The sequence below is a fragment of the Stegodyphus dumicola genome, chromosome 2 (genome assembly GCF_044657685.1).
Source record: "Stegodyphus dumicola isolate Sdum_Otavi_A_Nest chromosome 2, ASM4465768v1".
Classification (NCBI taxonomy): Eukaryota; Metazoa; Arthropoda; class Arachnida; order Araneae; family Eresidae; genus Stegodyphus; species Stegodyphus dumicola.
Window position 1 is genome coordinate 217,463,076 of NC_140769.1, and position 144,179 is coordinate 217,607,254.

Sequence of the window (144,179 nt, forward strand, 5' to 3'; positions counted from 1 at the left end):
TCAGAATTTTCAGATCTCTTGAAACTTTCATATAATAAATTATTTTAAGAAAGGGAGGAAAAACAAAGAGATGGAGGAAACAAAAAGAAAAAAAATCAGTATTAAAAGTTCTTATTTAATAAAAATTGAAATCTGCCTTTAATAAGAAACAAATTTGAGAAAGCAGTTTTTTAAAATACACTTGCATTATCAGAAAGATATTTGGTAAAGGATTTATTTTTTATTAAAAGGTATACTTAGTAAGGGATTTTTAACCAAAGTTTAGTAAAGGAATTACGTAATCAACATTTTTCAAACTTGGAAGTTCTTCATCGAAAGCCACCGTAGTGGTGATCTAGCTATCACGGAAGCTGCAATAAAATCGTGTCTTGTTTTGACAAATGCCTGTAATCGATGGGATAGGAAACGAATTTCAGAAAGTATTGAGTTAAAATACTTACTGATTTCATAGTTTAGAATTCCAAAGATTCAAATGAAAAAAAAAATAGAGAGATTAGAACTTAGAACCTTTTCCAGGATTCATGAGATTTTACCTTTTAATCAAAGCAAACGTAGAAGGCCGCTAGTTTAGTTCAAAATTTAACACAGATATACGCTAAACGTAAAACTCTAAATTATCCCCCCCCCCCAAAAAAAATCAGAAAGCTTTCAGATTTTACATTACGCCCAAAAGGTTATTTTTTAACGTGTTGTATGTTACCTTTATTTATTAAATATCATGTTCTTCGCACTTAAACCATAAAATTCAGCAATATCGCAAAATAATTTTTAAATGAGCATGTCTTTAGAATTTCCGATACGGAGTCTCGTGCTCTGGAGATATCTTATTATCTGTTTAATTAAAAATTCGTTAAAGTTTTACAGAATATGAAATAGATAATAAAACATATTCCAAATTCCAAATTTGGGCTTCCAGATGCCCACATTCGGGTGGAAACATACGTTATTCAAAATTTGATGGCTGTAAGTACCGTCGTTTTATCACAATGCGAGAAACATACATATATTTATGCAGATTCTTCGTTATTTAATTTCTTCAAATATAATACAGGGCTATAATATTTGGTGGCAACAATCTGAAAAGTGAATCAACGTTTATAGAGAACCAACGCAAAATGCCAAAACGAAATGAATAGTCCTTCTGGGCAAATTGCCCATTTAGACTATTAAAAAACTTGTTTGTTTTAAGAGTTCATAAAAGTACTAAATACTTAACACTTTTATGTGTACTCTAAAGATGCAGAAACCTTTAATGGAGATTTTTATTTAAGAAAAGTAGCATTAGATCATATCTGTTCATTAGACTACTCTGCGTCATTAGACCACGCTGTAACTATTCTACTTCGTTTTTTCTTATGTTTGCCTATGATGTTTGACGTACGTAATAACTTCTGCCGAGATTATCGGTGACAGTGACTTAATTGAGAACTTTTTAAAAGAGCTTTCTTGAATTCCCCTTTCTTTTTTTAATGAAACGTCTCTATTTATTTTCAGTACTGCCAGTCTTCAAGACCTTTTACGTTTAAAACCTTTAACTGACTTGCGTTTACTTCGAAACTGAATTCTTTTATGCAAATTGCTAAATTTCTTTGTACGTATATTTGTTAATGACCTCTCGATTCATTCAACATACCCGCTAAAAATAAATGAACGTACTGAAAGTAAATAACCCGCTAAAAGGCGAACAACTTAGCAAGCGAATACACTTACCAAATGAAAGAGTTACTAAAAATGAAGTTTTAACCGTATTAGTATATAAATTTTTACTTCCTTGTACTAAGTAAAGGAAATATTGTAATCAAAAAAATTTCGGGTATCTTATTTTAACGGAAATACCCATTTTGATAGTTCGCAAATACATTTGGACTATTTTTTTATGACATCTGTACGTACAGATAGAATAAATAAGTCTTTTCCAAAGTAGATTGTAAAGTGGATTTAAAGTGGATTCAAAAGAGTTTTCTTCGTGGCGAAGGTATGTACGTACGTGCGTATATATGAATCTCGTATAACTGATAAACGATTAGCCGTGGAAAGGTGAAAATTTGTACATAAAATTACTATAACATTTACTCGTCCACCTCCCCTTTGTTATTGCAATCGGCAATACCAAACGTATATATATACTCGACAAATAAAGAAATCTAACTTTTAATGCGATCTCCCGATTCCTCTACTTAACCTGGAAAAGTGTAATACCTGTTACGAAAAAATGAACTTATACGAAGTTTGAGTCCGGTACAACAAAAGTTGACCGGAATATTTAATTTAAAAATATGCAATTTTTAATGTCATTTTCGACTTGCCTCGAGGAATAGGTTACTTAAGTTAGAATAATTCGAGAAATAAGTTAAAATGCAGTGCAGCAAAAATTGTGTATAATTTAATAGGCTAGACAAGGATGTGATGGGTGTCCATGTCAGATTTTTACCGTAAGTAATTAAAAGTTTTATTAATTAAAAGTTCCTATTTTTATTCCGTAAGAATAATGCAGATCGAAACGCTGGGAGGAAAGAACTTATATTCTTGTTATTTGTACATGTGGCTTTACATTACCAGCCAATTTATAATTTGGAATAAAAAAAACCTTGTTTGCTGACCGTCAGAATCTTTTTAAACGAAATTCGACAACGCCTATAACGTCAATCAATCATCAGCAGGACCTGCCCACTGATAGTTACTACCCATTGTATAATATTGTTGTACTTTACGTATTTTCAGTGTTCCTCCTACGTTAAAATGCCTTCTAATAACCACGTTTGCAAAACTGGCAATTGCAATGCGACGGCCACACCTGAGGATGTTTCTAGAAGATCTTTAGTCCCTCTGGTTGTTATCAGACGAAACTGAAAGGGCAGACGGTTCCAAAGCATACTTGAACTCAGTGGCTATGACCTCACATTGTACTTTTCTAGTTCCGAAACTTTTCAGTCTCGAACAATTGAAAATTATGCTAATGCTAAGTCTGGAATGGTGTTTGATTTTTTTAGTAAAAATCAGCTGAAACAGTAGATGCCACTGATGTTCAATAATTCGCATTTCAATCGCTGGCAAAATTGATTTTCGGTTTAGCGGTGATTTCAAAATGCATTTCTGAAGACAAATTAACTCGTCCATTCCTCTTCAGTATAAAGCTATTCATATATTTGGATCAACAATATTTGACATGACTTCAGTTACTAATTATGTAGTAAGTCCTTCTCAATGCAACATTGTTTTCACTAAATTGTCTTTCTTTATAACAAAACTCAGACAAGAGTATAATAACCTACAGGATAGCTAAACATAACGCTGTAATTCAATTAATGATGAACATTTTTCCTGACGTTCAACCGAGATAGTGCTTAGCGAAGCTGACTGCTGTACTGATGTGCTGGGTTTCGAATCCCGGAGAAGGTATGGATGTTTGTAAATATATAGTGTGTGTCCAGCATGAGAGCACTCTAAATATGCGGCGAGCCGAAAGTCCTCTCGAGAGGTTAGTGGTGGGGGGAAGTGTGGGAGACCTCAGATTCGTTCCACCGGGGTGCTCAATATCAAAATTGGGGGGGGGGTTGAGCAAAGTCGTACTGTCTAATGTATGGTGCGTTGCCAAAGACAGGCGCAATCTTGCACTTCTTGCCACGATGTATTTCGTGAGCTTATTCTGATATTATTGTCAGACAAGTGAGATAAGTCAAAACAACAACACAATTTTTCGTCCAGTATTATTTACTTTTTTCCGTTCTTAATATTACACACAATATTTGAAAACATCTTTACATTATGTTTCAAAAGCAACATTTCGCAAATGGCGGCCATTGATAGCCTCAATTTGACGTGCTCTATCAAGAGAACTCTTCCTAGCCTCTTGTTAAAATTTCAGGTTCTTACTATTGATTCGTCGAATATTGGCTTTTACGTTAGTGGTTTATTCGTGCATCTCTTTCAAGGTAGCAATTGCTTGTCGATGAAAATATTTTGAATTCTTGGAACGGCAGAAGAATCCTGAAAAATAGTGTAGAACTGTTAGCAGTCGAACTTATCTTAACTCTTTATTGTCTGATTAAATGTATTGACCACTCGTTTTGCCAACGGCTTGCTATATGAGGAGCTATATATCAAGTTGGGAAGTTTCCGCACAGCAAAGAATTAAAGTAGAACACATCTTGATTTTTGAGAAAATTATTACAACTTATACGTTATATTAGATCTTAATAGAAACTTCTTCTCGTAGATCAGGTGTTCAACTTAAAATTTAGAATGCAGCAAATCTATGAGCCTAAAACTTTTAACATCTGATTTTTAGAATGACAAAAATGAGAAAAAATTATTTAAATAACATTAATAAGTAATTAATAAACAAAAACACATTTTGTCAGAATGAAACAATGATATTTTTATAAGAAAATTGAAAAAATATACCAATTTTTAATTTTTATGAAAACATAAAATATTTTTATGAAATTCGTAAGGCTTTCCAACAATATACGGAAATAAGACAAATAAAATTATTCAGACTCACAGTCCAAGGCTACACATAGCCCACAACAAGAATAAAATTATGAATACGAAAGGTTTTGCTAGAAAAGACAGCGTGACATAAAATACTACGTCCTCCTTAAATTATGTTAATTTATGCCACTATATCCATATCCGTCATTTGTGACTTTTTGACTTGCATAATGTTGCGCTACAAGAAGCAGTGGCGGAAAGTAGTCTAAAAATGATGGAATTTCTCCAAACTTGGAATTCCTGCATAAATAAATGCATTATTCGAAAAAGACATTTTCTGTATAGTATGACAAAGCTACTGAATTTTATTTTGCTATGTGAAGGTTATGATAAAAATTCTGATCTAATAAATGTAGGCAGGTATTTACGGGCGTGTGCGGGTATTCTTTCTTTATGTACACATAAAATCCATGGAACGTCAAGATCGTTTGGAGCAATGAACTTAATCGATGGGATGGATGGCAGCGATGCTGCTGTTATAAGATCCTCAGATTCACTTCCTTCCAGTGAAATTACCTAATAGTAAGTAAAAGCACTAGGATAAAAAAGCTTGTTGAAGATTTAGCAAACATAATGTTCTTCAGAAAAATGTTAGGTTTTTTATTATAAATTGTTCCTTCTTTTCGTTCTTAAAAGCGGGAAAGCCACCTATAGTTCTAAGGATTATGGGCTTCTTCGAGAGTGGTCATTTTTGAGAACTGATGTTTAGTGCTGGTATTGATTTATGCAGTAGGGTTTCTACATAAGAAAATGATAGTTTTAGAGGTTTACCGATGATTGAAGTTTTAAGGGTTCCACAAAAGAATATTATAGCTCTATGGGTTCCACAAAAGAATATAATGGTTTGAGGAGTTCCACAAAAGAATATAATGGTTTGAGGAGTTCCACAAAAGAGTATCAAAGTTGTAGGGATTTTTCGTCTTTACAAAGTTGGAAGTCAAGAAGCAAAAGTAGCAGATTAGCGTCCTTGTTGCACGAGCTAAGCGTGTGTTATTGTCGTGTATATCGTTACTTCAGATAAAGGATATGATTAAGAATTCGAAAATTATGATTTCTTACCGAATGCTTTTGTACCATCATAACATTGAGATATGAAAACGTAAATTCCTATAGCGAGAAATGTGCAACAAATATTTTTATATATTTTTTGACACTGAAGGGAAACTTCGTACGTCGTATTTTCCACATACCAGAAACCAAAATAATGTTATATATTTTTTTCACCCGCCAGTAATTGAGTTTCCTTCTTCACCCACTTATAACACCGAATAGGAAGATTCACAAGCCACATTGTCTATTAAACCAACTTAAAATGTTCCTGCTCTGCCAACTCGCTTCTTCTAAAAGCCATTTTCTCACGCTCAGCGTAGCATATTTACAAAATGGAATAATGGATTCGAAATGCTTTTTCCTTCTAAACAAAGAATCCTAACCCATTAACTCTGATCAGATTAAACGCGAAGCATCTCCGATCGCCTTCGATAGCGGTCAAGATTGCGATGCAACAACAAATCGGCCCGGCAGGTCAACGCAGCATTGTCTCGCACCACGCTATCCCTTCCTCTTTCCTCTTCGATAGCAAAGCCTCCTCCTATTACTCGAGATCACGAATTTAGAGAGATGAAACTCTTTTGTTATCGATCACGTATAGCTTGAGAGCGGTGCTCTAATTTTGTTGTCCATGCCCATCGCGGAAGTCAGAATCGCGTTTAATCTCTACCTGGGGGGCCATAGAATATCTGTAGATAAAGGAGGGGCATTAGGTTGGATATTTCCTGATCGGGCAAACAACTGGCGAAAGGAGAACAGATGAGTTAAAATTTATCTTCCTAAAGTATATAATTTGAAGATTTGTGGTACCTCCAGCAGGTGCAGAAATTGCGAATGCTTTTGTTTCTTCGTAATACATCCATTGCGTGAAAGTGTTTAAGAAGAACCACGGAAACATTTCCACTTATTTTTTGATCACAAATGCTTTTGTTAATACGCGTAAAGACAACAATGTTTTTTCCCTCCGTAAAATTACGTACATCGTAAAGATACTGAATAATAACTGTGGAGGCATTTCCACTAAGGCGACAGCTATTTTTATTAAGAGTTGCTTTGAACCGCTTTCAACATTTTTATTAACAGACGCTTTGACTTATTAGAACTATTTTTAATAAACAGCTGCTTTGATTACTTTGGCTAAATTCGTCCCTAAAAATACATCCATCTTAAAAATATGAAACAAAAACCATGGTAACATTTCCCCCAAAACGGGAAATTTTTATTAACACCTGCTTTGATAACTGATTAAAGATAACCGAGCATGCCAATTATCTTGCTTATATATGTCGGTTAAGTTTAAATACTTACAAAGTATACAAGAAGAAAAAATAATGAAATAATGATTATTCAATGTTGTTGTTACTTATACTCCACTTGCCTGACAGCAACATCAGCCCAAGCCCACGAAATTCCTCGTGGCAAAGAGCGCTCAAGATACGCTTGTCGTTGGCAACAGCCTTCGAGCACCTTACAGATGACAGTGCAAATGTGCTCAGTTCCGCCCCCCCAGGTTTGATGGAGAGCACCCCGGGAGGACGGGTCAGAAGGTCTCCCAACCCTCTTCCCTTTCACCAAACCACACGAGAGGATTTTCGGTCCCCGCATATTTAGAGTGCCGCTATGTCGCACCGACACTATATATTTACAAATCATCCATGCCTTCTCCAGGATTCGAACCCTACTCTAACCACTGTACTAGTTGGCATTATTTAATGTTCCTAATATATAAGGAAGCGGACAGAGTCGGTGTTACCGGTGCGGTCGCATCAGACGAGAAGTTTTTTAAATATACTATATGTCGTTCCTTTAAAATAGTTGGAAAATTCAATTTTTACAGTAACTGGCTTTTCCTCTGAATTAACAGTGTCTTCGGGTTGTCTCTGATATATATGACATGTAAAGTTATCATTATTTGTTATTTTGCCTTCTTATCGACACATAAGCAGAGTTAAGCCAGGCACAATTCCTTCGCATGCTCGGCACAGTGCTAATAAATTTTACACATAGTAATTAAAATAGGTGTTGGGGGGGGAGGAAGTCGCCTTAATGATAATGCTTTTATGATTCTTATTCAATATTTTCATGGTTCTTCAGTCAGTTCCTAATTCAGGGAACCGGAATGTGTTCATGATTTTTCGACGAATTTATTTATTCCGTAACGGCGGAAATATTATTACGGTTAACTTCGGATTTAACCGGTTATCGATTAACCGGATTCTGTCTAAAAAACCTTAAGTATGTTATTGGGGGGAGGGGGGAGTCCCACGGTAAAAAATTATCAAAAGTCATCAGCGTAACACAAAACTGTCTGCGGAAAATACAAAATAAATGCTTGGTATAACATCAGTGCTAGTTTAATTTAATAAAATTTAGTAAAAAATAGGCCAAAATTTTTTTAAGAATTTAAGTGAGGCAGTGGGCAGCAAAATTTCGGAATGGCATTTTTTTTTTTTTTTTTTTTTTTTTTTTTTAAATTTAGAAGAGACGCTGAACAGCAGAATTTAGTTACGGCAAATTTTTTAGGATTTAGGGAGGCACTGGGCAGACGAATTTGGGACCTGCAAAGATTGCACTGGACTATGTCTAGCGCTTTGGACTTGTCTAGCGCTGGTCCTGCTTATATATCACAAATAATTCGAAAAACATGAATAATCCAAGAAAACAAGAACATGGGAGAAGGTGTTGTATGCTGTAAAAATTAATTAACAAGATTTTTTAATGAAAGAATGATATGCAATATATTGCTGAAGATATGCTTTATCATCAGTTTCATATTATCCGAAGTAATATGGAGGATGACTTTCACTGTTAACTCAAAGTCATGCTTAATCTGAAGGGCAGTTAAACAAAACGTAGAAGTAGGAATAACCCGCATTAACCGAAAAACACTATTAACAACTTTCTTTTACTTTCATGCAGCTTAATATGGCGATTAAGTTCATTTGCTTACCTCACATCAAATCAGCATTCAAAACAAAAATCAATAAGTTAATGGAAATGAAGAATTTAAGTTACGAATGCCATTACAGAATAATATTTATAAAAGACCTTGAACAATATCACTAAATTTAAATTCGGATTAAAAATCTTGCTTTTTACTGTACAGTGCTTTTATACTCCAGATTACGTGCAATTAAATTACCCACTGTTGTGAACAAAAAGAATTCTCGCATAATGTCACCTCACCTGTTAGCACTGATGTTATACCAAGCATTTATTTTGTATTTTCCGCAGACAGTTTTGTGTTACGCTAATGACTTTTGATAATTTTTTTCCGTGAGACTCCCTCCTCCCCCCAATAACATACTTAAGGTTTTTTAGACAGAATCCGGTTAATCGATAACCGGTTAAATCCGAAGTTAACCGTAATAATATTTCCGCCGTTACGGAATAAATAAATTCGTCGAAAAATCATGAACACATTCCGGTTCCCTGAATTAGGAACTGACTGAGGAACCATGAAAATATTGAATAAGAATCATAAAAGCATTATCATTAAGGCGACTTCCCCCCAACACCTATTTTAATTACTATGTGTAAAATTTATTAGCACTGTGCCGAGCATGCGAAGGAATTGTGCCTGGCTTAACTCTGCTTATGTGTCGATAAGAAGGCAAAATAACAAATAATGATAACTTTACATGTCATATATATCAGAGACAACCCGAAGACACTGTTAATTCAGAGCAAAAGCCAGTTACTGTAAAAATTGAATTTTCCAACTATTTTAAAGGAACGACATATAGTATATTGCTTAAGGTATATTTCGGTTGAGACAATAATTTCATTTACATCGATTTTTATTTCCTTATTTCAAACACTGTTGTAAATGTTGCTTTATCATTTCATTAAATTTTGACTCACTTTGTGAGAGATTATTGCATTCTCTCACGCGTGCTGTTCTGGTGTATTTGGTTAGGACGCCCAAGTAGCGACTCGAAGATCCGTGGTTCGAATCGCATGGAGGGCAAGCTTTATTTTTCATGTTTCCTACTCAAAAGTCTCAAAATCCATGCAAACTGGAATCTCAGAATTTATAGTTTCAAAAATCATATAAGCCACATAACCAGTATAGTAGTTAGCGTCATTGGCTGCCGTGCAGAAGGACCCGGGTTTGAATCCCGGAGAAGACATGGATGTTTGTAAATGTTTAGTGTCCGTGCGGCATGTGAGCACTCTAAATATGCGGCGAGCCAAAAGTCCTTTCGAGAGGTTGATGGTAGGGGAAGAGGAGAGTGAGAGACCCTCGGCCCCGTCACCCCATCAAAAGTGTGGGGGGGGGACTGAGCTAAGTCACACCGTCACCCGTAAGGTGCTCAAGGCTGTTGTCAACGACAGGTGTAATCTTGCGGGAGAAAGTAAATAGTTATTACATTCCTCTCTCCGAACTCTCGTAGTGTAAGTGGTTAGAACATCGAGTTAACAAATAGTGGATACACATATAGAAACAGCGCCGAGTGTATACTTGATTTTTTATGTCTTCTATTCGAAATGCCTAATGGACATAGTACGAAGCTATATTGTTTTGTACTATATCTTCACTGTAGCAAATACTGCATTGCTAGATATTGCTGATAACCTATAGCTCACTGGTGACCAACGTTTTTGACAATTTTCAAAGACTACACGTTTCATGGGTATCGATATCTTTCAGTTATGGTTTACGGTGCTCTTCTACTTAATATAATTTTAACAAAAATTTACTGCCTTGCTCTAGACAAATACCTATGGATACTCCCAGTATCTACTCCAAGTACTCTGTGATAGAGACTGATCACTTTGAAAAAATCTCAAATAGTACAATTCAGTTAAATTTTATTTAAAAAATTTATTGTTGTTGTTGGGTCTTATTTCACTTGTCTGACAGTAACATCAGAACAAGCCTATGAAATTCATCCCGTCAAGAAGTGGAAGCTGTGCCTGTTGTTGGCAAGAGCCTTGAGCACCATACAGGTGACAAAACGACTTTCCGCCCCCAATTTTTATGGAGAGTACCCCGGAGGCACAGGTTCTAGGGTCATACATCCCTCTTCCTCTACCATTAACCTCTCCAGGGAACTTTCGGCTCGTCGCATATTTAGAGAGCCCCCATGTGGCATGGACACAAATATTTACAAAACCCCATGCCATTCTCCGGAATTCGAACCGGGCCATTCGGTACGGCAGTCGGCGTCGCTAACCGCTATCCCGGTTGGGTGGCATTTAAAAACTGTATTTATCTTTTTTAAACCATTCCATACCACTGACTCTTAGTGACCAACAACCTCTAGGTCCTTACTGATCACCAACCTTGACAGGCACTGATGACGTTCCTTAATTAAATTTTCCTTGAAATTTCAATGAGTTAGACAGTATTTAAAACGAAGGTTTGGGAGTGTAAGACAGAGCCTGTTTCTACCTGACGCCGCGGTACTAGGTTTCGTCAGCTCTGATAAGATTGTAATCCTTCGGTTTTGCATTATTGCGGCCGTCATCTAATTGTTACGTCTGTGAGGAACTTTGAACCAATTTAGAGTTTAAAATCGATTGTGTAGTCTTTGACTACTAGGATTAGTTTTAAATTTGAATTTGTCTGTTGTTTTAAGTTACATCGCCACAAATGGTGGTTGATAGCATCAAGCACAAGAAGTGAGTTTATGTTCGAGTTCTATTTTAATAAATAGGTTGTTTTAAAGCTTTTCAAGACTGTGCTGTTACTTTTTTGTATACCAGTTTATGCAAGCCAAAAAGGTCGAATTTCATAATATAATTTATAAAATACCCAACTGATTTATTTTGATGAATCTTTTTTGCATTATTATGGCTAATAAAAGAAATTTCCAGCTCCGTATATTTCTTAAACTGGTACGTAATCTTTCCCTGACTCTGTTTGTTTTAAATTTGTTCATGTTATAATTTTGCAGTTTTTCATGACGAAAACATATTTTTCTGAATTGTCAAAGAATACCATAACACTTCCAAATTTAAATTTAAGATCAATTTTGATCATACACAGAAATGAAAAATAAACTCTATTTGGTTTATTTTATCACAACAAATGAAGGTATTTTTCGCTGTGGAAGCAAATACTCAGATTTTGTCATAACATAAACATAGAATTTCGTATACTAATGTTCCAAACCCATTTTATTTTTCCTAAACTAAATATTTTAATATCCAGGAGCTATTTTGTCTAACATATAGTCACTCCCAATCTGCCTAATACAGTAAATATACTAATGTATATGGATCCTGTTTCAACTAGTAATTTAGTAAATTTCAAAACAAAATGTCCTTTAAATATAGGACTATAATTGGTATTTTTCATAGGCTTAAAAGTATAATACCAAAGCACGTACTTTCCTGGGAAAAGAGAATTAAAAATAATTCTGTATGAAGAGTTTAACTTAACAAATAGAATGCGAAATTACAGCTTGGAATTATGTGAAGAATTTAAAAAAAAAAATGTTTAGGAAATCGTTCATGTGTTTCGTAAAGATTTATAATAACATTAAAGACAGACAATCTTGGCTACTAATTACGGATTACAAGTATGTTGATGTACATCCGTATTTTCAGTCAAAGTTTTTCTATACCTTAAGAGGAATTCTTTTTTGTGGCCCCAAGAAAACAGTTCCTTCGAAACCGATGCGTAAAAAGAAATCTTTCTTTTCAAAGCAAAGCCTTTTGTATACTCCAGTAATGTTCAAGAAAAGCGTGTGCTTATTCTTCCATAGTTAATTTTACATACTGCTTGGTCTTTAAGCATTCTCGCCAATTTTAAAAATTCCTCAATTCAACAGGGTCTTAGAAAATGTTAGCCATTTTCTAAAATGCTTGCATTTTACGCATACTACTATGTACAACTGCTCTGATTTTCAAACGTCTCATTCAAACTTCTTCTAATTTTATTTTTTCATAAGGAGTGTAAAATTTTTACAAATGTAAGTATGGGAACTGGGAGACGGCATTAGAAGTTAGATTTCGTTATTTGTCGAAAAGTGAATTTTTTTTTTTTTTTTTTTTAAATTGACGAAAAACGAATAGTTTCGACACTTAAAGCATCTCTGTAATTGGAAGTATATGAATGCCAGTGACTGGGAAAGAAAAGGCGGGGTAAGGACTTTAAACCCAGATAATGGAATTGGTGATAGATATATAGCTATATGTTCGGTCCTGCCGATTGGATTAAAAAAGTGATGTTCACAGATAGATATTGTAGCAGTCCCATTTATGAAATTTCAACGTTCTACGGCTAATCATAAGTGAGATACATACATATATACGTAAGTACAGACCTCACGAAAAAAATCCATTTTGAATTAATTTTAAATCCATTTTACAATTGATTTTGAAAACAAAATTCTTTATTCTGTCCGTATGTTTAGGCATCACGCAAAAAAATTGTCCAAATTGATTCGGGAACGGTCAAATGGATATTTATGTTGAATTATTATGATACCCGAAATATTTCGCTATGACAATAATTTCCTTTACTTCATACAAAATGGTAATTAAAAAAATAACTAATTCGAAGTTCAAAATTCGGGTATTGACGTGCACATGACACAAGACTACGTGCGAGCAAAATTAGGTAGCTGTAGGTCCTACAGTTTATTTCTAAATACGAGAAATAAACAAACATATATGATGCATACATACATGATACAATGAAAAAAATATATTTCTAGCACGCGAGACTGTATGGGAAATTCTGAACATGTGCTCCTTTTAAAATTATGTTACGATATTGCTATTGACCTGAATTTTATGGTTAAGTGCGAAGAACACGATATTTAATAAATAAAGGTAACGCACAAAACGTTAAAAAAAAACGCCCCTTTGGGCGTAATGTAAAATCTGAAAGCTTTCATATTTTATTTTTTCAACAAATACATGTACGTTTCGAGAGGATTTGAGTTAATGCCACATTGTACTAAAAATATTTAAAAACAGCATATCTTTAGAATTGACAGTGTCGATAGACAGTGAGTGAGTGAGTGCACCGCTATGATGGCTTCCGACCACGGACATGAACCAAACGGAATTATATACCATCACGGCGGGGAAGACTCCAAAGTAACCAGGTTGAATATTACATACTAATAACAGTTTTTACATATTGATAACTGCAGGCACTAAGCGTTATTCTGGTTATCTGCTTTAAGTTCTGAACATTTGAAACGTAATATTATTCACGGTTGTTTCTGCTTAGGCAGCGTCTTGAGATTTTCTCTATTTTATCAAGGGCTATTCTGTTTTTGAGTGTGTTAGACGTCCACATTGCCGAGGCACAGTCCGCTGGTTTCTTCAAGTGTCAGGTTCTTGTTATGTACACAATGAAAGTAATAATAGTCCGTGTCGCCTTCCTCTCCGCATTCGCAGAAAGGAGTATTCCTAAGTCTGAATCTGTTCAGGTATACTGGGAATGGTCCATGACCTGTCAAGAACTGTGTTAGGCTAGCACAGTTATTTCCATGTTAACTTTTGGCAGTAAGCGAAATGTCCTTTGTTCTACCCTCTGCCTCTGTCCATCTACTTTGCCAATTTTGTAGCAGACTCGTCAAAGTTGTTCGCTTAATATGAGACGAAGGAAGTTTAGTTGGCCTTTCTAATATATCCGTGCAGTTGGCTGCCTGCTTGGCCAGTAGGTCTGTAGCTTCATTGCCTTGAATCCCTATGTGAGCGGAAACTCATTTTAAAGTGGGAAATTGCCAAATAGGCATTGTCAGAAGCTGTTTCTGAATTCGGTATACCAAAGGACTCCGGCTGTTTTGACTTGCGATAGCCGCCAGACTTGATGCCGAATCACGGAATATGTTGATAGACAGTGTCGCGAGCTGGAGATAAAAATGTTTTTATTCAAAATTGTCTAAGATATACATGAATTTATATATTGGAGCGTTTTGAAATTTGGCATATATGTTTTAAGCGATGATAACGCCAGACGTGTTTTACGCACTTTGTTAAAATTATTTCAAAGCATGAAGGATGACTTTTTTCCCTCTCGTATACAATGAAAACCAGTAATATAAAAAAAATTAAAGTCAATTCCTACTTAGGTCAACAAAGAAAAATTTTTTAAATACCAAAAAAAAAAAAAAAAAAAGAAAAAGGTTTCATATTTTAAATTACGTCCACAGGGGCGTTTTTTTTTTTTTTTTTTAATGTTTTGTGTGTTACCTTTATTTATTAAATATCATGTTCTTTGCACTTAAACCATAAAATTCAGTTCAATACCAATGTCGCAAAATAATTTTAAAATGAGCCTATCTTTAGAATTTCCGATACACAGATCCGCGCGCTGGAGATAAAAAGGTTTTTCTTTTCTCCCGTAGAGTGCTGCCATTGCTCGCTTTGAAATCCTTGATTTTGTTAATAAAAACTTCGTTAAAGTTTTACAAAATATGAAATCGATAATGAAATATATTCCAAATTTCAAATTTGGTCTTCCACATGCCCATATTCGCAGTTAGATTACGTCATTCAAAATTCGATTTTATGTATTGTTGTTTAATTACAATGCGAGAAATATACATACATTTATGCAGATTTTTCATTACTTAATTTCTTCAAATATAATGCAGGACTCTAACATTTGGTGGCAACACTTTGAAAAGTGAAACGACCATTTATAGTGATTCAACGCAAAATCGCAAAACGAAAACAATAGTCCTTTCAGGAACAAAGCCCCTTTGGACAAATTTCAAAAAAATAAAAATAAATAAATAAATAAATAAATAAAATAAAAATAAATAAATAAATAAATAAAATACAAAAAATAACAATAATAATAATAATTAATTAAAAAAATAAATAAATAAACATTTTTAGCATTTTTAATATATGAAAAACTGTATTAACACCAAATGTCATCCACTACAAGTTTAAAAAATGTATTTGAACTTGAATGGATGAATAAAGAGTATTTTATTAACGACTGAAAGATTTGAACAAGCTATAGGGAGAGTGTGAACTAAGTGTGTGTGTGTGATTATGGCAAAGCCTCGAGGGCTATCTGCCTAAGAGGAGGGATGCCTTCCTGGAGGACTTTCTAAGGGAAACTGGCTCGTATACACGTTACACATGGGGAAAACCACGAAAACGCCCATGCAGCCAGCCCGTTCGCGGGACTCGAACCTCGGACCGAACTACCAGTGTTCAGCGACTAAACCGCTCGGCAGCTGGTGGGCTGAGTGCGAACTAAGAGTAGGAATTTAAAAAGGGGTAAAGAAAATAGGTTGCTATAAATTAAGAAGTTCGCCAAGCGAATTATTCTTCGCGCAAACTGTATGTGTGTTGTACGCACATGTTAAATTGCTTAAGTTCACGCCGGGAAATAATGTTATGAATCTTACTTCACGGCACCAATGTTATATAGATTACCGTGAGAATTCAATCCAACCAAAAAATTACTTATCTGGTAAAGACATCTTGACCAATGTTATATCTTAAATTCATATTATGTTAAATGTTAAATATGAAACTACTTGCCGTGAAAAGGTTTCTACTTCCTCTTAGGGAGGAAAACTAAACTCTTAAGAATTTGCCAACTAACAAAAATTTTAGTGATCGTATAGTGAAACGTGTACAGCATTTTTGCGTTGTGAAAAAAAATGCATCCCGGGACCGCGCCGTGAGAGGATCGAAAACATAAACATATACAAGAAATATAGGAAAAAACATATTAAATATATAAAGAAAACATACTGTAAGAGGTTCCAGATTAAATATCAGTTTATTCAATTACATCACAATAAGAAAAATCTTAACCTCATCTGAGAGTCTTTTCATTTAAATTCAAAAAAAAAAAAAAAACTTAAGGTTTGTCTGGTAATTTAAAAGAAAGGAAAGGGAAACAATTTAAGGCATGAGAGTTAAATTTTAGATTCGACGTTGGTTTTTACTGCTAAGGACGTTTTTGAAAAGCTTGCCTAAAGTTCAAACACACCAAAAAAAATAAAACTTATCTTGAGGGGACATCTTGAAGTGGAGGACTCGTATCTTATCAAGCGTTGATGTCGGCCGGGCTCATCTTGACACTGGTTCTAAAAGGGTCGGCGCCAATTCCCACTGGAGAACAGAAACAGGAGCACTGCTGCCCAGGACGGCTATCCGCTTGGTCCTGAAAGTCCTATGTCAACACGCAGGTAACTCGTTCAAATTTCGCCTCTTTACCAGCACGCCGCAAGGAAGAGGGTTTTCAGCCTCAGGTCAGAAACGTTTTTTCTAGGCAATTACGGCTCGCCTGTTCTTACTCATCCCAAGAGCAAGCTTCACGAGTAACGTCCCAAGTAAGTTCCACCCGCCAGTCAGTAAGAGAGAGAATCCAACTCGAATTTCCTTCAAGCCAGTTTTCAAGAGCGACGTCCACAAGTCCAGCAAGCCCGAAAGTCAGCGAATCCAAGCAGTGAGTCTCGCCTCTTAACCAAAACGCGGCCGGGGAGCATATTTGCCGCTCCCCGCCGGAAATCATCTCTCGTAGTCAATTACATTTATCTCCAAGCCAGTTTTCAAGAGCAACGTCCACTAGTCCAGCCAGCCCAAAAATCAGTGAGCCCGTAAGTCTAGCAAGCCCGAAAATCAGCGAGTCAGTCAGAGAGTGAGCCAAAAAAAGTGTGTATCCAACTCGAATTTCCTTCGTCTCCTTCCCAAAACGGGCTCCCACTATGGCTTCACTTATCGCCCCCTTAATTATGGCAAAATCTTCGTTTTCAACTCCAGAATGCGGAAATAAGGGTGATCGCGCATACGCGCCCTTCTTCACTTAGCCAACAACCGGACCCTCAATCGCCAAAAACCTGAATGACTTACATTGAAAGACAAGTAGCAACCTTTGACCTTTCCGTCACGTACTTTCCTCTCTTAAGGTCAACTAACAATGAAAATTCTTTCTCGAACATTCTAAAGCGCGCGAAATCATGACTTGGCAAAAATTGCCTCCCTTTCCCTGCTTCTTTCACAATGAATAAAAGTTTGTACAAGATTTACAAATAGAGGAAAATAAATAATACTCTTTTAAACTAAATAATATTTCCAGAAGCATCTGTTTTTCCCCAAAATTAAAGCCTTAAAATAAATAATTCATAATCAAATAAAAATTAAGATTTCCATAAATCATAAAATCATTCACATAGTTTTTATAACGCTATCAGATAATTTCTCTACATAACACACACATATGTACGTATCTATGCGTTATACGTACATGAACATGCATGACATGAATACATCCATCCATCCATACATTTCTGAAACCGTTTCCGATAACAGAAGAGTATTTCAAAAAGCTTAGTTCTCTCCGAGCGCTTGACGAGTTGACGTCAATGTTAACATATTAAAAAAAATAAATAAATAAAATATTGGAGACAAATCATTGGGGATTCAAAACAATGGTTAAACGCTAGATAGGACACGGGTATGTTAGCTGGCTATTTTAATTTAAAGCATTATTCGATTCATTAGAGAATAAGGGGCATATTAGTTCCAATGTAAAAGCATAAAAACAATTCGATTTTTTGGCTCATTGTGAACTCTTAAAAGCAAAAATTTATACTGTAAATATTATTTTCCAATTTGTTTAATGTTTTCTTTTTTAGCCTTTCTCTAAATGAATGAATCTTTCAATGAAAATGGGAGTCCAAGATAAGTTACATTCACCATTAGTATACGTTACGTTCACCAGCGATTGAAACTGAAAGGATATATTGAGTTAAATTGCGAAAAAAAAATGAAATCAGCAACAAAATAATCAATAAAATATATTTATTTCACTTCACTTTTTTTTATTTACTTTAGAATCTGACAGATGAAACAGGCAGTATTCCTGGAAATAGAAGCCGTTCCTAGTTATATTTCAAAGCAACAAAAAAATAATACAAACACTCGAATAACAAAATTATTTTTAACTGTTTAGTTTTCTTACTTCATCTCAAATTTAATGACTTCCCTCATTATGAGTCGAGGTCAAAGATTTTACATAGAAATGTAGTATTTTTTTTTTTTTTTTTTTTTTTTTTTTTTTTACGTGAGCGTTTTATAGCTGAAATGGAAGGGTCATAACCTCGTCTGACGGATGGCGCTAAAATAAAACTCGTTCCTCGGAGATTTAAGCAAAGTACATTTATGTTACTAAAGGTAATTTGATCAGTGTTTAACCTAAATTGTTAACTAGATGTTGCAAACTAGCTTAAAATTCAGGACGTTTACGTAATGGTGAATATCTAATAATTTACATCAGAGGTAGCCAACTCCTTTATAAATCAATGCCAATTTAGACGTCAAGACAGGAGATATCAGGATCACCTGGAGATAAAGTTCGAATATCAGTGTTTTCGGTGAATATCCAATAAATCCTAAGCATTCGAATTTCCTCCGACAATTTTTTAATCGGCAGTAAGTTGCATAAACAATTTCTACGCTATTTTCCATTAGACTTTCGGCAAAAATACACTTCTAGATATTCCTGTTCCAAACATCTAAACAGAAATTCAAACTGTCTAAATTTTGTTATTATCCTAACTTTTGCTGGATTACTACAGTATGAGAAATGGTTGTTCCCCGAAGTTGCATAATTCGTTGCCTGTCAATGCCGACAAACAATTTATATGCCGAATGATCTTTTTTCACAAGCGTGCTATTTAATAAAGAAGCGTTATGTATGTACAGTATTTTGCATAAAAGTACTGTCCAGTTGGTTTGGTTTGGTTTATGTGATTACGGCAAAGCCTCGAGGGCCTTCATGGAGGACCTTTCTAAGGGAAATTGGCTTGTATACACATTACACATGGAGAAAACAACGAAAACGCCCTAAAGTTAACACTTTAATTGATGCAATACTGGGAACTCCCTTCAGAAAAACAGTTAGTTCCTCCTCCTCCTCCCCTCCGATCTACACTTCTGTGTAAATTCCTTTTTTGGCATGGCTTGCAAAGATTTGATCTGGTTCTCCTTATGCCCGCTCTGAACGTCTCTTTAGAAACTGACTCGAGGTAAATTCTCCTGAACTGAGTCACGTTTGTAAGTTCCTTTTCTTCAATCGAATAATCACTTTTAATAGTTTCCCAGACCTCAGAAAAACTATAAATTTCGCTACGTTACGACATAAAATTAATTTTCTGGTTGCTTAAATAGTTGATTACATCTTTCATATAACGGTTGGTAACTGACAGCGGACAAGACAAAGTATCCTCATTTTGAGAATAATATTTGATTAAAGGAATCAAACCTTTTTGTAATACATTGCTTTAAATAAACGAAAATATTTATACAGCTTCATGTTAAAAACAGTGTGAGAAACATTGTCTTTTCTACTATGACTTTCCATACCTTTATTTTTTATGCTAATTTTGTTGCTGAACGTTTTTTGTGCTCGGGCACAGAATTAGGAAATGTTGAATTTTATTTAATATACTAGTCCGCTCACTGATAATATGCTAATTGCTTTAAATATCCTTACTATTTAATGCTTATCATTTAATATTTAATTAATTTGAACCTTACCCTCATTTAATAACTAATCCTTACTATTTCATTAATATACTAAAACTACCATTAGAATCAAACATAAAATATGATTCATAATTCATGATGAGTTTTTACCCACTTGCAAATGAAATCAGTTCCTTATAAATTTTACGTTCCACTCCTTACATTTTACATTTTTTCCTATTTTGAAACCATTTTTCATTATAGCATTTTTAGCTTCTATTTTCCTTAACTCTGTGAACTGTTGATTTTGTATTCGAACAATTTTACGAATAAAAATGAACAGTCATTCAATTTTGATTCATATCAAATATGCCTGTGCTCTTCGCGTAACTTTAAATTTCAATAAATGATTCCTTTTGATACTTTATAAAGCATTTTCTCTCTGCCCCCTTTCTTCATGCCTCAGTGATACAACGGTAGCACACTCGGCGCGTATTCGAGAGGTCCAGGTTTGAGTTCCGACGAGGGCATTGCACATTTCTCACGTCTCCTGCTTCAAAGAAATCCTAATGTCTCTACAACTTAATTAATTTTGTTACATTTATATACTGTAATTTTGTTTTTCCTTTGTAAGGCTTTATGTTAATTAACCAGTTCTCTTATTTTTTAACCTGCATTTTCGCTTTTACTTTCTTCTACTCCCACCAAGATGTAAAATAGTAAATATATTTAAGGGCAGAATTCTTAAATTCGAAAAAGAACTCTTGGAAGCTGTCGCTAACCGTCACCCTGTTGTTCCTCCATGCGACTGAATTACTTAAATCCGCTTTTGCTTTGTTAACCGTTATTGTTTCGTCAAAGATTGAGGACAGAGACAAAGCTTAGCAGGCGCGCTTTTTATTTAATATTTATATGTAACTTGAACATTTGTTCTAAACTTCCCTCAAACTGCGGAGATTCGATATTTTGTTATGAGTTTGTGTTAGTCTACTTAGCATTTGTGACGGAATGATAAATCGTTTAACTGCTTTACGTTTCTGGAAGCTAACATTTAGAGAAGTATGGAAGCATACTATTTTGTTCTTTATAGTTTTCGTTAAATGAGGTGTCATTTTATAAATGAATCCAGCATTTAAATAGCCTTCGCTATGGGCCCCTGAAAAAATTCGAATATTTATCTTAATTACTGTTTAACTCCTACATTAATTAATGAACTTATGTAACTGTTTCGTCGATATCCATGACGCTCTTCATGAGTAATAAAATATCATTTAGTTATATACTGCATGTTTTTAGTATTGCCTCTTTTCCTGGTACACTTCCTCCGCTCAATTTCCCCGTAATGGTAATGCGGGAAATATTTGTCGGGTTATTCATGAATAGGCTTCGACAATTGTGGGAATTTTCACTACTTTTCCCAAAATTTTGCATTTTTTCCCGCGGTAAAATTACTGCTCTAATTATAATTTATTAGAAATAAGTTTATTTATCACACTTGCAGCATAAATAAACCTTTTTAGAAAATATATGGGGAGGTCAAAAAGTTTTTGTCTGAGGGCACCGCTACAACGTATATGCAAATTATCGCGTCGCCCATGCGGGTCTAAGCACCGATATCTTGGCAAAGTCGTCGTCTGAGTTCAAAGACTCAGCTTGGAATTGCCGCTAGAGGGGACAACACACAGCGGACATTTGAGGAATATTACCGAACAGCCAAAAAAAGGTGTAGGAAATGCTCGAACGTTAGTAATGTTGCTGTTATGACCAGATGCGTCCAAACTGAACCAAACTACTGTTATTCGCTTTTTGGCTGCCAGAGGTCAAAAACCGATAGCCATTCATTACAGAATGAAGAATATGTATGGAGAAGCATGCCTGTCAAAAACCACCGTTGTGGAATGGTGCTCTATGTTCAGTGCTGGTCGCAATTCGAATCAAGATACAAGTCTATCTGAGAGGCTGTCTACATCCATTGCAGACAATAACAAGCGGGCAGCTGATGATGCGATTAGGGCCGTAAGTCGCATATCCATTTGTGCGCTCTCGAAGGATCTCGGCAAATAAACATTATGAGCCTGGACACAGTGTTCGAAAGATAGTTTATCTCCGAACAAAGTTCTTTACTAAAAATTTGAGAAATCTCCCAACAAAGTTCTTTACCGAGCCACTATATTCAGCAGTCTCAGAAAACAATTTAGTACATCAGATATAATAGCTGATAAATAAACATCATGAGCCTGGACACAGTGTTCGAATGATAGTTTATCTTAATAAAAGTCTCATAAAAAAGTTTCAGATTCATCTTAACCCTTAGAAAACCGAAGCCTTTACTAACCTGTATGCTTAAAATACCGAAACGCCCGTCTCCGTCCATTACCCGTTCCGTCCGTTTCCTCCCCTTCCTTTCTACTTCCTAAGAAAGGAGTTTCCTTATAGAAAAGCTTTCTGCAATAAACTGATACAAATACATTTGGGAAAACTGCACCTGATACTGCATACCTTAGGGGAGGGAGAAAAGCAACATCGCAGTATCGGTCGTTTCGGGCGGCTGTGGTCGGTTTAATGAAGAACTGACTGTCTCGGTCGTTTTAGCCTCCAAAGGATTAAAAGTGTTCAGTTTTGGTACTTTTACTAAAGCTTAGAACTTACTTTTTTTTTTTTTTTTTTTACTTTTTAAAAATATTTTAGATTGGATTCAGTTTCAATGTTTAAAGTTTAACTGTTTTAGTTCTCAAACTTTTTTTACCAAATCATGTTATTAAAATGATTCAAGAGTTTTAATTATTTATATATTTTTATTTGCTAAATTTCATATGTCTTCTTAAATAGCGTAAAATATCGCAGATTATGGATGTAACTCAAAGAGTAAACTCTAAAACACAATTCTGAATTCAAGATTCACTCATTTAATTCTCAACTTGACTAGTATCCGAAGTAACTGATTCGTTTTCTCTTCTAACCTTATTTTATATAGGTTTGGCCGGTCTTCTGGAAGCTTCGGGAAAAATCGCTTTTAATACTTCAAAATTGAGTTTTTCTTGAAACTTCTAAAAGTCGCCAAGTTGGTGAGAAATCACCAAATGTTACGACTCTAAATACCAAATGTTACGAATGCAGCAAATATTGTCGCTTAGCCTCCTCAGGAGAGCATTTTGCGCACAGTACAGTTCTACATGAGCTATTTTTGATCATTTAAACGTTAGATTCAAAATGGCAAGAGCCCACCAGCGGCCGAGCGGTAAAGTCGCTGAATACTGGTAGTTCGGTCCGAGGTTCGAATCCCGCGAACGGGCTGGCTGCATGGGCGTTTTTGTGGTTTTCCCCATGTGTAACGTGTATACGAGCCAGTTTCCCTTAGAAAGTCCTCCACGAAAGGCATCCCTCCCGTTAGGCAGATAGCCCTAGTGTGCTTTGCCGTATTCTCAATACACACACAAAATGGCAAGATCTACAATTCTGTACATGAAATAATCAATTATATAAAAATACGTGTCCACGAATTTAATTACACAAAATTAAACCCTAAAATGGAAAGAAACGTTATAACAATAAAATATATTCAAATATTTTTGGAAACTGCAATATTACTTATTTTAATTTACTAATATATTTTAAATAAATAAACGAGAAAATGGATTAGATTATCTGATTTTGGCAAAATTTTCTATCGATATCTATCTGCCAGTGGAAAGAGTTGTGTTCGAGGAAGACTTTCAGATGAGAATCACGTGCTCAAGCTACCAACCTGTAAACCCACAGAAATAGACTTAAGATGAATATCAGAGATTAACGGCTTAATGTATATGACCTCTGGCTGAAAGTTTGGAAACCAGTGCTGGAATTAAGGCAAGGCAGAATAGACGGGGGCAATTCCTCTTTAGGGGAGAATTTCAGGGGGGGGGACACGGTCAGACTATATATATACTTGTTAGTAATTTAACTTTAGTTTATGAATTTAAAAAACAACTTGCTTTCATATTTCGGTATTTATCAAAATTTTTTGTACCTTTTTGTTTCTTAATTTATAAAAACATGTTAAAAATAATCTAAATTGAAATATATATAAACCTATTTTTCAAGTTTGGGAAAGGGGAAGGCAATGATCCTATAGCAATAGTGAAAGAAATCTTCTGATCTGGAACTTATTCAAGGAGCCGATTCACAGTACTGAGCGAATTTACTCCGGTTCCATAAAATAGATTTGTAGCTCTTTTACAGTTCACCGAGAGCTCTTGTTGGAAATATGCCAAGAATATTGATCTACTATTCGTTCACAAACCATTTCACTTTACTAGACGAGCGAGTCCCTGATATGTGAAAAGAGCTGTTATTGGTAGCGTGCTATGTTAAAAGTGAGTTTAATTTTTATAACTTCATAGCTTTTCGCAAAATTTTTATTCCAGAATTCCATTGTTAGCTCTGTGAAGAGAAGAGATTTAGAGAATTTCTAAACTACAGGTGACAGGTGACGGAGGACGGAGACGCCTGGTGTTTAACATAGGTAAACATGCGTGTGTCCCGCGCCCCCCTTGTATCTAAGAACAACTCCCGGGGGCTCTGTGAGGCTGTTCAGTTCGGGGAGTTAGCGTTTGATTGAGTCAATTCTTCCGATAACACTTCTCTTTCGATTCTTTTCGCTGTTCGCTCTATCCTCGCTAATCTTACTTCTCGTTCGATTCTTTCTGCTCTTCTCTCAGGCCTTACTGACCTTTCTTATTTCACTCATCGTTCCAGATCTTTTTCTTTGGGATTATTTAATCAAACTATTATTGATTTAAAACCATTTTAAAGGTAAAGAATTCATTGTTTGTAGGGTTTATATTTATTTTAACTAACATTTATTTTAAGTTTAAACTATCTTTCCTGTCAAGCCTTACTTTCCCCTGGAACTGCCAATGCCAGAATATGTAAATTTTAGTAGAACGCGCAAGGATTCAAATTATCAGCGGAAGTATTATGATTTAAATAGAAAGAAAACGAGTTCGGTGTGTGATATTCTTACTTCACGAGCGCGGAGGTAGCGAGAAATTGAAGAACCCCGCGTTTCGGCCTATGTGCTTGGCGGGAAGTAGTGTTAATCGTTCAAGTGAGCTTCAAGTCTGCTGAATTAGCAGCGGTGTTGTAAAACGCGATGAGTTAGTTATTTTAGAGAGCCTCGTAGTTAGAGTCTTGTCTTTAGTTTCTTTTCAGGTTATTATTTTTATTTGACCGCCGAGTTGGCGCAGTCTGTGAGCGTCAAGAGCACGCAATTGTAATTTATTACGTTGAATAAAAAGGGACTTAAACCCTTCACAAGACTCTATCTTTTATACAGTTTTCACAGTCACCCCTTGGTTGCGTGCAAGTTGGAGGCGCGCAACGTTACATTGGCGCCCGAACAATTATCGAACTGAAATGGCCGAAAATTGGATGGAAACCGCTGGACAACACCAAGAAATGACAAGCCAGTTAGAAGGATTTGGATACCTGGTCCAGACTTTGAGAGCGTCAATCAAGCCAAACGTCCATTTCGACGGAAAAAATTCGGTGGCGGTATTTCTAGAAGCTCTAGAAAACCACTTTCAGCTCTACCCTGTTCCTGAAAGACAAAAAGTTGCCATCGCCACATCAGTACTAAGAGGACAGGCCGCGCTATGGTGGAAAAATATAGGCAAATTTTTATTAGGGGAATTTGGAAGCCAGACATATACATTTGAAAATTTCAAAAAAATCGTTAGTAAAGGCCTTCCCCATAGTGAAAGATCGCGCACGGCTGGAAGCCGAACTATATAGTTTCTATCAACGGGATATAGCAGAATTGACGGACTTTATTCTACGAAAAATCAAGCTAACGGATATGCTGTATGGAAAGAAACCCGATGCGGAGATTATTGAAATAATATTACCAAGATTGTTACCCGCTGTTCAAGACTACTTTGAAATTAGAAACCCAAGCACATTGCAGGAACTCTTCGAATTGGCGGTGAAGTTTCAAAATCGCAGAATAGCGAAAAAAGCGAGAGGGGCAACGTATTCTCAAAGTACCCGAAGGAAATCTTCAAATGAGGAAACCAGAAATGGAAATCGCTCTTATGGGGGAAAGAGCTATCAAGCTAGCTCATCGAAACTCGAAGGTCAAGGCCCAAAAAGAAAATTTGAAAATAAACATCCGCGTAACCAGAAGACACAGATTGAAAGGAAAGCTTTAAACGAATAGAGGGGCCTGTGAAAGGGAGGGTCCAGACCCCGGAATTTTTAAAAAAACCCTCAAATAGACATTTAAATACGGTCATCGTAAAAAACTCACAGCTACCAATTATACAAGTCCTGGTTAACGATGTACCAGTAGAAGCCCTCATCGATACAGGAGCAGAAGGAAATTTTATGAGTGAAAATTTCTTCAAAAAGAATTTTTATAGGGTACGATTATTTAAAACCAAAAATACGGAAATTATAGCGGCGCAAGGAAAAACATGTCACTGCATCGGGAAATTATCATTAAACTTACAGGTAAAAGAGGAAAGTCTCAAAGTATTAATTTTTGTGGTGAAAGATCTGCAAAACTCTCTTATTTTAGGTATGGAGTTTTTAAGGGCCGCGAGGGCCAAATTAAATTTTCAAGATAGTTCCGTGGTGTTGGAGATGGACCAGAGGGTGGTGGAACCTGTGGAGACACCGCAATTGGACCTTAGCCATCTGAATGACCATGAAAGTAAAGCAATACAGCAAGTGGTGAGTAATTTTTCTCATTTGTTTTCAGAAAAACCAGGAAACTGCCAAATTCAGTTACGCACAAGATTCAATTAAATGCCGAAAAACCTTGTAGGACTAAACCTTACCGGTATGACAAACAAAAAGACGTAATCATCGAAGAACATATTCAGGAGATGTTAAAGAATAAAATAATAACGCCCATAAATAGTGAGTACGCGAGTCCAGTCGTACTATGTAGGAAAAAGAACGAGTTTCCTCCTTCGGATAAAAGAGCTTGGAGGTTTGCTATTGATTACAGAAAACTAAATAGTATTACCAAATTTCCAGTTTACCCTTTGCCGGTTATAGACGAGATCATTAGACAGATCAAATCGACAAGATATATGTCTACTTTGGACTTAACGTCTGGCTACTATCAAATAGCTATGAGACCCGAAGATATACATAAAACCGCGTTTATAACAAAATCGGGCACTTATGCATTTTTACGCATGCCTTTTGGGTTGTGTGGGGCCCCATCAACATTCCAGAGAGCTATGGACATTGTTCTAAAGCCTGTCCTAGGAAAGTCAACTTTAATTTATCTAGATGATATAATTATAACGAGTAGTACGTTGGAACAACACATTAATGATCTAGAACAAGTTTTTAAATTATTAAAAGAGGCCGGTCTTACAATTAACGCCTCAAAATGCAAGTTCGCAACTAAAGAACTTAAATATCTTGGTTATAAAATTTCGCAAAAGGGTATAGAAACGCAAGATTCAAAAATAAAAGCTATTAAGAATTTCCCACCGCCCAACACCGCCAAGAAACTTTCGTTTTTCCTTGGATTATGTTCTTACTATCGATCTTTCATAAAAGATTTCGCTAATATTGTTGAACCACTCTTAGTAATCAAAAGAAAAAGGGCTAAATTTACGTGGACAGCGGGAGCTAACACAGCTTTTGAAAGATTAAAAGAAGCGCTTATTAATGCCCCTGTTTTAAAATTCCCTGAGGGGGACGAAAACCTGGAAATTGCAGCAGATGCGTCAGACTATGCGGTGGGTGCGGTTCTTATGCAAAATAACCATCCGCTGGCATTTTTTAGTAAAAGGTTGAATCAGTCACAAAGGAATTATACAGCTACAGAAAGAGAAACATTAGCCGTATTAATGGCTGTACACAAATTTCGAGTTTATTTCGGCAAATCGCCAGTAACAGTCTTTTCGGATCATGCGGCTGTTGGTAGACTTTACTCGGGGAAAAACCTAACGCCCAGGTTAATAAGATGGGCTTTAAAACTCCAAGAATATAATATCACAATAAAATATAAACCGGGTAAGGAAAACAATGTAGCTGACGCACTTTCTCGTATAAAACTGGACGATGAAGGAAATGAACTTAAATGCGCTGTGTTGACTTCAAAAATTTTAGATTCTAGAGATACGGTTATTACTGAACTGAAAGCTGATCCTGAATTTGGAAATATCTATGCTTATTTGAAAGACCCCGAAAGCTTCGAGCACACAGATATCGATGTGATAAGAAATAGAGCAAAAAACTATGAAATAATAGATAATTTATTATTCTATACGAAAACAACAAAGGAAAATCTTGAGTATAAACCAGTCATCCCAGCCTCGCTTCGATTAAGCATTTTGAAGGAGTTGCACGAAGCAAAAACAGCGGGCCATTTAGGGGTCAGAAAGACTTTAAAAAGGGTACGCGAGGCGGTATATTTCCCGCAATTATACAAAATAATAACGGCGTATGTCAGGTCCTGCAATCAATGTCAGTTAATAAATGATATTAATTACAGCCTTCCGGGTACTTAAATAACATTCGCGCTACATTTCCGAATGAAATTTTAGGCATAGATCTTCTTGGTCCCTTCCCCTAGAGCGAGTTAAATAAAAATCGTTTTCTTTTAGTAATAGTAGATCATTTTTCAAAATGGACAGAAATTGTTCCACTTAAACGCGCGTCAGCGAAAACAGTCGCAGATGCATTCTTACACAGATACATTTTAAAATACGGTGCACCGATAAAAGTCATTAGCGATAACGGAAAACAATTCATTAGTCAAATATTTGAAAACATATGCAATGGACTTGGCATACGCCATATCAAAATGGTTCCGTATAGACCACAGGCTAATATAGCAGAAAGAGTTAATAAAAACATTTGAAAACATATGTACATTGCGGAAAAAAAAGGGGGGACAGCTCCTATATCTTTCGTTCTACTGCGCCGATTGGCAAAATTTAAATTGCGTTTATCATGTCCCGAAAGCGCGACTTAGGATATGTATTAGATTTATAGCATTGTTCTAATATAGGTATTTTCACACAAAATCGGCCTTTTTCTGAAATAACATAGCAATTGGTTTTCCATATTTCGATTCTACGACTCAAATTATGCCTAGTTATTAAATTTTGTAAAATTTGGTGTGAAATTTAAGGAGAAATTCAAAAATTTATCTTGGCGTAATCTTTTCAGTTTGCGCCAAGAATAATTCACTTGGCGAATTTCTTAATATGCAGCAACCTTTTTTTTTTTTTTTTTTCCCTTCCATTATGCCGGAGCGGGAAAAAAGAACACCTCGTTGCTATCTTTTTACAATGTGCATGAGCGGGAAAAAAGCCACATCGTTCCTACTTCCAAATAATTTAACAAAGTGTCTAAATCGCATTTGATGTTTTATCCCTTTCAACAATTATGCAAAATTTTAAAACGCGCCAATATATAAATTCCCGTATATCTTCTGAAATTTTGAATAAAAAACTAATTTTTTGCAGGTATGCTTAGAAAGACGCCTACTTTAAGATGATGGTAAACATTTTACAGATTATAATTCAAAATTTTTTGCAAAAATTTATAAAAATTATTTAAAAATACAAATTTTAAAAATAAATCACAAAAAAATGGACGAATTTTATTTGAAATGAAAGTGAATTTCGAAATGTGAAAGGAAGAATCAAATAAATTTAATAAAAAAAAAGAAATCAATAAATATATACCAAACTCAATTTACATTGAGGAGCTAAACTTTTGAGAGCTAATTTTTTAAAAACTATTCGCGCGATTTTTACAAAACTTGATAGTTTGGCGTAATTTGAGTCGTAGAATTGAAATACGGAAAAAAATCGGCATGTCATTTCAGAAAAAGCCATATTTTGTCTCAAAATACCTAGATTAGAACAATGCTATATATAAATATATGACATATCCTAAGTCACGCTTTCGAGACATGAAAAACGCAAGCTGAATTTCGTCAATCGGCCCAGTAAAACGGAAGATATAGAACTGTCTCCTATTTTTTTTTTCGCAGTGTACGTCACTGAAATCTTAAATAGTAACTAGATTAGGTGAGCAAGAAGACTTGAAAAGTTATTTAAAAAAAAAAAGGACAACTCTAATAAAAACAGTTATAAATGGTATTAGTATTAAAAAATATATATATAAAGAAAATTCATTTGATCTTTTTAGGCCAAGCAAATTTAAATTTGTTACCAATTTACTTTTAAATTTGCATTTTACTTTTTTTCGTTAAAAAAGAGGAGCATATATTTACTAAATTCATTTCGATGAAAACGTGCATCATGTAGATAGTGTTTCGAATTTTTTACATATATAAATAATTTTAGTGAAATTATATGTGAAATTGTATTGACACTTGAAAGAGTTAACATAGAACACTTGAAGACACTTAACATAAAACACTTGACAACATAAAACACTTGAAAGAGTTGCCGGAAAAATAAGATTATAGGGACATTTATTTATTTATTTAGCACTAGGGCAAATGGCTCTCTCTCTAAAATTACTAGATATCGCCAAGTTGGCGATGGTTTTGGCGGTTAATTTGTGTAGCTAAATTTAATGAGAAATAGCATAGTCGCGAAACTTTTGGCGACATTTTGTTCCGGTTCCTGTATAACTATAATTGGTATTGTAACTGAATAACTGAAATTGATTCTTATATGTAACTGTAACCGCATTCGGCCATACATATCTTTCAGTTATTTCGAGAAATGGAAGGTACTAGAGATTTCTCGGCATCCAGGTGGAAACTATACAAGACAGTAGATAGCATATGCTCTCAGTTATTAGTTCAGAGCGACTTCGGAATAATGAGATATGCGTGAGAGCTTCGCCTTTTACAAGCGTTTTGCGTTATGTTGTGTTTAACGTTTTTAGTAATTTGGAGTATAACTACGAATTGTACTCAGTGACATTGAGGAGAGCTGTAAGAGTGCGTTTGTAGAAAGTTTCAGAATTGTAAATTGTTTCATTTGCTATATCAAGCTATCATAGGTTCTGTGCGCATTAAATCCTTTACAAAACGTACGCACGCAACCTAGATCTCCAACGCGCAGCAATGAACGTTAACAGAGAAACTATTTCATATTACAAATAGGTCTAATGTAAAAAATATTCTTGTAGTTTGTAGAGAAATTAGGTTATTTCGAGGCCGAAGAGATGAAAAATTAGCAACGCCTTCGCCGGGAACCGAACCACGGACCTCTGGAAAACGCGTCCAGCGTGCAGACCCTTACACCACGAAGGCATGCCAAGAGGGCGGTAGAAGTAACTTATAAATTTAATTTTTTATTGAATGTATAATGTTTTTTCAGTTAGGAAAATAAAAATTAATTTCTCTGTATAATTTTATTTATGTACTGGCTAAAGCAAAATTACGTGCTTAAGAATTTACGGGGCGAAAAATTGAAATCTTTCTTTATTTGAAAATACAGCAATTTAAGTACGTTAGATTAATTGAAATAAAATTGTAATTGAATTGGAGACTTCAATTTTAGATTCAATTTGAAAGAATTTATATGCAAGAAAATTTAAATATTGCTACTTTGCCGAACGTACCGTGTGAGATCAACAAAATCTTATAAAAACAAATTCCTTTCTGTAAACTACGTTAAGTAAAAATTGTATAAAACTACCTTTTGAAAACAGAATTGTGTACACACTGCTTTATACTCAGTAAACAGACTTTTTTATATTGGCTACGAGTAAACTTTTCTTTTAAAATAGTTACTGGGTTTATTTTCTGATCTACTTAACTTTTTTTTTCACTCCTTTTTTTCCTCAAAATCTGTCTCTTACGTCTTCAGCCAGAAAGTGTTCTTTCTGATAAATGATTATCTCCGGCTGAGCTTATGTAGTTTGTTCTCATTCTCGAAACTGTACTCATTTTGTCAGGCAAGAAGCCGTGAATATTCCCATATGGCAAAAGAGCTGCTTCCCCCCTTTTTTTCAACTGCAACTATCTCCTCTTCGAGTCAAGATTACTTGCTTTTTTGCCAGGTAAAGTTTGTCTAACTTACAACGGTTAAATGTCTTTAAGAGCATATACCGTTCTTTCTTTTTCCATTTTTTTCTTTAGTCTAGAATATTTTGGGGTCTTTAAATAAAGCGGATGCACCCTCATACATCTTCTCTTTTGGTTGATGATAGTCTGTCCCCTTCAAATTTATTCTTTATTCGAATCCAGATGTTAAGTGTCGTTTCTCTACTCATATTACATTGTTATAAACTTTTACTTTTTATTACATCTTTGCTTTTCTCTGTTAAAAAATCTTGTCCATTTTCTACACCTACCCCTTAAAAAACCTGTTTTTCAGGTGCGCTCTTCCTAATTCTATGTCTGGCAGATACTGGCAAACCCCGTATAACATATGTTGGTTAGATTTTTTTAAAACTGTCCTGTTATGGCTATTCATTTTACATAAAGCAAAGAACTACAGAGTGTTCCAAATAAAAATATACTTAGATCGAATTCCAGAACAACTCTGCGTTTAATAGTACATCTATACCATGGACATACTAACATACTACATTGTGGCACGATTTTACAAGTACAATCTTACTACAGGAGGTAATGGAACTAGCCTCTTGCTGCCTGTTAGTTGTCTTTTGCGCAGTCTGAAGTTCTTTTTAACAATTTGTGTATAAATGCCTTAGATGGTAGTATAACATAAACTTTAACTTGAATTTATTTCAACAAAGTTTAAAGGAGGTATGCTTTGCGTACGACTCTATGGAAAAAAAAAAAAAAAAACTCTATATGTCAATATTGTTGCGTTTTTCTTTTTCTTCTGACACCAGTTGTTATGTTATTTTATTCCTTCACGTTCGTACCGGGTTTGTATGGGTTTGGAGTGAATAATGACGACACTACGTGAGGAAGAACCGAAACACACTTTATTAGCCAGTATTGTCAGGACAGCTCCAAAGTCACTTTTACAGCCGTCGTAGATCTACTATAAACGCTCGCTGGAACAATCAGCGACACAGCCTTCAGGTTATCAGGCTATCACGGTGGAGACAGCTTCCTGCAAAGCTCCCGACTCCGCTTTCCGGAGTACACCTCCCGACTCTGCTTGGTCGTTCTCGGAACTCCACGTACTCTCGAGACTCTCCACGCTACTACTCGCCATGTACTCGACGACACACGAGCACAGCTCCCGACTCTTCGGTTCAGTCGTTCCCCGAGCTCAGCACGCTCTCTCGACGATGCACTAACCGCGATACACTACGAGACTCCTTCGGTGCACTCGACGACCCACTCGGCACTCGTTGCCCGGCTGTCAACTCGATCGACTCCGCACGACTCGCTAGACAAGGCACACTCTCGGAGACACTCGAAGAAAGACATAAGACAAGAAGAAAGACAGAAGAAGGTCTTGACTGCGGACCAGCAGGGTTTATATAGCTTTCGGCTTGTGTTCGAGAACATTCTGGGCTATACCGGTAAGAATTCGTTCCAGAAGGTTCTCCATCCGTCCATGGTATATCGCCGATTTTGTCGCCAAATGTAGCAGTCCTGTCATCCCTTGCCATTTTATGGCAACCTAAAACTGCTTTGCGGGGAAGCTATCTCACCGCGCCTTTACATTTCGTAACAATATTAACACCAAATCCATATGCTATAAATCTTTTTCATTGATTTCTGTCACAAAAAAAAAGCACACAATCATTGATAAAATTTCCTGCCTTAAAAAGCAGTTACAAAAAGAAACAAGATGCCCTTAAAAGTATCAACACAAATCAAATAAGTATACTTTCCGCTTCGGTTTGAGTGCACTTTTATTCGGGAGACTCTGTAATAGAAGACTAACGACGGGAACTTGACCATTTTAATGTTGAAACCAACATCATGAAACAATAGTGCTTCACATTTACAACTGTTCCACTTCCATTCAAGATATCTTTGTTATTCAGGACAAGAAGATTTCCCATAGCTTAACCGGTGTGGCATTAATCCGTTCAGGAGACCCGTAAGCAAAGGCAAACTATTTTTAAGATTCAGACAAGGCTAAAACGAGATTGTAGAAATAATGGAATTAAATATTTTTACATAAATTATGCATGTATATAGTCCTCCAGTTTTTCGGTTCAGTTTAGTGTGACCATTCTTATCGTTTTTCTAACAAGTTTCAATTGTTCTTTATCTTGTTAATCTCTCTTTAGGGTTTTTCCCGGGATAGGGATGTCTAGGTTTCAAAAGTTATCTAAAGTAGTTTGCTTCTTTTTCTTCAGGATGGTCTTGAAGTTGTGCACCTATTGTCATAGAACAGATTTGCCATTCTGCTAATTTCAACTTGACGTTTTTACTATTGCTTGGCCATATATTGGACTTCTTGTCTTTTTTTAGAAGGCCCTTGATGGTTAAAGTAATCATAGATGATTTGTGCTTGCCTTCTTCTCAACAAAAGATTTTTATCATGTTCCTGCTTGCTCAAGATATATATGTAATTTCTTTAGTATTTCCTTTGCAATATATGCTTGCAGCTCTTCAGTAGTTCCTGCCTAAGGACAAGCTTAGTAATTTTCCCTCAAGATGCGTTTGTAGTCCTTCAGTGGATTCTGCTCAAGTATTCCTTGCAGTTCTTTAGTGTTTCCTACTCAAATATACTTGTATTTTTTCAGTAGTTCCTACTCAAGACATATTTCCAATTCTTTAATGGCAAGAAATATGTTTCTCGACTTCCTATTTTTTCAAAAGGTCGTTGATGACTGCTGTAGGCATGGGCTGTTTACATTCGCCTTCTTCTCAACAAAAGAAACTCTCTTCCGATCATACTCGAGGAAGGCTTGCGATCTTTAGTTGCATTATAATGTTAAAACAATTTTTACGTGCTAACTCATTTGCTTGATACATTATTTAAACACTGATGAATTTTCTGCATTTCGAGGCTGACTCAACCAAAAGTAACTCAAATTTAGCTCTGCGTTGAATGTATTAATAATATCTGACAATAGACATATTTGCTTTGTAATATAGAACCAAATTCAGTATACAGAATTTTTTCGGCCAAGCGCGCGTTTTGTATGCAGACTTTCGTTATGCGAGGTATCCCTGTACGTTACAGACCAAAAGAGCATATAATGTTATTTATTGTAAGAGTGTCATTCCTCTCTTCAACCTCTTACTTACTTTCTGAATAACATATTTTTCAAATGCTCTGCGTTGAATCTGATGATTGCTTCTGTAATATATTAGTAGAACTGTAGATTTCGAGAGGCTTTCGATCTAGCAAGGAGGGGCAACACTCATACTACCTAAACATTCATAATTGCGCTTTAGCAATTGTTTCCTGGTTGTGGAATTTCTAGCGTATGAGACATTATACGGTCGGCATGTCCTGCAGTCTTGTCAATATGCGACTATTTGAAGTTTCAAATATTCTACTTGATAAGCCTATGAGGATTCATGAACTCGGGGCATTGTTACAGGAAATAAGTGAGGTGATATGACGGGCAATATTTGAAAAATCTGTTATTCAAAAAAGTAAGAGAGTTCATGATTACTTCATGGGATTGTTTTCTACCTGAAAGTGCTCAGAATCCCGTGGCCATCGTAAGGATATGCCAGATATTAATTAGATGTCTTAAATGCTTTCCTTTATAGCTAGTAAAAATATGCTTGTTTAAAATACGATAGTTTGTTCAAAAATTGCTTCTGATGTTAGAAAAGGCAAGTTTTTTTCCTCTCTTCAACTTTGCTAAGCACCATTAAACAATAGCGGTCTTTTTTTTTTTCCTGCTGAAATGGCCTCAGTGTTTGAGCCTTCTTTTACAGCCACTCAATTTTCAAGTTGCCTTAAAAAAATTGCTGTTATTTTGTCTGGATGTGTTTTTATTGACAAAGTTTTATAAATTTCGTATTATGGAGATTCATTCTAGCTTGAAAATTTTTCATCTTTTATAGAAATTTCTTCTTCTGTCTTGAACTTTTTCTGCCTAAGAGACAGAAATTCAGTTGTTAAGCTAAGCTTTAAGTAACAATTACTTTATTTAAGATCATTACACATATTTTTGTAATGTGCATAAATTTTATCTTTCTACTGTGATAACTTACTTTTAAATTTTAATTTTAATTGTCAGCTCTGTTCTAGAACTTTATTAGAAGTAAAATGTGTCGAAAAAGAATATCAAACGCAAAGTATCAGCTATGGCAAAAAAGAGTGTTAATACGGTAAAAGAAACTACCTTGAGCATCTCACGGAGACTACTTTTAACAAAAATAAAATATATTAGAATCTTGGTTTCTGAAACAATCGTATTACCGTATGCATCGTTCGCTATTTTTAATCTTGAAGGAAATATCTATATAAAAACCATTATTTATTTTTGCGTCCATAATTTTTCGAGCTATGGTCTTACTGTATGGAGATACCTCGAGCTATCGTTAATGAAGCATCATTTCCCATATGAATCTCATGGAGGTAAAATAATAATAATAATAATAAAGCGAAATATGCATTTATTATTTTACTTATATTTTTCTATAAATCTGGCAATGCAGTAATTAGTGACGCGTCGAATGTGGCCTTCAGCTCCACATCCAGCATCATTTTCAAGTATATTTCGTCGCAAATTGCAATAGCTTTATTAAAAAAAATTTTAAAGTTAATTCGTGTTAGTTTTCTGGGTTTTCTGATGTTTCGGATTACAAGAAAAGGAAGACGATAAAAGTGAATAAGATATGCAACCGAGCTTCACCGAAACTTACGAAGCTTTCCAAAAAATAAAATATTTCTCTGTGCTTAGTGTTAAAAGTGATGTGTATGACAGCATTTTAATTTTCAGAAAGGTGTATTTTCAGTTGCGGCAAATTTCATTCAGAAAGCAATGGCCAATGTACGACATTTCTGTTGATGATTAGTTATTTAATGGGCAATATACGATTTCTTTGTTTAAAAATTAATTTTATAAAAGGTGATCTAAGTTGTTTTTTTAAGAAGGTTTAAGGAGAAAAAGAAGGTTTACTACGAAGAAGGTTTATTTTTTAAGAAGGTTTACGTGTTTTTTTTTCCTTAAGGTCATTAGCCCAGAAGGGCCATTAATTTCGTTTTGGCATTTAGCGTCGATTCACTCTCTGCGTTGATACATTTTTCAAACTGCCGCCACCAAATATTACAGCCCTGTATTATATTTAAAAAAAGTAAATAATGAAGAATCTACATAAATGTATATATGTTTCTCGCACTGTACTAAAACAACGGTACCTAGAGCCATCAAATTTTGAATAACGTGATCCTCCAGCGTTCCACACAAATCCTCCACACAAAAGGTTAAAAAAACGCCCTTTAGGCGTAATGTAAAATCTGAAAACTTTCAGATTTTTTTTTCTTTTATACTGCTTTTATTTTTCAAAATTATGGTAAACAATTTCCTTCTCTAATCTAAAATATACTTTCCTTCATCTTTTGTTAATGGATTTTTTTAAGTAATTTTTAGAAGAAAAATGAAGGATATTTTCTTATTTTTTTTTCCTAAAAGGTAATGCAAGATTTTTTTTCCTTCTAAAAATTAGTGTTGAGGACAATATAGATATGGCCATCATATTAAATACTAATTTTTTTAATTATACGAATTTTTATTAAAACATAATTGTTTTTAAAATAATGGAAGATCTTTTTTAGGTGGAGTAAAAAATATTTTTATAGAAAAAGATAAACGGCCTGTTATTTAATGATAAAATAAATAAATAAATAATCAAAAACAGCTTAAAAAGACGACAAAGTCTGTTGAATTAAAAAGTAGATATTTTTCTAAAGAACTATGTATAACTATTTTGTTAAACTGCATTTCTAGAGGACAACTGACGAGATTTATGCTCCATTCAAAGGATAATATACAATTATTTTAACAAAAAGTAATTTTTTTAAAAGACAATGCATATTTCTGTTAAAAATTACATTTAAAAGAAAACAGTGCATTTATTAAAAAAAACAGTTTTTAAAGACAACTTATTTCGTTTTTATTAAAAAGTAGGTTTTACCACCTTCCCAAAGGGCGATATAAGACATTTTTCGAATTTGTAAACAAGAATTTATGACTAGTTTGTTAAAATAAATTTTGTAAAGGCGAAATGTTTAATTATATTTGTTAAAAAGAAGTAGTTCTTTTAAAGGCAAATGTATGACTTTTAACGTGTTAAAACAGACAATGTAAGACGTTTTGTTAATTTAGCATATTTACAATAAAATTACGTAACTAAGCGGCCGAGCAGTAAAGTCGCTAAACAGTGGTGTTTCGACCTGAGTCCATTCCTGGCCAGCGTGTTGCCTGCATGGGCGTTTTCCTTGATGTGTAGACCTTGGGTATGAATCATTTTGCTTTAGAAAGCTCTTCATCAAGGCATCCCTTCCCTTAGGCAGGTAGCCCTCACGTGCTTTTCCATAATCAAACAAAACAAAAAAAAAAATGATTAAAAAAATTACTGTTGTTTTTTTTACAATGCATTACTTATATTTACGATGTGTAAAATTTTTTCGCATGCATTTTCCTCCTCCCCTCCATACTATCGAAAAACAGTAGTTGGAGGCTCACTGCATAATACTTATTTCCTTATTTAATAGTTCTTATAGTATATATATATACACACACTATGTTGTTTTTTTTAAAAAATGTGTTGAACTTTTCTTGGAACCACACACAGCTCCTGGTAACTTTTTGACGAGCTTTCTACAATTTCTAATATATATATATATAGTGTATATAAAGATTTAGCATACATATATACATGATAAATCAGTTAAAGATTTATCATATCTATACACATACACATGATAAATCTTTAACTGAAAATATAACGTATCTCACTTGAGATTCCCAAGAAGCTTCCACTAAGCAACCAGTAATTCAACTTGTATTTCCAAATGAACGTGATCTGTTTTCCAACTTACGCACGAGAATGAGTGGGTGTTAATGAACGGTTAAATATTTTTCTACTGACAACCGGCTGAACTTGAAAAATCTGATAAGTTTGTTCAGCAAAAATAAGTGGATACCCAAGGCTGTATAAGAAGATATCAAAGGAATTTCATTAAGATAACGATTTACCAATTTTGAATCGTTATCATAACAAGTTTCTCAGATAGATTGTTACTTAACCTGACTGGAACTCGCCAATTTTAATGGTTTCATCTACAGTTAATTTTTTTTGCACATGAAAAGCAGTTTGAATGAAACAAGATTTGAAATTTCTTAAAGTTAGCATTATAATACATATAATATCTGTAATATGACGTCATGACGATGCGTGCAATCGATCATCAGTAAAGCTTTGTGTTGCCATAAATAGGCAAAGACGCTAATGCAAAAAGTGTTCACATATGTTGAAACGAATATCAAGTGGAAAATTTAAAGAACCTTTTAAAAAAGGAAAGAATACAAATGTGAAAAAAAAACAGAAGGTCATACTTACAAAAATAAAGAATTTGAACTCTGTGTTTAATACGTTAGAATATTATTTCTAAAGAAATTGAAATTTATTTTTTTCAGTTTCCTCAAAATCAGTTTTCTCCCAAATTTTCAATATCGCGACAGTTCTGGAGGAAAAACTATTCAAGACTTTTCTTTAAAAATATTTTTAAATAAACGTTTACTAATCGCCATTCTGTGAAATGAACTTTCCAGACTAATACATCTAATACACGAATTTTTAAATATACTACAAATGACTATTTTGGTATGAAAAATAGGAATATTATCAGGAATATTTGTATCGTAATTAAATTTTTTCATTGCATTCTGAATATATTAAAAAAATATTCTCGGAAAAATGAAATGTTATTTTAAAGCTTTAAGAGTATATGTAGATACTAGAAAGCCCGGGGGTCACACGAAATGACCGCTGTTCTAGATATTATAAATTGTAATTAAAATGATTTGTGCAAAGGTGTCTGCTGATTTAAACTGAATTACCCAGGGTAGGCGGCGAGGACGCCCCTTTGCTTACTGCCCCACGGGGTTTCCCTCCTCTACTTGCTTAAAGTAGAGTACAACGAAGGAAACCACTGGCGGTACATTTTTTAAGAGCCCACCGCTAGCTCAATCAATAAAGGTGATTTAAATAATGAAATGTTAATTCACATGTCAAGGATCTCTTTGTACACAACATTTCTTGTGTAGATCTTTATATCATTTTAAAACTCGCCTTGCAGAGGACCATCCAATATTTTAAATTTTACGTCCGTTCTTTCACGAACTCTTGAACAGGCAACATAAAGTCGACCATGTCCAAATGCAGGCTCGTGTAAAAAAATGCCAACACGCTTAAGCGTGTTTGGCCCTGAGACTTATTGATGGTCATAGCAACGGCAAGTTTTACAGGAAATTGTCTACGTCTCAATTGAAATGACAACCCTGTGCCGTGGCAACTTCACCCTATTGGCTAGTATAGTTACACAAGCAACTAATAAACTATCGGCGACAAACAGACACTTAAGCCGCATATATATATGGGGTGAAGTAACATCATCTCCTCCGAAACGGCTGGCTCCCGGGCTTAGCGAAGCCCGGCGTTGAATTTCGCAGGTCCGTGGCACGCCATTTTGACCATTCGCGTCTTCTTAGGACTTTAATTAGCCGAGATATTAATTAAAAACTAATTTTCCCCTACGTTTTCCCTACATTTTCCTCTTTCTTTCTTGGGTTTTCCCTATTACAGGGATTTGGCTACGTGTCAAATTCTTTTTTCTCGAATATCTACGCAACGGCGCCGAGTTGAAATTCGAGACGCGTATCCTCGGATTCCAAAAAAATTCTCCGAATCCATCGATACAGTTCTCAACTTCATACTACTTTAATCAGTTGAGATATTAATTAAAAACTGCGGAAACTAATTTCCGCGTTCATTTTTCCGAGTGGCAACAATAAATTATCAGCGACACACACTTTAGCCGCTTATATATATATAAAGATATTATTGGTAAAAAATTTTTTTAATATTTATATCAAACCTGAAAGAGAAGACTTCTTGTCTGTCTTTAATGGAAAAGAAGGTTTAAAAAGTTAAAAAATTTAAAAGGTGAGGTTTTCCAAAATAAATTTTCCTTCCTAAAACATGCCTTTCCAATTTTAAATGCTGTTCCATTTCTCCTAGAAGCAATTTGAACACACTGGAGAGGATATTCGTTTATTTTACTAAACTATATTTGTTTTGCTATAGCAGCACTTTGCGCTAATTTACTATTTTAGTAATAGCGTATTTTATTCTCAACTTGTTGAATACTTCTCTTTTCTCTTTTGTTTTATTAATTTATAACTTCTTCTTCTTTTTTTTTTTTTTTTTTTTTTTTTTAGTTATTGAAGTACGAGTGAGAACATAGAATAATGAAAGTTTGTACAGGCAAAAATTTGCATTTTAATCTCTGGTCATTGCATCAGATGCTTTGTTATGATTTACTGTTTTGTATTAACCATCATTATTTGAGGGACTTTAATTAAAAGATATTTATGGTTTATTTTAATCCAATAACATATTGTGATGAATTTTGTATATATGAAAATAATTTTAGTGAAATTATATGTAAAATTGTAGTATCTCTTGCATAATGTAACATGAAATGCCTCGAAAATGCGAAGTTCCGCCAGAAAAATAATGCTGCAAGAGAAAGTGTATTTAATATTGGCAATATCTCGGCATCTTGGCGAGATAGTACCAAGTTAGCGATGGTTTTGGTGACTAATTTTTGTCGTCAACGTTGGCAAGAAAACGCACAAAATCATCAAACTTGGCGCTTATTTGGCGACATTTTGTCCGATCCATGTATAACTGTAATTGGTCTCATCCCTATATGTAATTGTAACTGTATTCGCCCTATATGTAACTGTAACTGCATATACCTTCCAGCAGTTTCGAGAAATCGAAAAGTATTGGATATTTCTCGACGGTTGGGGGAAACCTGTATAAGACCAGACAGAGCAATAACTCAGTTTTTAGTTCAGAGTTGAGTTAAGAGTATTCAGAGATCTCCTTGCGAGCTTCGTTCTTTGAATACATTTTGCATTGCATTGTGTTTAACGTTCTTAGTACTTTCTAAGGGACAACTACTGTTTGTGCTCTATCGTACTGAGAAGAGCTTTTGTGAAAAGTTCCATATGTAACAATTTGTTTTTTACTTTTTGCTTTGTATTTTACTTTTGTGACAGACACAATAAGCAACTCTGCTAATTCTGTCTAATTTACCTCGAATTATTTTCATGCCTAATTACATTTTTATCTATATTCTCACAAACAGATCTTTCGATCCAGTTGTTGTGGATTAGGGAAGTTTACTGTATTAAAATACTTTCAATTTCTGCTTAATTAGCTCGTTTATATTTGCATATGCCGCCTAACGGGGACAGAGGTTAGCGACGCTGACTGCCGTACCAAAGGGCCCAGGTTCGAATCTCGGAGAAGGCATGGATGTTTGTAAATGTGTCTGTGCGGGATAGGCGGCCATACAGATACTACAATTACTATACATTTTACATCTTACTTACACTATACAAGTAAATATGCGGCGAGTCGAAAGTCCTATCGTGAGCTAGGTGGTAGATCCTCGGATCTCCCCCCCCGGGGTGCTCTCCATCAAAATTGAGAGCGGAACTGTGCAAAATCGTACTGTCACCTGTATGGTGCTTAAGGCTCTTGCCAATGGCGGACGCAGTCTTGCACGCCTTACCACAATGAATTTTGTGGGCTTGTTATGATGTTACTGTCAAACAAGTGAGATAAGACACAACACAAAAATATTATTTACATGTACACCATACTGCTGTTTACTTGATTTTTTTAATTGTACTCATAAATATGCAATCAATAAGAAATATATAAAAATACAAAAGTTGATAAATATATGAAGCATATAAATTTTTTTAAGGAAGAGGAATGTTTAAAAGCTAATGCTAAAAAATAAAGTATATAAAGTATATAAAAATAATTGTTTCTTTCGTAAATAAAAATAACATCTATTATTAACTGTAACTGCATATATCTTCCAGACTCATAAGACTAAATCTTTGCTGCTGAATAAAAATTAAAACTCCGTACCCCCTCCCCTTCCTGAACATAAAATAATACGAGGGCCATCCAGGAAGTAGATTACGTTTCCGTCTGTGTCCGCTAGGGGCGGGGCTAGCGCGGCCATCTTGGGGTCAGAGCGTTGCGCAGCTCAGTCTGCATCTAGCCGTGCTAGTGAGAGGTTCGTGCTGTGCTCCGTTCAGATACTGTGACGGTTTGAAATGTCTGCGTTAATTGAAAATCCTGCGAGGTGCGCTCAGTAATAAGGTTTCTGACTGCAAAAAACTGTAAACCGATAGAAATCTATCGGCAGCTTCGTGAAGTGTATGGGGACAACATTATCACTGAAGGTGGAGTGCGTCAGTGGGTCATAAGATTTCAAAATGGCCGAACCAATGTTCACGACGAAGATCGAAGTGGGAGACCCAGCATAGTGACCGCCGAACTTCTCGAAAAAGTCGATGCTAAAGTCCGTGAAAATCGAAATTTCACAATAACGGAACTTTCTTTGAGTTTTCCACAAATTTCGCGAAGTTTGTTGCACGAAATCATCAGCGAAAAGCTTGGTTACCACAAGTTTTGTGCAAGATGGATTCCAAAAATCTTGACAGAGGACCACAAAAATCAGCGAATGGCTGCAGCGTTGAACTTTTTGGACGCTTACCATAAGGATGGTGACTCTTTACTCGATCGCATCGTTACTGGTGGCGAAACATGGGTGAAACATGTGAACTGTGAAATGAAATTGCAATCAATGCAGTGGGGGCACACAAGTTCTCCCCAAAAACCCAAGAAATGCATGCAAACAATGTCGGCAAGGAAGATGATGGCGACTGTTTTTTGGGACAGAAAAGGTGTAATTTTGGTGGACTTCCTGGAAAGAGGCACTACAATAAACTCTCAAAGGTATTGCCAAACTCTCCAAAAACTCAGAAGAGCAATTCAAAACAAGCGCAGAGGAATGTTGAGCTCTAAGATCTTGTTGATTCACGACAACGCCCGGCCCCACACGGCAAATGTCACTCGTAAAGTTCTTGAATCTTTTAAGTGGGAGTTGTTTCCTCATCCGCCGTACAGTCCTGACCTGGCACCGAGCGACTTCCACCTATTCCCAGCAATGAAGAAGTGGCTGGCTATGCAGCGTTTTGATGACGACGCACAGCTGCAAGAAAAGGTAACGAAGTGGTTGAAGGCGCAGGCGGCCGAATTTTTCGACGAAGGAATTTCCAAGCTCGTACATCGCTACGATAAATGCCTTAATTTGTATGGTGACTATGTAGAAAAGTAGTATTTGAGTGTGGCTTTCATCTGTATATAATAAAATTTGTTTCCTATACTTTGTTTATTTTTTTATTCCAAAACGTAATCTACTTTCTGGATAGCCCTCGTATAATCACAAAACTATCAAAACATGGAGAGAAAGTAGGCTACTGTATGAATAAAAATAAATTTTTAAAAAAAAGGGAAAAAAAGAAAAAATAAATAAAACTCAGAAAGGTTTCAGATTTTAAATTACGTCCAAAGGGGCGTTTTTTTTTAAACATTTTTCTGTTACGTTTATTTATTAAATATCACGTTCTTCGCACTTAAACCATAAAATTCAGTTTAATAGCAACGTCGCAAAATAATTTTAAGATGAACATATCTTTAGAGTTTCCAACACATAGTTCCGCGCCCGATGGAGATAAAAAGGTTTTTCCCCCCGCCGTAGAGTGTTGCCATTGCTCGCTTTTAAACCGTTGAGTTTATTACTCAAAATTTCGTTATAGTTTTACAAAATATGAAATCGATCATAAAACAAATTTCAAATTTGGCCTTCCACATGCCCATATTCGTAGGGGGATTACGTCATTCAAAATTCGATGGCTCTAATTCGTTGTTTTATCACAATGCGAGAAATAGACATACTTTTATGCAGATTTTTCATTATTTAATTTCTTCAAATATAATGCAAGACTCTAACATTTCTTGGCAACAGTTTTAAAAGTGAAAAGGACATTTATAGTGATTCAACGCAAAATCGCAAAACGAAAACAATAGTCCTTCAGGAACAAAGCCCCTTTGGACTGAAAAGAAAAAAATCTGAAAGGTTTCAGATTTTAAATTGCGTCAAAAGAGCGTTTTTTTTAACGTTTTGCTCGTTACCTTTATTTATTAAATATCATGTTCTTCGCACTTAAACCATAAAATTCAATTCAACAGCAACGTCGCAAAATAATTTTAAAATGAGCATATCTTTAGAATTTCCGATACACAGATCTGCGCACTGGAGATAAAAGTTTTTTTCTCTCCCCCTCGTAGAGTGTTACCATTGTTTGCTTTTGAATCGTTGAGTTTTTAACCAAAAATTCGTTTTAAAAAATATGAAATCGGTAATAAACAAATTCCAAATTTCAAATTTGGGCTTCCAGATGCCCATATTCGTAGTAGGATTGCGTCATTAAAAATTGGATGACTCTAGGTACCCTTGCGTTATCACAATGTTAGGAACATACATACATTTATGCAGATTCTTCATAATTTAATTTCTTCAAATATAATACAGGACAACTGTATTTGGTGGCATCGATTTGAAAAGTGATATGCCGTTTATAGGGTTCCGACGCAAAATGGCAAAACGAAAACAATAGTCCTTCAGGGACAAAGCTCCTTTGGACTAAAAAGAGAAAACGGATTATTATCTGCATCGCAATGATCTCAGATAGCACGCGGGCCGAATGCATGATCTAAAAGCTGCTAGCAGGCCGGATTTCGTTTTTTTTTTTTTTTTTTTTGTTTGTTTGTTTGTTTGTTTGTTTGTTTACTTTATTAAAATGAAAGTTTATTTTTTAAAGCAATTCTTTTACTTAAATTTTATTTACTAAATATTTATCCAAACATGTGTAAATGGTATCAATGATGACGCAAAAGAAAATGTTCCAATTTATATTTATTTCCTGCTTAAATTCTAAAGGTGGTATCTCCAGGAAATTTCTATTTTACACTTTGTAACAAATTGAATAACTAAATATTAAAGTTTCAGACTGAAATTTTCTCAAATAATTGTAAAGTGTTGATTTAGCCATTAAATAACTTAAACTAAAAATTAACAAATTACCGACACATCCCAAATGGGCCAAACTTGAAAATAGATAATGACAACATATGTTTTTTCATTTATAAAACTTTTTTTAACACATACAGAAAAGATAACATATGTTTGTTTGTAAATAAATTTAAGCTTTTGTATTTTCTTACTACAACTTTCAGCTATGATGCCTTATGGTGTTTTAATTTTGATAACGTTTGTACCATTAATACTTACAGAAAATAATTTACACTGCGAAAAAAAGAGGAGGACAGTTCCATATCTCCCATTCTACTGGGCCGATTGAAGAAATTCAAACTGCGTTTTTCATGTCTCGAAAGCGCGACTATATGTATTAGATTCATATATAGCTTTGACACAAAATCGGAATTTTTCTGAAATGACATGCCAATTTTTTCCATATTTCGAATCTACCACTCAAATTATGCCAAATTGCCAAGTTTTGTAAAATTCGCACGGGCAGTTTTTAAAAAACTAACTCTGAAAAAGTTAGCTCCTCAATGTTAATTGAATTTGATACATATTTATTAATATCTCTTTTTGTTATTAAACTTACTTGAATCATTCTTCCAGATTTCAAAATTTAGGCTTAATCCAAATATATAATTCGCACATTTTTTATGATTTATTTTTTAAATTTGCAGTTTTGAATATTTATTATAAATTTTTGCGAAAAACACTTTGTACTGTAACCTATAAAATTTTTATCATCATCTTAAAGTAGATTTAATTCTAGGCACACCTTCAAAAAGAATTAGAATTTTTTTATTCAAAATTTTCTCAGATATATGTGAATTTACATATTGAAGCGTTTTGGAATTTAGCATATTTGTTGAAAGCGACAAAACATGAAATGTGGTTTAGGCACTTTGTTTAAAATGATTTGAAAGTAGGAACGATGTGACTTCCCCCCCCCCTTCTCGTGCACAGTGAAAAAAGGGAAAGCAAAATATGTTGCCATAAATTAAGAAGTTCGCCAAGTGGCGCTAACTGAAAAAATACGCCATGGTAAATTTTTGAATTTCTCCGTACCAAATTTAAAAAAAAAAAAATTAATATTTAGGCATAATTTGAGTCGTAGAATCAAAATATGGAAAAAGTCCGATTTTTGTCAAAATACCGATATTAGAACAATGCTATATGTAAATCTAATACATATCCTATATCGCGCTTTCGAGAAATGAAAAACGCAATTTGGATTTCGTTAATCGGTCCTGCAGAACGAGAGATATAGAACTGCCCCCCTTTTTTTTTCGTAGTGCACCATTGCCCTGATTTTGATAAAATTTCTGTAAAAAAATTACTAGAAACTATCTCTCTCGCAAACTGTAGATTTCATTGGTCAATATGGTTCATTTTTTAGACTGATTAATTTTTAACAACGAAAAAACTATTCACATATAAGTATAGTCCAAAATAAAGCTATCATTCTTATTGCAAAAATTCGTAACTGAGTATGCTTATCTTTTGACAGATACAAAAATAAAAGTTAATGAAATCTCTATTTTCAGACCTTTGAACATATCGTCATCATTCTATTTATTTCATTTTGGACGCATATGATAGAGTATTAGAAGTAGAATTAGAAATATTGCGGCCGATATATTTATAGTATATTCAAAACGTAATTTTTTATGATACTTATGACATAAAATATAGCAAAGTTTAAAGATTTTATCTGTTCAGTTTACAAACAATATATCACTATGGATTTTTTATATGCATTAATCCATCTTATTTGTAAGAAGCTGATAATATAATCCTTCACTTCAGTTATTTCCAAAAATAATTTTTATTTTGTTTAAATTATTTCTTTAAAGAATCCTCTTTTGAAAAAAACTTATCAGCCTTTTTGCTAAATTTTAAAGAAGTGAGATTAGTGTGAAATTTATTCAATGATTATTATTGGCTATTTAAACTAAACAGTCCAAAATAATGTTAAGGAATGCATCATTTTACCAACTTTTAGTTGTTCTTTTTCATGAAGTTGCATACGGCATGTCTCTCCTTTGTTTTAATAATTATCTCTTATCTATAAACTGAAATGACACCCTCAAATTATCAGTTGTTTTTAAAGTCTACCGATTATTTTCATAAACAAGAAAATAAAATAATCTGTAATTTTGTTTCCACAAATAATGAAAAATGTAATTTATTTTAAAATGCAGCAAATTTTCGGTATACTATGGAACAAATTATTATGTAAGACTACTAACACAATCATATAAAAAATTATTATAGTTATATAACGAGTTTCATCTATTACATATCTATAAATTAACTAAAACAAACAAAACATTTCGGAAAGCTTTCTGATGTTTAAAAAAAAAAAAAAAAAAAAGTTTAAAAGATATTTAATGGTAATGAAAATAATACGATAATGTTTTGAAAGCAAACTATTAACAGAGAACCTCATATTAATACATAATAAATCCACAAAATTAGTAGATCATTTATTAAAAAATACTTTACACCTCTGTTGATCTGTTAACAGTTCTTCCAAATTCATTTCCACTGAAAGTAACTGAAAATGGCATCGGTTGGAGAGTCAACTTTTCATCAAATGCATTTCTATGGCTCATTTTCTACGATTCATAATTAATGATTTAAATTTTAATGCAATTTTTAACGAAGCTTTTAAAACGCTTATCTCGAAAGTTATTTCTTTGATTTTTAGTTCTCTCGACAGGTGGCGCTACGATCATTGCTTGTTATTTTTTTATTTTCCCCCATTGAAAACGTACTCATAGCAAAGAATATTTTTGCCTCTTTGATAAAGAATGATTCTGGGTTTCTTTCACCCTTGAAATGCACAATTTTTCTGAAAAATAAAAAAATAAAAATAAAAAATTGACGTCAGTCTAAGCTTGTATTTCGCCTAATTTTGAAATGATGATGTTTTTGGATTGAATATCAAAATTACTTTCGAAGTGGTGTTATTTTAATGACACATTACAAATTTGAATAATGGTAAATCATATACCCTTGAATATATGCAAATATTTATTCCAGATCTCAGTTCTTGTAATATCAGCAGTTGATAAGATATAGTTCCGCTATACTGTAGATAAAGCGACTGCATTCACAGCCTTTAACTATAAGTAAGTCGATAAAACTTCAGGAAATTTGATTAAACTTGAAACGCATAGTTTGTATTAGGATAACATACGAAAGTGATAAAGAATAGCATATAAGGCCAAAAGTTGAATATAATTCAGACTTATTAATAAACATCAATCAAAATTATTTAGAACTGTTACTGAATTTAAAATTTATCTGCATTATTTAGAATAGATATTATATACTTATCAAACATCCCGTTTTCACCTCTTAGCTGGTTCTCTACTCTCAGCTTTCTGTTTATAAATCCTCAAAATAACAGGGCGCATTATGGTTGTTAGATTTTGAGGAGGGGAAGCAGATTTAAGAAAAAAAAATTCAACATTACGCCCAAAGAGGCATTTTTTAACATTTTGTGTGTTACCTTTATTTATTAAATATCATGTTCTTTGTTGTTAACCCATAAAATTCAGTTCAACAGCAATATCGCAAAATAATTTAAAAAGAGCATATCTTTAGAATTTCCGACACACAGTCTTGCGTGACTCTACAAATAGTTCCCGAATTAAAAAGTGGTGGACGATAATTCGTCACCACCAGGATTTGGCGATTTGGTCCCCTAATCCCCAGTCGCCTTTTAGAAAAGGGAGTATATAAGGTATTTTCTCCCTCCTTCCAGCGTGCCTTCGTGGGTAACGGTAGCACCCTCGGCGAGTATTCGAGAGGTCCAGGTCCGAGCCCCCTGCGGGTACTGCATATTTTTCCCATCTCCTACTAAAAAAAAAAAAAAATTAATGACTCTACAAACTAATGAATAGATTTTAATGAAAATTGGTATGAATGTACATTTATAACAGGGAAAGGGATGTGTTATTCAAAAGTCATTTTATGTACGCATGATTACCAAAACGCATGATTTTATACGCATCATGTACGCATGATTTGTTCATAGAGCAGGGATGTCCAGAATCCATGTTGTGATACAGAACTGAAAATGAGTCTAATAAGACTAATCCCCTCTCACAGCCGGATATGTCGCGCAGCGTGACGGCATACTGGACAGGAAGCAGCTATGGAGTCTCTGTGGCAATCGATCCCCCTCCTACAACAAGGCAGTTTTCAAGTGTTGGATGGTTTTCGGAGAGGACTGGCGAGATGAAATTCCCCTCCCAAGAGCGTCCGAAATATGTTTCCTAGGGTTAAGATCAGGAGATCTAGCTGACTAATCTATGCAGTAAATATCCTCACTTTCCAGGCAATCGTCAACCAACTGAGCCCTATGTTAACCAGCTTGTTAATGGACGAGAGTTGTCGTCTATTAACAAGAACGTACGACCAACTGTTCTCCTGAAACGTCGAACATAGGGCTCTAGGATCTCCTCTTTATCAGTCAGGCAGCCTTTATCAGACGCATGAAGGGATGTGGAGCCATAATAGTAATGCCTGTAATAACATAATGCCAGTCTAAATTATGAGACCTCCACTACCGTAATGATCCGTTTGCCTGATGAAAGGAGGGGCGGTATCATATTCTAGGTCCATTCCAGATAGGTAGGTAGGTTACGGAGGACTAAACACACGCCGAGAATCAGTGTCTAGGCTGAATCTCGACTCATCTGTAAAACGCACGATGCTGTCCTGAAGTCTGATTCAAGGCGCATGTTGTTTGCATTGTGTTAAACGGACTCTCCTGTGTGCCACAGTGAGCGGGACGCAAACAGCGGATCATTTGGCATACAGACCTATCTTATGAAGTCTTCGAGTAATTGTAAACCGCGAACTTTGGGTTCCAGCATACACTTCATGTGAGAGCTCCTGTTCATGTGAAGCTGTAGCAGTCCTGTTTTCCCTCACTGAAAGAGCCAAATAACGATCCTCATTCGTCGTGGTGAATCTTGGTCGACCTTCTTCAGGTCTTATCGATATGGATCCTGAAACTGTTTTTACAAATTGCAGATGACAATGGGTGTTATATTTGACGTCTATAGCTACTGCCTAGGTGTTATATTTGACGTCTAGCGAGTTGCGCCGGATTGTAGACTCTTGGTTCTGACTTAAGTGGTGCCTATCCTAAAACAAGAGTTCATATTTAAAACTCTTAAATGATATTTTTTAAGTGAACAAACAATATATAAAAATTTTAAGTAACTGCTGCACAGTCTTCCGATTTAGATTCCAATTTCACAACAAAATATTTTTAAGCTAAATAATTAGGAGATGCGTATTAGTACAGGATTAATCACGAGAAACCCAGTATGTAAAACTCAGTAAGATCATATGCTTAGGGTGGACTATTCAAAGAAGCAATGCGAAATGGTAGAGGAGGGAAAAGAATTCCTGCTATGAATATTCTACCATAAAAAAATAATGCAATGGGAAGACTTTTACACTAAATTTAAAAGGTGCAAACTATAACTTGTTGCGTGCTTTATTCACTGGAAGGCTTGCGTACGAGGCTTGTAAAAAATATTTCCGCAAATAAAATGCCTTCAATACACATCTTGCCATAAAATTGCCCCAGGGAAACAACAACATCTGTGACGAAGAATTTGAAAAAAAAAAAAAAAAAAAAATTCTATTACGACATAATATACTACGCTTGAAACTTATTATTTTTAAATCACTGACTTTGTTGAACAAACACAATATTAATTTGTAAGATAAGTTAAGGATCTTATATTTTCCCGAATGGCAGCCTTCTGAGTACTGAATATTTGCCAAGCTAAGTGAAACGTGAAGTAACCAACTTACGTTTAGCTCAATCGTTACATTGGCCAAGATAATTATGATTAAAGTTTAGTACTATAAGCTAATGTAATACGATGGTTGAAAATTTTGGGAAGACTCTGTAAAATGTATTTCTTACTTAAAAATTTAAATTTGCTGTGTTTTTAAAAAATAGCAAGTAAGCAAAATTATCTGTATATTATAATAAAAGTATTCTGTTGGATGTCGTCATCACGCAGAAGCATATTGCGTCATTTTCATTTCTGTAAGAGATTTTCGTTACTTCTGGGATTTAGGATTTACTTTAATCATTAATGAGGGCTTTACAGTATCAAAATATCCATTTCTGACAGAAACAGTTCTCAAAAACATATCTTATCTGAAAATGACTCACGAAAAACGAGAGTTCTTCAGATCTCGCCATTTGAAAAACAAATCTTGAATTCTCATTCTTCTGATGAAACGGATGATAGTGAAACGGAAATCGCTTGTAGTAACGGATTTTGAAAGTGAAAGAGCTTAAAATAGGAAACTGCTGTTGGTAAATAACAATAAAGGACACTCGATGTTATACTGTTACAACAGAAAAATGGGTTATCTAGAAACAGGTGCGTTTTCAGTAGAGTAATAGAAAATCTGAAATAACAAGCGTTTGTTCTATGCGCAAATTTTATCGTCTGCGGAAAATAACTCATTTATTCTCTTAATTTATTGGAAACGTAGACCCCGCACGCATGTTAGGTAGGCAGTACATGCAAGATTTCGTGCCTCAGGTGAATGAGAATCTTAAAGTAAGTGTCTCGTTTACCAAATAAAAATTCAAAGCAACATGAATAAAATGGATATATTAACTGAATTATACCATGAGTTTACCACGCCCGTGCCAATGAACCTGTGTTTATTGTTGTGGGGCTCCAATGGGAAAATATTTTAAGAAAAATAAAGTACTTCTTTGACATTAGGGATATTTTTAGTGGAATCTCCAGAATTTTTGGACCATTATACCGTACATTCATCATTCATCTATCTTGTAAAGGCTTGTGCATCTTTAGGCGAAAGCTAAAACCTTAAAATTTATTTTCCACGCGGCGTGCTGAATAGCCACTTCACGGAGTACTGCCATTAGATGTGACATAAGATGTATCTTACAAATGCTATTATCTAAAACAATTAAATAATTTAAAGTGAGATTAGCTGTTTTAAATTAAAATAGAAATTTATAAAAGACTTAAAATTAATAAAAACTGCAATTTATTTCTTAATAATATGTTCAAAATATTCTGAACTGCTTTTATTGCTCTTAAGTCGCTTTATTGTCTGCTGAATATCAGACAGATTAAATTTGAAAGTCAGATATCTTACACTTTAAAGACAAGCAACACACTGGAACGTGAAAGATAAAGTATTATTTTTTCAAACAGTGGTAATACACTGCTTTAAATAGCAGAGTTTGTTGAATAAAATTGAAAGGAATCTTACATTTTGCCGAATGGCAACAGTCTTGTACTTTGGAGATAAAAATATTTTATTTCAAAACGGTGTTCAAACAGCTCGCTTTCCAATAGTTGAGTTTTTTAATCAAAAATTCGTTAAATTCGTGCAAAATACGAAATAAATCAAAAATAAATTCGAAATTCAAAATTGTGGCTTCGAGATGTACAATGATGTTGAAAGACTATGTGTGTTCAAAATTTGGTTATTCTAGGTGCAGCCGTTTTTTCGCAATGCGAGGAAAATACAAACATACAAACACGGGTATATCAGAGATTTTACGTGATTTGTGCAATTTTGTTTATTCCAGATTTTAAGCTTTAAAATCATTTAAGATTTATCTTTATAGAGGGCGGTATTAGAAAAAAAAAAAGAACTTGATACTCAATTTTGAAATTATGTATTTCAATTGCAAATTATGCGAATATAGTTCAGAAATCGAAATTTTTTGACAATTCAGTTCCTAAAATTTGTGTACTAGTTATTCATTTGATTTTGTGCCAAATATGTGCAGTTCTGATGATCGTTAGTTAAATTATCCTTTTGCTTATTTTTCAAAGAATAGGTGGGAACGGTTCAACGATTAATTCATTACATCCGCGGATTAATGTGGCGCAATTGGCGTTCGATCGCCTACTGAACTACAGCAACCCTGCGATAAACCGTCTGGGCCGACTTACCAAGCACAGCAGCCGCACGGGAACATCAGCCAATCAGACTGCGGTCCGGCACCGCGACGGAAGTGACGTCACGCGGAAGAATGGTTGCCCTTTTAAGGGTGAGTCTCATTGTAACTGGGGCCAGGTGGTGAATTGCAGTTGCTCCATCCGAACGGTTTTCTGATCAGTTTCTCTACCGCATCTGTGTGAAAACGAACTTTTTCTCTGTGAATAACGAAATTTCGAGAGAACATTTTAATACTTTAGAGAAGAAAAAATGGCTCCCGTTTATGACTTCAGGCATGTTGAGCTGGATAAGATAGGTCGTGGAAAAAGGTAGGTTTTTGTGCTTTTATGTGCATAAAATTGGATTATTATGGATTGTATATGTTTTAGACATGAGAGACACGAACATGGGTAATAATTACATTAATGGACCGTATTGGATTATTCTACGACTACTAAGAACTGCATATGAAAGGCAAAATATACTGATAAATTACAGTTTGTTTTAATTATTTAAGTTAAATGCTACCACTGTGCATTTCACATTAAAATAATTTATTTTTGTAGTACTGCGATTTTTAGGAATGTTTTCTTGATCGAGTAATTTCTACATCTGTTATATACATTATGTTATTGTGGATTAAATTCTACGTTTATAAATAAGTGGCATTATTCCAATCATATTTTATATTAAAAATTTTAGTTCTAGATAGAAGTTAATATCCATCCACTTATTGATGGATATTCACTTCTAGAATTATCCTAATGCTTCGGCAGGTTTTGGAAATGCAGATGTAAGAACACGGTTATTACTATTTTTATTTAAGGTTGAATAAATAATTCGCTACTTTCGTTTTCAAAATTTATGAAATGTTGGTTTTTTATCTAATGTTAATTTTTCGGAATGAAATATTTTATTCTTATTCTTGTATGTTAGAACTGTGGTGGCCATTTAGTGAATAAAACATTTAAATATTCGTTGCGTTTCCATTTTTACCAAATGAATTGAAGTGAAAACAGTTTTTTAATACTGAAGTAGTTAAACCAATACTATAAAAGATATACTTATTTCATTGCTCTCAGATTCAAAGAAAAAATGCTGAGAAATTTAAAACAATTTAATAGCAATTTTTGTTACGCGTATTTATGATAAATTTGTGTTTAAAATCCACGAGTAATAACTGTTATTCTTTAATTTCTTAGAATTAGTCTGTTGCATTTAGGAAAATACTTTTTAAACAATTTTCGGTTTTGAATGCTGAGAAGGTCATATTAATGCTATTCTTCTTTGACAAGAATAACTATGCCATCATTATTTTGTCGATAATTAGAATTCATTTCTTATTTAAGTAATTGGAAGAAGGTTCTCCATATGTTTTCTAAATTTTTATTTAGGAAGACAAAGTGCCAGCATTTAGTTGGATTACTTGCGTGTTTTTTTATTCTTGATTTTTTACCAAAGTATGATAATGAATTTATATTGTAAAACTTTCAATGAAAACTATTAAAAATGGTCATACCTAAAGGAAAACTGCTTCATGGATTTCTTAGAATGAATCTAATCTCATGTCAATTGATGCTACACTAGGAACTTTTAATTCTAGATTGCTTGCTGTTTCTCTTGAAGAATACTGTTCCGTTGAATACTAATGAAATGTCAGTAATTGCAGAAACTTTTTTTAACAATATTGGTTTAAAAATCTTTCTGTATCGAATATATGTACTTGAGATAATAACATGTAGGGGCTGTATTATATATTTTTTAATGAATTACACCAACGAAATTTAGCGAAAGGAAAATTGATTCTAGGTGTTGGAATACGTCCCGGAATGTTGAGATCTTGAGCTTCACTGCAATACACCCAGCAGTTTTACGCTATTCACTTTTCGAAAAAGAAAAAGTTTGTGATTGCCGTTAAGAGATCGAAGAATTTAAATATCTTGCAGTAGCTCTTTTTAATGAAATAGTTTACTTCAAGCAAAACAAAAGAGTTGAATATATCTTCTAATTATTAGTCTTTCTTTTGTTAGCGGGTAAAAAATTGTAATGAAAAATGATGAGCAAACAACTTGTATAAAATTATTTTATTTTATGCGTTATTTATTAGCTCTATATTTAATATTTTAATGTTAAGTTTGACTACACTTCTTATTCAACCGTTATTCGTTTTTTGTAGTGATGTTTGCGAATGCTTTTAATTTTATACATAACGTTCATCTCATGAGAAAACACGGCGATATTAAACTGCGGCTTTGCATTTTGATCTAAAACTGGTTTTAATCAAATAAGTCGTAATTAAATATCGATCTCGGTATTTTTTTTTTAATTTTTTATTTATTTATTTATTTTTTTTTTTAGTTTAGGAAGTAAAGATTTTCTAAAAATAAATTGTTCTTAAAAGTAATTTATGTGATTTTTAAGCTCATCAGAGGCAAAGACCCTGAGTAATTTTAATGAAATTAGCTTTTTTCCGTAAATCAAAATTATGGGACTTCCTTCCATTGAGTTTTTTAAGGTAACAAATAATCTTCATACGCTGTTTTGGATTCCTGTTCTGTGTGCAATAAAGAATCTCAAGCGAAAGCATATCATGAAAATCAAATGTTATTAATTTGTGCTTATTATTATCGCTTGAAAAAGATGAACAGTAATATTATTACGCCCTAGAATTGCATTCTCAAGCATTCATGCGAAGAAACTTTTAAACATTCATGAAAATAAATTTTTAAATGCTCACACGAATGATTTGCAAATGTCTTTGATCTATAATAAATGAAATATGTGATAAATTCTCAGGATTTCGTGACTCGAGTTACTTAAAACGTACTCCATGAGTGGTTTTCATTTCCTTGCGATATCTAAATGATTATCACAACTTTAATTTAAGGATTAATTTCCTTTAATTAATTTAAAGAACTGGAATAAATTTTCATAAAGTAAAAGGTGCATATCTTATTCTTTTGATTTAAATTTAAGTTTTAAATTATCTGACAGTCTCACTAGAATTTTTGCAGTTTCGCTTGAATATTACGATGATGCCGGATCCTAGCGACTCATAGACCTAGCATTTATTAAAGAAACGCTGAAGTTTTCATATCGGTAGACATCAATTTTTATTATTTTTATTTTATTTCGCGTTTTTTGGAGTACCCCCCCCCTTTTAGTAGGAGCGAAGCATTTAACACTTTTAAGTTACGGAGTCTCATGCAAAGGTTACTCACCAGTGCAATTAGCATCAAATTTTTGTACATGGATTTACTAAGGAGTCTAGTTGTATGCATATGAATTGTGTGTTGCTGTAATAAATTATTATTACATTTTATGGATATAATTTTTTTCTAGTGTGGCAATATTGTTCCATATTGTGCAAAAATGTGAATTTGACCAATTATTGTTGAGATTTTTGTTTTAAGGTACTGCGACACTCCTACTACGAACGTATTTTCATGCGTATTGTATCATATATATAAAATAACTGCTTTCAGGTGGGGTTAATCTAAGTGCTGCCAAGTTTTTACTGTTCTTTAAGATTATGGAAAAACCACCTCAGCAGTGATTGTGGATTAAAAAGAACATTTAGTTATCACATTTTATATTTATAACATGTCAAACCTATCAAACGTTATCTTATTATTGTCATAGTAAGCAGAATTTATTCTTAATTATAAATAAGTAATACTTCCTAAGTAAGTTTCCCATTTTCTTATCAATTACATGCTTTTAATTCTAAATCCGATGAAGAATGTAAAGAACTTCTCAAGCCGAGCTGGATGAAAAAAGCTAGCTGAGTCTTTCAGAATCTCAAAAAAACTTGGTGGGAACCGCAAGGGATCATCAGTCCTTGACTGTAACACCTGGTGCAAGGGGAAGAACACGATCCCTTCTCCCTCATCCAGAAATAGGAGGTGAGGAAGAAAAAAAATGCTGTCAGAAACATATTTTCGCTTTTTCTTCTTCTCTAGTTGCCTCTCTCCCACTCTCGGAGCACATAAAAAGATGAATACGAGAACAGGTTTGTTGAATGACTTTATAATGCCCTCGGTGCAACTTTTGAACTGATAGATTGGCCTTGAAATACTGCCCTAACAGATGGTCGATGTTCATCTTTTGGTTAGATTTGATTTTCTGTTAGTAAAACAGTCACTTTCATTTGAAGTCATTTTCTTTGATTTTCAGTTATTCTAAATGTTTCAGAAATAGTTTTCAGATATATTCATTTGAAGACGAACAGATTTGAAGAATAAATAGTTGGATCTTATTTAATCGTGCTGATAACAGTATCTGGGAAACATGGGTTAATTTAATTATATATGCGACAATTAGAAATCCAGTAAATGCGCAATTTGATTCAAATGGCGCACAAAATAAGTTGATTAGGAACTTAAATTGCTAGCTGTACATTGTTGGCTGCGATGGTAAGCAACCAGTTGTTGTTTGATTTTTAAGCATTATTCAACTCCAGCAATTTGTAAAAGGTATGACTATTGGAACGAACCGAAAGAACGATATGAATTGAAGTACTTTGCCAGATCTGAAGGGGCTAAGAGGCTGCATTGCTTCAGAACAAAAAAAAAAAAAAAAAGAGGACTGTAAGGATCTACAAAACCCACATCTAAATGTATAGTAAGCAAAAGTAAGTACCACTGAGAAAGACTCGATTTTCATATAGAAAAGTTCGTCAGGAATTCTACACATTCGGTATGTGGTTGTATTAAACTACTGATTACGCTTACCTTTGTATGAAGGACATGGAATGGTGAAAGATCATCAAAAATTTAAACTTCAAAAATCATAGCACTGTTTGATTCTATCTCATGTACTCTTTCTAGCATCCAAACTTTGATTTTTCTTTGGAGATATCCTACCGAAGATAACCCTTCGGACTGATTCAGCTCACGGTATATCAAACGTAAGAAAGGATGGGTTTCTATTTCATTTACCTGATTGTGCCGTTCATAGAAACTAGAATATTCCATATAAGGCATATCTAGATAGATGATATCTGAAATTCTGCAAGCCTGCATACTTCCATAGCCCAGGTAGTCTTTCTGAATGTTTGTCATCAAGGCGGGGGATGTTTCGGTATGTGAATGCTTAGATGCAATTTAAGAAACAGGATGTCGAAATTCTGGTTACATTTATATCATTAATCACTAAGGTTTAACTGTTTATATGGACATCTAGAATGCTGCTTGAAGACCTCGTTTGGTTCTTCCATCATTTGTATGAAAGGTTTCTTTTAATTATGTTTATTTATGTGCACAATCTCGCATTCCGAATGCACTTGATGACACAATCTTAATTGTTAAACTACATTGCTCATCATCATCGAGTAGATCAAAAAGAATTATCCTATTAGAAATGATAGTTGTAAACTATTTAATTGGCATCGCTTACTTAGTATTTCCACTGTTTGGTCTACTAGGTATGTACTACATATGCCTTCTGTGTAAATATTTATGGAAATTTTTTAAATTTAATTTATATGGATAGAAAATTTAGAAATTCGGGGAAAATTTTCGATAAGCATTTTTAAATTTAAGTTTTGTTGTTATACCTTATGTAACTTTCCGCAACCGCAGTCTTTTATCTTAAAGCATTATGTCAATCTTAACATATGAAAAACTGTATGCGTAAAATGTAAATTTTAAACGATATTTCGTTTAAATTAATGCAAGCTTTCCATTGAGATTTGACAGATCGTCTGCCGCTGCATCATTAAAAGAGATTAATGCTTTTTTATAAATTGGATGATATTCATCATTTAATTATAAACGGTTGCCAACTATGAAACGAAAGTTTCGTTGCGTTAATTAGAATTAACTGGAGCAGATCGACAAGCTGTGCTTTTGCTTCCCTAGTTAACGAAGCGCGTTAATCAAAATGGGATTATGTTTCCATCGAGTTTAGCCACGCACACGATTCTAATATAGAATGCGTTAGATATTAGAGGAAAATTTGCGAATTCGTTTAAATTTTTGTCAGCTGCATTAATTTTTTATGCATATATTTATGCCCCTGGTGAATATTAGATATTTATTACTTATTAATATTAAAAATTATTAGAAACTTATTAATATTAGAAACAAACGAAAAAAAATATTTGCAAGGACATAATAACCAAATAATAATTTGATCTTACGTGAAACGGTGGAACAGTTGGTTGATTCAGCCAGCTCTTAAGAAAATACTTTTTCATTATTTAACGAAAAAGAACGAACCGAAAACAATTTATCTAAATATATTTTACGAAAAACAGTAAAGAATGAAATATCTGTTTAGGAGCAGCTGCTCGACAAACAGTGACACGACATTATGTTGCCAGAAAAGGTTTCATCATTTTAAATACAAATAAGGAAATGCCTTGTCATGTGCGTTATAATAACGCTTATTTTATTATAAACAGGTTATTATAAATAGATTATATCTAAATAAAAAGCTATTACAAATAGTAATTAATTATTATAAAATTTAATCGAAGAGTCTTGCTTTTTGGCAAAATGGCGCGGATAATTTTGCTTCTTGATGAAGAGAGACCCTGTGCCTGATGCATTTACATCTACTTTTAAAATTGAACACAGTACCTGAAACGTCACATCACCCAGTTAATTTGGATAAACAGAAATGTCATTCCGGGTGGAGGGGTTTAAACAAATTTATTTATTTAAAAAGGAACAATTTATTTTTATATTTTGGAGGCAGCTGCATTGAAGGAATTCTGTTTGTCTTAATTTTCTTTTAACCCGACTAGTTTACGTTGACAATTTTTAATTAATGATTTAAATTCCATGAAGGTAATTGCACGAGTCATCCTCCCCTCTTTGTCTAGCATTATAGACTCTTCGATGTGAACCGCCAAACGTCCCAATCCTTGAAATCCATTGGTACCTTTTAACCTACCATTTCGCAATCGCCTTTAGCGATGCAGTTGCTGACGAAGCTCCCTCCGTCGAGTCTTTTTCTTGCTCAGCCGCCTGACTATCTTCGATTTCAGTCGAGACAGAAACGTTAAATTAGTGCACCACTAAACGCTTCTATCCATTAGATTGGGAAGATGAGGAACTGTACTAAATTACAATTGATCAATAGTGTGATTCTCATATTATCAATTATGTATTATAATTCAATTTTCTTTTTCAAAACCTGTTAAAAAGATCTCAGAAGAGTAATTAGCTGTAATAACAATTTTATTTTTGTAATTAATTTATCCTATACATTCATTATACGGAATTAAAATACATGTCGTACTCATTTTGTCATACGTAAGTTATCATTTTGTATATGAAGAAGAATTATGTTATTCTGAATATAAACTAAGTCAAAATTCAACTTAGTTTGACATTCGACATATAGAAAATTTCTCTGCGTTTTTAAGGAAGTGACATGGAGTCTATGTTCACCAAGAAGAAAATGTATACTGTGCTGTTTTGCCGAAACTAAATCAATTAAATTATTATTTTATGTACAACAAAGCATGATATCTAGATATTTGTGTGCGAAACATTTTTATGGAGAGCAGTTTCAAAATTATATAGGTGCTAATATCAAAATTATATTGTATAATTCATGTGGGAAATTTTGCAAACTTCACTGAATAATTCATTAATTTTAGAGATCCAATTTTTTAAGTACCGTTACAGGGTCTTCGAGAATGGTAGGTTTTCATAATACGAAGTATGTACTCGTATTGTGCTAAATAGATTCAAAGGTACTTCATTTAATTCAGTCTTTAAAAAAAATATCGAGAAAAATTAATAATTTTGAATATCTGCTCCATTTAACGGAATGACAGATATCAGCCGCACTCTGATAGGGACATCTGTTGCATTTGCTTGCAATTGCTTGTATTATTCTCTCTTTTAGGTAGTTAAGATTATCATTTTCTTGACTGTAAACCTTGCTTTTGAAAAAGCTTCCTCTTTTTGATTGACTGAATAAAATAAAAATATCCTCAATCGAGCGATTTCATAAAATTTGGCAGAGATTTCATGAAATCCCACGATTCATTTTAGAGATCTTGTATAATCTTCAGTTAAAAAATTCTAGAAAATTAATGTGATATTTTAATTACTTGTCCACCATTTTTTCCCTGACCTTCCAATCAGGCTTATGACAATATAATTAATGAAAACTGTACGTCAGTTTGTAAACAATATGTAATGCTGCAATTACTACTGACATCAGAAACTTAATGCCATTTACATAATGCCATATAACGTAACCCATCCGTTAAATAGTTACTTTCTGTCTTGTATTGATACAGTGACTCATCGCTTCATTGTACTATAATTGATAGAATTTGTTCATTCATCTGTTGATGACGGATGACGAAAAATAAATTCTTCCGAACAGATACCTATACTATCATATACAGCGTATTAGAAAAAAAAGCTACAGATTTCTTTAATTTTTCTTTTAATACACTTACTATGCATGTATTTCCGGATGAAAAGTTTCTGAAGATGAACATGTTTAAGATCAATATCTAAGATAGTGGTTTCCAGACGTATCGAATAATCGAACGCATTTTACAGGGATGCCACGAAATATACCATACTTTCATAGAAAGGGTAGTCTACGTGATTTTAGAATCTTATGAAATAACTTTTACATCTTTGGTAGGAAATCATATTAGGTATGTTGTGATAATACACTGAAGACAAAATTCGGCAGCAGGGATACTAACTAACTTCTGGGTATTATTATAAAATGTGTGTGTGTGTGTGGGTGATTATGGCAAAGCCTCGAGGGCTATCTGCCTAAGGGGAGGGATGCTTTCGTGGAGGACTTTCTAAGGGAAACTGGCTCGTATACACGTTACACATGGGGAAAACCACGAAAACGCCCATTCGCGGGATTCGTACCTCGGACCGAACTACCAGTGTTCAGCGACTTTACCGCTCGGCCGCTGGTGGGCCCTATTATTATAAAATGAATAACCCATCTGCGACGTCATTTTTTATGCAAAAGCTGGTGTTTTGGCGATTGCAGTAATAAAAAGCAATTATCATTAAGAAGTCTTTCGTGAAGCAGAAAACAAACCGGCTATGTCCAATTCAATTTTCAAGATTTCGAAAGCTGTGAATGAAAGAAGAAAACAAACGAATTACTAATTGCAATTCATTTGTCCAATGGTGTGATTGTTCAGTTTGCTTTGCGACTGTCATTATTATTTGATTTTTTTTTAATTTTCCCAGTTTAAATTACGTATTTCATTTATTTATTTATTTTTTAAATTTAACCAACCGAATGGCATCAGTTGCGTTCTGTAACTGTTAGGCCTCTGTGGCAGCATGAAAAAATTTCGATATATGAAGGTACCCAGAATTAAAAATTCTTGAAGCACTTTTACATACGTAGATACGAAGCCTTAAACCATTCTTATTCTTGGAACGTCATGGATGTATTTTTGTAAAAAACTTCAAGCATGTATCGGTTTGGTGACAGCTTATTCTTGCAGGCTTTCGTAATGAACTAATTACCTTCAGTCATTTGCTGCAAGGTCACAGAATAATCCATGGTACATTAAAATATCTATCATATATTCCTAAAGACATGTTACTTTTTTCCTGTCGCACTTTCCTTCTGACACCTCGTTCTTTGTTCGAACTCTCCACATTTCCGCCTTAACCTTACGTGTTAATCCTACCAGCTTAATCTCGCATTGTGTAGCACTTCCATTAACAAGGGAAAAGGGAACAAAATATAATAATTTCCATGTCACGCCATTTTTTTTCACTCTTTCTCTATTTGCTTCCATTCATTCATACTTGTTGTTTTCTTCAGTGTTCTTCCCTCCCTACTTTCTGACGCTAAAGAATGAATGTAAGTTCATTCTAGTGTTATTCACTACTTGTATGTTTATGTCTCCCGTACAGGTGGAAGAAGACTTTAGTATGGAATAAACAGTTGGTGATTATTACGAACCAGCAATGTGCTTCTTGGATTTTTTTCCCTTTAGTCTATGCATATTTATTAGAGCATTTCTAATGGTTTCTTCACGAAGTGCTTCGGAAGACTATGCGTATCTGTTACATTTTTTTCTTTGCTCTTTTTTTTTTTTTTTTTTCCAAGTTCTTGCATCGAAATTATGCATTCCAGTAATTGTGTTGTTTCTTTGCCTTTTTTATGCGAAGATGGGTTTTCGTGTGTCAGTGGCCAGTTTGTTATGCTGTTTTTAAGACATTATTACATTCACAGGATTAAAGAATGAGATAAGCGAAATAAGTAGGGTGAGAAAATGTTGCCGGCCCATGAGATACAACTCGTCCTGTAGTTATTTCCAATGTTTTAAATGAGCTAGTCAACTATGGGAAAGATGCTGCTAAGAATTTCTCCATAGTAATTACAAAATAACTTTAAAGTACTCATTTGGGAATCTGATTCGATGAATTACGATACTAATTAAACATTAATACATGAGGAACCCTGTTTTTGTTTAGCCTTTATTTCAGTTTGAATGATGTATTGATTTATCATTGATCTTTATTGAAAGCAATTCCAGACAAAGGCTTCCATCGTTCATCGTTCATCGATAATCGAAACCAATTTTGCCAGTTATTGATGAATTATGGGACTACTATTAAAGTAACCTTGAAGTGAATACAGTTCTGTCGTGAGAATTCTGCAGTGTTTAGTAATTCTTGAAAGAGTTAGCCGTCGAGAAGGAATATGTTGAAGTACCTTGTGTGTAGACATTCATTTAATGCAAGAATTATCCTTTTAATCTCTGTTCTACATGGATTTCTTTGCTAATATGGGTTTTATGTCATCTTGACGAGATACTTTTTCTACTTTTCAGTAAATTGTTGAATTTGAAATTTATTGTTGATAGTTCGATTGGAGGATGTCAGAAGTTATTATAAAGGAAAAGATATTATTTCATTTAGATTCTTATACAAAATCAGTACTCTCGTTTTTTCCCCATGAATACTAAAGCTTAGTAGCAAAAGAAACTTATATTTTGAAGTAGATTTTATTCTAAGAATACATTCATTTATCAACCTTTGTTGCAAGCTAATTGTGGAACGAATTCGTTATCTTTGTGGTGCCATGTAGCTGTTCTGCCAAAGCACAAACAATTGCTGAATAGTTATGGAAGAAGAAAAAATGCCTTTCTCAGTCACTGACAAAATGTTACCAATATAATTTGCTAAGATTCAATGCAGATAACATGTTAATGAAAGTCTGAATGCTGTCTGTTGTCCGGACGGACTACATGTATTAGTAGAGACTTATCTTGTCTCATTGCGATTTAGTATATTGTTTTTCGCAAATACTCCCTTTTTCTAATAAGCTAACCGTGTGAGGGAACCTTTTATTGGTCCACTTGATTGGAACCATTTCGTTAACATTATTTGTTTATTTTGAGATTCTAATGTTCTGGTACATAAACCTCCAATTTTATTTTCCCTCGTAAATCTTCCTAGGACTTTTATATGATCAAGTATGAGACTATGGATGAGGTTCTGCAAGTTTAGTAATTGCATGGCTGGTAAGCGAAAGATCGGGACTGCTTTTCTCAGTGCTATGGAACTTGCTAATAAAAATCCAATTATGTACGTAAACAAAATATGTATACATTTTTTAACTTCCTTCAGTCAAGCGTAAACACATTTTCAGTTTTGGGAATGATTAACCTGTTCATTCGTTTTAAGCAAATTTTTATTATTCTAAGGATAAAACCATCTTGAAAAAGGAGTATAATACTTTGTCGAATTTCTGAAATCATGAGATCCATTGTCTGCTATTATATCTCAAATTTTTATGCCTAAAACCCATTGACTATAATAGATTATCCTGTGATCAGAAAGAAGGGTATAATTGTTCATTGTCTACTCAAGAGTACTTAAAGCAACATTTAAGGTTTTTGTAAGGATTATCCTACCAGTAGCCGGTTTGCCCGTGTGATTGAATGTCGCGGGCGTGTTAACTGCTGATCATTTTCGAGGTCATCCCGTTATCTGCCTCATCCTACGTAAGTACTATTTATTTCTTGTAACCGGTTTAAGCTTGGAAGAATAACGGGTTTAATCATTCAAAGGACTTAAAACAGCTTTCATCTTTCAGTTGAATGCTGGAGATTTAAAATGAAATTATTGTAAAATATTAAGCCGTATTAGTAACGTATTAGAAACAATGAAATCACTTTAAGCCGTAATCTGGATAGCACGCAACTCCGCTAATCACATCATTAAACTCCCATAATATCTCAGTTACTCATCCATACAACATATTCCATTTTTCACGTCAAAGAAAAAGATTTGTCATTTTGAGCTGGTACCTTTATTGCATTGTTATTTTCTTTCTCGCTTTATCCATTTAGTCCCTAACGCTTTTACTCGATAGTTATGACATGTTATAAAACAACGCGATTACTTGAATTTACTTATGCTATTCTTTGAAGTCAGTACTAGTCACCAGTCTAGGCATTTAAAGGTTATATTTTAAAGACTGAAACCTATTGCTCTTTCTAAAAGTGATAACCTGTTCTTCGAATTGCTTAGTATAGTAATGCAAACTTTTTTTTTAATCAGATGAGTACAGAAAGAAATGGCAAAATTTAAGACTATTGAAAGTAAGGAATTATCACATCCCTCCCCCGTGCGCTGTCTTATTCTGTAAGTAATTAGCAGGCGCATCTAGCAATTTCAAGATTCGTGGTTCGTATCGCGGCAAGAGCTGAGTTGGATTTTTAATGTTTCTCGCTTTGAAGAACTTTATGTTCTCTATAGAGTCGCTGAACTAAAATGTGGTGGACGGTAATTCCTCGCGACCTAGATGTGGTCCACTTGGTCTCGCACCCCTCTCCAGTCGACCTTTAATGATGGAGAATGTAAAAAAGTACTGTATGTATACTGTCGGGGATGTTAGGGGTAAGCATATCCAGGTTGCAGTTGAAACATCCATCTTTCGAATCTCAGCAAGGACGCAGTTGGATTTTTCTCGTTTTTCTGTTCGAAAAGCGTTATAGATCGAGCATGATAATACCCTCCCATCGTATTTATGTTCCGAATTTGTAACGTAGAGTTGAAGTCGGTTACCATCTTTTTATAAAAATTCACTATTTGTTATCATTTATAGTAACGATAGTTAAAAAGGATCCATTGAAAAAGGCCAGTAAGCGAAAGGCATTAGAACGTATAAAAACATTGACTTTTTATTTAAATCTGTGAAAGCTGCAATAAATATAAATTACTGTGTATTGCAAATACACGGTAAAGGGTAAAATTATACCTGAGGAAGTAGACCTCTAAGTTGACGTAATAAATACGATTTACAATGATTCTCTATCGATTTTGAGAATGAACTGTCGTAGGCTCTTTTTCAGCGGATGCAGAGCAAACAGGGCAAATAAATAAGGAGAGAATTAGCGCCATATAGTGAAGAAAGAAATTTGGATATTAGAATCCTGCAAATGTTGGGAAAAAAACCCGAATTGTAGTTGAAGTTATCGTTTATTTCTAATTCTAAACATCAAGTCCGCAGGTATTTAAAAAGACATATGTAAATATATATAAAATATTTCTTTATTCCTTATATTAGTTTTTTATTTGATAAGAAAATATTACATATAATTTTCATTTTTTTCAGTCGTGAATGGAAAGTTTGCTTAAACTTGATTTTTATACTTCGTTCTGAACTATGTTTTTGTTCGTATAAACAGTCTTTTGTTTTTATTGTTGTTGAATTTGTGAAAAATAAAGGAACATGAGCGTAATTTTAAATTACCTGGTCATAAATTCATTTTATGTATTATTTATGATTCTTAAAAGTCAATATTTCTTTAACTTTTCATAAATAGGAGCATGAATCATTTATCTTGTTATAAGGAAATCTCGTAATATCTACGAGGAAATAATTTATTCAAAAAGTTAATTTATTCTAGTTAATTATGCTGTCATTTTAGCTCAACGAGATCAAATGATGTATCTTATTTTTTCCCTAATAGGCAGTCACATCCAGTGGTAAAGTTAATTATTTTAGATGCTATAGTATACTGAAAGCTAATTCGTCTGACTCATATTCGGCTTTCACAGTCAGTTACGTGTTAACTTTTTTTGCTAATGCTTCCAGTCCTCGCTGTTAGCTAATACTCAGGCTGTCGGAATTTATCCTTGATTAATTTCTATTATGCCTATTTAACTTTGGTTGAGCTTGATTTATTTTCTAAGAAAATCGCCCTGCTTGTAATTATGACCAAGCTCTTAACCTCTATGATCGCAAATGTACGTTTTCGGATATATCTGATTAAATCAGCATGTGTGGAAATGTATATCTTGGTCTGTTTGTTTGTTAATGATTTTCACTTACAAAGTACAAACTGTTTGCGAGCAACTCTGAATAAAATGACAAGATTACTGAAACAGAATCCTGTGGAGAGTTTCATTTATTATGCAGTGTTTTGCCGTATATTGAATTGTACTGCACTGCAAAAATGTTTAAATTTGTAGATAAAGTGTTTCAAATGTAAAAATAAATAGGAATAGAATTATGGAACTGTTAATTGGTCTCTTATGTTCCGATCTGAAGAGATACTGTGTGGCAACGCAACAAATGGTAAAAGTGCTTTCTGTTTAGATCAACGGCTAAGTGGCAGTAGTAAAAAACAACATTATTTTGATTTATGTTTTATGTGTAAATTAGAATGATTATTACTATATTGTTGCTATTACATTCTGCGTTAAATTGGTGATATTTCTAATGGATTCTTTTTTAAACTGTGTGTAGCATTTATTTATATAGATTATCACTGAACCGTCCGATTTTGAGTTAGATACGGCCAATCTCAACAGATTTAAGTTTATTGAATTCGAAATAGCTACTGTTTTTCTCCATCTCATTTAAAGTAACGATCTCGAATTTGGAATGATCTGTTGAATACTTTTTTACTTTCAATTAAATTCTTTAATAATGTAATAAAAAGTGCGTTTAAGTAGCAGATATAGCGCTTTAATTTTCTATCGCATCTGCTGTATATTATTCATAGAAATCACACTTAAGAGAAAAGTGGCTTAATTTAAATAACTTGCGTCATTTTCAGTCAAGAAAAGTGTGTTAAAGTCCTACTTTTGCAAGTCATGTTTAGATCCTTTCGGACAATCCGATGAAAGCTGCCTGAAGCTGTAACGTCATTAAATTCGAATTCGAGTTTTTAACCCATATAGTTTAACTACTTGTCGACACATTCCAATCGTAGTTACTCTTTAACCATAATCTTCATCATCTTTTTCCCCTTCCTACAATGATTATTTTGAATCACCAATTCGGAATATTATGTTATGATAAAATCCTGCAGCCTAGTGTTCTGATCTTTTTGCAGCCTCTCGTTTATATTTTTTTCAAAGATATTTAAAAAACTTTGAACATCAGAAATAATTTCAATAAAAACACATTGTTGTCTCCTGTTCATCCGCATAATCTTTTATTCGAGCATTTTTTATGCGAAAGATCAAAGGGAATTAAAATGAATCTTTAGAATTCCAAACTTTAGATGTGAGGCTCGTTTCATCAAAAATCATGTGTTTCTTCCCAAAATTGCCAAGCTTTTTAATGTCCTTCAAGAACCATTTTTGGAGGACGAACATAGTTGCTTGCATGCTCAAAAAAGGACGATACAAGCTACACGACTGGTTAATATACAAATAATCGGAAATTCAGTATAGTAATTAATACGCGGGATAAATTTACGTAGAATATGGAATAAGAATACTGATATATGTTCACTTTCTTAGCTTGTGTACGATCTTTGGTTCGAACCTCGCAAATGCAGTTGATTACGGGCAACGAGAAACCTAATAGCCTTCACAATGGCTCCCGAATTAAAATGTGATAGGTGATAATTTGTTACCACTTGTATCTGGCCAACTGGGTTTCGTGCCACTTTCCGGTTTCTTCGTGAAGAATATAATGAATTGTTAGATTCCATGTGCTTGCTGTTACAGTATAAACAGTTAACACGTCCAGCTAGTTCCCAAACCGAAATAGAATATTTTAAAATTTTTCGCAGTTTGTGGTTTCTAAGAGACCAAGTGTTTAAATTATATTATTCAGGATTGTGGCATATTTTATATTCTTCTTTGTGTGATCTTTGGTTTGATTTTAGCTGTCCCAGAGGATCTCGTCTTTTGACTGTACAGCTCACGATGAATGTCCTTGCCCCAACACACATTTTCTGTTAAATGAGCTAGCCACGCATTAAACATTGCAATATGTTTGTCTGTTTCCATTTATTTACAAATCGAAGCAAATGGTTCGAGAAATGACATGCCTATCTCACTTTAAGTGGCCACACAAATGCAGATTAATTCGAAAGATATAATTTGCACTCTTCTCGTTTGATAGTGCCACTGGGTACTTAACGCTTCATTCCACCCTTCAGCACTACGTGATGCTTGTCACCATGAGCGCTGCCTGACAGCCCGCGGATGTCAACTTCTCTTGCTCGTAATCCAATCCTACTGGGTGATAAGGAGATAAGAATATGATTATTATGTCGCGAAAGTCAAAGATCAAGCTCTGTATCGTCGTCTAATCTCGAAGAAGTGGTCGTTTGGAACTCGATTACACCGGCAGGATTCTTGTGGGACCTTTTTTAAGGCCTTTCGAAGGCCCCTTTCCTTGCGGGTAGGTCTACATCCAACTCTCATCTCGAAAAGATATGGGCCCATTACCCTCTAGCTTTATTTGAAGGGTATAAATCAGATTCTATAGACGACATTTTTTCTCTTTTGTCGTTTGGCAAGATTCCACACACCTCTTTCCTGCACCTTCTGACTTATTTTATAATGGCTTTTCAGGATATATAGGCGCCCCGCATCTGTATCATGTAAGGAGGTGATATCTTAAGAAATTCACTTCTCGTAGAATGGCTGTCTTTTGGGTGGGTTGCTTAGAAAAGTCGTCGTAAAATATTTGCTTCCTGTCTAAGTAAATGGGATAATAAAACTATATCGCATTTATAATGCACGTTGTCTTCTAATCCTTACATGGCGTTTACGATTGAAGTAAGCTCTGGTCCACAAACGTAAAAGGTTATCAAAGATGTGCAGTCAGCTCCTAGGTTGTGTGAATCGGATTAACCCGGTTGCGAATTACTTACTAACCCCCCCCCCCAAAAAAAAAAAAATGTCCTAAAATTTTTTATGCGAAAAATTAAGTGTTCTGAATATTCATTTAAGTTATGTAACCAAATGAACTTATTCTACAGTTTAAATTGCTTAAAATTACAAATAACTGTTAATTTTGTTTTTCTGTTAATTATAATATGAATTATTCCACTTTACTGTTTTTATTTAACTGTACTGGAATTAACCGTGGACTCGAATGACCCCAGAATCAATCCGTCATTCGGGATTGAGTCTAATTCTTAATACCATCTGCTTAATATAAAAAAAATTCTTAAATTATAATACGTAAACCAAGTAAAGGTTATGACTGAAAAATTAAAGAGCATTTTACTTCTCAAAAGAGGACTGTCAAACATAGGCGGTAGCAAGAACTTTTCAGTGAGATAAAAAATGGCAGTTCAGCTTTTCTGAAACCGTTAATGATAAAAAATCTAAACATAAAAAATTAAAAGTTAATTATATCCAGATTCTACATAATATAATCATTAAAGCTATTGCAATGATTCTTTTATATTAGTTATCATGATGGTGATGACGCCATCTCTCGGTGGGGAGTTGAAAGGACTGTGGTTACTATCGGCTAAAATCGAACGGCTGATTAGTAGGCTGACATTTCTGAGATATTTTGGTTCATAATTGCGATTTACAGGCTCTCAAAACGCATGTCTTTCTGCGAGCCCAGTGAGATTGCTACAATACTTATGGGATTAGATGGGCACAGACTTGATTTACTGCAATCCTTTTTCGCACTCCTTGACTATACGCGAACATTAATAAAAAAAATAATAATAAGAAAAGGCATATCTCGTATTATTGCGCTTCTCAGATATTGTTCTTATTTACAAATCCGAACTTTATTGCATGTAGTTTTGCTCGGAGTATGAATCGGCTTTGTTAACCGATTGCATTTTCTTTCTTCCTAACATCGTCTCACAAATCGGTAGATTCCTATATTTCAAATTTTCCGTGTTATTACGCTGAAATGTGGCCATATATGTGTTTAGCTATTAATAGTATATTTTAATTTTCATAAATAACTGTCATTTAATTTGTTATTAAAATATTGGAACTGTTTAATAATTATGCAATTGCTTCTGAATATCTAAAGAATGATCTTTGGTCTATCATTTTAAGTCAAAACATTAGCTTCAAAACGTGCTGATTTTGTATTAGTCCCTTGATTTCCTTGACCACTGACTGCATTTATTGTTGCCTTCAAAACCATCGAAGTGCGTTGGGGTATCATTAAGTCATGCTGAATGGAACTTAGTTATCAATAACTTCATTTTCAAAGGTTAAAGAAAATCGTCGTTAGCCTTGCCATATTCTAAAACAATATATCGAATAAAAGTTTGCGTCATACAAAACATTTGTGACCATCACCGTCCTTGACGAGTAACGCCAACGTTACGACCATGAATAGGACGGAACAGGATATAATCCTCCCTCACGAAATTGCTGATTTGGGGAGTGAAGATAATTGTGGGGTGCAACAAAAGAATCCCGTTTTCATTTTTGCATAGTGCAAGTATCAGGATACGTGTCATTTTGATATAGCATTTGCATAATGATTAAAGTTCTCATATACGTCTGGCTTAGCAGTTTGGGGCTTTTGTTAAGCTTGAACATCACGTTAAAATAGTAAATTTGTTTTTACAGTTGGAGGGAATAAAACTGGCTTAAAGTATAAAAGAACTTGATGAAATTTAATCATATGGATATCAAGTTGATGCCTAAGATGAATTTACCTTGATGATTCTGATAGTATTGAAGTTGGTTTTGATGAAAAACTGGAGGGCTGAATTTACTGTTAATTCTGCATATTTAATAATGATCTCAAAATTTCTTCTCAAGCGGTACATGCTTACAAAATACATAGCAAAATTCCCATATATACAAAACTTCAGGTTACACTGCAAAATTTCAGGGAGTTTTCATTTGTCTTTTTATGTGTATGTGCGTACATTTGTCAGCCATTTTGTTATTCGAATTGTAACTTTATCAGTTAATTATGCAAAATGTAACATTTATGTAATTAATATTCAAATTCAGAGCTTGTCTGAATTGTGCATACATTAAACTATTTCTGAATTTGAATATTGCATGAATTTGAATATTGCATACATTAAACTATTGCTATTATTCCAAAATAAATTTTGATATTATTAAGTTTTGAGGCAAAACCATAAAGAAAGCGATATTTAAATATTCTGTGCTTGGGATTATTAAAGTAAAACTTCAAACGACGGGAATTTTCTGGAAAGTCTTCCAACAGTACTGAAGAAAATACACACATTTAAATATATGATAATTTGAGGGATGATTTTTGGAAGAAAGGAATGTTATTTTCTTTTTCTTTAAGTAATCGAAGATGTTTTATAATAATGCAGTTTAGAAATTAGTGTACAATAAATGCTAGTTCTGTAGTCAGTAAATGCATCGGCAATACCAATACTTTTCCGTCCAGTACAAAACAAAATTTTCCGTAAGTTGTAGAACCATTGTTTTATTTTTTTAAACCAGCATTCGCACATTATTTTATTGCATTTCGACAGAGGGCTTTTACAATTTAACCGTAATCGAACACGATTATAAGGAAGGTTAGGGAAATGATAAAATTTCGTTGTTACGAGCGCTATCATGAGTTAAATTTCAACTCGATAGCTTCGTAATGGTATCTTGTTGGAGGAATCTCAGAGATAACGGTTTATGCTTATGTACGCAATGGCGCAATCACGACAATTCTTTTCAGCACTCGTTTTGTCTCAAGGGGTTCCTTATGATTCATGGCATACTTGCAAACGAATTCCTAAATTTCACATGGACGTCAGATTGGACACTTTTACCGTTGATTCTAAAATTAAAATATTTTTATTAATTGTAATGTTTACCTATAATGATGGAAGAGTCAGCAATTAAAATTTATTGGGTGGAATCACACATAACCTCAAGATAAAAAGAAAGAAGGCTGAATGGGTATATATACAAAAATGCAAAACGCACCGATTTTTCTTGGTGATAATTCTCTTACTTCCGCAATATATTCATACACCACACCTTAAAAAACACATTCCTTCCTGTAAAATAATTTGTGATTCCGCCCGTAATTTGCAGAAGCATTTTGATGGCATGCGTCCTCAGAAGGAGCGTCATGAGGTTTTCCAGCACTTAACTGATCAAATAAAGATTGGCAGAGGTATCGCAGGCTACTCTTGTTCTAGAAATACAATAACAAATGGGCGTAAAGCATCCTAAATTATGTACTGTTTGAATAGAACAGGAACACAAAATTTGATGTAATCTGGAATAAAAAGTAAACTACAGAGTAACAACTCTGACCTTCACCTTCTTATTAAACGGAAACTGTAATCCTTATTTATTTTATCATTTAAAAAAAAAGAAAAAAGAAAAAAGAAAAAAAAAAAAAAAAGAGAGAGAGGCTGTTTTATAGCCCCCCCCCCCAAAAAAAAAATGGCATTCCTTAAGATTCTTCTTCATTACTTGCATTTTACTGTTGGCAGAAGTGCTCCTTCCGGTTTAACGAGCTTCGAAAGAATCCTAAGTAACTTAATTCGAATTCTGTAGACACAACCACATTTCATCCTACAAATACAACCAGGCTTCAGAGTTGTTACTCGCAAAAATAACTGATTTCGAACTTAAGAACCTCAAGATTGTTACATAGAGGTCAAGTTTATAAAAACACAGCAACGCTCAGCTGTTTATCAGAATTCTAAGGAGAATTCTGCCTCCTGCGGCTGCCATATTCTTCCCCGGTGTGATAAGCCAGAGGCCAAAGACCTTATATTTGTAGTGGAAGGGACTGAAAATTGATTGTTTGCATAAGAAACGCTGCATTGAGGAAAGAATTTCGAGCAAATTTGTATGACTAAGCGGTAGTGAAGAAGACAAATGTTTTAAAGAGTTTGCTTTGTAGTCAAAGAAAGAAAGGTTTTGTTGCATGAAGTATGACGTCTTGGGAAAGTAAAATCTTTTGTGGTTAGGGGAAAAAATTATATAAATCTTTGATTTGAAGATTTTACATTTCCGTATAGCTATAAAAACAAAGTAGTAGTTCATTATCTAGTGATTTTACTATTTTCACTTGTTTAAAGCTGCCATCTGTGGTCTCAAGCTGCATCCGGGCCGAATGCTCGATCTGAAAGCAGCTGAAGGATCTGTACAGTTTTTTTAACAAACTTTTAAAAAATTTTAACAGAACGAAATCTAATAATAGTAATAATAGTACATTTTTAATTTCACTTACTGATATTTATCAAAACATATATAAGCAATAATAATAGTAACACAAAGGAAAAATTCAAATTTATATTAATTTTCTATCTGAAGTATTTGCAAGAAACTTCTGTTGGTTACATTTTGCAGTTCAGACACACTGACAGCCAAATATTAAATTTTAGTTTGATATTTGCTTCAGGTAATTCCAATGTAATGAATTGCTTCCTAGAATAATAGTAATTCTCAAATAATATACATCAATGTAACATCTACAATTAAAATTATGATTGTATATTATTAATATTAATGGCAGTCATGAATTTAGACAAGCACATAATTAGTCATAACTATTATCTGTGTGACTGAAATCGATATTATATCTTCATCGTTAAAGAAGATTTAAGAAAGTCTCCATTGGTTGCATGATATGTATTTGTAGACTTGTTAGTTAAAATATTCACTTTAGTTCCGTTCAAAACAAAATCAAACATATGCCAGTAACCTAAACTATCTTGAAATAGAAATCATAAATTTGAATTAATGAACAGCTTTGTTTGTCTTCTTTCAAAATTAAATTCTCTTAACTATATTGGTACAGAAATTAAAAAATGTATTATCTTGGCCAGTCGCTCTCGTTATGGCTTAACAACACTTTGCAATCAAAATTGCTTAATTGCTTAAATGAGGGACAAATACTTCTGTACTTATGTGTGAGTCGGAAATTTAGATCTTAAAAAAGACACAAATTTCTTGCCTAGTTATTTTTGAAGTACTAAGAAAAACTTATGGTCTTGTAGATATTGTCGGATTGTGGCGATGTTCAATGAATATAGTAACGAATTTTTAAAAGAAAATGATGTTATCAAATACATTAAAATTAGCCGCATAAAGTCTGCTGAATGCATTTCTCGAGTGAATTCTTCTATAAAATTATAGCAATAGTAATTTAACATTATTAAAATTACTAACTGGAATGACTAGGTGGAGAGCAGAGTGGAATAGGGTTCTAATTAAAGACATACTCATCCTAGGTTCTAGTACTATTATAAGAAGTTAAAATATTGAGTCAGGAGGTAGATATGTTGAATGACCTTCTGCATCGTGCCATTTTCTTTTCGAACATGCTGAATTTAAGTAGGAGCTGTTAATCGATGATCCCTGTGTCGTTGTATTAGAACGAATTTTAACTTTAGCCATTGTATGCTTATTCACATTCTACCAGTTGCTTATCCAGTCGGATAGAAATCTGACCTTTAAGTAACGTAAACGTTTTAATAGCGTATATCGTTTAATAAATTTCACTGTAAAATTTTAATTATGACATTTTAAATTGTGTGGTTTGTTTAGTTATGGTTAGTTCTGTCAAAGGTTGAATTCTTTCACTTCCTTTTTTTGCTATATAGTTTTCCCATTTGGGCATTTGTTACTAAAAATAATTTTTCTCAAACGCTGCTTTACTATTTGCATATAAGGTAAAAAAATAAGTAAGCCGTCGTCATGCATGGAAGCATGTGGGTGTTTATAGAACAATTTTCTGTAAGTCTTCCACGTCTTTTCCCACGTCGATCGCATGGGAAATTAACTACCCACCGAATTTTCTTCTCATGAAGACAGGGTGAGGCAAAATGTACTGTCTAGTTGAGTTTTTGGTAATGCTTTTGTGTTCCAGCTTAAAAAATTATAATCTGGAAGTTGTTTGCCATGTCTTAACTGTTGAAAAAGTTATAAAACAATCAACTGATAACTTTTTGGAATAAGGTAGTAATAGGTGGTATATAAGTAAGAATGGATTGTACTTAGGTCATCAATACAAAGTTGTCTGATTTTATTCTACCTATAACTGCATTTTTATTGTAATGGATAATATAGGTAAAATTGTGTAAAAGTGTTGTCCTTCTCCTTTTGTCCAAACTTTGAGTTCCTTCTTTGAAGAGGCTTCTAGGCATGGATTTTGTAGGATGATGCAAAAGTAATTATGCTAAATAAGTTCTTATTTATTTCTATATGGCATGGCACATCGTAACAATATTAACATCAAATGATAAAACAATAATCTAAGCTTCTTAAGCTCGTCAGCACAAGTATGCGATCTGAGTACCATGGATGTGGCGAAAGACATTTTCGGAATCAATGAAGTCGATTTCTAAGGGTATGCTGGAACGTAATTGGGCACAAACTGAGTCTTGTCTGAATGTCTGCTGTATCATCAATAATGCCATCATCGAACACTTGTAATGATAATTATAAGAGACTTGGATAATTGTTTTTTCATTTCATGTCAATATAGTTATTGTATATTATTTCATACAAGAACGAATAAGATTTACTTTTGCGCTATTACTTTTTAGCCACCAAATGTATATGTGTTTATAAGTCGAGAGAATGGATTTTACCTTAATCAATATTGCAACTCACATGGCCGAAAGGATTACTTAGTTAAAAAATTAATTGTTAAATGATAAACCGTCCTGCATGATTGTTTTGTTTGCAGTCAGTCTCTTGAGAAAAGTTTTTGACAGCTCTTTTTATTCTTTATGTTACTATCTCTATCTTTGTAAATATTTTATTGGTAAATGGCTATTGCGAAAACAATTTAACCATTTGAGCAATACCAGTAAAAGCACCTGTTATCCTGTTGTAGTCTACGCCATTTAACAATGACAGGATGCAGTATGCGTGTTTTCCTCATTTGAACATTTCTGTAAGGGGAAAAAAGGTGACAGAAAGACAAGGAAAGAAAACTGGTAATTAGGAGATACCACAAATGAGGTATAACGTGACTGCAGCCATTTAATTTCGCATTTAAATATCTTCTGGTAGGATCTATGGTGGAAGTGAAGACACGCTTCCGTTTCCTGCGACGTGTGGCTTTCATACATATTTATTTTTGCAGAAATCCTTTAACGCTAGTTGACAGCCACGGTCGAGTCATTGACTAATCGCTGTCCGAAACCTGTATTACAAAATTAATGGGCTCCGTGCATCGAATCAGACTCTTGATCTCGGACTTCCCTGCACTTTCTGAGTAGGTCTGTTACACTACGGTGGTTCAAAGACTGAATTTTTGAGGCCAAATATAAGAAGTACTGCGATTCAGCTTGGCTTGCTAGTTGATGTATGACTTGAATCACGCATTACACCAAACATGCATTTATATTCCAAATTAAGTTTAAATTAGGATCGGTTTTCAACACTCGGGCTTTTCATTTATCCACATCCATGTATAGGTTACAATCCTTGAAATCTGCAGCCGTTTGACTAGATGTGGAAAACACAGAACAATATTTTTGGGGTAGTATTTCACGGATATTTTACTCACATATAAATATGAATGGAAATTCCCTTTGTATTTAATAAGTTTTTTCTGATGTCAACATGCCAGCACAAGGTATGCACATACATACTAAAAAGCAGGTTTTAATGATATTAATATGATTTGCTTGACTTTTGGATCCGCTTTTCTGATATTGAATGGAATTCATTAACGTAGCTAAGAAAAATGGTAAAGTACTTGTAAGGTAATTATATAAATTAACGTTTTTTAAACATTTGTTCCATAGCGCAATACAAGAGATGCGTCATTATGAGTGCATAAACTTTTGACTTTACCTCAAAACAGTAGACACATTTCAAATTGTGACAATTTCTTAATCAGGTTTGGGTTGGGAATGAAAATAAACTAAAGCATATTATACGAAATCATAAAGGTCCGCATACCAGAATTTATGCCAGTGTACCTGCATGGGTATTTTTGAGAACCCGCATCGAACTACCATTATTCAGTCGTCTTATCCGTTCATATGCTAGTAAGCCATTTTGTATTGATCATTATTTTTTTTCTAATATGAAATTCTTAACAAATTATCTCTCAGCGTCTGCAGATTAATACAAATAACACTTGTATATGTGAGAAAGCTTTCATTTTATTTCATTCATTTCAACATCGAACGTGTTAAAACACGTCGAAAACAATAATTGCGCATCGTGAGCCCTCCGTGTTACGCTCTTGGATCATCAAAAATTCAATTGTCGGGTTCGATTGCAACCCTCCCGAACTAGCTCTTCTATTGTGCAGGAGCAGCTTCAACATGTTCGGATTCTCCCTTTTTTTTTTATTACTTACATATCATTGTTTGACTACCTCTCCGTTATTATATTATTAGTTTTTGTAGTGGTCTGTCCTTGCATAACCCTAGCAACTGCAGTTAAGCAATAATGCTTGTAGCGAGGGGTCATTGGCCAAGCCTAACACAATTAATGACCCATCTGATTGAATCCCTAACGATAGCGTGGGCGCTTGTTACAGAAAAAAATGGATTGGTTGAACACAAAGAACCGTTGTTTTCACAAGTGACCACTCACATGGTGACCTACTCTGGTTTTTGCTATATTTTTCCGACCTCAAAATTCGGTTTCAGTTCACCCCCTCGGCTACCTGCGTTTCCACACGAGTGAATGGTGTTTTTTGCGCTTGGTGCTAATGTTTGCACTTTAGTGAATGCGATATCTCTCTGTAAAATTATATGCGTTTGTTTCCCGAATCCGTTTCTTTACTCGATCTATGAAGGTAAAGATCTCGAATCTATGATACTCGATCTATGAAGGAAAGAAAACCAATTTGCTCAATGGCCTTTTTCGTAGTATCTGAATTCATTAAAAATTGCCTGGACAGTTTCTGCAAAAATTCTGGTATATGCCTGGAAATATATGGATGTGCAATTAAATAAAATTTTTAAATATTTCTATAATACTGAAAAATTCAGTTCTCCAACTTCCAAAACTATTTATAATCATTATTCTTATATTTACGCATCTTATCTTGCCTCCCGAGTCTCTCATTACAGGCTAGACTGGCTTACTACTGGTGGCCGAGAGTCTTAAGCGCTGAACACTGATAATTCGACTTGAGCTCGACAGTCTAGCTTCATGAATGTTTATACCCCATGTGGGAACTGAATATAAACCAATGGCGAACCTTTCCTTAGGCAGGCTATCTCAAAGTGTTAAGACCGCTGAGTATTGTTAGTTCGACACGGGTTCAGGGCAGCCGCTGAACACTGGTAGTCCGAGGTTCGAATCCCGCGAACGGGCTGGCTGCATGGGTGTTTTCGTGGTTTTCCCCATGTGTAACGTGTATAAGAGCCAGTTTCCCTTAGAAAGTCCTCCACGAAGGTATCCCTCCCTTTGTGCTTTGCGTAATCAAATAAACTAAACTAAACTTGACATAGGGTTCAAATTCCAGCAAACAGGCGTGACTAGATGTCCGCTTTCCTAGTTTACCCCTTGTGTAACGTGCAAATGAGCCACTTTCTGTTAGCAAAGTCCTCCACGAAAATACCGCTTCCACTCGGCTGCTATTGACCCCTGGAAGCTGCTTTTTTAACAAAACAGTACGAATTTAATGAAAACATTTTACTGTAAAAATGTTTTTGACCAACTTATACGAACGAGTCTGAAGTCAGCTACATTGTTCCTTCATGCATAATAATATTTATTATTCCATTACTTACAGTGTGTTCTTTTTATTTTCGTATGAAAACTGATTTAACTTATGTAGCCAAATGAACTTATTCTCCAGAATAGACTGCTTAGAAATACAAACAAACTGCTAATAATATTTCTGTATTGATTATAAGTGTCATAACTTAGCTTTCTGTGTTTTTTTAATTGCCGTTAGATTAACCGTGATTTTTAATTAACTGAGGATTAACGTTCTCTGTTTTACTTCCGTTAGTCGGTAATTGACTATATTCTATTTCGTAAATTGGTCGGAAAATAAAACTGTGTAGCTCTCATAAAGAGCAATGTAATTTTACACCATTTTTCAAAGTTTTTGGTCTTCCGACGGCTGTCTGTATTCTTGTTTAACAAAGCAAGTTGGCATATTTGAATAGGTTAGCCATTTTTCTTTTCTTCAACCAGCCTAACTCATTGTGAAGAACGACCGCAACATAATCGCAAATGTGAAACATTTTCAAAGTACATCTTGCGAAACTGGTTCTAAGCCTGGAATAATCCCTGAAAAACAGAGCCATTCGAGTTCGTGTGTCCACCCTTCCATAGAGACCAATTTCTTGCTGCTCCCTTAAGACATTTTGATTTATAACTTCCTGCATTTGAAAGAAAAGAAGGAAAAATATTTTTGTCCCTTCCTCCCCCATCGTCAGATGCTATAACCAATTTTTTTCCCTGCCCTTTTTGCCACGCGACTGGATTTGAGGTCACCTAAAAAAAAAAAAAAAAAACAATATTTCAAAGAGTAATTCTGTGACGGACTTCATGTTTTTACTCGAACTACGTATTTTCCTAACAAAATAATGATTGCTATAAAATAAATGCTAATGAGGATGATCAGAGTGTATTTAGAATTATTTGCTATAATTTCAGCATTTTTGGTCTGTGTTTGTCAGCCGCTGAGGAGTCTTGAGAACATTTTGCTGCAGTTTTAAGCAGGGCTGTCAAGTTTTTCCAGAAATGGTTAAATTCAGTTGTTATGATATATTAAAACCGCCATAACAAAAACTAGTTTCTGCCGTAAAAATGTCAATAACTGGTAAAACTCAGAAATATTTAAAAACGTATTCTAGTGAGGTCACTAGTAAAGAGAACTGCATATTAATGCTTCAGTTTTAAATTTATTTTAAAATTAAACTACTTACACCACAAAGTTCACAATATTAATTCGAATTTCGAAACAGTAATTTCACCACTCAAACTGTGCTTACCTTTCCTAAAGTAATTCGCAGCAGAAAATCATTTTTGGTACTGTTTCAAAACCCAAAGAATTTCTCAGTTTGTCAAGAATAAAAGAATTGAAATTCAGTCATTGACTTCAGTCCATCATGCACTTCATCTAATGTTGTCTACTTTAGCCACTCATGGCAGTATTTTAGGCACATAATTTTGTTGAAATGAAAAATTTGATTATACAAAATAAAATAATTTTATTTATTTATTTAGTATAAAGTATTTCTCCCGCCTTTTCAGCGTGCCTTCATGGTCTGCATGCTGGGTGCGTATTACAGAAGGTCCGTGGTTCGATTCCCTGCGAAGACGTTGCTTCAATCTCTCTTGCCCCATCAATCTCTCTTGCTTCTAAAAAAATCCTAATGGCTCTACATAGTAAAATAAAATGGAATAAAAAGAGTTACAAGCAAATAAAACTGAAGCTGATCACCTTTTCTCATTATTACAGGCAGTGTTTAAACATTTTTTAGAACAGTTTCGATAAAGAATTTTAAAAACGCAAATGTTTTCGAATAAAAATTTATAGCAAGAGCTCATTATTTGAAACGAGAATACCATCTGCTACTTTGAAATTTATTCTTTTTTCAAAATGTCGCATGTAAACAAGCTGTGGATTGAAGAATTTGCTTTTGCGCTTTTCGAAGAGAAATATTCCTATTCCATGATCCAAAAGCGTTATGAAATGCATGGTATTAAAATTTCTAAGTACAAAATAGGGAGCATTATTAATCGGAAAGAGAAAACATTCGGTCATTACTTCTACGTGCGAAAAAGACTCCTAACGAATACCCGAAAAGGTACGTATTGTTCCCCAAGTAAAATCTTTGAAAACAAGAGAAACTCCACCGACGCAGAAATCAATAGCAAAGTCTTCAAATACATTAGTAGCAACAACAAATAAAATAACAAACGAAGATTTACAACTTAAAATGTTAACTAGCGTTTGCTAAGCATATGGCTGAACTCAGAACAATTTGTAGAACCCTGTATAAAAGCTATTTAGCGGGAGATAAATATAAATACATTGGAGACTTGACGAAGCATTGGGTTTACCTAAATGACTGGAGGGGGGGGGACTATTTACTATCGAAAACGAAAAGAAAAAAGTGTACAAGTCTGGTTCCGTCAATGCAGAGGCAGTTTCAGTAAGGGGTTTGTGATTGTCGCAGGATTTTCTTACAATGCGAAATTAAAAGTAAGAACAGTGGGAAAAAAGTTTTAAATCCACTCAATACACTATCAAGAGAAAGTTTTACGCTCGGTAACTACAGAAGAACTTCCATTTTTTTTTACACCAGTGACTTTCAAAGAGTGAAACATTATCAAGACAAAGCAACAAGTCATACTTCGAAAAGTACCACTGCATTTCTTTTAAAAAATGAAGACTGGTGCAGGTATTGCATATATACCTTTTCAACGTGTTATTACAAAGTCTCTTGACATTTCACATATAGACAGATTAATGTGCCTCTGGTCTGGTTTACGCTTAGAAACAGCTCTTTCTAAGCAATCTTTGCCACGATTGATGGAATCTGTAAATTATTGGAAAAAGAGTGGAAATCAATACCTCTGTAAATTATTGGAAAAAGAGTGGAAATCAATACCAATGGATATTTTACGAAAAGCTTTTCTCTCGTGAAAATCGCAATGAAAGACTGCCAGATCGAACACGTAAAAAAAAAAGTCTTCTCATTTTAAACATTTATTAAACGGCCGCGAAATCGTTCTAAAAGTGTATAAACACTCTCTGTATAATTACAGGCTGATTAAAGCAATAATCAACAAATTGTGTTATAATTACATAATAATTAAAGTATATACTATTTTAATGGACTAAGATTAATTTAACAAATTAGAAAATATTATTAATGAGCAAAACATTTAAATACTTAGCTTTTTATTTTTTGTAAATTATTGTCATTTTTTGCGGCTTTTAATACGTTATCTACTATTTGTAAAGCGAAAACTATTTTCTGCTGGCAGAAAGTTAGCTCTGTTTTCAACACATTTTGCAACTCTAGCTACGATAGAGAAACATTTAAATCTTTAATAGTTATAATTGTTTGAAATTCAGCTCGTGGTCAGAATAAGTTTACTTCCTTTCTTCTTCTTATTAAAAACCGGCATGGTAACTTCGTCCTTGTATGAATTTTTCATCCACCTCCGCTACGCAAATTAAAAGACATTACAAAATTATCTTGAATTTCAACTCATTATGCGCATAAGTGTGTCCAGTAATGACTGATGACCTCGTTTAAGAAATAAAGTGGTTAATGACCAAACTGAAGGGCAGTCGCTGGGCATCTACCCACGGACTGTTTTGGATCCAAATAATGTTCAAAACAGAAGTCTTGGTTGGTTAAATTGTTTCATATTACTTCACCCACACCATATCATTACTGGAAATCATCAGTTTTGTTCATTTATTTTATTTTTACGTTCGTTTCCCAGAAACCGCTTCCTTTTTCCATTGGCAGGATGTTGAGCAAACAGTAGTGAGTCAAAGAATCAAAGGCTGCTTCATCCGAAATTTTTATATCATTCTTTTTCACCACGAAGGATTTTTTTTTCCACATACAAATAACGCTATTTACTTTTCTTGTCGACAACTTCGCGGGTTTCTTTAATAGTAACTTTAATAGCATTCGTCATTGCTGAAAATGAATGACCCACAGGAATAATATTCTTTTGTTCTTTGAAAGTCTCCCTGTTGCTGCGTGGATAGAAAATTTCCGTAGAAAACTTAGCTTTTGTAACCAGCGGATATGATAAAACACGCACAAAGAAAACTTTTCTTGATTTCAATTATCTTTTGCCACGCTCTGGTGTCTACGAGACACTGCACTTTTGTTGCCTTAATAATCTGCATATTGTGTTGGACTCAATATGTGTCTGAAATCTGCAAGCTCTGTTAGTTTCAACCTCCTATGAATAGAAACGTATGCTTTCTCTGACATTTCATACGTTGTAATTTAATGAACTTTGAAAAGTGAAATTGTTATAGAAAATCTTGCATTTTCATTTTGAAGCTATTTTTCCACATTTTGTTTCAAAAATCGTAACTTAGTACATTACTTGGGCAATTTTATTTGCATTCGAATGAATGTTCTTGGCGTAAGAATTGAAACTTCGCTGTAAAAGCAGCAAATGCATTTATTTTATTGAGATCTGATTTTTTTAACCCCGTTTCCCCAACTCCACTAAGTGAGTGTTGAACCTATTATAGCATAAATTTGCTTACAATGCGATGGAAACAGTAATTTTTTAATTCCCCCCTTTTTTCGTGTGTGTAACTTAAAATTAACACTTAGTTTTAAAAAAATTGTTCGTTGATGCTTAGATTATAGAGGGTCCGGAAAATTCGTACTTCATATACAGAATGCACTGGATTAGAAAATTTTCATTTATACCTAGTATCCCAAGCAAAACGTGTACCCAAATGGAACCAAAAAGTATGCTGCTTTGATTTATGTTGATACAGTTAAGGATACTATTTTTGGGTAGTGTCACTTCCACAATGCAGTATATTTTCATTTATACCGAGTATCCCAAGCAAAACGTGTACCCAAATGGAACCAAAAAGTATGCTGCTTTGATTTATGTTGATACAGTTAAGGATACTATTTTTGGGTAGTGTCACTTCCACAATGCAGTATATTTTCATTTATACCGAGTATCCCAAGCAAAACGTGTACCCAAATGGAACCAAAAAGTATGCTGCTTTGATTTATGTTGATACAGTTAAGGATACTATTTTTGGGTAGTGTCACTTCCACAATGCAGTATATTTTCATTTATACCGAGTATCCCAAGCAAAACGTGTACCCAAATGGAACCAAAAAGTATGCTGCTTTGATTTATGTTGATACAGTTAAGGATACTATTTTTGGGTAGTGTCACTTCCACAATGCAGTATATTTATATATTCCATGTTACATATTTAAGAAGTAAAAGCAGTCTTGTACTCAAATTCGATTCGGGTATACTTTTGTTTGAAACACCTTAAATGTGTTAATGGTATATTTCTAAATACTTTGCTTTTGATATTTATGATACTAATTAATTTTTTGTATGTAAGCCAATGTTTAAGCAACAATGCTAAATAATTCCGTTCCTATCGAAAACCGAAACATGATTAAGAAGCAGCGTGAATGTGAATTTCATCTGACCACTTTTACTGAGGATTTCCCTTCATCCTGCCATTGCTATCTCCATAACCAATTTGTGGTCGACTTCTTGAACAATCTTGATTGCGTCAGGGACTACGACTGTGTCGGCATGCTCCGTAAACATCTGTGGTAATAGTATGACTATATACAGCTCTTTGCAATTCTTACCAAAAACACTCCTGAGATGGAATCCAAGAGTTATGCACCGTTCCTTTTCCCCCAAAAGCCTATGGCCTCGTTTGGTGTTGTTGATTATGGTAAATCACACTAGGGCTATTTGCCTAAAGGAAGGAATGCCTGCGGGGAGGACTTTCTAAGAGAAACTGCCTTGTATACTTGCTACACATGAGGAAAATCAAGGAACCTCCTACGCATTCAGTCCATTGGCCTGAATTCTAAACCAGGTCGGAACTACCAGTGTTCAGCAATTTTACCACTTGGCCGCTGATGAGCCTTCAGTAGCTCGTAGATCGAGGAATTTTTATTCACACTACAGCCACAAATGAGTATTTAAATTTGAATTTACTGGTGTGGTAACCGATCTCAACTAACAGCTCTCCAATCTGAGCGGCTAAGATGTTTGTGATCACTGTGCTTAAATGTATGAACTCAAAAAGTTCCTTGTTGTATAGTTGTTGATTCAGGCGAAGAATCTTTGACAGTCTTAATGTTCTGTTCAGTAAAATTGAATTGGATGTTTTGCAAAAATTAGATCACATGTATTGCTTGCCCCAGAAACGTACCGGTAATGAGTCACGAGGTTTTGGAGGTTTTTATGAAAATATACAAATAAAGGATAAATAAAGCAGAAATATATACCAGCTTTGTTAGGTATGGAAAAACTTTGTATTATCATTTATTGAGATGTTGTCAGATATTTAATTTACATTTAGATAAATATTTAATTTACGTTTAGATAATTACATTTAGATTACCATTACAGTTAAAGCTGTTTTGCAGTTCTGCATTAAAATTTCCTATAGTGTGCGACCTGCCTGATGCTAATTATGAGTTTCAAAAGGAATTTCCTTTAAACGATGTTCCCCGGCTGCTTTTCTCCAATTTCATTCCCATGACTTCAGAATGCCAGCTTTTTCTGTGTGTGTGTACATGCTACTCATTCTCGCTGTATCCCGGAATGTAAAACGACGCATGACATCAGGAGTTGGCCAAATTGACGCTATCTTCATTTTCCGATGCATTATGTGAAATTTGTATGCATGGCTGCAAGTTGTATTAATTGTAGTTGAAACCATATTTCTAATTATCTAAGACAATACACTCTTCCTCTCTTCAGTAGTACATTTTTGAAGTTCTTCGTAGCAATAACATGGAAACTGTCAGATCTTCGATGTCAACTCTATAGGCTCCATTTACATGCATATGTTCGGACACGCGCGTCTTTTCAGATCAATATTGCTGACAAACCACCGAATGCGTAAGCGCCTCAAAAGTACGCCAGCGCTGAAAAAAATAAGCAACAAAAAGAAAAGGCACGAACGTAAGAAAGAGAATTAAAAATATAATTTACATATTAAGTAGATGTCGCATCGCCGAATGCAAATAGGCAACTAAAATTAGCATAAAACGCAATCCTGCAATGACAATACAATGTTTTAAAAAGGAACATGTAGGACCTATGCGTCAATTTGCAAGCAGCGATAGTTCCGTGTAATCTGAGATAGCCAAAGCAGAAATAGGAGCCGAAGTCACCATTTGCACCATGAAATGCGTTGGAGGGCTGTCGGGATGTTGCACGCTGGTGCAAGACAATCCATTATTGCGAGAGAGCTGAATGCGCATCTTAGTGTCATCTATAGGCTGTGGAATTGTTACCAAAGAGATCAAAACCGCAGTAGAAGACGTGGGTCTGGATGCCGGAGGATTACTGCAACGGCAGACGATCGCTTCCTGTTGCAAAGTGCAAGACGTCTTAGATCACTGACAGCACGACAGCTGGCATCGCATCTCTCTTCTGCTGCAGGACGGCCCATATCCCGCAAAATTGTCTCACGTCGACTGCATGAAGATGGATTGTACATCGGACGACCTGTGGTTTCTGTTTCTTTGTCCCCATCACATGTCAGAACCCCGTTAAATTGGGTCCGTGAACGTCGCAGTTGGACACCATAGCAGTTGGGCCACGTACGTTTTAAGGAATTGTCTCGATTTAACACCCAGAACGGTTCCCGCAGGGCAATGATATGGCTATAGCCGGGGACCCTCTATCAGGCGCCAAACATCTTCGAAAGGAACTCTTTGCTGCTGCAGAATGGCCCGCATCCCACCAAGCTGTGTCGTGTCGGCTGCTTGAAGGTGGACTACAGTCCCGACGGCTTGTGGTTTGTGTTCATTTATCCCTACCGTATGTCAGAGCGCGGTTAAATAAAGCCTGTGTACATAGAAGTTACAAAGGAGAGGAATACGAAGTTGGACACTAGAGTAGTGGTACCACGCACACTTTACTAATGAGTCTCGATTTAACATCCAGAAAGATTCCCGAAGAGCAATTATAGGGCGGAAGCCAGGGACATGCTATCGGGCGCCAAACATCATCGAAAGAGATCATTACGAAGGAGGAGGCTTGGTTTTATGGGCTGAGATAACAACGAACGGCCGGACCGACTTTTACGTGATTCCTGGCGGTTTCATCATAGCCTTCCGATACCGCGACAAAATTCTACACTCTCGTATGTGTCTTTTTATCGCTGCAATGGGTACCTACGCGATATATATAGACGATAACGCCCACCCGCATAGAGCCTGAGTGGGGCGAAATTATCTGGAGAATGAGACCATTCCACATCTGCCAAGGCCTCCTAGATCACCGGACCTGAATCCCATAGAGCATGTGTGGGACAACAGATAGCAGGTCGCAAAGTGAAGCTCCGACATGCATTACTACAGGAATTGATTCTACTGTCACAACAAGCGATCAACGACATTGTTGCGAGCCTACCTCGTCGCTGTCAAGCATGGATTTCAGCTAGAGGATACCCATTGTTAGCATAATGTTTCCATTGCACTTTCTTCCGACGCATTTGGTCTTTCTTGATGTGATGGTCGGGAATCCTGTGTTTTTGTATGGCTTTGCTTTATTGTTTGCTATGTGGAAAACCACACCCAACCTTTTGGATCAGTTTCACGGATATCCATTAAAAAGGTTTTGTTTTATTCTGTATTTTGCCTTTGTTGCTTATTTTTTTTTAGCAGGAGTACCAAAAAAATAAATAAAATAAAAATAAAAAAATAAGATTTAACCTTTCATGCGCGCATTATTCACGTGTTAACTCTTATATCTAAAAGATACCGTCTTGTTATGAATGTGTTTAACGATTTAAAGGTCTCAAATTCTTTTCTCAAGCTAGTGTAGATATTTTCTTAGTGTCTTAATTCAGTACATCCTATTTTTTTTATCTCTTTTCACATTTTCCGCACTATCATATGATAAATTTTTGCGCTGACTCATCATAACTGATAAGAAACACAAGACGAATAAAGATTTTATCTTGGTGAAAGTAAAGGATTACATGCAGATTTTGGGGGTTATTTGTAATTCCGATTCAGAAAGAATAATAATCTTTCATTTCTTTAATTACGTTCGTGACCTTTGCGCCGAGAGTAATTTCGTAACAAATTTATCATATGGATACATCTGCAGTTATGCATTTTTCAAATGGATATTTTAAAACGATCATTTAAAAACTGTCCTTATTTTTTTCTAAAAACCTTTGTGGTTGATTTATATCATTAAACCCGCCCCAGCACACTGCAAATGGTGTCACAGAGAGGGCTTTGCAGAGCAATTCATTACGAGCGAGCATGTGTACTGCGAATCAGTCGTTACCTTGACGTGAATATATTACTCACCATGTGTGTTATACTTGCTTTTGACTCGCAGCTCCGACCTGGGAAAGCTGGTAATGATGGGTCTCATGACTCTTTTCGCTTTCCGCAGACGAGATGACTCATGCCAGCTGGGACACGTAAAACCATACATTTGCTGAACTTTCTGTGGTTGTCGATGGTTTTGCTACAGCATCTACGTTAAATACTGCTTTTCTAATTATCTGTTACGAAATGTATCGCGGTGACTTTTTGCCATTACAATTCAGTCCGTTTTTCTTGCGCATCTAAGAGACAGAAGGATATGATTTATGAAAACCTTCGAATTCAGTTGTAGGCGATGGGGCTGTAGGGTTTATATTTATTTTAACTAACATTTATTTTAAGTTTAAACTATCTTTCCTGTCAAGCCTTACTTTCCCCTGGAACTGCCAATGCCAGAATATGTAAATTTGAGTAGAACGCGCAAGCATTCAAATTATCAGTGGAAGTAGTATGATTTAAATAGAAGGAAACGAGTTCGGTGAGAGAGTTATTCTTACTTAGCGAGCGCGGAGGTAGTTATCGAGAATTGAAGAACCCCGCGTTGCCGCCTATGTGCTTGGCGGGAATTAGTGGAAATTGTTCCAGTGAGCTTCAAGTCTGCTGAATTAGCAGCCGTATTGTAAAACGCGGTGAGTTAGTTATTTTAGAGAGCCTCGTAGTTAGAATCTTGTCTTTACTTTCTTTTCAGGTTTTTATTTTTATTCGACTGCCTAGTGGGCACAGTCTGTAAGCGTCAAGAGGACGCCATTGTAATTTATTACGTTGAATAAAAAGGGACTTAAACCCTTTATAAGACTCTGTGGTTTATACAAGCTTTCACAGTCACCTCTTGGTTGCGTGCAAGTTAGAGGCATGCAACGTTATAGGGCATATTGTGAATAATACCTGCAAATCGAAATATGGGATTTCAGCTTTGTGTTGTCTTTACATGTGCATGAGTGTAACCACAAAAGTCCTACGCAATCAACTTCTGTTCTAAGAAACTTGCTGTATTAATCTAACAGTGCTGGAAGTCTTTATCCATTTTCCCGCTGTGGTATGTGGACTTACTTTTACTTCACTTTTGTGAATTATAATCAAAAGATCCAGAAAATTGGTGAATAATGGTTCATAATCATTAATTTTCAAATATATTGTAAATCTCGTTCCAGTGTTCTCATTCTTGTTTCTATTTATTTTCTTCGTTTCCAAGGCGACTTTTAACAATCTTTTATACCAAGATGTCTCACAGTAAGGAATTCTAGATTGGCATTGAATGACATCAGTATGGAGACTAAACATTTTTAAATCTCTGCGTCCTTGATACCTCGCAAATGTCACGTATAACCATTATGATCAAACGCAAAGATCAACTCTTTTTTTAAGTGATGTCCTTGAAACTTGTTGATTGTCACAGTGAAAGAGACCATACAGGGAAATTTTCACCGACTTTTGGTGCAATGTAAATGATATATTATTTCCGTCTGTTGTGCTTAATGATATCCTGAAATTGTCGGTTATGGTGTCGAACTTAGCACATTACGGTCATTATTGGATTGTAAGACGAGTTTCACTAACTGTAGTCGAAAGCACATAAATAAAGCGTGCTAAAAATGTTGCGCAATGGAAATCTTTTTTATTGCATAATTTTGATATCGAATCTTGCTTTGTTTATAATAATAATAAATGATTTAATAAAGCAAAAATAATTTTTCCTTATCGTAAATATAGAGAGAAACTGATGGAAAATTAAAGCAACAATCCTGAAGCGCCCATTTAAATTTGCAAGGCGCTGAAAGAAATTGGTTTTGGGTTTCTAAAAATTATGCTATCCAAAATATGGCTTCGATATTCTTATATATTTTCTGACATAGTGTTATTGTAAAAATTGTTTTGAAGTCATAATTTTAATTTTCTGTTTAAAAAAGTCAGTTTTATGTAACTAAATGTGTATAGTTATTTTTGTTGGATGTTAAAATATTTTATCAAAATTTCTGTAGTTTGAATTTGAATAATAAATTTTCATTCTCTCATGTGCTCCTTTTAAATTATTTTCTGATATTGCTGTTGAATTGAATTTTATGGTTTAAGTGCGAAGAACGTGATATTTAATAAATAAAGGTAACACACAAAACGTTAAAAAAAAGTTTCATATAAAATTTGAAAGCTTTCTGATTTATTACTATTATTATTCCCTTTCTTTCTTCTTTTTTTTTGGGGGGGGGGACTATTAGTTACGTTCGGCTTTAATTTCTAACTCTTCTGCATGTGCACTAACGTCTGCACAATTAAATTAAAATAATGATCTCGTTTATAGAATGAATTGTAATTCAAAATCAATGCTTGATGATTAGGATATTATTATACTAGCTGAAAACAGAAGAAGCATTTTTTGCTAATATTTGAAAGAAATATCCATGAAGGTTATTTATTTCAATAACCTGTATCTTGTTTATTTTTTCCAAAAGTCAAAAGCTGAAGTAGGAAATAGCACACTTCCAACCTTTTCTCTTTCCTGATGTCGTATCATGTGGCCAAAGTATGTGTTTGTTTATTTCATTTCCCGTCTGCGCGTATATGTGTAACACATTACAAAGCTACTGCTACTTTATTTTACCTTGTGTGTAAATGGTATCGAGTTGCAATGGAGTATTTAGTAGCCGTTCTGGATTTTCTGCAGTTATATAAATTCTGTTCTTAAGAACTTTTTTCTATGGTTATTGTTGTATGTTGACTTGACTTTTTGCCAAATAAACGTGACTATATTATTTCCAAATTTTAGATGCCAGTTTTCGTCCTCATCGAATTCCTTGCATATGAAAGGCATTAATTAATTTAAAATGAATCTGCTATAATTATACAGGACTAGAAATATACTTTCATTAATTGACAAGAATGTGAATGTACTTTTTTTATATATTTATTTTTGACCATCTATTTCGCATGTTTATGGTGATTTCAACTTTAATTTTTCTGTTAAAAATTCGTAACAGAATTCATCTTTTTATCATTTAACTGTAATCGCTCTGTTCTTCTCATAATAAGTGTTTTGTTGGTCTTATTAAGCTTATTTATTCTTCTTAGACGAATCAGATAACTTTTGAACTTTTTTTAAATGTGTCAGTTAATTTATTAGTAACATTATTGAAATCTCTTTTAATTAAAACGCTAAAATTCCAAGTTCTTTAATATAATTATTGTTTTTAAGCTTTTTGAAGAATTTGAGGGTGTTTTACATAGTAAAATCCTATTTTAAAAAAAAACGGAAATTTTTAACGAACGTTCTGATTCTTTCAAAATGTGTCACATTATTAAAACGGTGATCCTTTTTATTTAATTTCAATAATTATAATATTACCATTCGCTAATTTATTCTTTAATAGTTTTTTATGTTATATTTAGATTGTTAGCCAGACGTCACAATTATTTAGCATCATACTTTGCGTATAGTTCCTTTTTAAAGGTTCCATGCGTGAAGCCTGAAGTTCAGATGCGCAATACAGTAGGCTCTTTTTTTTTTTTTTTTTTTTTTTTTTTTTTTTGCTTTGAACCTGAGTATTATTCACAAAACGGAAGTTCAAAGTTCAAACCGTTTGCCCTTTACTAGTTTACTACGTTTGCTCTAGATAAAATTCTCGAGGAGAAATAGAGATATATCAAACGTATAACCGCTTGCATTTAAATTGTATGCTTTGTGGTAGCGGAGATAAACTCTGAAACTATGAATCAGATGTCAAGGCAAATTAAAATCTAGAAAGCTGTGTTTTTCCAAGTATTTTCCCATATCTCACTGCATTGGTCGGGCCATCTTCGAGTCACGATACGGCCATTTTTCAGGGTTAAATAAAAAGGAGGAGGCCATTATACTGGAACGCCTACCAGCTTGATGCCATCTAACTACTAAGTAATGCGTGTGCAAAACTTGATCGAATTTCGTTAGTTATTTTTTCATTTAATCCTTTCAAGTTCATCCTTTTTTCTGTAACGTCATTCATTTGAAGGCTGATTGTTGCGGATTCGGATATTTCCTCATCACTGTTTGCCTACCGGTTGTAATGGGTGGATAAGCTTTTCTGATTCAAAAACTTAATTCTTTTCTATTTTATTTTTTGAAGTATTTTGTCACGAGGATAAGCTCACGATTCGCCGAAAAAATTCTTTACTCGACAGTTCGTTGGCCTAGACGTCATTTTTGTTTCCTATTGTGGAATTTTTCTTTTTTACAATTTACAAAAGCCTTTGTAAGCAAAGATGGCTGCTGCAGACGATTGCTTTGAGTTTTATGTATGTACGTAACTGCAGGTGCATAACGTTCGTTGATACCAGCCTCTGATTGTTATTTTATGATTTTAACCTTTACATTTTTTCCTCTCTCAAAGTCTGTTATTTCCGTAGAATTCTTTGAAAATTCAAAACTTTAGAATTCATATTCAAAAATCGCTAAGTGATCGGAAAAAAGTTGTGAATAGTCTTAAAAGTTTCAAGTTCGCAAAATAAAACAAAATAATAATGATAATAATAATATAAACAATCCTTAATTGTCTGAAAGATGACTTACTGTGTTGACATTTCTAGCATATAAAAAAAAAATCCGCCATCTTAAAACGCTAGGACTATATGTTCGACATATTAGGCTGTCAAACATCTTGAATTCTACTTGATAACAGATTTACTATAACTTTAGAAACATTTATAATAGCGTTAAAGCCACGTGTCTGATGTCTTTTTACATATTTTTTACCAATACATGATCCATGCGAGACAGTCTCCAAATTATTAAGTGCTTTGGCTAGTCTGCTGCTTAACATCTTTCATTTATCCATATTTTTTAAATTACTACAGATCAGCACTTATCAATAATACACTCACATTTATTTTAAAGATAAATTTGAAATTTCATGCGGTGGGAAAAAGCGTTAGTAACTCAAAATTTACAGACCTATTTGTCCATTTTCATTATTATGAACGATAATTGAGACATACTGCTTGTATGTATGATATTGAGATCTGCTTTTAACCTGGAATATCCACAGACCTGACTTTTGTTGTAAAAGTGTTACAGTGTTACTAGTCATCCTCGCAAAAGGGATTATTTCTTCCATCCATAAAAATATTACATGGGCATACAAGGCCTGAGTATAAGCATGGATACGTTTATTACAAACATCGTCTTGTATACAGTTACATAAGATACTTAGATATATTCATGACTGTTATGTTTGCATTTAAAAACTATCTGGTTTCATATTTACAATACTGTTGCTGAGATAATCACAGTAAACTTGTAATTCACTTACGCATTGACTGGAGTTTCTCTCTAATTTTTAACTGCTTTACGACATTATGTTTAACAAGTGCATGCAAATTTAATAGTAATAAGCGTACATTATAATAGGTTGTGCTCTTACAGCCTAGCTACTATTGTACGGGGCGAGCTACTGTTTAATGTTGATTTTCAATTGTTACAGCACTGTCTAGCTTAGTTTGTGTAGGGAATTATGTGACTTAGTTTTCTGGTACCTTAGTTAATTTACTTTGAAATAGTTGCAACTGCTATTATAGTTGTAGTACCTATCTTTGTCACTGTTCAATTACTCGGGTATTACTGTTGTTAGAGATAGCTACACTGATCTGCTGCTCCGTTACCTGCGAGTTGGCAGTTCAATATACTCGACTTTTGTAAAGCCACTTCCCATCGCTTTGAAATTATGTTGCGATGATCCAGTTCTCAAGGGCAAAAAAAAATTTCTTAATATTTTTCTAAGCATAGTCTAATTACCTCCTCTCTCTTATTTTTCGCCTGCTTGTTGCCGCAGGTATTCTCCGCCCATTGCTGCCAATATCCACTACTTGGGTGTTTTTAGATGCAATTTATCGGTGTGTGGGCAGTTGAAGAGGTAGTGATCTGCATCACCTACCGCTCCACATTTACATAGTTCTGAGTCTCGTTTGCCGAATATCTTAAGATAATGTGGGAAGGGACCATGGCCAGTGTAGAAATGAGTTTGTGCACCGCTGTCTGTTTTAATCGAGCATAATTCCTTTGGAAAGTAGTTGTAGGTTCTCTATGTTCTTTCCCTTTCCCATCTTTTTTGCCATTCTTGTCCAAGGCTATTGAGCGTTATTTGTTTTAAATAAGACTGTGGCACACGTACTGGGTTTTCCAGTCTGTAGATTTCGCAAGCAAGTCCGTCGCTTCATTGCCAGTAATACCCACATGAGGTGGAAACCAGATTAAGTTAGATCTTTCATCTGGTGCATGAGCTGGAAACCAGATCAAGTTGGGGCTGTCATTTGGTGCATGAGCTGGAAACCAGATCAAGTTGGGGCTGTCATTTGGTGCATGAGATGGAAACCAGATCAAGTTGGATCTGTCATCTAGTGGGATCCTTAGGAGAATTTTTTGTATGTCTTGCACTAATGGACTGCTTGCTTAGCCCTCGGATGGCCTCCAAACTTGAGGCAATGTCGTTATATATATTTACCTTTGTTGCTAGTTGATACTTTTCCAAATTGATGGCTGCTTTTAATGCTAGAAGTTCTGCCTAAAAGACGGTATTTTTGTCTTCCAGTCGTCTTTCCCAACTTTTGACCACTTCTCCTTCTTGGATTACACAGTAATCGCAGCCTGCGCTGTTTTCCGTTTTTTAGCCATTTGTATGTATAATGCTCATCAGGCTGGATGTTTTGCAGGTGTAATGTGGGCGATAAGTCCGTATCTGCCGGATGTTCTAGTACGATCGGCCTTCGTTTCTCATAGTTTGTGTAGTAGAATTTCTTTTGCCACATAGAGAACAAAGGCATAAATTGTCACAGTTCCAGACTGGTGGTTTTCCCTCCCCAAGGAGTTTCTATTCCAATAGAACAAGCTAATATTTTGAAATTATTCATTTTGCCCGGATTTATTTAACAACGACATTTCGAGTTAAGACTAAAAACGTCAAAAAATGATATAAAAGTACAAGGTGGGTCTAGGACTATAAGTTCATACAAATCCGAAAATTCAAAAAAAAAAAAAAAAAAAAAAAACATTCTCAGCCTTCCATATACAACCTTTTTATATCCAAACAACGCTTGACACGTTCATTCAGCTGCTTTGATTCCTTCGCAGAACTCATCCTTTGAAGTACTGTTTAAATCTTGCTGTGATTTACGGTTTTTTGAACATCTTTAGTACTATTAAAATAATAATACCTGAGATAGAAATTCCTTCACTTTAGCAAAGAGAAATTAGTCTACAGCTGTCAAATCTGGTGAATAAGAGGAGTTGTTTAGAATTTTGACACTTTTGTTTACTATAAGCTGCATTTCGTGAAGGGAATTGCGTGATAGCGAATTGTTATGCAGCAGATATTATTTATTCAGTCAGTTGTTATGAATTTTTCAGACCAGACGCGGTAAATTTTCTTTAGAAGTCTGCACATTTTTTTAAATGTAGTTCACTATCTGCACCTCAAAAACAAATTTCAAGCGAATTATCCCTTTCCAGTCAAAAAAAATGGTCACCATTTTTTTTCATCATCGAGATTTCTGAAACCGAAGTTTTTGTGGCCGGGACGAACGTTCTCCAACCCATTCAAATATTGCCGTTTCGTCTAGATCTCATAACCAAGGTACCAACTTTCATCTCCAGTTGCAATTTATTTGAAAAAAATGAAGTTTAATTCCCCTTTTACAGAAAAAATTTTATTGCCATGCTTTGCTTGGCTTTTGTATCCGTGACAGCAAGTATTCACTAGGTCAAAGCTAAGGATTTTATTCCATAAAGTAAACAGACGATTAAAGTAAAGGAAACTGAGATATTATAATAACAAATGCTGTCAGTTATCCTCTAGTAGTTTCGCTGGAATTAGTTTTTAAAAAAATCGTTTCGCTGGAATTAGTTTTAAAAAAATTAATCGTATTGTAATGCATAGCAAATAAATTGTTTGTTTTCGTGTATCTGTGCGTCTTCTTAAGTAACAATCGCGCAGATAAATGCAAAACAAATATGTAGCGAATTTAAAATTACTAAAAAACAAAACAATCATTCACGGAGAAAAACAAAGTCAATGAAAGTAATTATTTAAATAAATTGACAACACAGATGTTTTTGTGCAGTTGCTCTTGTTTCGAAGGTACGTCATTAAACTCTTAAGAATGCTTTCGAGAAACAGTTAATTACAGAAGAATCACCTTAAACCAAACACTTCACAAACTTTATTGTTGATTTGTTTGAGATTGTTTTTAAAGCTGATTTACGTAGACATGCCTTCAAATTTTGAAACACTTGCAAAATTATGAGAATCTTCAAAAGGTCTGGTAGTTATTTTATTAATTAAATTATTAATTATTTTTGTTATTAAATATTTTATTCTTACATCTTTTGTGCTAGTCGTTTTAATGTTTGTAATTTTTTTAACTGCTATAAAAATTCTTTCATGTTTGACATCAAGACCTTAATTGTAATCCGTGAAAAAGGAAGTACTTTTCTCAGAGGCACCATGAGAATCTAATTTCATTTTACTGAAAAGATTTTTTTCCCTCTTAATCGTCATACCACCCGTAGATAATCTTGAAAAAGACGACGCCTGTAATGGTTTTATATGGTGCGTAGACTTGTCCACACCCAGAATACTTGGATTCGGGGCAAATGCGTTGACGACTTTCATTATCTTGTGCCTTCATTTAGCTCAGTTTCAATCATATTCGAACTGTCATACAAGCATACTAACTGAAACCGTAACATTAAATCTTATTCGAAATTGCCCTTTGTGTAGATGTTTGGCCTACTTCTTTTGTAATGCGTCGGCTGGGTAATTCGAGAGTTTTTTCTATTAGTAATTTTGCTTGAGGCAGATTTTTACTTCTGTTTGCAGGGAGGAAAAAATGCGTGAAAAAATTTTAATGGCTCATTTTTACCAAAAGATGATTAGATTCAAAGGTGAACTGAATTGAGTTACTTTTAGAATTTTTTTTTCCCAAGTTCTGAAAATGTTGCCATTTGGCAAAGTATAATACTATTATTTTTTAATTTATCTTTCAGGTTTAATTATTTTTCAGTTTCTTAACAAACTGAATAATTCAAAAGAAATAAACGCAGTGTTTAACAAATTAAATATTTATTATTTTAGCTATTTTAATAGTATATTTTAATTAATATGTATATATATATATATATGTGTGTGTGTATGCAAATCAGCTTTATAATTTAATTTAATAATAGCGTAATAAATTCCTCATTTTTAATCTGGGTATTTCCTCTTTATTCTAAAAAAATTAATAACATTTTTAGACTGCGTCATTTCTAGATAAATCTATGCCACCGTTTGCTAACACTGATGACGTAGTTAATTGGGAACCTAAACTCTTTCCATCAAATTAATACATTATTTATTATGACATCAGAATAATGCATTATTGTTTCCGTCTGTGATGTTTAAATGTGTCTTTACGTCCATTTTGGCAATCTTGGAATAGCTTGATTCCTAAATTTAATCAACATAAGCACAGTTTCTGAACTATTTTTTAGAAAAAGTGAAAAACTACTGTAAAAATTATTTCATTTGTTTAATTTTTTTATTATATATATATATATATATATTGTTAATTTTTCATTGTAGCAGTTAATCAATAAAATTTAACGGCATCAGCTGAAACGAACTCCATCTAACGCACTGAAGTGTAGTGCTTCATTCTGAAAGATCTCAGAAAAGATAAAACTTATCTAGTATGTGTTGCTAGCTAGCCAGCCAATAAAAGAAAAGGAGAAATATCTGAACACGTTTGCAATTTATCTGAAAACAGATGAAAGCGGAATTCTTGTTGTGCATAAAGTCTTGTTTTCAGCAGTGGAAATGAAGATATATTTTTATCTTTCAAATATGTGGTTGCGAAATCAATTAAAAACAAAACCTATCATCTTAGGTTTCCCCCCCCCATTTCCAAACTTACGGGGTATCAGCAACTCCTACACCAACTATGTTAAATTGTCCATTTTCGATGTACCTTTTCTCAAAGTCTGCTGTAGATAGATACACGCTTGAAATTTTTTGTGTAATTAAAGTATACCTATCTGATTATACTGAAATGAGCTTTTGAAACATTTGGAATTTTAGAGTAATTTACAGAACATTTTGTTAGGCATAGTAAAATTTAGCACTTTTCTTTCACACAAAAAAATTTTTTTTTCCTTAGTTATCACACAAAGCTGATTTCAGTAAATATTAGGAAACCTAATAAATAAGCCATAAAATGTTTAGATACCTGTGAGCAGTAGTTCCTGAGAAAAGGTACATCGAGTATTAAAAAAAACACGTTTGGAGAAAAATGCGTTTTTATGTAAAAATCCTCATATATCAAAGCATTCGATGACAAATTAAAACTAGATTTTTTACAGTTCTAGTTTTCGTAGAGATTAAAGAATGGTATTTTTAGAAAGATAAACGTGTAGAGAATTTGAAAATGCAAAAATCCGAAATCACCGTTTTCTGAAGTTTTTTGGATTCCAACACCCCTTAACACTTGAAACTGACAAAAATTTGCATATTTAAATTAGCGATAAAAATTGTAAGTTGTTTAATAGCGATGACACAGTTATTAGCCCAAAGGGGAAATTTGCGCAGAAGGGCTGTTAATTTTGTTTTGCCATTATGCGTTGATTCACAATAAATGGCGAATCAATTTTTAAATTGTTGCCACCAAATATTACAGCTCTGTATTATATTTAAAGAAATTAAATAACGAAGAATCTGCATGAATGCATGTATGTTTCACGCACTGTGAAAAAAAAACTGTACGTAGAGACATCCAATTCTGACTAATGTTCATCTCCACCCAAATATGGCCATCTGGAAGCTCAAATTTGGAATTTGTTTTATTATCTTATTTCATATTTTGTGAAGCATTTTTGGTTAAGAAACTCAACGATTTCAAAGTGAGCAGTGGCAACACTGTACGGTGAGGGAAGGGGAATTATCTCCATCGCGGGGCAAGACTATGTATCGGAAATTCTAAAGATACGCGCTATTGAATACTTGGAGATATTACTGGTGAATTGAATTTTATGGTTTAAGTGCAAAGAACGTGATATTGAATAAATAAAGGTAACCCACAAAACGTAAAAAAAAAAAGGTTGTAATATAAAAGCTTTTAGATTTATTTTATTTTATTTTATTTATCTATTTATTTATTTATTACGTAATGCGAAATACATTTGCGCGTGCCTGCTGGTGATGCATAAATGAAAGCAAACCGGGGATGGAAAATGAAATCGATTATGGCAATTGGTTGGCAAAACTTTCTGTTCATGGTTATTATATACATTATGACGCTTGGGTTGACGATTATTTTCTGCTAATTGATAATCGTTCGATAAAAATTTCTCCCATTTAATAAATGCCTACACATCAATTGGCAATATTTCATGCCAAAACAGGTTGCGATTTTTCTGCGTACTGAAAATAAATTACACACCTTTTCAGGTTTTAATAAGTAAAGAACAAAGTAATACCTCCTCGAAATTTTTCAAATTACAGTTGGACCTCTGAAAGTGATTCTTTTAATTATTTTTAGCTCAAAAACTTCGGTTTTTACTTTTTCATATTATTGTAGTTGCAATGTGACAGTTAACCCGATTACTATGATTGCACAAATCGGTCTACTCATCTCTAAAGTACAAAACAAACCGTCTTTGAAGTCAAAAATCCATAAAAATCTCCGTTATCTTTTCAGAACAATAGTAATGTAGACGATAAACAAATGCCCTCTGCTCAAGGGGCCAGTATTCCTCTTTTACAAATTTCATGGGATAAAATTTGAATAATTTGATAACCTTCCGGCTTGCGATTTCAAGTATACATATATTACAAAAAGCATTGTGCAGTCTGTTCTATGTAATCTTTCTTTTATAATTGATTTAATTTATTACATAGAGATTGTAATTATTGTGAAACATCGTTTGCGCTGTTAGCGTAATTATTTATTTTTAAAGCTACGTATGTAATCAAGCGCAAAATAAACATTTTTATAGCGCTTTATGACGATTTTGTTGTATTTCTTTCTTTCTGTTAAAAGAAAATTTATAGCTAAATAATATAAAACAAACAGAAAATCTGAAAGGTTTGAGATTTTAAATTACGTCCAAGGGGGTGGTTTTTAACATTTTGCGTGTTACTATTATTTATTAAATATCATGTTTTTCGCACTTAAACCATAAAATTCAGTTCAAGAGCAATATTACAAAATAATTTTAAATTGAGCATATCATTAGAATTTCCGATACACAGCGACGGAGATAAAAAATGTTTTTCTGTACAACGTTGCCATTGCTCTCTTTGAAATCCTTGAGCTCGTTAATAAAAAATTCGTTAACCTTTTACAAAATATAAAATCAATAATAAAACAAATTTCAAATTTAGGCTCCCATATTCGAAGTAGGATTACGTCATTCAAAACTGGATGCTCTAGGTACCGTTGTTTTATCACAATGCGAGAAACATACATACATTTATGCAGATTCTTCATTATTTAATTTCTTCAAATATAATACAGGGAGATAATATTTTGTGGCAACAGTTTGAAAAGTGAAATGGACATTCTGAGTGATTCGACGTAAAATCGCAAAACGAAAACAATAGTCTCTCAGAGTCTCCCCGTTAGACTAATAATAATTCTCCTTCTTTCACGAAGAAATCGTTTGAGTATGTTCCTTTTCTAAATACTACCACATTTTTAATACATTATTTTTCTATACTGTTAAAAATTGCTTTCGACTTTTTTTTTTAACCTTAGTTTCCAAGAAATTTTAAATCCCAAAAACATATGGCGACATCCTCGTCTAACAACTATACGAAGCCGTTCGCTGACGTCACACGCGATACCTTTTCAAAATATTATCGCGAAACGAGAATTCCACCGAACGGCAGCTGTGCTCTTTTTAAAAGATACTGGAAAACAGACAATACTGTCTGCCTAAAAATAGGAAAACAGTGAAGTATGCTATTTCTAAAAACTCGTCGAATTTCAGGAACATCTGCAGATCATGTGACGCCTTTGCATTCCAAAGACAGAAAATATGCTTCGTTTTGTATTTTGTTTTGGAAAGGCTTTTAAATCGATTCCATTATACTTTAAAAATTGCTGCTTGAAAAGAAAAACTTCGTTAATATGGAATGCGCTGATTACAACATCAATAATCTCGAAAAAATGCAGATATTTTTTTTTCCTTTTACGCAAATCACCTTAAAAATATGTATAATTGCTGAGACCGGACAGCGCATCCGGCATTATATGGTTCACCTTAGAGATTGCAGAGTTTTCTGCCGCTGACTTAAAATACATTTATTGAGGAAAATCATGCAATGTGTGTCTACAAAGTTCTAACTCTTAATTTTTTAAACCCATTCCAGCAAATTTTCCAAACTATAATTGACAGCATTTGTCGCTATGATCCCTCCAGTGGTTTACTCTAAAATATCGTCTTCAGTTAATTATTTGCTTTGATCCAGTACGCATTCGCTGTTATGGATTCGAAAGCTGAGCAAACTATTTTGATCCAAATAACGGATATTAATCCTGATTTTTTTAAGTAAACTGTGTTCGGAAATGAAACTTAATACTTTTCTCTTGGGAGGGGGAGAGAAAGAAAGAAAACGTATTTCTAAATTAAATTCAGGCAGAGAAAGTTCAATTGAATAACTGATTTCTGCTGCATGTGAATGCGTCGTCGTTTTACAGTCAGACGTTTTTTAGCAAAGGAAAGCATCTTACTTCTCAACCATACCTCTTATTCACCAGATTTGCCATCTTCAGACTACATTTTCTTCCCAAAAGTGAAGTCTATTAAAAGACAACTATTTTGGTAGCATTAAAAGTGTTCAGAAGAAAAAAAAAGTAACTGAGATTTAAACAATATTTCAAAACTGAGTTCTACGAAGGAATCAATATAATAAGCGGTATGAACGTGCCAAAAAAGTTACATACATTTGCAAGTAATGTCAATTGAAGATTATAGTCGATTTCTGAGACTTTCTATCCTGAATGAACTTAGTGTGAAAACATTGTAGATGTTATATGAATGTTTAGATATTTATCGAAAACTGTGTATGTGTGTATGCTACCATGCTACCGTAAGGATTAAAAATCGTACACTTTAAATATTTTAGGAAGATCTCCGTAACCTAAATTTGTCATTTGCATTTCATTAACTCAATGAGTCGTTTTCGCGGTACCGAATCTTCTAGCTTCTATTTGGATACATTGGTTATTATGCCATAAGCACTCCTAGCACGGATATCTTTAATTCCTTATAAACATACTACGACATACAACAGGTTCCGTAAATTTGAGCGCTTCTTTTACGAAACCATGTAAACTCAACGAAATGGCGTGTAAGGACAATGTTTACAGCAAAAACTTGAGATCCCCCCCCCCTTAGAGAAGCAAAGGAACACATTTCAGTCAAAATTGTTAGCCGATAGATAACGGCATTGTTTTGTAAATACAAACCGCATTGATAATGCCGATTTAAACAATTTCTAAAGTGCATAAATTTATGGTAACACTTTATTTAACCATCCTTAAACGAGTATATGTGGAAAATTAAGGAATGATAAACTTATTTTCGACTATTACTTTCATTTTGACCCAGTCCTCAACCATTCTAAGGGGTATTCGACCAAAAAAAAAACTGTTGTTTATTCGTCGATGTGGTGGTCAGAGAATCGGAGAATCGAGTAGATTATGATTGTAGTGTGTTGTATGCACAGAGAGGGGCATAAAATCCGTTGCTACGGATTATCTTTTGCAAACGTTGGTGGTAGGAGAGGAGTAATGAGGAGAGAGTATTCTGGATTTGTGTGTTGAATGTTGGTCAAATTGCGGTGAATCATTTGCAAAAGTCGTGGTTTCACCACAAGTATTCAAAACTGACTAAGGTGTTTTTTTTTCGGGGGGGGGGCTAAGTTGTTGTTGTTTTTGTAATACTATCTATTAAATATTTGTTGTTTGACTTCTGAATTGGTACTATCTATTACTTTGGAGGGGGTATCTATTACTTCGGAGTAGAGACAAGCACCACTAGAACATAAATGTTTTAACTAGGAAATCTCCTTAAAATGAATTTGGAGCTCCAACCATTATTTTGTATTTTAGTTTTTCTCTTTACATTACAGAGCTAACAAGTATGAATTTTCTTTTAAGCCTATTCTTTTTGCTTTTAGGCATCTTGTTTCAGTGTTCGCGTCTACTGCTTGCGGAACAATCATTATTAAGTCACATCACCCTATAAAAACATTTAATGCCTTCAAACTCTAAGTTAATATATATATTTATTGCTGACTGATGCCTGTATTTATTTTTGATTTAAATCTATTTTAAATTTATTTCATTTCATCATTGCTTCGTTCCATTTGTGTGTGTGGTTATCATCCACTTGCTAAATTATAGGTTTGAGATTTTCTGGAGCCTACAAATTAATGTAGCAATTTAAAAAAAATATCCCTACGTAGTTTCACTTATAACCTGTACGATTATTATCGAAGAGTCTATGGAATGTTGAGAATAAAGTGTAAGCATTCATTTTCGCGAGCCAATGACCGAATAAAAAGAAGAACATTGCTTCCAGGCACACAGTACCTCGCTGTGCCGCCATTTTGATTCTTTTTTATCTGTTTTCTTTTATTGCTCTAGCCCACGCATTGCTTAAAACTTTGACTCTTGAACTTGACCCATAAAGCCACGCGCTATTAAAAATTATATGCTTTCTTGTTTTGTTCATACACGTGCTTGCTGCGGACTGCATTTTGATGACACCAGGTTTAGAATGAAGTCTATCGTGTTTATGCTTGTTCTACATTCACTAAAACTAGTAAATATTTTTAAAGCTTTTTGGTCAACTAGTTTCTTCAGACATAAATAACAATAATGTCTGTGTTTATTCATCTTGTAATTTTCAAAATATAGACTGAAGATCCGCAACAAGTCGAGCTTTTTCTGTCTATAACGGATGGATTATTCTTGAACCGTAAATGAATATGTAAGTAACCGGTGTATTCTTCTGTGCATGATCTTGTGGTGTAAGTGTTTGGTATGTTCTGATAGCAATGAAAAGTCAGTAGCTGAAATTCCGGCGACTGCACAGTTGACGTTTCGTGTTCCGTTCTTCGGAAAAAATCTAATTGTCTCTAGAAAGGTTACTTTAAAAAAGGATGGATGAAACTTCTAATATCGACTACCTGTAAAATTGACCAGTATTTCTGATACTAAAAAAATCAACTTCAGTTTTGAACATTGATTACCTAAAGTGACCGCCTCTAGAGAAGAACAAAATTGTCTGGAATCCTCAGTAGTCGTTTTTAAGAGATTTCATATCTGTATAAGTGAAAATCTCAGCATACATTTCAATGCATGCTGAATTCGCTTTAGCGAGTACCTTGAAATAACTGTTGTAATCAGTTTTCCAGAGTACGTGACTGAAGTACCCCCCCCCGAAAAAATTGAATTCTGGTTTTCAGCAAATTTCTGAAATATAGTGACACATCATCGGTAAACTACATTCCATAAACGGTCATCGCTGTTGTTGTTGTTGTGAATCCTGTGTCAAAGGCTCTGAAGGGCTAAGAGAAAGATGCCTTCGTGGAGATCTTTTTAAAGGAAACTGGCTGCCATTGTCATTACACAGGAGGAAAACCACGAAAACACTTAACCAGCCGTTCGTTGGGATTCGAGTAACCAATGTTCAGCGGTCTCATCGGCTATTGATGGCCTATGACCACCACTGAAAGGACTGATATTTTTCTGAACACAAGTAAACTTCAATTTTGAACGTCATCTTTCTAAGGGGACCATCATGAGTAGATTTATGGATATCTCAAAGGCGCTGCGTACCAAAATATTTTCATTTTACAGACTCGAAGAAAAGCAATGTAAAACTATGCTCTGCCTTAATATGAAGACATCCGAGAAGTTCAGGTGACGCATCCCCTTCGTCTTCATCAATCCGGCTTTGACGAAAACTTTTGCAAAAGACTGAGATCTGAAATTCTGAGTAGTCGTGTTCGGAACATTTTGCTGTGGAAGATGGCTTAAGTTGAAAAATGGAAAACAAATGTTAACACTGAGGAGCAGAATGGCAGACAATGTTGAAAAATTAGGAAAGTTAATGACTGGAAAAGCAGCGTTGATATTCTGTTCCTTTAGAGGTAAAAGACATATGTAGCTTTATTTATTTTCAATGATATGAGAATGAAACATCGTGAAACACTTTAAAATGTATTAAACTTCTCTACTTCCAATAAATCCTGCTTAGGGAGTGCTCGATGCTGAACTTATTTCTTCCAACAGGATGTAATTTTAATTTTGAATGTATGCTCTAATATCTTTTGGTTATTGAGAAAACAGGCCTTAGACTTAAGAATCAGTTGTCCGTCCGTCGCAGTTACTTTCATAATTGGCAAAATTTCTGTATTTGTTGCATTTCACAATTCGTCGTAATTAAGGGGAAAGCTTCTCTCTCTCTCTCTTTTTTTTTTTTTTTTTTTAAGAGACTAGAAGCTCTCCAGAGTATTTTGTCAGTCGTGAGGATTGTTCAAGGTGTTGATATTTAGCTTAGCCCCCTTTTCTGCGCTTTTCGCACCTTATTTCTTTTTTAGCCTATTTTTGCACCTGCAGCTGAGATTCCAAATCCCGTGGGATTAAAATTTCTTGGCTGGATCCCTAGGGAATTTACGCCTTCTCTTTTTTTTAACTGTCTGGAAACACAGTTGATGAGAAAGAACATCAGCTTGCCGAACCACCCAAACATTTTCTAGAGATACGAAACATGGCACTCAATGTCCCTCATCCAGAGGCGGAAAACCCTCGAGGTGAGGATCGAAAAAAGAAAACAGAAATAATAAAAAGTTCTATAAAATGGGTCGGAAAGTTTTCCGACGCCCAGGCTGAGTCAGAGATTTGGGGTGCTCTTGCCTCCCCCCCTCCGCGTGTTGGAACTCGTTGAGTGACATCACTGGTTTCGTCTTTCGCCACCCCCTCTGACTTAATTGCGACGCTGAACGATGTCTGATTGAATTCATGGCAAAAATGCGTTTATCGTCGCGCTGAATCAGCGACCGCTGTGGTTATTAAGAATGAAGGAATACCTGAAAGTACCCCGACTTAAGGACTTCTTGGGTGAATTCCCTTTATCAGAATTCTGGAGCCACACTCTTTGAATGAGAATTCGTTTGTTGGGAGACTTCTTTAGATTTGAGTGCTCTTGGTAGTCTAATCTCTCTGGTAAATCGCATACAAGATCGGACATGTTTCAATCAGCGTCAAAGAATGAAGGCAGTGTTGAAGACTGTCCAAAATGTTAGCTATAAGTATTTTTAATAAAGTCTTTGAAATGCCTTCAAGAAAAAATGTCTTTGGTTAGAAGAAAAAATAAAATGAAGCAAGTGACTCACTCAGCTCTAAAGACGACATAGAACGACAGTGTCTCAGTACAATTTATTGACTCTAATTGGATTCTGATGCAAAAAATAATTCGGTAGCTTTAAATATTCATTTAGTTGTTTGGAAAAGTATGTGAAGTTTATTTTTCTTTAAAATGACGTGTCTGCTACTATTGCAAGCGCCAACACCAACCAATTTCTCGTAAAACAACTAGTCAACCAATTTCTCGTAAAACAAGTTGAAGTCAATGACTTCTGTTTTCTGGTAGTTTATTTCCGTTATCATTATCATATCAAGAAAAACCGTTTATGTAATATTTTGTTTTTAAGTTGGGTGAGAAGTAGATGAGGGGATAGCTCAAATGCTTCTTCTCACAGCCGCAGATATGTTAAATAGTGAGGAGTTTATTATTATCTATTAGGAATTTTCGTGTTGCCTCTTTCCTGGAATTCGTATTCATTGTAGCAAGTGTATGGAGCAAAATTAGCTGCAGGTGTGCTAATAATCATTTGTTTCATTCAAGAACGACTCTCTCTTTAAAAGCATCGATAACAACAGTAATTTTTAATTTAAAAAAAAAAAAAGAAGAAGAAGAAGAAGAAGAAGAAAAAGAAAGCTTAAAAGTCCTTGAAAATTATTTATTCTGTTCTCAGTCTTGAGTAAAATATGTCATTTGGTTTCGTTTGCATTTAATTTGTCGCTCATTAAAATAAATTTAAATTATGTATTGAGGAAATTGCATTATCTTTACGCTGAGCATGCTTTGAATGGAGTGAGCTTCTTACGACTGCTGTTTAGTTTTGGATTCAAATTATATTAAGTGAAATTAGATTCAAAATTATTGTAAGCACTTCTTCTTAATTCAGACCCATAACCCACTGAAAAAGATATCTGATTACTATGTAACAGTTGTACTGCAACAACCTGCATAATATTTAGGGACATTAAGAACCACCGAATAGAATTAAAATTTAATTTGGACCATGCTGACTGCATTAACACAAACTGAAGACCAGATTGAGTTTATAACAATAAAATTTCTGAGACTACCTTTTGTCGAATAGAGAAACAGGCACAACAGTCATGAAAAGCTTAACTTAAAAATTTAGTAAAATATATAATTGCATTTGGGATCTTATATAAAAGTATATATACTAGTCAAAAATTCTGCTTTCTCTGGCAGGCGACTGATAATTCGTGTTACTGTTGAGTTGTTTGGCACAGAAGCACTTGGAAATCTAACTCGCAATGATTCCTTAATGTAGGCGTATGATTTGTTTCTATAGTACACCTCGACAATAAACACTTTTTGTGCTTTTGAAAACAGAATAATTATTCACGAGGAGCATGCCACGCTACACCACGTATTTTGTAGTCAAACTAAAGTATCCCGTCTGTTACACGAAAAAACTAAGAACTAGAAAAACTAAGAACTGTTGAGCAGAAGAGCGTACAGCTTAGGAGGTATAAAAAGCGAGGTTTTAACTAATTAGGTTTAATGACTTGCGCGGTGATATTGTTGATGCGATATTTATGTCATTTCGAATTATGTTGTTAGGTTATTTGTAGGTGAAGGAGGGAAATTAAACATAAAAACGACCATGTCTTATGTATCATAATCATCCACTGTATTTGGTAAACACCATTCGTCCAAACCGCACTGATAGTCACGGCTGTTCTAGTAGGACATTTTTTTGGAAGGGGAGGAAAGTTAAATAATATTATGTACGTGTTTGAATCCTTAGAGATGCCTAACTGCAATGGATGTGGGATATATCTGGTCCTTTAGTTCATATACAAATATATCCAGTTTTTCATGTTAAAGAATTAGGAAAACGTAAATGAAAAATAGCTCAACCCTTGACATCCAGCTGTAACAGTTACATAACTATAAAAATTTACGTGTATGTTTGTATAACATAATCCATTTAAATGATCAATTGCACTTCTTTTCCTCTTTTCTAATGTATTATTGTTTATCTGAATTCTAGAATTGTAAAACCTCCTGGTGGTGAATGCAGCGACATCTTCGGTGTCCAGAACGGTGGAAGTCCAGCCCAGGAGCAGATCACTCCCAGGAAAACTAAGAACTACATGCAATCGAACATCTTCTCTCCGGATTCCCCCGACGCTCCCCAACCTCAAAATGGACACACTAATATTTCTCCTGCCAAGCTCTTGGATACACAAGAACGGCTCTTTGGTGGATCAGCAGATGAAGAGACTCCTCGCCGAGTAGTCAATAGGCAGAGGTCATCCATCTTCGAAGAAGAAGTTGTAGATTCACGACCCAGATCCACACCTGGTTAGTGATTTATTATATATATATATTTTGTTTGTTTATAATTTCCCTGCTTTTTAACTTCGTTTTCTTTACCATGTTTTCCATTTTTAAAGCTGTAAAAATCTTAGAAAATATTATTATCAAGAATCTGTCCGAATTCGCTCCTGATGTAAAGCGATTGCTCGCTGCGCGGAATGTAATGTGATGTGCATGCCACATTTACTGTGGGAAAATCGCAATAGTAGTTATGAAGGCTGTGACATCAAATGGAAAAGGAGGCAATAATAAGTAGAAAAACCTTTATTTGACGTAAAGCAGGATTACAGTGCATCACAGTTCGACGTCAGAAAGAAGACGACGAAAGAGTTTTATAGGACTTGGTCGAAGTTGCGGCCGCGGTCATTACACAGCCAAAAACAACGGACAAATGATTGCCGAATACGTTCAAACATACCCGGTATGCTGACGATGTCTGCCGAAGCGACGACGATATCTCAGTTTATCCCTAAGCGTCTGGTAAACAACCGATTTCAGATGGTCCCAGAAAAAGAAATCCAAGGGATTGAGGTCCGGGGAGCATGGAGACCAAGCAACAGTTCCGCCGCCTCCAGTCTACCTCCCGGGATATGTAGCATTGAGGTAGTTACGCACCTCAGTCGCAAAATGTGCTGTGCACCATCACGCATTAATCACACGTTTGGGCGCACAGTGGCCGGTATTCCTTGCATCAGATCTGGGAGGATGTGCTGTAGGAAAACAAGGTAATTTGCGCCATTGAGGCGCTCGGGCCGAGAATTCCTGCCCAGATGTTAATATCGAATTTTTCTTGCACTTTCGATAAGACAGTGCCGTGGGGATTTTCGGGTAATCATATATGCGCATTGTGCATGTTGACCATGTCTTCTCTCGTAAAGCAGTCTTTGTCTGAGAATAAAACAGTAGTGAGAAACTGTGAATTAAACTGTGGGGCATCAAGCATACAGCGTACGAACTCTACCCGAAGGGAACAGTATCCATTCCTAGGAATTGGACCTACTGCACGTGGAAGGGATGAATACCATTTTAAGACGAATACTCATTTCAGCCGCAACCGATCATGTACTGGTCGACGGCAAACCGTTACAGTACTCGGATTTCTGTTTCAGGTGTGCGCACACATTGCGCTTTTGCCTGCATTGCGTCTCTTTATTCGGAAGGATCCCGTCTCCCGTAGGCGTCGATCGATGTTCGTGAAGGTGGTATGGTGCGGACAATGCCACCTCTGGTATTACTTTTCGTACATCCTTTGTGCTAGGCGTCCATTGCCACTTCCTCGACCATAAATCAGATGCATATTCCTCTTTTATGTAATCTGACATGTTGTTTCCGAATTAAATTTAACACCCACGAATTCTGCAATGCCCACTAATGAATACTTGCTGACCGCTAGTATTTTTCCCACACGCATGGGAAATTTGCATACGAAGAGGTTTCTTCTTCTCCATCGAAGTGCTTCTAATCCTTATATTTGTTCGGCCACTCTCTTCGTCAGGCTTACTGTCCTCTCGATGTCTATTTTTGCGATTTTCACCCACTAAATGTAGTTTGCTACCCCGTGTTCTTAAGTAGTTTTTCATCCTCTTGATGCCTACTATCATCCCCCTGAATTTGTCGGTTGACTTCGGAAGCACCCTGTATATTTTCTATATGACAACGAAAACAAAACTTTTTTATATATATTATAATAAATATTTGTTCTTGCATGCATCTGTTTCCGCGGAATTTTTAGAAAATTTATATAAACTTCAGGTTTTGAAATTGCAGTTTTAAACAACATCGGTTCCTGAAATCTTAAAAGAGTATATTCAGACGGAGATTTTTTCCTTTAGTTAATAATAACAAGGTTGTAAAAACAATTAAAATTTTATTTTGGAGCAAGAGACGTGAAAAATGTGCAACGCTCTCGCTAGGATTCGAACTATGGACCTCCCAAATGTCAGCTGGGCGTGCGCTTTCCATTCACACCACGAAGGCACATCATAATGTCATAGTACTTTTTTTATCTGTGCACACCAGAATCCTAAGAGAGCCTGAGATTATTTTTACTCTTGTTCTCGAAATATTACTGTTTTAATTCGTAGCGACTGATAAATTATTATTCCAAGCGATCAACTGCCCTGTAATATTTCTTTCTGCCTTGAACGGAATTAATAATATATTTTTCTGATATTCAGTTTTACAGTCACTTCTAGAATTTCGTTTCTTACTCCTGCTTTGTGACATTTATGTATTTGTGTACTTGATTGTCGTACTTCGTCTTGATGAAGATACATTTTCTCTAGTCTTAAGAATCAATGAATGAAGATTATTTTTACTTCATTTCATTCGTTTTAATTGATATCATTTCGTCTTTCATTCATTAGTTCGCCGAAATCAGATCAACCCAATCACAGGAGCTCCTATTTATGAAAATGGATCAAGCAATGATTCTACCCCCAACGGCACCTCCAATGGCAAAACCAATGGATACACCAATGGATGTAAGTGATAGTTTCGTTACTCTTTGTATAGTTTAATTTATAAGTCTTGTTAATATTTCTCACATAATTAGTCAAAAGTAAGCCACACTTCTTTCAAATTGTTTTAGGAAATGATGAAAGAACAATGCAAGTTTAATTGGAATATCCTTTAAGTACCTTCTGTTATTTTGTATTAATTTGGAATAAAAAATATTATACAGCACCTAGCTCTTGTTTAATTATTCTTCAACTTTAACCTAGCCTCAGGATTAGGAGATCGACACAAACACAAGTCGTTGTTGGCGACGATTTTTCCACCTTTTTAGAGGGGAATTTAAAGGTGCTGTTCCTTAAACTCGTACTTTGCTGTAGGGTGTATTATAAATATCATTGTTTGGTATGCTTGTTGCAGTAGTTTTAATTAGATCAATTTTGACTGGTATGAATGGATCATTTCTTGTTTTTTCAAAGGAAATTTGCTAAAGTATTACGATCCGAATGCAACGATGATACGAGGAATGCAACGATATAATTTAACGCACACATATTTATGCAATTGCTTTTATGTCTACAATATTTCGTTTATGGGATTTATGTATATTTCCACATGCATATCTATTTGTCATAGGAATAAAATTTGTGTCTTCAACGTAATGAAAAGCATACTGAAACTATATACATATATATATGCGTGTATATATACTGCTTCTTATCTAATTAAGAATATGAACATAATCAGCGTGTATTTGATGTGCCTTAATCTTTTCTCACAATTTATCTCACAAAAGTACATTCTGTTAAAGCCTTCTAGTGTTCGTTATTCACAGAACAGTTGAAAAGTTTTATTAAGAATACAGGATGTTTGATTTGCCAGTTAATGGATAAAGTACCTTATGTTAGTTAAAAAGTTACTATGATTTAAGTTAACCAGTTATTATTACTTTTCCTTTCCGTATTCCACATTAGAATACAAATTAGCTTAGTGTGTATTTAAGCTGAGTGTTTTGAATCTTTATTTGAGAGAGCTGCTTGCAGTCGTGTTTTGCTCTTAATATTTTTAGCCAACTCTCCTTATAATTAATATTCTGACTTTAGCATCCACGCTAGCCGACGTTTTAATTACTCACAGATAAAATATTCTGAACCAATGTATTTTTAGTCTATGTAATATGTAGTCTTCACTACGCTATCAACATTTGAATTTAATTATCTCTTATATTAATTTAAATATCGCCAAGCGGTAGAAGTTTCGTGTGTAGCAGAATTCGTGCATGTACTTTTAGATAAAAAACTAAATAAAAAGAATGTTTTATTTGTCTAGTAAGGTCTGCAGGTCTTTTTTAACTCTCGCTTCCAGTTTCAACCCTGCAAAGAATAGCATGAAATTCATAGTTTTTATTTTTGCTAATGGCGCATAATTAAATATGATCCAAATAAAACTGAGCCTATAATATAGCAAATAAATATACATACTCATTGACAATGAGTGCCTTGATTGTAATATTTCAGAACTATTCAACATATGAAATGATCGATGTCGTTAAACGTATTGAAATGAATCAGATATAAAAATGCTACAAATGGCCGAAAGTTTCATTTTGCCGTAATAAGTTTTTCGATATTTACTCTGTTCCTTACGCGACATAGTTCGAAACTGATTCTAATTCCTTTGACTTACGGATTTAAAAGTTGCCATGTAACGGACTGGATACAAGGTGTCAGTACCATTGCAAATAATCATGACTTGACGGTGCAAGAACTAAAACAATGCAGGATTTTTGGAAAATGTTTTACATCGCACCAATTTTTATTTGTATTTGCTACACCACAGTGTAACTCTTGATATCAGGAATATTAAATATTCCTATTCTATCCGTACGCGTTCCCTATTTAGTAGTACACCTGCACCTGTATTCTGCACAGTTTTATATATCCGATTATAACGTTTAGGAAGATCTAGAATAGAGGTATGACAAATATAATATTTGATGTAGCCCGAAGAAAATCAAATTCTAAAAGGATGGCATTAGGCGAGTGTGGAGGCAGGAAAACGTCGACTCAGAATCCTTACTCTCCAGATTTTCCTACACTTTGCAGATGGATAGAATCTGTGGAGATTATGGATGTTGTTATGGTGCAACATGAGTAGAACTGGAATATCGTCTGAACATCTTGAGGGCAATGAATGGGCAACACGTCGAGGTGCAGTAAATGTAAAACTTGTAAAGAGGTTTACAAAAATCTGCATTGTTCTGGGTCGCGTAGTGTCTGAGCTCTGTCTCATTGTAAACGGTAGCGAGACATTTTATCCACCCTTATCTTCAACTGCGTAATTCAGATTCTATAATAATCGCAACTTTAAAATGGCTTTACCATTATTGAAGATCTGGGATTTTTTCCATGCTTGTTTGTGGCTTATTCCATTGGGATAAAGGAAGTATTCTTCTGAAACTTTCTGCGGTATTTCGGCTTTCCTACAGAGTAGATTGGATTAGCCCATACCTCTTGATTCCTCTAGATCTTGGTCCACGTATTCATAGCTTTACTAAGACGTTTTCTGTTTCGCTCAATTTTGAATTTTGATTGTTTCGATATATTTAATAGCTCAACAACAGGAAATTCGTAATCTGGGGCTCTCTTTTATTAATAAAATGCTAAATGAAATATGAACATTTTGACTGTCACTGTATAATTTCAATGGGAAGGATTGATTATATATATATATATATATATATATATATATATATAAACATTACATATATATATATATATGATTTCATTGGGAATGTTTTAGCTGTCAGCTTGTCTTAAGTGGGAATTACACTCATGTCCATAAATTAAAGGATAATGCAAAATCAAGCAAAGGAAGAGTTAGAAGCAAAACAAATTTGACTTATTTGTAAAGCTTATTTATTAAACAAGAGGTAAAGAACAAAAAAAAAGATGCTTTATGTTTGATATTATTAAAAAAATTAGCGATTTTTTCTTCCTCGAGCAAATTACAAAAAAAAAAACCTATTTACAAAAAAACAATATTACATGGTTGGTATGATTGTTAATACATTGCATGTCTCCCAGACGATGCAATACAGTCCGTACAACGCCTAGGCATGCTGAGTATCAAATTATCGATCTGATCTTGGGGGATATTACACCACTCAAAAAGCAATGCTCTCCAAAGTTCCGGTAGACATGTAGGAGGAGGTTGACGGGCTGCAACTCGTCGGCCAAGCATGTCCCACACGTGCTCTACTGGATTCAAGTCAGGTGAGAATGCTGGCCAGTCCATACGGGTGATATCCTCCGATTGAAGGCATTCGCTTATGATGTTTGCACGGTGAGGACGGGCATTGTTATCCATAAACACAAATTGTGCGCCCATGGCGCCCCGAAACAAACGTACATGTTGTTCCAGAATAACGTCCCGATAGATTTGGCTTGTCATGGTTCCAATTTGAACATGCAGGTCAGTTCTGAAACCCAGAATAATTCCACCCCAATTGAGCACTCCTGCACCACCGTAACGGTGGCGTTCAATGATGTCTTCTTGGTGGTAACAGGTACCTGGAGCTCTCCATATGAAAGTCCGGCGAGAATCAGACTGCAAGCTAAACCTGGACTCGTCGGAAAACCTCACACACAAACCCACTGTTGCGGTGTCTACGATGCATGCTCTCTACTCCAGACTAACCGCAGGCGACAGTGAGTTTCAGTATGTGGAACGCATCTGACAGGTCTACGAGCATATAGACCAATCTGCCTTAAGGGTCTGTACACGGTCTGCCTTGAAATTGTCGTACCAGTGGCTGAAGAGAGCTGACGAGACAGGTCTGAGGCTGTGCTCCGCCTGTTTCTTTTGGCAGTAACTGCCAAATACCGGTCCTCATTCGGCATTGTAACTCTGGGGCGACCTGTGATGTAACGTCTACTCACATTACCATCATCTTGGAATCGTTGCCAGAGCCTGAAGATGACACTCTGGTCAATTCCACGTTCGTCTGATACTTCCAGTTGGGTACGCCCACATTCCAGACGGCCGATAATTCTACCACGTAAAAAATCATCCAAATGCGTCCTTTGCGGTTATTGCACTGAAATGCTTATAAAGCGCCTGCGAACAATTTTACTTCTTTGCCTGTATTCCTTATATATCACTCTCTTACACTCTCGTCATTGTGACGGACCATCGGTGTCATCTGGTTGCTTCCTGAAATTTGCATATGATTCTTGAAGATGTGTGTAGGGATTTTACAGGTGATATATTTATTTTAGAGTTCGATTTCCGCGTGACTCCGAATTATCCTTAATTTATGGACATGAGTGTATTTTCATTTATCAAAAATGTTATGGCACTACAATTTTATATCAATTATCATAATGTACAAATTTCTTTTTTTCCCTTCAACAGCTAGTGGTCATACCACGCCCGAGAGTCCAATGAATGGAAATATGCGCATCCGTAATCCGCCAGGCGGCCGATCATCTGGAATTTTCTAGAAGACCAACAGGAGATTGTGGCATTCCGGAAAACTTCTTCCTTGATTTCCTTCCCCCTTTCTCCTTTGTCTTCCATTGATTGGACAAGCAGACGAAACATAACAAAACTCCTGGTGGCTAAAGGAAATGAAAGACTGAAAATTGCTCCAAGAAACAAAACTCTTTCCCACTTCCGCTATCATAGCATGTTGAAATCTCATTTGCTGTTACATTAATTTTTCAACTGTGTGTGATTGGATAATATTTTTGTAACATTATGATTGTATTTTTTCCCATAAATCAAGGCACTTTGTAGAATTAATAGAATAGAATAAGTGCAGCTTTAAAAATCGTAGCTTAAGTGAAATGTAGGAGGCTGTTACGAGACTTAATAATTGTGGGAAAATATTTAAACCACAGTAACCCTAACATTAAGTATGATATTCTATTGCACGTATGATTTTTTTAAATCGGCTAAGTGCATATTAAGTATTTTACTTTTATTCTAAATGATGTAGACCCCCGTTTTAATTTTTATTAGAAATAATAAAAAAATATAATTATATTCATACAAATGAATAGCAAACTTTAACTTAGTGGTTATAGCGTTGAGTTTAACTGAATGTGCATATGGAATCATAAATGTATGAACTAATTTATGTAGGCTTACAATAATAGGTTTTTTTAAATAGACCGCTGAATATATTTCTTATATTTTATATGAAATGCGACGTTTACGAGCTAATTTATTCTGTATAATCTTCTACAGAATGAAGCAAACTGTAGTTTAAACAATAAATTTATTTACCTCAAAGCTGGGAGAAATCAAAAAGCTATCTCATTCCAAGTACATACAAAAGTTTTTAATATAATTTTCAATGCATACTGAAAGCTTTATTTTTCATGTCTACGGAAGCGATCTGTTTAGGAGATAAAAAAAATATTCTTTTTATATTGAATAAATGCTACAAACGAAAGACTGAGACTAATTAAAGAAAAGGGCGGAATAAATGGCTGGTCCATTGTTCCCAGAACAAAAATTATAGTTTTCTCTAGCCAAACGATCAATTTCAATGGCTCAATGCTGCTAGAGTTTTAGCAAGTGAGAATTACGCCATGTTTATGTGACAATTTTCGAATTTCTCCTTTTTGCCAAGCCACCAGTGTATTTTGTGATATAACGATATGCAACACAGACGTACCAAGCTTTCTTTCAGTTCTAACGAAGATCCTTTTTTGAAATATTATATGAAAATCCATGTTTATATCTTCCATTTTTTTTTATCTTTACTAGTACCAATATTTTTGATTGAGTATGCTTAGTGTGTTGTTTTTTTATATTGCAATTATGTATCCAGTATAGCATTTATGTTATAATTTTTTAATAATTGTTTATATTTCAGTAAGCTCTTTTATGAATTACGGTGAGCATCTTTTATGCGTAAAGATGTTATTTTAGTGATAAATATTACTTACTTGAAATGTATTATTACCGTATTTTGCTTGTGAATTCTCTTCCCGATTGTTTTTGTTTTGTTAGTTCCTAATTTCTGTGTATTGATTTAGTTTTACGACTGTAAGGAAATAATTGTCCGTGCAGTATTACTAGATAACCATAGTCAATCACTTTTTATATGAACAGCTTATGTCGGAAGATAATCTGTGTAATATTTCTCGATGAGAAATTCTCAATACCTTTGTGGGCCTTTTTGTATCATGTATCTTGCTTCTTTAAATAAATATTTTACAGAACTGATCTCTCACCTCATTTGCTTCTGTTGTTAGAAACTCAGTAAAGATTAAAAATGGTTAGTGAATAAACAAAATATTGCTTCAGATTCTGAAACAAAAATGAACAAGCTAAAATATCGCCGAAAAAATCCGAAGCATTTGATTTCTCCATAAAATTTAATTAATTACAGCAGTTCAGAAAAGTTATTCCAAAACTTTAAATACCGTACGTATTTTTAGCCTAATCTCTAAAATTAGAAATATTAGAGTTCTATGAGAGATGTTCAGAAGCGGTGACCAAAGACCAAAATTAAATAAAAAATGTATAGTTAAAATTTAATAACATATAGAGAAATAAAGCAGATGCTTATTACTTAAATTAAATTAAATTATCAATAAATAGGTAAAAATTAAATTAAATTGATAGAACGAATGAAAAGCTAGTAAACTAATAATGAATTTAGAAATTTTAATCAGAACAAAGTGAAATAATAAATGTAAGATGAATAAAATAATGGTAAAGACACTTACTGAGGATAAATCAAAGTATTCAAAACTGTATTTTTCACCGTCAGACAAAACTGCTGCCTTATTTTGGCTTCCAACAAATTTCAAGTTTAATGACCAAGATGAACATTCATGAAGATTACTAACTGAAACCCGTTAGAGCTGAGCTCCGGCTGAATGGTAAGTGACTAACATTTCTTTTCAGGATTTAAATCCTGAAAAGAAATGCTAGAAATGCAATCAGAAGGCTCCAAACCGTACCTAAACTTCAAGAACAATTGATTTTTGTCAGTCTTACTTCCTAAATGCGGTGTTCTCTTAATGAAATTTTCTCAATCATATTAATGTCATGTTAATGAAAAGTTAGTCAATCATATTAATGTCATGTTACTACTCTTATTCACGTCTGGTTGGTAACGCATTCACTTTGACTCCAGAAACATGCTTAGTGTAACTTTTTCAACATTTTTGGAGTTTACGTTACGTCACGATACACTGCCGTGCGCTTAGCATCCATGAGCTTCGGCAAGGTTTGTCATAGCGTGAGACATTGCACTATTTCAAACTGGTGACTATTAAGGTTACCATTCACCAGTGACCTTGGCCTTCACCTCTAGTTTCCAGATTAATTTTATTTTAAAACTTTAAACTTGGTGCCTTGCTTACACCAACAACTTATGTTTTAACCGCTGATGACATGAATCTATAGGACTCAATGACCTTGACGAGTATCACTGTATCTCGTTTAAATTTATTTTAATAGTTTGTCTAAATTATTAGTTTCTTTTGATTTAATTCTGATGCTAGAAAATGCTTTTTCGCAAGACCAAACATTTTTATTGATATTTTATTTCAGCCCTTTGTTAAGTTGCGATTTTGGGACGTAAGCAAACAAAATCAACATTCTCTAGTTCAATGCAGGAGTTTCTTCTTTGAAATTATTATTTACCTCTAAATTCGCAAATCCTACTTCGAATTTCATTCGATTTCTCGATCTATGCCACCTGTGTATCTGACAGGAAACTAACTTAAAACTAGCTCGATAATGGTACTCGTTAAAAGCAGAAAAACGCGAGACTCAGTAACAATAAAACGATAACTACCATAACCGGTATGGCTCTTAGAGCCAATCAGACCCTATGGAAAATTCCTCAAGAGGTTTTCTTCTTCTTCTTCTTCTTATTATTATTATTATTATACGTAAAGCATTGTTCAGAAGTACCGCTGATGGATGAAATTCCTAACTGGCATTTGACATTAAAGATACAAATAAAAATTTTTACTTTCATGATCTGGAAGCTTTATGTCAACAAATACAAAAAAACAAATAATGTACAAACAAAAAAGATAAGAATAAATAAAATATATTCATGACAGAGAAGTTGCCGTCCTGACTAGCTCCCGATGAGCATCAGATGGGGAAGTGAAAACGTAGAGGTAAAGGAAGCCAGAAGAAATCATCAAGATTTGTAAAACGTCGTAAATGAAATGAAAATCTTCGCTTAGCTCTTAACGTTGCATTTATAATTCAGGTGCTGTCATTGAACGAAACTAAAGATTTTGAATTTATATTCGACGCAGATTTGCAGGCAACAATTTTTCAGACCGTTGCCATTTAGGCAAAACGTGGTATCTCTAATTTTTCTGCTACGCAGCTTCATCGGCAACCATTTTTCCCAGCATTGCCAGTTGGCCAAAACATAATATTTTAACTTTTCAATTTAATTAATATGTATTTGCTTAAAAACAAATCTATTTCATGATAATTGTACTTTGTTATACTATGCTGATGGCTTTAGATTCATTTTTTTTTTTGAATAATTTACTTACTGCCTCGACCCATACGGATGATGTTATTACATCGTGGGTCACTGTTGACAAGTTACCGCTATCCTTTGGTTTAATATAATTTTAATAATCTAAATTTGTTCGGTGAAAAACAGTGACTAGTGCCTTGACCTAAAATAAATTTAAACCGTCAGTTTATTTTAGGCCTAATTTACATAATACTAGCCGCTACGCTTCCAGCCTTCATCTGGCTTTTAAATGTACCGTAAAAGTGCCTAAAGGGAACACCAGACATAAATTTAAAACCTGCACAGAATTTTACTTTACAAAACAACTTTATATATATATATATATACACACACACACATATATATATATATAAATTAAATAAAAATGTATTACATATTAAAAACATTACAATGAAATAAGCACTATCCCTTAATACAAACATTATTTATCTTAATAAATAAATTAACCAACTTCCCGTTGCAAAATCTTAAGAATTCAAATGGTATAAAGGAAGTTAAGAACTTGGTTTTCTAAAAAAATCATGCAAAACATTTATATAATTAAAACATAATATAAAAAATGACAAATATAATAAGCAATCAATCCCACATTTTCAAGAGAAAACAGTCAGCAATCCAGTATTTAAAGCAACGAATGAAAAACAGTTGCCAAACCCACATTTCTAAAAGAATGAAACTATCATCAAAAGCAATAACCAATCAAAATTGTGCTTTGTTGATGACATAATTCACAATATACAAACCGTTTTGCCATTATCTAATAAAGACAGAGGAGGGGGAAAAAAGGAAATTCCTTCTGTTGTGCTTCGCGAGATACATGCACGTCAGAATAAGAAGATTGCGATGTGCGTGTTGCGTGTCCAAAAATCAAAAGAAAATAAGCAGCATTTTATCTCATATTTTCAGCAGTCCAGTATACAAAGCATTAAATGAAAAACTGTTGGTAAAACCACACATCTAAAAGAATGAAACTATTCAAAATGATGCGATTTCATCAAAAAAGATAAAATTAAAAAATTCTCTTCGAGGTGCACTGGCTCTTGTCTAGATGCACCTATGTACCGAATTTCGTAGCCCTGGGTCTATTAGCTTACGCTCAGCACGAACGAAAGACACACACACAGACCGACTCTTTCTTTTGTTGTATGTAGAGATGTACAACTGATAATGTTTAGGACATTTTCAGCATTTATTGATCAATAAAATTTGATTTTAATGTTCTATATTCATTCATTAAACGCGCATTTTTTCTTACTTGAAATTCGTTCAAGAGTAGCTCTAAATATATATTGTATGCTGCTTTATTGGCTCTTGACTAAAATCATGCATGAAAAGAAACTGTGTCAGGTACTAATCTGACAGTTATGTGTGCTGTTCATTTGCGTACATCAACATGTAGTCCCTTTCGTGCAAATGTAATGTTTGCCAGTAGTGTATGCATATACTATATTAAAAAAAAAGAAACAGCAATGTAGTATAAATGTCTGTAAGCTACAATGGGAAGCAAGATTACATTTTACACTACTTACACATGCACTCAAATTTAAATTTGGTTTATTTGAAAATAACATATAATACATGTTTAACAAGTCAATAGTCATATTTATGTGTTTCTAGTGTTACGGTTAGAGTTAGGTTATTTAATTACGGCAAAGCCTCGAGGGCTATCGGCCTAAGGGAAGGGATGCCTTCGTGGAGGACTTTCTAAGGGAAATTGGCTCGTATACACGTTACACATGGGGAAAACCACGAAAGCGCCCATGCAGCCAGCCCGTTCGCGGGATTCGAACCTCGGACCGAACTACCAGTGCTCAGCGGCTTTACCGCTCGGCCGCTGGTGAGCCCTCTAGTGTTACGAATATGCCATTTTATAATTCTGTGAAACATCGTCAAAATTACTGCAAAGAGCATATTAAATCATATTGCAAAAACAAAAATTTTCGTACATTATTCCGTTTGTTTGCTGTTCTCATTTTAAGAGATCGCTTGGAAATAAATGAATGTGCGTTGTTGTTTTTTGTTGTGACTGTCACTTATTCTGATATCAGAGCAAGCCTACGAAACTCACCATGGCAAGAGCCTTGGGCATCATACAGGTGACAGTACGATTTTGTTCAGTTACCCCTCCCCCCCCACAAATTTTGAAGTAGAGCACCTCGAAGGGGGACGGTATCCCACCCTATTCTCCTACTAGCAACCTCTCGAGAGGACTTTCGGCTCGCCGCATATTTTGAGTGCCCCATGCTGCATAGACACTATACATTTACAAACATCCATGCTTTCCATGGGAAAAAAAAAAAAAAATTCTTCACAACTCTTATCAGAGTTTCGGGTTAACGTAGGATTTTATTATGTTTTAAGAATATCATCTGGCAAGTGGCGGCTATATTTAGTCTCGATTTGATGTCCAAGAAATTCTCAACAAAATCAGAGTTTCGGGTTCTAACGCTTGAATTTTTCGTCAAATATTGGTTTTAAGCTGTCGGGTGGTTCGCAGCTTCTTTCCATACAACTTGTCTTTTAAGGAGGACCACACAGGAAAAAAAAAAAAAAAAAAAAAAAAAAGAGATCTTTATTCTACCCGTACATACGGATGTCAAGCAAAAGTATCATTTAAATAGATTCAAGAGCAGACAAAATGGATATTTTCGTTGACATATGATACTCGAAATTTTTCGCAATTGAAATACTTCCTTTATTTCACACATGGAAGCAAAAATGAAGGATAAAATTTTTATATAGACTAATGATTAAAAAATTGCTAATTCAATAAAAGAAAACTAGAAAGTAATTAAAGAAAAAATAAATAAATAAAGTTCTTAATTCTGCTTTTATTCCGGTCTAAATTGTATAGCTGGTCCGTAGGCTACTAGATGGGAAAAAAACATTTTGACAAAAAAAAAAAAAAAAAAAAACTTAGTTTGCATGTGAAGACATTACCTAACAAATAATGTTTCAATCAAATTTCAAATGAAGAGATTTAAATTGTTGGACTAGATCCTCATAAAAAATAAATATTGAAAGACTTTCCAAAATTCATGCAATAAGAAACCTCAGGAAAAATTTAAAGCAATCAACCTCATTTATAGCTTTAATTGAAGTTTTCAAATACCGCTATGCTATTTGTTGCGCAATGCGAAAGTTTAATGTAACATTTATTTTTCGCTTGAAAGCGTTTGATCTACACCCAAAACTGAAACAAATGAATGCAATTTTCAAATAAAAAAAATCTTATTTAGACATTTGGTACTATCTCTCAGCAGCTTTTGAAACATTTTTTAAAACATTTAACTATTTTTACATTGCCATTCAAGTCTCAAAATACGTTTAGGAAACCAAAACATACATGACTATCGAACTATCGAGACTGCAATTTGAGAAATAATACGAATACTATAGTGTACATTTATTAATATTTTCAAATAATAATAAAAGAAAAATATCTGAACGTTTTCAGATATTTTAGGCACGTTATTCAAAATTTGATGGCTGTAGGTACCGTCGTTTTTTCACAAAGCGAGAAGCATGCCTACATTCATGCACATTCTCCTTTATTTAATTTCTTTTAAAATAATACAGGGCGATAATATTTGGTGGCAACAATTTGAAAAGTGATTCACCCTTTTACAGTGATTCAGCGCAAAATCCCGTTTCAATACTAATATCTCTTCTGAGCTAAACTCTTCTTTGGACTTAATAAATAAATAAAAATCTGAAAGGTTTCAGATTTTAAATTGCGTCCAAATGGGCGTTCTTTTAACATTTTGCCCGTTGCTTTTATTTATTAAATATCACGTTCTTCGCACTTAAACCATAAAATTCAGCTCAGTAGCAATGTCGCAAAATAGTTTTAAACTGAGCATATCTTTAGAATTTCCGATATAGAGTCTCGCGCGTTGGAGATAAAATTTGGGCTTCCACATCTCCATATACGCAGTAGATGACGTCATTCACAATTCGATGGCTCTATGTACCGTTGTTTTATCACAATACGAGAAATATAGTACATGCATATTTTTTCATTATTTAATTTCTTCAAATATAATGCAGGACTCTAACATTTGGTGGTAACAGTTTGAAAAGTGAAACGGACCAACGCAACCATTTATAGTGAACCAACGCAAAATGAAAACAATAGTCCTTCAAGGACAAAGCCCCTTTGGACTAAAAAAGAGATCACAGAAATTCGTAACGGAATTTTTCATATTTTTTTATGGTAACATTAGTTTAAGCTATCCAAGCTAGCAAACAGCTAGCCCTCAAAACACTGTTATTCGATGTGGCGTAAAGTCTTAAAACTGCTTGGAACTGTACTTGCTTAACAAATTGAGCGATTTTAAAACAATAAACATATTCCTTAATAATTTATTTCTTTATATTTTAATTGATTATATTCTAATTGATATAATTTGTATTAAAGTTAATTTTGTATAAAGGTACAAATTTTTTATGAATATTTGCGCATTATCTTAAAAAGATAAATTATTAGGTATCTTCGTTCAGAATATTGGTTTATTGTCTTTCATTCCAGAGATGCGTTGATCATCCTCTGAATTTATTCTTAGAAGCCTTCAAAATCATTTTATAATTTTGAAAAGAAGTCCAATAAGTTTCTACGACTTTCGAAAATATTGTAGACATGCAATTGAAAATTTCTTGCTGATCTCTTTTTATATTTATATATATATTGTATATCGATATATATATTATATATCGACAATCAGTTCAAATAAGTTCTTACTTGGTTTTTGATCAGATTAGCTTCTCAACCAATAACTGAAAATATTTTAAACATTAATCCTTTATTGGTATAATATAATGAGGGACAACTTTACGCTCTTAATGATACACAATACATCTCCGTTACATTAAAACATTAACTAAAATAAAACAGTTATAACCCATCAGCACTAAGCGTTTGCAATATCTCTGGGGGCCGAATATTTGTCAGGAGACGAAAAATTCCTAAGTGTTGATTGAGAGTTCCAGAGGTCATAAAGGGCCGTTCACACCGGGGTTTATCTGAGCTAACGGAGACAGCCGACGTAGCTGACCCGTCTCCAAAACAGTTTTTTCCCATAGGGTAGCAAGCTGAAAAATCTGAACTACAGGCATAGCGGAGCTATGTCTGAGCTAACGGAGTCAGTTCCATGTGCTAGTTCCATGTCTATATCTGAGCTAACGGAGTCAGTTCCATGTGCTAGTCGACGCATGGAACTGACTCCGTTAGCTCAGATAAACCCCAGTGTGAATGGCGCTTAACAGTTGCACATGTCTCCTAATGAGAGTTCTTTTTGAAACTCTCAGGGTACATGCACGGAGAGGGCCATCACGTCCAGGTTACAATTCTGTCGCAATGCCCATTCGCCATAAAAAATCTAGGCGCGTTTTCATCGCTTGTCAAAACCACAGTGTTCACTCGAAATTCTGTAGTATTCTATTCTTCTCAAACTTCTTGGTATTACGGAGCTAAAAGGTAACAACAGGATGATAATTCGGCTGCCAGGTGTAAGAAGTTTAGACTAATGTTTAGCTGAGTTTAACTTTATAATTTCAACTCAGTTACAACAACATTAACATGAGCATAACATGCTTATAACGTCAACAGATATGTAAAAATAATTTCTTTAATTACCCTCGAAAGCTCATTTATTTAAGCATATTTTACTCCTAATAATGAGCCAGAATAGCTCCATTGTCAAACCGCTTACGAAAACCAATTTCAATTATTCTCGTAGTCATATACAGGCACTGTTTACAAAGAGTAAAGATTCAATGAGAGAACTATAGGTACATTTCATTGTCTAGTTTATTGATAACATTTCAGTTCAACGGTAGGTAAATAACATGTAAATAAATAATTAAGTTAAAAATTACTTGCAACCGTAAGACAGTAAATTACACATTACATGAAGACACAAACGTTTCATTGTTCTATTATAATAAACATTGTTTAAAATTAGTGATTAGAGAGTTCTATAGCATACTGTCAGGAAACGGAACAAACGTGTCGTGCAAATAATTATCCTACGTTCGGAATGCTTTAAAGCTGCATTTCTCTATTTCAAACTGAAGTCATAGAAAGTTAAAAATTTTTTATTTAATTTTTATGAGCTAAAAGCAGTTTTCCATTTTCATTTTATCAATATATGCAGGCAACAAGGGTGAGCGTGAGACGAGGTAAGCGTGACCCGAGACAAGGGGACAAGGGATTCTGCCTCTTGTCTCATCCTGACAAGGATGAGCTAATGAGGCACTTGTCTTAGGTGAGTTACTAGAAAGGGAGTCAAACTAGCTACGGGAATTTAGAAATTCATCTAAAAAAGAAGTTATGGTTATTATTTTTCAGATGTAAAACGCATTAATAAACACTGTTTTAAAAAATCATATTTAAAGTAGTATTTCTTTACCATACAAAATTTTATTAATACTCTTTAGGATAATTTCAAAGTATTATATTCTTTATAATTCTTTAATTTTCTGTGCTTACACGGCCGAATGCCTGATTTCCACAAACTATTTTTGTAGTAATCTTCTTAAGATGGTATTTCTCAATTTATATTTAATACAACATGAGTATAATTAGCAGCAAGGTTATTTAAAAATGAACTAACTTATCTGCTATATAACCTTAACGCCATTAGATATATTCAGCACAACAAAACGAGCTATAACTGCAAGTTTCTAAGAGATTTTGTATTTTTTCGCATAAATGTTTTGTCAATTCATTACCGAGTTTTAAGAAAATTAATGAGAAAAGTCAAGCAACGAAGAAAATTGTTAGGATCACCATGGATGTGAGAAACGATATTGTTGAAAAGTATGCAAATGGCATATGTATCTGGGAACTGGCTATTGTATACCGTATGCCAAGTGTGATGGTGTCTACGGTTTTGAAAAAAAAGGCGCTATTAATTGAGCTAACGTTGTGGAAGGAGTGAAATCGTTACCAAACAAAGATCAGAGATATTAGAGCAGGTTACAAAATTGCTTTTGATCTGGATAGCAGAAAAACCTTTATGTGCAATGCTTCATTTACGTACAATAAATATATTACCCCCACTGAATTTGTATTTTAGTATTAAATACTGGTATAATTATAATAATAGGATTTTTTTTTTTAAGAACGGGTTAATTATTTTCTTATAATTTCTTAATGGAAAAGTTTGTTGAGTATACGTTTATTTTGACGTATGTCCAAGAATCTGGATTAATGACGTATACCGAGATACCATTGTATATGCTTTTTATTCGTGACTTCCAAGAATTCCTAGGAAGAGATTAAGATAAATTCTGTATTATAAACAATCCGTCTTAATTAAGAAAAGAATTAATAACATTAATTTGTTCTCAAACGTGCTGTCATTTCAATGTTTTCTAAGATTAAAAATTTGCTGTAGAAATTAAAGTGCTGAAACTAAAATTTATTTTAATAGCCGCCGTAGATTATTTCCACCGGAAATACCATTGAACCGATACCAATCATTTTTCTTCGTCTCCGTATATTTTAGCGTTTTTACTTCGCTTAACACTGTTAATAGTTTTTCTCTCCCGGCTTATTCTGTTATGTATGAAGAAGCAATTTTATAGTCATTAGGTTATTTTAAAGCAAGAGATGTGAAAAATGTCTCCCTCTCCGGAACTCGAACCTGGACCTTTCGAACACGCACCGAGTGTGCTACCGTTACCCCACGAAGGCATGTTGGAAGGAGGGAAAAAATATCCCCTTTTAAAGGACTGCTGGAGATTAAAGGACTAAATCGCCAAATCCTGGTGACAAATTATTGCCCACCACCTTTTAGTTCGGGCGCCACTGCAGAGTCATTAGATTATTTTGAAAGAGGAGACATGAAAAATGAGCACGCCGGAACTCGAACCTGCACCTACGCGCCGAGTATGCTTCCAATTACACCACGAAGGCATGCGTAAAGGAGGGAGAAAATTGTTGCGTAGCCTCTTATGAGCATAAGACCAACTTGTTTTGGTAGGTGGGTCGGCTGCGCCCACTTCTGGTACATTATACAATAAAATAAAATGCTTAGTATAAAAGAAATAAAAAGGAAAATTTAAAATTTGGAAAAGTCCCCCCCCCTCCTAAGAGTTATAGCAGATCATTCAGGCTAATTCAAAGGCAACTAAATTCAAAACAGTAGAAACACCAATGTCCTCACAATATCAGTAATACCGGAAAAAATACGACTTTCGGTTTCCGATAAAAAAATTTCCATAAGTTTTGACGATGTATTGTGTATGAATATGGTGAATACACGATAAAATTTAAGAATACATACATGAGGGAAATGAATTTAATGGAAATGCGTTCATGCGTAGTTAAGAAATACCTTAGATATACAGGGGATAAGAATGCAGTTGCACTGACTAAACTGGGGTAATTTTGTGATACAGAAAGTTAAATCACTCTCTGCTGAAAGTTGTAAGGCATTTTCTCTCTACGTGCAGCATGTCTTCTTGGTGTAATGATAGCACATTTTTTGGCATCTTCTGCTTCAAAAAAAAAAAAAAAAAAAAAAAAAAAAAAAAAAAAAAAAAACCATAATGATTCTATAAAGTTGCATTAAGTTTGACCTGGCTAAGTAGGAAAGGTTAGACTGAACGACCAAATTTTAATGATAAACTGGGCACTACTTTTCTTAATCATGTTTTGCCTTTGATAAATCGTCAGTTCTTTCTTCTGGATGTAGATTTTACTAATAACCGTTATGCTTGAGGCAATTAAGCCTAAATTTGTGTTCATTTCTAAGGTTTGAGATTAGCATGTCTATTTGTTGGATTCTTCTTTCAACTTCACCTATAAATGTTTAATGAATTTTTGGTCTAGAGATTTAGAATGTCATTTCAATAGAGAGAGACTTTACACTGACCGTCGAATCATTTTATGCTATGTGAATCGTAAAAACAATTCTTATGAAAACAATCCTAACGAAAGTATCCGTATCTTCTAAAATGAGCGTTTTTCCAGAAAAATCCCTCGTCACTCGGCAGTAACTTCAATAAACAAATACTGCTTCATATGAATATAAACGGGTGAGAAATTTTTATTTAGATTTCACCTACAATATAGAACTACTTTAACTTTTACGAAGGGTTGTGACGGTGCATAGAGGACTTTCTTTTTCGGGGCAGGGAGGATATCTGCATATCTTTGCCTTATTATCTGAATGATGTAATTAAGAATATGATTTAAAACATTTATAGCTTGGCCAAGATAGACCTTTTTTTCGGAGGACGATAAAGTTTATCATTTTAATATAAAGTCTACACATTTCCTGCCTTAATATAATGAAAAGAAAAACAATTTTTTATCAGATGCATAATAAAAATACATTAGAAACATCTTTTATTAATTACAATAATGCTGCAGACGTTGAGAAAAATTATTTGTTAGATACATAATAAATTAAGTGTATTAAATATGTGTATTAAACATAATAAAATTAAGTGTATTATGTTGTAATGCTTTAATGTATAAATTTAATGCATTTAATTTGTATCATTGAGATATATCTGTAGAGACTCTTACGCATTCCGGAGCAGGAGACATAAAAAATGCATTTAATTAAATGCATTTAATTTACATACACATGTAAGAGATTGTTACGCATTTCCGAGCAGGGAACAACGAGCAGGGAAGGCATCTAACTAAATGCATTTAATTTATATCATTTAGATATACTTGCAGAGACTCGTACGCATTCCGGAGCAGGAAATATTAAAAAAGAAAAGAAAATAAAATTATAAAGAAATATTATAAATAAAGTATTTAATCTGTATCATTTAGTTATACTTGTAGAGACCCTTACGCATTTCAGAGCAGGAAACATAAAAAATCATTTATTATCTCGTCGAGATTCGAATCAGAGATCTTCAGTTGTCAGCTGAACATGTTAACCAGTTCTACAGAAAAATGCGGTAATTCCGTGTATAATATTAAAATTAAAATAATTAAGTTTGAAAGCTTTCAGATTTTATATTACGCCCAAACGGACTTTTTTTTCCGACGTTTAGTGTGCTACCTTTATTTATTAAATATCATGTCCTTCTTCCTTAAACCACATAAAATTTAATTCAACAGCGGCATCACGAAATATTTAAAAACAGCATATGTTTTGATCTTTTGGTATACAGTGTGGAGATAAAAATGTTTTTCCGTGCAGTGTTGCCATTGCCGCTTTGAAATCGTTGAGTTTGTTAGTTAAAAATTCGTTAAAGTTTTACAAATAGGAAATACATAATAAATTTGAAATTCCAAATTCGGGTATCCAAGTGCCCATGTTCGGGTAGAAGATACGTTATTCAAAATTTAATGGCTCTAGGTACCGCCGTTTTTTCACAATGCGAGAAAAATGCATACATTCATGCAGATTCTTTATTATTTAGTTTCTTTAAATATAATACAGGGCTGTAATATTCGGTGGCAAAAATTTGAAACGTGAAACGAACATTTATAGTGGTACAACGCAAAATGTCGTTTCGAAATTAATAGCCCTTCTGGGATACCGCCCTTTGGGATAAAAATAAAAGATTTTTTTATTAAAACGTGAGTTCATTGCTTTTAAACAGCTCAGTTTGTTAGGAAGTTACATAATGAATAACTTTTAAATATAAATTAAAGATCTTATATTTTTCCAAATTCCTTATGTTTTCAATTTGTGAGAATTGATCCTGTACGAGATCGGGAAAAGATAAATTTAAGACCTTACGTTCTGTGTAGCGGAAATACTTGCCATGTACTCATGACAACATAAAGTAACTCTGGAGAAATTTTGAAAAATCTTTACTAAGGGTGTTTATAACATCAAAAGGTTGCAGCAATAAATACTCATTAATCCAGAAAATAATGATGATTTATAAGAAGAAATTTAATACATCTAGACGTTTTATCAGTCAGCAGTTAATTTCATCTCTTCAAAGTTAACTGTGTTGCTGTCTCAATCAGGGCTTTAAACCTAAATAATAATCAATTTATCATCTATTTAAACAGATTGTATTACTAATCATAAACTAGAACAACTCCATTACTCGACTCCTTACTAGAACAAGTTTTAGTTATTATTATAAGTCATATGTAATTAATGAAATAACCCAGACAACAAACACTGTTTATAAAAAGTAAAGCTTCAATGAGCGTATAATTTTCTTTGTCTGGTTTAATGATAATATTCGACTTTCAAATACAAATTAAATAAATAAATATTATACAGCATAAGTAAGTTAAAATTCCTTGCAGTCATAAGCCATTAAGTTTTGCCTTATTCGTATAGAAAGATGTAAAGTTTCATTCTTTTATCGCAATTAATATTACTATAATTAATGATTAAGGAGCTTAGTAACATGTTTTTGAGTAAAGGAAACAATTGCGTGTTATAGAAAAAATTATTTACATTTAGAATGTTTCAAGTTAATTTTTAGCCCAAAGGGGCAATTTGCTCAAAAGGGCTATTCGTTTCGTTTTGGCATTTTGCTTTGATTCACTATAAACGGTGAATCTTTTTTTAAATTGTTGCCACCAAATATTAGAGTCATGCATTATATTTAAAGAAATTAAATAATGAAGAACCTGGATGAATGCGTGTATGTTTCATGCATTGTGAAAAAACAACTGTACCTAGAGACATCAAATTTTGAATAATGTAGTCCTTCAATCGAATATGGACATCTGGAAGCCATATTTTGAATTTGGAATTTGTTTTATTATCTATTTCATACGTTGTCAAACATTAATGAATTTTTGATTAACAAACTCAACGATTTCAAGGCGAGCAATGGCAACATTGTAAAGCGGAAAGAAAACATTTTTATCTCCAACACGGGAGACTGTGTATCGGAAATTCTAAAGATACGCTCATTTTAAAATTATTTTGCGCTATTGCTCTTGAACTGAATTTTATGGTTTAAGTGCTAAGAACACGACATTTAATAAATAAAGGTAACACACAAAATGTTATAAAAACGTCCCTTTGGACGTAATTTAAAATCTGAAACCTTTCAAACTTTTACGATTTTTATTTTTATTACTATTATTTTTTTAATTTAATTTTTTTCCCCATTTTGAGTTTGTTTAATCATTAGAAGTCATAATTTTGGAATTAAATTATAAAGAAATTTGGGAAATAGTTTTTCATTTTCGTTAGCTTGCTATGGCATTTTGCTCATACACAGCGTATCTACAAAGTTTTAAGACAACAATAACAAATTCTAGCAAACCAGCCAAACGATAATTGACAACATTAATTTACTATGACATCTCAAATTGGTTTCTGATAAAAAGATCAGTTGTTTACCGACAGAATGTTCTCCTTTAATTTTCTCCTTTGATCCAGTGAATATCTGCTATTATGAATTCAAAAACTGAGCAAATAATAGAAATGAAACTTTGTTGTAAAGCTTGGAAAACAGTGATGAAGGCATTTGAAATGTATAAAGCATATAAGGATGGCATGCTAACACAATCCAATGTTTTTCATTAGCAAGGACGATTTTGTGTCAGACACCAAAATTATTGATATGAGCCCTGGAGTGTCACCCTTCGCTGTTTCGAATGGGTGAGAAAGTCGAAAACAGGTCGACGGTGGTTGCTAAAAAATCGTGACAGTCTTCTCGAATAACAGCAAATCGGTAAAGACACCGCTCACAAAACTGTCTTGGAAAATATTGAAAAACGAAAATGCATAGTTTTTCCCTATACATTAACCGTAGAACCAGAAAGAAGATCGAAAGTCTGTACGTTATAATTTGATCCAAATGGCAGATATTAATCCTGATATTTAGAAAAATTCCAGATGATGGCTGGGGAGGGAGTTTGGTGCTTTGTTTATAATCCTGAGATAAAGTGGCAGTCATCTGATCGAATTAAAGAAGATTTATCAAGATCACATAAAATCATTTTCAGAATTGTTGGTGATCTTTCTCGATTCGAAAATAATAATTCACCAAGAATTTGTTCTTAAGGGACAAACGGGAACTGAATATTTTATAAGATGTAATGGACAGACTCCAGAGGAGAATTCGAAGGATTAGGCAGTGAAAAGCTTTGTTGGATAACTGGTTACTTCTGAATAACAGCACGCGGTCACACAGTTGCATTCTCATCGAGCAAAGAAAAACATTACAGTTCCACTTTATCGTCCCTAAAGTGAATTTTCCTTTTAACTTTCATTATTTCGATGGTATTGAAAGGATTCAGATAATGATAACCAGGGACTTAATGATATTCCCAACGGTAAGTTTCTAAGGAATCAGGAAATATATGAATATGCCAAGCATTGTGTAGACTTGCAAGAACTGCAGATTGAGGGCTAAGAAATATGTTGGTTAAGTCCAACGTTCGATTTTGTACGAACTTAGTCCTAAAACTGTGTACATACACTGAACCTCGATGATTCTTCATTTGTGTTTTCAAATAAATAACATTTATTATGAAGTTAGTAATTCTGGAAAGAGCGTTTTAATTAGATCCCACTCATCATGGAGCTTACAAACACTCAGATCTATCATGGACTGCTCACTGATACTCTTGTGGGTGAATACTGCTGAATACTGGCATTTGATCAAAGTTAAATTCCCAGCGATGGACTCTTGGTTACATTGCCATTTTCATTTTTTCAAAGATTATGGTTTGAATACAAGACAGTTTACCTGCGAAAATTCTGCCCTAAGCATGCATCACATTATATAGTAACAATTCAGCAAGCAAACTTTTATGTACTCAATGAATATAATAAAATATTCTGCGCAGTAATTGAAAAAAAAATGTGACATTTAAAATTGAATAAAATACAAGTTTTGATCAAGTTTATAATTAAAAAAGATGATGAATTTTCGCACTTTGCGTGGGTTTCATATTTTTCAAATAATTGTTTATGAGATACTGATATTTTCATTAAGTATTCATGATTTAAAATTCCTTATGACTGATATAGTAGATTCAGTGAACCAATTTTTATGATCACCTAACTAGTACATTTCTCGATCACATTTTTGTTTCCTTGCTAAGGTCACATTTTTTTTTCTTAATAGGGCCCACAGAAACATATCCATAGTTGATAAAACCGTATGTTTCTGTGACGAATTTAATTATGCTTCACTTTTAAGCGGAGTTATTTGTCTAATTCCCCTTTCGACCGCACTTGAAAGTTTTATGCAATAAGGATCTGAAGTTTTAGAAACCATTTTAGCACAGAAAGGTCTTTGCTATGAACCTCTAACCATTCACATACAGTGATTGTAAAAATAAGAATCTATAACTGAGAACAGTTCTGCAGAAAATATCCATCTCTTTTAGAATAATTAATAGGTAAAAAAATCTAACACCAATTATGTTTTAGATTAGAATCACTAAATATTACTCAGGATCAATCAAAGGTCCAGAAATTTCTATAGTTATAAACGTGGCTTGCAGCAGAAGACTATTTCTCTCACCCTGAAGGAGCTTTGATGATGCAAAAAGGATCTATGCTTTCTAGCTGTAGTCTTCATAGCCTTGTTCCATTTTGTGAATGGGGATCTTTGAAAACGTTATTTCTCAATCCAGGTGGCATATTTCCGATCACATCTTGTTTTTTCTTGGGGTTTTGAGAAAACTATTGACTTTTCACTTTGTTTGAATGACTTACAGATCCATACTACGCATCTTTTGGCGCCTCTGCTTGCAAAACATATTTTGCAAACATTTACATAGACGAAACATTATGTAAATGGTAATAAGCTAAGCATTATATAAATGGTAATAGGGTTAAGTAAATGGTAACTATTTCAGCTACAGTTTAGTCAAATTAGTTTTTTTTATCCTTAATGATTTCTATTGTCCATCAAACTGAGAATCTTGGACTGTTGGTCTATCCTTTCTTTGATCTGGCAGTACTGAGCACTGTTGTTTCGTCTCGAGTATTCAGTAGCTGTAAAGCCAGTGCTTAAAACCAATTTTATCATCTACTAATCAATTTTGGGTGCATTTGAAAATTACTGTCCTTGATTAATTTATCACTGCAGTAATTTTGCTAATCCTCGAACCTCTAATACAAGCATTTAAAAACACACCACTTTCAGAGTCTGCCATATCATGTCTTTCATATATTTTTTCATAAATGATTAATTTCACTAGGCTGTATATACCAGGATCTTTCCAGTTTTACACAAATTCAGACAACATACTTCAGCATGATCTTCAGAACAGCTAATTTCCATAAGCTGACCTTATCATTTTAACGAAACCACAAAATATGCATTGTACTGAAGCAGACAGTCGCACAGTTGAGAATGAAGCTAAAATTAGAATTTTTCTAAGGTATTCTGACTCAAGAAAAGGATATAAATACTGCAACTAAAATGCTGCCGCGTTTGCAGTTGCTTTCGCAAGTAGCAAGAACCGATTTGCACAAATTTAGACAGCACACTTCAGCGTGACCTGCAGAATAGCTGATATCAGTAAGTTGACCCTGTTATTTTATCTTAACGATTCAATGCATATTGTACTGAAGTAGATATTTGCGTAGTTGAGAATGAAGACAAAATTAGAATTCTTTCAAGGTATTCTGACTCAGCGAAAGTATACAAATATTGCAACTAAAATGATGCCGCATTTTCAATTGCTTTCCTAAGTAGCAAGACCAAAATTCCAGAAAACACGAAAACACTGATAATCCTTCTAAAAAGAAATAAAAATTTAAATGATGTCAAAAATGTCTTTTGAAAGCAAGATCATTCCATCTTCTTTTTTCCCTTTCTAAGTCAAAGAATAAAATCTAATAAAACTTGTTTTCAGCAATTGTGAGAGGATTTCAGCTCAGGAAAGGCATCCGTGGGAATAGTCAAGCATGCGTGTAGAGGTCGTGTGCACTGCAGCTTATCTAGCGTGACTAAATAGCGCCGGGCTTGCCAATTTCTTTTCCAGCATATCCAAATTATTGGAAAGGTGGGGTCAGCCATAACCGACACTCAGTTCTTCCATTTATGCGGTATGTTAATGAAAATAAAATAAAAAAGCAGAATTTGCTTTCTCTCTATTATTTTGAACATTCGCTGAAAGAAAAAAATATCTAAACACTGGTAGCTTTCACACTTGGTTTCTAAATTATGATATGCGAATGTAAACACTTAAAAGGAATGTGCACACTCTTCATTGTTTTGATTTCCCGACTAGAGCACAGTTATCCACCGCTAGGATGATGTTAAGTGGTTGGAAGGGGGTGCGTTCCTGCCTTAGAGGGGCAAGAGTTTTGAACAGCAAATGGGAAATAAGAATTGAAATATTTAGTTGGACGTTTTTTTTTAAATATGAACTTCAGTTAGCGCGTTTGACTCCCGCTTAAGCCCTAATAGTTTGTGTGCGCCTTTCCCTTCTTTTCACGGGTGCAACATCGTGTGCTCTGTGTTGTGACCTGGGCAATATTCTTGGTGATGAGACGGATAAATGACTAGTGATTTGGGTCATTCCCAATGAATGTCATCAAGTAAGTCCTGATCATTAGAGGAAAACAACAACTAAGGAAAATATTTAAACGTTCTTCTTCTTAATTATACAAGTGTTACATTCATGTATTTTCCCGAGAATCGTTTATCAGATTGCTGATACTTCATGCTGGCCCAATTTTTATGTGTTTAAGGTCTTTTTTAAGGCTGTACTGGTTTTGTTTTGTTAGGTCGTAGCCCGGTCCACCTTGCAAAACAAAGTTTGCCCTATGACCCTATACGGGCTACGCCAAAGGCTGCACTGGTTTGTTTGATTATGGCAAAGCAGGCAATGGTATCTGCCTGAGAGGAGGGATGCCTTCGTGGACGACTTTCCATGGAAAACTAGCATGAGGGGAAACTTCGAAATGCTCATGCAGCTAGACCATTCACTAGGATTATGAATGAGGGTCGAACTACCAAAATTTAGCAGTTTATCCATTCGGCCACTTATGAGCTGTTTATTCTATGGAAAAGAACAAAATGTATGTTACATGAAGGGCCAGCAGCGGCCGAGGTGTAAGATCGCTAATCCGTAGTAGTTTGACTTGGTTTCAGATCGAGCTGGCTGCACATGGGAGTTTTAGCGATTTTCTCCATGTTTAACTTAAATGTAAATCAGTTTCCTTTTAGTTCTTCACGAAACGTACATCCCCTTAGACAGGTAGCCCTTGTGGTATTTGCTGTAACTGTACATCCAAGGATTTATATTTAGCTATTCCAAGGAATTAAGTCTCGAATTGCGAAAACATGACTTAATCTATATTTGCAATGGCATTCAATATGCACCAGGAAGATGTTCTTTCAACATTCGCCAGAGGTTATGCCGTGGTTGCAATCCGTGCCTATTTTATAATTAGATGCATAATTAAATACATGTTAAACTTTAATCATTGCCATCACATTTCCAAATTTTATGCCCAGCTTATAGACCGATGCAATGCCGATAAATTTCAGTTACTAAAATGACTGCTTAAAAGTCACAGTCAAAGAATACTTAAGGTATGTTGTAAGAGTTTCATGAAGCTGAATGTAAAAACTTTAAAAAATGGGCAACGAGACAAAAAATTTTAGTCAACTTTGCTTAAGAATTTGGTAGTCTAATAAGTTTAAAATTACTCATCAAATGAAATTTTAAGAGCATATACATATATAGGAAAATTAATTGGCTAATGCAACAGAAGAACTATGAAGAAGGACAATAAAAAGCACAAAAAAGGTATCTACAGGGAAATTTTGGAATAAAACATTTTCCGGTTTCAAAGTCTTGACAAAAATTTTCGTTATATGTTCTGGATCATTAAAATTCTTTTGTCCCATGCTACTTTTTACTGAGCTCGTCATTCTGAGAAATTGATTCGTTGTAAACTGTAGTCACTCTTACACTAAAATCACTGTATACTACACAGCCGTACTTATCCGCATTTAATCCACGTATTTAATAATTCGCACGATTAGATAATACAATAATGCCTTTGAAGCGGGGCACATCAAATGATGCAGTAAGACATAGATTATTATTTTTTATTGAATTTGTAAAAATTATTGAACTCTACGTTTTTGATTACTTAATCAAGTACTTAGAAACTACTGTGGATTTTTGAGTTACTTTCAATGGATTCGTTAGAAATATTACTGCGTGCTAGGAAAAGGAAATTCTTATGTATAAATATGCGCATTTAAGAGCTTATTTCCATTTCCATACCTGACAACCTTGTCAAAAACTGTGCTTTTAAATATTGAAGAAGCAGAATGAAAGGAAAATTTCAGGAAACTGATATCCAAGTACTAAATGTTAAAAAAGGAGAGATGGCAGAAACATACTCCCCGTACCTTCGGTGACGAAATTTATATTATTGTCACCGAAATAGAAGAGAGGAGAACTGCTAAATTCGTCACAGTTTGCGCCTGACCGATAAGAACAGATGAAAGTTATTGTTTTGGGATGGAATATTTGGTTAAAGTTGGGGCTATGACTCAGCCTCTGATATTGGCTGTCTGATTTCAAATTTAGAAGAAAACGAAAATAGTTCGTCTTGTACTGTTTAACTTTATACAAACACGAAAGAGCTAATCTTTTTAATTTCTTTGAACCGCTGCATCATTAATATTTTGGAGTCTATTTAAATAAGTAACAATGCCACATCTTTAAAATATATCCCTTTTAATACTACATCTTAAACGTCTTGTTTTCCCATTTCGTTCTCTGGATAAAGGTATAAAAACGGCTCTCTTTGTATCTTTAATATTCATCAAATTTTGTTTGTACTAAGATGGACCACATGGACCATTCTTCTTAGTGAGTCGCAAGCCTATATTGAGATATTCTTACTGATATTAACACTGATTACCTTTACTGATATTCTCATTGAGATTAAAAACAACTCCCTAGGAAAAAAACGCTTTCTTATTTCGTTTTAGAAGTTGCATTTGATAACAATTTGATTCTCAGGAATATCTCGTAATTATTTAAAAGTTATGACGGTGGCTATTATTGTTTGCAGTTTGACAGCAGATGTCTGAATCTGCTATGCACCATAGAAATAAAAGCTACTTCCGTAGATTACTTCCTAGGCTAAAGCCATTTTCTTGTATCGATTTAGAGGTTATAGTTGACATCAATATGACTCTTAGAAATATCTTGTTCGCTATAACTGTTTAGATGTCAAACTTCATAGCGGCCACTGAGGGATGATTTGACAATAGTTGTAGAAAACTGTTGAAATAAAAATAACTTTTGTAACTTATACTATAAAATTCCTGAAGTTTTTTGAGGATTTCGCTGTAATTTGTATCATGAATTACAAAACCAACTATGTTTTCTCTCACATTTCCAGTTGTGAGGGTACTTATTTATTTATTTACTTTTGGTTTAATTATTTATTTTTTTCATATTAATAATAGTTTATTCAGATTCCAAATAATTGCCTTAGGTGTATGTTTCTTTAAAGCTGTTTTATGTACAACTGAAACTGAAGACAACAAGCTTCATCAAAGATAATTAAAAGAAATCGTCTTCTTCTTCAGTTGCACTACAGCCTATCACAGGCCAAGGACGTCTCAATAATCTTCCTTCAACGCATCCGAAAAAGAATTCACAATCTAAAAATTAAAAGGTAAGCAAATCAAATTGTTAATTCCAAAAAAAGTAGTGATAGACAAAACAATATTTAAGCTAAATGACCATCAAGATGCCGACAAGATGATTTTCTTCATACGACATCATTTTTTAGGAAATACTGTGGGGGGATACTTTCGATATTAGACTCAACAAAATGCTAATATTCAAGAAGTTGTGAGGTAAGGTTTCATGCTTATTAACCCGCTATCTTATTATTTTGCCTATGCTATCTCTTCTACATTTGTCGGCTCTCACCAGGATGGAAATTAGCTAATGTATGTAAGAAAAGACTTCTCGAAGTTAAAGAAACAGTTACTTGAACACGCTGAAACTGAAGAAAATGGAAAATTGACAGAGATTTCAAAGCTATAGAACCATTAGTTTATTCTCCCGTTTAATGGAGCTCTTTGAAAGAATCATCCATCGAAGACTCAGAGCATGCTGGGAAATATAATCTTAATAGCAGAACCCAATTCGACCAAAAAACAGTACATCAGTTGGTTAATATATTCGATAAAGATGAGGATGCCTTTATAAAAAGATGCCAGTTGCAGCATATTTTTTTGTTTTTGAGAAAGCATTTGACCGCGTCTTGCATAATGGATTAATTTCAAACTTAGAAAACTTCGGTTGCCTAATTCAAATCATCACTTCATGCTTAATGCACAGAACATTTTAAGTTCGCATTGGCGGCGCACTTTCAACAAAAGTGATTTCAGCCGGGATTCCTCAAAGTTCGGTTTTAAACCTAATTTTTCTTAATTTCCTTGCTAAAGATCTGCCAAATACTCTGAGTATATATGCCTGAAAATATGCTGACAATACAGCAGTTTTAAATGTTTCATGTAACCCACATTATGTGATAGAAAAGCTCTTATTTAGTGTTAGCAATATTACTCACTGGGGCTCAGTGTGGTATATCAAATATCAACCCATTGGAAAGCCATGTTATTATCTTCAGGAGATTTAATAAGAATGCAAGAATCAACTCCTAGTCGATGACTGGATCAATGGAGCTCAACTTCTAGTCGTCAGCTCAACAAAATATTTTAGATAGCACTCTATAAACTCTGCTTTTAGATAGCACTCTATAAATTCTGCTTACATGTCCTCATACAGCCTGCTTGGCAGGAAATCAAAACTTAGCCTAGAGAGTAAAAGATATCGCCATCTCTTATTGATAAGACCAACACTTATAAGGTATTTCTCCAGCCTTCTTAGCATACCTTCGTGATGTACTGGTCAACACGCTCGACGCGTAATCGAGAGATCCGTGGTTCGAGTCCCGGCGAAGGCGTTGCTCAATTTTCTTCTGTCTTCTGCTTCAAAAAATAAATAAAATAAATAAATAATAAAAAAAAAATAAAAAATACCTAATATCTCTACACACTTACTTATGCCATCATTCTCATAACCCAGCGGAAAAATTCTGTCATTTTAGAATAAGCTACTAAGAAACATGGTCAGTGCACTATGGCTTATCTGTAAGAATACTGTCGCGAGCGTACGGGATCGTAATAAATTGAATGCACAAGTCTGAATAAAAAGTCAATAAAATGTATTCTTATCACAAGAAATAAAACAAAATGCTGAAATTTTTCTTCACAGTTATTCGCACAATATCACACAGTAGTTATATTTTAAACTACGAAAACGTTAAAATAGAACTCAATCCAAAACGCAGAGAAAGCTAATTCGATCTCGCCGCGATTTCGCTACAATCAAAAACAAAAACTTAGTAGGCAACTAATAAACAACTAAACTGAGATGTTTTACTCCGGCTTTTATAAACTTTTTAATCATGCATGAGAACATTCTGGTGTTTTCTCGAGGTTTCTGGAAAGCAAAAGAGTACAATTACGAGATATTTATTTATTAAATGTTAAATGAGCGTGCTCCTGTATTTTTTTACTTTTACGAGTAGCGTTCTCTTAAAACTCGTCACGTGCTGCATTTCACGAGTAAATAAAATAATTTTAATTATAATTCTACTAAAAATTAGCAAATTAAATACAAAATCTGTAACACTGGTAATTTCGGACAGATTTTCCGTCGATTCGGATTCCACAACCACACCTTGTCTCCTTCGTTGTATCGACGTCCAGTAGCTCTCGTGTCGTTTCGGCTCTTCATCTTCTCCGTCGCCAAGTTGACTCATGAAAGTTGTGCATCACTTCAAACCGGGCCTGGAGATCTTGAATGTCTTTCTCAGGCGATAAAGGCTCATCCAAACAACACCTTCTAGATAGTTCTTTCGAGACGACGTTGATCCGAAAGACGACCAAACAAAAGATCATAAAGCAGACAAAGGTCACGACCGATGAGCATTTGGGATGGAGAACAGCCAGTAGTCTGATGTTTTCTTCCACCCTAGTATAATTTCGGCAGCTTTCTGAGCAGGGTCTTTCAGACATGACGTCGGAGTTTCCAGGCGAGGATCCCTTCTGATGATGGATAGTTGTATCCTCTGATGCTGAAAGCAATCTGTTGTTATTGAAGTCCAAGAAAAATTTGTATTTCCGTAAAATGTCCAATCCGAGTATGCAAGGACCTGTAATATCTGTCACATATGCCGTGCGATAGAAGGCAGCACTTCCAAACGTGATGTTCACGTTTAACTTCCCATCTATGTCAATTTTATCACCAGATGCAGTCTGGAGGGTAACACAGGATGGCATCCAAGTGAGTTTCTTTAAATCGTTGAGCTAAATCTTTCCGAATGATGACAA

The 144,179-nt window shown here is 34.2% G+C and overlaps 1 protein-coding gene across 1 annotated transcript; it reads left to right on the forward strand.

Moving 5' to 3' along the window:
- Positions 1 to 54,096: 54,096 nt before the first annotated feature.
- On the forward strand, positions 54,097 to 119,563 carry LOC118200431 (microtubule-associated protein Jupiter-like). Its single transcript, XM_035372402.2, has 4 exons — positions 54,097 to 54,310; positions 110,541 to 110,854; positions 113,236 to 113,352; positions 117,740 to 119,563. The coding sequence occupies exons 1-4, from the start codon at positions 54,252 to 54,254 to the stop codon at positions 117,826 to 117,828; spliced, it is 579 nt and encodes a 192-aa protein (XP_035228293.1). The 5' UTR covers positions 54,097 to 54,251; the 3' UTR covers positions 117,829 to 119,563.
- The last annotated feature ends 24,616 nt before the right edge of the window (positions 119,564 to 144,179 follow it).

Excerpts from the sequence above, each read along its gene's own strand:
- LOC118200431 (XM_035372402.2), top strand. The coding sequence starts at position 54,252 with ATGGCTCCCGTTTATGACTTCAGGCATGTTGAGCTGGATAAGATAGGT. Across the intron at positions 54,311-110,540 it reads AAGATAGGTCGTGGAAAAAG|AATTGTAAAACCTCCTGGTG; the intron begins GTAGGTTTTTGT and ends TCTGAATTCTAG. Across the intron at positions 110,855-113,235 it reads ACGACCCAGATCCACACCTG|TTCGCCGAAATCAGATCAAC; the intron begins GTTAGTGATTTA and ends TTCATTCATTAG.